Source organism: Falco cherrug, chromosome 4 (assembly GCF_023634085.1).
Source record: "Falco cherrug isolate bFalChe1 chromosome 4, bFalChe1.pri, whole genome shotgun sequence".
Taxonomy (NCBI): domain Eukaryota; kingdom Metazoa; phylum Chordata; class Aves; order Falconiformes; family Falconidae; genus Falco; species Falco cherrug.
Window position 1 is genome coordinate 68542927 of NC_073700.1, and position 121896 is coordinate 68664822.

Sequence of the window (121896 nt, forward strand, 5' to 3'; positions counted from 1 at the left end):
GCATTTCTTGTTTCTTCTAGAACTACTACTAAACTTGACAGAGTTGTGTGAGGGTCAAGCAGTTTCAGAAGAGGTATGTCCACCCTTCTTTCTTGGAAGACACGGTTCTGAATTGTCATAGCTAACATAGAGTCTATGCCCAATGATGAAAGTGATGTATTCATGGTTAGTTCATCTACGTTCACTTGGATAAGGTCACTCACCAGTGAGATGATATAGTCTTCAGATTTGATTAAGGCAGTATCCTGGACTTGGGTTTCCTCAGCAGTTTCAAGCTTGTTCCCAAATTCTTCTGATAGAAGTGTTATGAAGCGACTTTTGAATGAAAAAATCCGAGAAAAAACATGATGCAATAAAGTTTGGAAGTTTAATTTGACAACAGCTTGCTGCGGGTTATTCATAAGTAAGCTCTTCCTGAGATACTCATGAATCTCAGGCACTTGCAGAACATTTATGCCCTTGGATCCCAGAATGTTCTGAATATGGTTTTGATTGAGCAGTATGCCAACATTCAAAGCACCCCAGTTAATGGACTGTCCTGAAAGCCCACAGTTTCGCCTGTAGAGGCAGAAGACATCCAAGAAAGAGTTTGCAGCTGCATAGTTGGCCTGGGTGGAATTTCCCAGAAAGGAAGAAACAGAGGAGTAGCACACAAAGTAGTCGAGCTCCTGGCCTCTGGTAGCCCAATGAAGATTTAAGGTCCCTGCTACTTTTGGGCTCAGCACTTCCCTAAAGTCGGCCAACTTCAGAACTTCAAGATGGCCATCGTGTAAAGCAACAGCACTTTGAAATACACCTTTGATCGGAGCCCCTGCAAAGATGTTTGCAATGGACTGGAAAGCTTTCTCAACATCACTGGTCGAAGTAACATCACACTGCACAAACACTACTTTGCTCCCTTTATACTGCTGCTGCAAAGCCTTCAGCTCTTCTTGCTTCTCATTGCTTGGAACTCTCCTGGAGAGTATCGCAATACAACCTCCTCCACCCTCAGCTATGAATTTCACCGTTTCAAAGCCAAGTCCAGTGAGCCCCCCAACAACTACATAAACAGCACGCTGCTTAAACAGCTTCTTCTGGGGTTCATGCAATGGTATGTCTGAAAGCATGGTGATGTCCCTCTGCCTTCTCAGTACAGCAAGTGGAACAGATTTGCAGGTAAAATAGGACGTCACAGAGTTTATCCTTTCAAAGGTCTCAGTCTGCTGAAAAACAGAACCTGACAGATGTTTAAACTGTTTTATATCCATGGACTGGATCCACGCATGCACAGTCTTTTGCAATTCTTTTAGAGGTGCTTTCTGGAAAATGGTGGCAGGCGTAATTATATGAAAGCTGATATCTTCATGATCAATTTCACTGACATTCCAGACACGTTCAGGCTGTTGGTTGCCGCACACTATCACCACATCTTTAAGAAAGTACATGTGGGCCAGATCCTCCTGAGACAGTCTGTTTACTGGAGGAAGAACAACAAGGGCATTGCATAAGTTTATATACTGGAACTTATCAGGAGTGGGCCTCACAAGTACTGTTCTCCAACCCATCTCTTCTGCTGCTGCAGAAAGAACATGGCAGAAGACTGATGATGGCTCTGTAGAAATAATACCCACTGTTCTGCCATGTTTCCCTTTGGGTAACCTCTGGCTGAAGATTTCCCATGCGATGATGAAGTATGACAGACAAGGGACATTCTGAAAGAATGGGAACTTCTTTACACTGAAACAAACTGTTCCTGGAATCTGAACTCTGGATGATGCCGCAACTGGATAACATGAAACCACGTGATCTCCCACTTTAACTTTCTTCACATCGGTGCCTATTGCAGTTACTGTGCCGCTGAAATCAAGAGCTAAAAGTCTGTGTTTTTCTACCGCTTGTGAATTCCAGTACAGTGTATTACCAAAGTTACGACTAGAAATACTAATGGGAAAATAATCTTCTGAGTGGAGACATATTTTATCCACTTGAATTTCAACTCTCTGTTTGTCAAGTTGAGTAGTGGTGGTGCTGGCTGGTAATTCAGCAGTGCTGGTGGATAATTCAGCAGACAAGTCTTTTGCTGTGTACGGATCAGAAGTGTACAAAGTGAATGTTTCTGATTTCTGGAGGGATCTTACGGGTTGGCTGTAATCTGCATCTATGAAAGGTGTGCGTCTGATTTCAGCCACATAAATTCTTCCTTGGCTGATGTAAACTTCTGGATAGTTCTCACCTTTGTATTTGACAAGAACATCTGCTAGCACCGAGATGTCCAGGGAATTGGAAGAGCTGAGGTCAATCAACTGAAATGTGATTTCTGGAACTTCAACGACACAAGTTCTGGTCATACCATACAATGCAAACCCACAGTTAACGTGGTCTACGAATCTTTCTGTTGATCTGTAGGTGATGACTCTGATTGAAGAGCGGGACTTTTTCTCTCTTAATGCCACAACAACTTGGCGATAGGCTTCACAACACTTTGCCAATTGGTCTACCACTTTGCTTGGGAAATTTTCATTTAACTTTTGAACTCCCCACAGGAACAGAATTTCATCATAATCCTCAACCTCTGCTCTCATTTTATTCTGTGAGTGGCCTTCCAAGAGGGCTTCCCAGTCTTCACACATAACATATCTTGAATCAGGATGCAAATATTTTTTTAGCTGCTCAGCTATCCCAAATTTGTCAGCAAACACTAGGACTCTGAGCATAGCCCCCAGATGTCCAATTGTCTGTGGAAGAGAGGCTTCCTTCCACTTGTTTTCAAACATGAACTCATTGTCTCTGTAAGATGTTTGCTTCATGAAAGTGATGGCAACGCGCTTGAGTTCAGCCAAAACAGAGCCACGTTTATCCATAAAGCATCCACAGACCTCTAGGCTGTTCCCAATGGATTTGCTTGTTCTCATGTATATCATCATTTCTTCCTCCAGCGGTCGGAGCACCACCAGGCTGCCTATCCCTGAAGGAAAGCCTGCTCTGGACTGGAATGTCCTTGAGGTCATGACAGCGGTCATCTGCAGAAAACAGTCAAGCAGCACTGGGTGGATACAGTAGTTGTACATCTCTCTGACGGTCTCCTTGTTCACCTTGATGCTTGTAATAGCTTCCTTTAGTTCCTGACAGCAATGCACATCACTGAGCTGCCTGAATACTGAACCATACTGAAAGCCAACCTGAGACAGTGCTTCATAAACCTCCCCTCTGCTAATCACTGACCTGCATCTTTGATAGATGTCTTGAAAGGAGATGGTGCTTTCCTCCACCACAGCTTCAGGCCCCTTTGTAACCTGGCCAGCAGCATAAACTGCGTTGGAGGAAGAGAGTATCTCGAACACTGTCACTGCTTTTTGCGGACTCAGCTTGATACTCAAGACTTGGGGAGTCTGTGTGAGAACACATGGTGCAGTAAAACTGATACTCATCTGGCAAGTACTCAGAGGTGCTTTAGGTCTTGAGCTGTTCATCACAGAGGCCAAACCAAGCTCCACATAAAAAGCACCAGGGACTAAAGCCACACCATTGTTCTTGTGCTCATATAAGTATGATGTCGTGTCCTCAGACAGCAGGCAGCCAAACTCCGTGTTGTCCCTGTTCATGCCATAAATCAGAGGATGACTGGTGCTGACAGCTGTTTGGTTTACTTGTTGATGGATATCCAGGTGAGCCATGAGTTTTTTGCGATCAAATTGATATCGCGGAATGGCCACTGGAACACTTTGATACCCATTATAAAAGTGCTGCCAGTTGGGATTATATCCCAGTTCAAACAGGTTTCCTACCAGGGTGAAGAGTGTCTGATACTCTGCATCAGTTTGCAAAGAAGAGAAGACTTTTGTGCCTTTTCCTAGAGTTTCCTTTATGCTTCGCTGTAATGCTCGGTGAGGACTTATTTCCACAAACACCATATTTTCTCTGTCTTTAGCTGCAGTCTTGATGGCTTGAGTGAAAGCAACAGGTTCACGAGTATGCTGGGCCCAGAATCTGCCCTGAGCAAAGTCCTTTTCAGAAGCAGCCACTCCTGTCAGCGTTGAAATCACTTCAATTTCACCCTTCTGTTTTTCTAAAGGCTGTATGGTCGCTTCCAACTCCCCAAGTATTGTATCCATGCTTGGGCTGTGGTACGCAGCTGGGACATTTAAAACATGAAGAAAGATGTTCCTCTGGCTGAAAGCTTGAGCTAAATCTCTCTGGACAGCATCCATGGAGTCTGAATTCCCAGACAAGGTGCAGGAAACTGGGCTGTTGAAAGCTGCAATGCACACCTTTCCCGAGTAGGGATGCAGACGTTCAGCAATCTCTTGAACAGGGATGTTTCCAACCACCAACATTCTGCCAGCAGCAGTCTTTGCCTGCAGCCTGCTCCGGTGATGAATCAGTTTGACTGCATCTGCCAGGGAAAGGTACCCAGCAAAATGCGCAGCAGCAACTTCCCCTACCGAGTGGCCAACAGCAGCGACTGGCTTAATACCCCAGTATTTCAGAAGGGAAGCTAAGGCAACCTGCAGGGTAAAAAGCAAGGGCTGGGAAAGCTCTGGATTCAACAAATCCTTTGGTCTATGACCTCTTGCTGGCAGGAGGCTGATGGGAGCGTGTTTCTGAAAAAGCGCTTCTATTTCCTTACACTTGTCTCTGAACACTGGCTCTGAGCTCAGCAGTGCCTCACTGAACTCCTTCAGCGTTACGCCGTTTCCACAGAACACAAACACCAGCTGTGGTTCCACCTTCGACATGGTGGGTTCAGTGCTCGCTGCCGACATAACCTCTTGCTGCAAGTGTTGGAGAGAATTTGTGACAAATGCTTTTCGGTACCTGTAGCTGGCGTGGCTTCTTCTGCAGGCAGACGTATAGGCCAGACTTGGCAGAGTTACAGAGTTCCTTGTGCTCAGCTGGTCAGCTGTATCGGCCATTGTCATCTGAAGGGATTTACTTGATGCTGCTGACAGCAGAACTAATTCAAGGGGTCTCTTAAAGGCAGGAAGAGGCTCTCGCTGCTTAACCTGCCTGACTACAACGTGAGCGTTCGTTCCTCCAAACCCAAAGCAGTTGATGCCAGCTACTCTCCCATACTCACTGGATTCTTCCCAGGGCTCTACAGTTGTGGGAATTGCAAGGTTTAATTTCTCTGTATCGATGCTGCTCATGTCCTTTGAGTAATGCAAGGATGGAACAATCTTTCCATGATGCATCATCAGAAGCACTTTGATTAACGCTGCTGCTCCAGCAGCCGATTCGGTGTGGCCAATATTTCCTTTCACTGAACCAATTTTCAGAATGGAAACTTGTGAAGACCTGTTTTTACAGATGACCCTACCTAGGCTTTCAGCTTCAGTAGGATCTCCAGCAGCAGTTCCTGTACCGTGTGCTTCAACGTACTGCACAACTGAGGGATCAACATGAGTTTCATAAATGCTGCGCAGTAACTTCTCTTGCTCTATTTGAGATGGCCTTGTGATAGGAGTCATGGACCTACCATTCTGATTTACTGCACTGATGTTTATAACACCCCAGATTTTGTTGTAGTCTTCCTTTGCCTGTTTCACAAAAAAAGTAAAATTATCTTTAATAATCTCATACTTTCTCCATATAGGAGAAAAAAACCCAAAACAACAAAACCAAGAACAGACGGTATGATACTAACTTTTAAATGCATGATCCCTTTCCCATGGTAGGGGAAGTGCATACGTGCTTAATGCTTAATAAATGCTTCATGAATCTGAAGCTTGAATTGGAAAATCTTTTCTGGAAAAGTAATTACTAGAGCTAAAGATACAAAATTCAAGTAAGCAACTGGTCTTGGTTTAGGCTGCTTCACAATCAGTCTTACCTTTTGCAGTGGTTTAAGGAAAACAACACCACAGCCTTCTCCCCTTCCATAGCCATCTGCCTTTTTGGAGAAGGGTTTGCTTATTCCCTCTGGAGAGATCATTTTTGCTTTACTGAGAGATACAAAGGTGCGGGGATCTATTATGCAGTTCACTCCACCGCAGATTGCTGCCTCACAATCTCCTGGAGTAAAACAGAAACATACTCATGTTGAGATGCCCAGGATGATAGACAGAAATAATAGCAATCCTAATTTCATTGCCCAGCATCTCTTCAGCCCCATTACCTGATTTAATTGCTCGCAAGGCATAGTGCAGAGCAAAAAGGAAAGATGAGCACGCAGTGTCAATAGCCAGCGATGGTCCAGTCAGATTAAATGTGAATGAGACCCTGTTAGCAGTAATGCTCATTGCTGTTCCGGTACCATCATAATGATTTATTTCACTCACTGCTCTGCTTGTTACGATTTCATAGTCTCGATTCATAAGACCTGTAAAAATACCAAATATGTGTCATGCTAATCCAAGTGAACAAAAGTGGTGTACAGCTCTAAACCTGATGGCGTGTTTTGGTTTTCCAATAGTAAACTACATGACATCAGTGTTCCTCTGGTGAAACTTCACTTCAGCGCAAGTCAAAGGCAAAACTCTCAGCCATTTCCCTTGGACCCAAGATACACAAAAATACCTAACGTTTGAAATTTCTACCTACATAGTAAATGACAAGCCTTTCCTGATGGCTTAGCTCATTGTATGATGCAGTTGAGCTCTGTGTAGCCTGCTGAGACCCCTGTATCTCTGAGAGAGGTTGTTTTGATTTAGCTATGGGAGTATATATTAAGAAGTTACAATGAAGATAGCTGGGATATAAATGTACAAGACATTAGCTTCAATTCCTCAGATGTACCAAGTTGAAGGTCACAGCATAAGCTACACATGATGCTTTTTATTAATCTTTGGTTTGCTCACTCTTATCCAGTAAGACAGACAGAAATAGAGAAGAAGAACAACAGGGCCTGTGAGAGGAGTTGTGTCCTCTGTTCTGAGAACACATGCTTAAAATACAGTGGATGCCCAAGTCCCTGGGCATGTGGAACATGCAGGGTCTCTATTCAGAAAGCAAGGAATACTCGGCTCTGTGGAAGAAGAGCATGTCTCAGACTAAAAGGTAACCTAAAGAGTTTGACCTTATAGTTATGTGACCCTAACTATGCCAGAAAACTCCTCTTAAAAGATACACAGATTACACCAGTAAAAATGTGCTGTTGGTCTAGCTCCTTACCTAAATAGTATAGAACGGAATACAATGGTTCAGTTGGAAGGGACCTACAACGATCACGCAGTCCAACTGCCTGACCAGTGCGGGGCTCACCCAAAGTTAAAGCATGTTAAAATGCCTCTTACACACTGACAGGTGTGGGGCATTGACCTCCTGCAGCCTGTTCCAGTGTTTGACCACTCTCTGTAAAGAAATGTTTCCTAATGTCAAGTCTGAACCTCCTCTGGCACAGCTTTGAACCATTCCCACACATCCTGTCATAGGATACCCAGGAGAAGAGACAGGCACCTCCCTCTCCATCTCCCCTCCTCAGGGAGCTGTGAAGAGCAGAGTTCACCCCTCAGTCTCCTGTTCTCCAAACTAGGCAGACCCAAAGTCCCTAACCACTCTTCACAGAACATGCCTTCCAGCCCTTTTGCCAGCTTTGTTGCCCTCCTCTGGATGCCTCCTTTTTAAACTGTGGGGCCCAGAACTGCACGCAACACTCCAGATGAGGCTGCACCAGTGCTAAATACAGTGGGATAATCGCCTTGTTTGACCAGCTGGTTACACTATATTTGATGCACCAGATCCCTTTCTGCTGGGCTGCTGTCCAGCTGCTCCTTTCCCAATTTACACATGTGCTCGGTGTTACTCCGTCCCAGGTGCAGAAGAATCCAGCATTTGGTTTTGTTAAATTTCATGCCACTGAGGACTGCATAATGCTCCAATCTATCTAGATCCCTCTGCAAGGCCTCTTGTACCTTGAGTCAACAGCACATCACAATTTATTATCATCAGCGAAGTTACTAATGGTGCATTCAACTCCTGCATCCAGATCATTGATAAAAATGTTGATTTGCACTGGCCCTAGAATTGAGCCCTGAGGAACACGGCTGGTGACTGGTCACCAGCCAGATGTAGCCCCATTCACTACAACCATTTGACCCCTTGCTGTTCAGCCAGCACCCAGTGCACCGTGTACCTGGTCATCACACAATTGGACTTGTCCAGAAGGATGCTGTGAGGGAAAGTATCAAAAGCCAGAAAGATGACATCCACTGCATTCCCTTCACCCACTAGGTGGGTGACCTTGTTGCAGAAGGCTAGCAGATTAAACAGAACTTTCCCATCGTGAACCCGCATTGTCTGTGCCTGATGATTGCACTTTACATGTCTTTCAACAGCACCCAGTACAATCTTCTCCATAACTTTTCCAGGTACTGAGGTAAGCAGTTGGACAAGTGCACCTTGCCAGCATACTAATATCTACATGAGGATTTCTGCTGGTTTAAAAGGATCTTAGCTTAAGAGTATCATTCCTAGGAAGGGCTGGCTTGGGGAGGCAGTTTAATTGTTTCCTGCTTCAACTTCGGTGCCTAAAGACACTAAGAGGAGCACCTAAAGCAGATATGTGGATTATATCATGAACTTCTAGAGTAGCCTATTAATTCTTAGCAAAGGTAACCAGTAATATCATAGCACAGCAGCCTTAGATCTACAGTGTTAGATATGTATATAAAGTTTATGAAGGAGTGCGCCAACCTTTGTGAGGTTTGAACATACTCTCTTCACCATGAAATTTGCATCTTACCAACAAAAACACCTGTTTTGGTGCCACTGACAGCTTCTACAGGGACTCCTGCATCCTCCAGGGCTTTGTATGTGCATTCAATCAGTAACTTCTGCTGTGGATCCATGCGTTCAGCTTCCATATTATTAATCCCAAACAGGTGGTTGTCAAATGAATTAAATCTGGAATACACAGACCAGAAAATGGTACAACATATATACAATATGCATTTACTTCTAGACTCAGAGCACACATTTTCTGCAATGTCATGAAAAGTGAAGCAGAACTGGGGTTTAGCCCACAGTGCCCATTTATGACATTCAGAAGAAAGTGTTCATGGGTCAAGGATATTTTATGTCCCACCACAAAACATGTTTTTTTATCAGTGATTCTGCATTTCACAGTTATGAGCCCAGTCCTAGAATTTTTTATTCATGTGGTCATTCCACCAGACTCCTTAATTCTCCACTTACCAACAGGACCCCTCAGACTGTGAAAATTTGCAGAATGAGACTCCCTCTGCTGTAGTGTGGGTTTACCCAGCAGGTTTTAAACAAATATTGTCTTCTAAGTTATTTTAAGGAAATATAGACCAATGCTTTACAATTTAAAGTTAGTAAGTAGAGGATCAGCTCAGATGTTTCCGAGAGATACCCATACTTCTCTAATAATAAATAAGAAATACCTTATGTGCATATGTGTGTCTATCTTTGAAAAAATCTTCAAAATAGGTCCATGCTTACAAAAGACCAAGCCCAGGCTTAATCTTGTATCCCAAGATCAGATTGGTATGGCCGCTTATCATTTCTTCATTTCAGTGGAGAATTCAATATCTAACATGGGACTAATCACTGAAGTAATTCTGGGTCCTACGGTTCAAACCTGCTAAGTATTATTCTCAAGAGGCAGTAAGATTTCTTCTGTGAATGTGAACTTCTCACTTGAATAAAGGTCTATAGCCTAAGGATTTAAGATGAATGTGGATTTAAAACAAAAGCTAGCTTATGTTGACCTTACTGTAATTTGCTATTCTTCACATTAATCATAACCCCCATACAGCTGTACCCATGTGTCTGGGATAATTTGACATGAGACATGAGGAGACAAGTGAAGGGACGCACGCTGCAGTTTGCTTCTCCAGATTTTCTCTTTACACTGGTATCTTTACCTGATACTTGTACATATATAATCCCTCAGTATTATGGAGGAGGGACTCAAAATAAAGGAAAAGTTTCTCTTTTTTTTAAGACATGACAGTATGAGCCTAGAGAAAAGCAAGGTTATTATGAAATTATTAATAGTCCAGGTTTACAAGCAAGCGTAACACTCAAATTAAGCATAAGATCCCCTTCTTGACTATCTAGCAAAACCAGACTTCCTTATTTTGACTCTAAACTGTCACACCTGCACATGAATTAGAGCTACTTGTCCCTATAAGCACAGGATTAGGACCTGAGGTCCAGCAAGACTGGCTAACTTTCAGGCTGAAACTTGGAGGAGAATTACCAGGCAGTTCTTACAGCTCAGAGTCCATACTCCACCACCTTCCTCTGCAGTCCATAGTATTGTAGGCAGAATTAATTATTTGACAGGCTAGAGCCCACCCCAGATCCGGTATATACCCCCTCATGCATAATGCATGTGTACTTCTGTATATCCAAAATGCAGGCACCCCCATCACATGGTAGGGGACACCACCACATGGTGAGTATGCAAATACACGCTGGATCATGTAACCAAAGACTGTATGTGTTCCCAGCCATGTACGTGTGCCTAACACAGCCTGCAACTGCATTTGCTCATCGATGTCACTCACCAGGAATAGCTGCCATTTGACAACGGCACGTTCATCACGTGAGATAAAAGAAAGTCACTTCCTAGCTCTCCCTGTGCCCTGCAGCCTCTGAAGGGCTGGACACATTAGTCTAAGTGCAAAAAAAACCACCAAAAAAAGCCCCAAAAAAGCCACTAAACGGTGGCACAGCAGAGTAACAGACTCACTCATTGAGAAGAGCAGCTCGCGTTGTACATATTTTTCCTGGCTTGTTATCATCTGGATCATACCACTCTTTGGCATTAAATCTCTCAGGGGGGATTTCTACTGTGCAGTTTTTGCCTTCCTCCAGGACTTTCCAGAAACTGTCAATTCCATCACCTGTTGTGGAAAGGTTTTAGAGTAGATTAAATTATGTGCTCCCGCTCCCTGTGCAGATTCAGAATTGCACACTCAGTTACAAGGAACTCCAACATATAGATCTAGGTTGCTCGAGTAGAATGACCGCAGAAAGAAATGACCATTCTTTGGTGAGAGGAAATTCAAAAGCATGATTGATCCCCTCGCTGCTTGCCTAAAAGCAAAGGAACCCATCAAAATCCTTAACCTTCTGCTGTCCCCATTTCCCTACCATGCCACTGCATCTACGATATACATACATTATGTCCTTAATGGCCACACGGTTATCTCTACAGCACCACTCCTCAGGCATCTCCACTGGCAGCAAAAGGTCATCTCTGGACATCAGCTCTTGCAAGACAGACTGAGCTTACAAATACCAGGAAAATGCCAGAGGCATTATCCTGTGTCTCTAACACTAATGCTGGAAGGGCATCTAAATCAAACACAAAAATATGTGCATGTTCAACGCTGACAGAGCCCAACACCCCACTGCTGGATTGCGAGGGACCCTGCCTTCCTTACTGATTGAGATCTGGAGCTCCAGCTCCAGGCACTGTGGATATGTCTAGGCCCTCTTCTTAGCCCTGACACCAACTGACAGGGTGTCCACACAGTGGCCCACACTCCTCCTCTGCCCAGCTTCCCCTTCGCCCAGCGTACATGGCGGCCTGACCCGCCCTCACTCCGCCGACAGCCCCTTGCAGGTGCTGGCCTGTGGCATGGCCAGGCATCGACCAGGACAGCTCTTAAACTGGCGTGGGGCAGTGCTGGGCTGGGGGCTGTGCCAGCAGTGGGTCACAGTGATTGCAGGGTGGCATTCCCACCTAACCCATGGTTGGCCAGTCCATCGTCACAGGCACGGCCTCAGCCACCAGCCGGACACAGGGTAGTTTGACAGCTCCCATCCCAAAATGGTTCTTCTGAGGCAAGTTCAGAAGTGCAGTTCTGAGCATGCACAGTGCAGGATCAGGACACGTGTTGCCTTACTGCACAGCAACGTAATTAAGAGCAATGTTTCTGAAAAGAGCCCCTTTACTGGCACGTCTGGACCAACAAATGGCTTGCACCAAATTAGTATTTAGTGCTCGGGCAAGAGACTGCTGCCACATATTTACTAGCACTTTACTAGATTCAGAACCATTCGTGTCTGCTCACAATTAGCTATGGGCCACATAGTTATCAGCGCACCGCATACACCTAGCGAACCTTGGACAAAGTGAAGCTGGGTACTGAAATGTGGTGAGGGCAAGAAAGGAGCATGGAAAGGGAGAGACCAGCATGGTCACCTTCAAGGCTCAATGACTCACAAAGACAGAACTGTATTCCACTCCCTGGATTACTTTGGGATTTTTGTAATCCATATCTATCTAATGTAAACAGTACTGGCAGTTTGACACTGGCATCCTGGACCTAGAAATTTCTCTCATCGCAGTCTAAACATTTCCACCCATCTAATCTCAGTTAACCATCTAATCTCAGAATACAATCAACCATCACTTTCATAGGGCTTAATTGTAATTTTAAGACTGTAAAGGCCCAAGAAGGTAAATATGAGACTACTGTAATATACTCTGTTGTCTTTTATTACGGTAGGCAGCATCTGTTCTTTACTGAAGTCAGTTTCCCATCTTGTACAAGAGGCAGCGTTTAGGTGTGTATTTGTAAGAGGCAGAATCTGACTAGACACAGATGCATTTATCTAGTGCTGCTCTCTTCTGGGACCCTTCAAAATGAATACTCTAATGAAGCAGGAACCTTCTTTCAGGAAGGCCCAACCTACTTATATTACAGGCTCTCGGTCTGTCCTGTCCCTATGGATGCATAGTCCTGCAAGAATGCAGAATCATCCAGCTGGTGTACGTGCAGAACGTTCAAATCATCCCAGACCCATCTAGGTCATTTGTGTGAGTTCCTTGAGTGCAGCTCAATGGCCTGCCCACAGCCAGCACTGCAGGTCTGTCTGTCAGCAGACAAATTTGAACCAGTTTCCACCGCAGCATGACCTTTTAAAGACATCCTACAAGCAGCAAAGCAACAAAATATACAGAAGTAAGGGAGGAACGTACTGTTTTTCTCCATTTCAACATTAATAAATGACTTGTGCTTTTCAGTGTTCACTCAGCAGTCTACTTTGCTTTTACCCAAAACTTACCTCCTGGAAAGTTGCATCCTATTCCCACAATAGCAATTTCATCTGCAGTGTCGATCTCCATCTCCTGGGCTGCACAACACAGGTATAAGCATCAGCCAGCTCAAACAATTATTTGTTTATCATTAAATATATATTAGGTTAAAAAGTGATCTTCCCACAAACGCACATACTTGTTCAAAGCTTGATTAGTCTTTAACAAGCTATTATTGGTTGTGATGACACTCCCTACAGGTAACCAGGGCTTCATGGTATTTTCCTTATTGTTTCTACTTCTGGAGGAAACCCCCTAACTCCCTCTTCACAGACACTTCCTTCTTACTGTTTAACCTCTGCTCCTCCTGCCACCAGCCGACCTGCTCTTGTGCCTCTCCCTGGATCAGTCCCGCTTCACTTCTTGCGAACAGAAGTGAACTGTGCATTGACCAAGGCACACTTCCAGCTCTATCCTCTCTATCCTATTCATGAAGCAAACCTCCCAAACAGTGTCTGAAAATCGCCAGTTAAAATCAGACCACCTAAAAGGCAGCAGACGACCAAGTAGCTGAAGGAACAAAAGGTGTGTCTTCCACACCCTGGAAAAGTGCCTGGGAAGAAAAACCTTCAGAGCTCTGCCTTGCTGGATCCCAAGGCTGCCTAGCTTTTGTCCAAATCAGCCTCCTCTGTAGTCAGAGGTTAACCCCCACAGACCGCGCTCAAAGCCATGAACAGCTACAGGGTCTCTCTCTTCCTGACAACGTGGCAGCCCCACCACAGCCATACAAATAACTGGCCTTTCAGCTCATCTGCAGCCCCCGCAGGGAAAGCTTTTTGTTGTGAAGCAACTCAAACTAAAATATAAATTGTTTTCAGCAAAATTAGATGGCAAAGAAAAAAATTGTTTGGGACCAAATTGAATACCTCAGTGTAGAATTTAAAGCTATTTTTTTCCTTAATTATGGGAAGGGAACATGTGAGATCAAAATCAGTTCAGTTCATTGAATTAGAACTCACTAGGATGCCCACCTCAGAACCTTTTCGGTCCTCCTGGACTTGCTTCAACCCACAAAGAGGAGAAGGTTCCTGGGGAAAGAGATTTTGGGGGATTCTTGGCAGTAGTGATAGGTTTTCATCTTGGTGATATCACAGTAAGTCCCAAAGAGCCTTTCTCTGTTATTGAGTGACAGCAGTAAAGCAGAGGTGAGGCTGTTTTACAGCCCCACACATCACTCATAGTTACCATTTCTTGGAGATTTACTTTGAAATGTGAAATTAAAAATGACTGCTCAGATTCACACTTTGAAAGTTTACTTCTTGGTTCCATTAACTAGAACAGAGAAACTTGAAAGGCCACCTAGCTAAAACAAAGAGATCAGGATCTGGCTTTCTAGGATTAAATTCTATTTTATCAATAATATGCTACAAAAATTGTTTTCTTCTAGTTCTTTCAAAATTGTCTATAATTTCTACGTTTTTTATATTTTGAAATTAAATGTCATTGCTAAAGATGCAAAGCCCAACATAGATACTCGTATCACAAAGGTACTTTTAAGAATTGTTCCTAAGTTAGCACATAAATAGCATAGCATATAAAAATAAGGACCTCCCGATTATAACATAAAATATGTCTTTGGCACCTACAGAGCTATCCAGTGAGCTATGCAACTCTTACCTTATATCCTCCCAGCAGGGTGTACTAATAGGCTGAGTCTCAACAAGTTGTTTATATAGGATTCTGTGAGGTTTCTTATCCAAATACGCAACACCAAAATGTGGTTAAAATGTTAACGCCTTTCAAAGGAAAAAAAGCAAATGAGTCATGTCATTAGTCAGTGGCCCCGACTAAAGTTCAAAGCTGCCTCCCTGAAGTAGTAAATTCTTGATAAAATCAGGTTTTACACCAGGACCAGAGTAAAATCTCTATCTTATCTATTTTCTTCCGGTTAGCAAACAAATAATTGGCGATATTCTTGTGAGGAAATAGACCACACAAATTTTAGATCTTAAGAATATGATTTTAAAAACTGTCTTTAAAGTAACAACTCAATTTCGTTTGCTTTTAATATCAACAAAGCTGAACTAGGATATAAAGCCCCATGTATTTGTTGTAGGCACCATCTGTGAAAACTAAGCACAAACTACCTATAAACTTAAACCCAGAGTTTCATGTGATTCCACAGCTTCATTCTTCTATTGAGCAGGAGCATTTAAACATGAGAGCACAAAAAGCCTTGTCAGAAGACAAATAGTCCCAAAATATTTCTGAGTCCACCAGGCCATTAAAAGCAATATTGAGCTTTCTTTCTAAAAAATCCACAAGTAACCTCTGAAGGGATCAAGTCCAGTAGTCTCTGCTAGATGCCTTTTTAACTCTACCTCATCTGATTTCACCCCAACCGCCCAAACTTATCTTTCTCCTCTTCTGACTTTATAATGGAAACACCATGTTGGATGAGCCAGGAGAGTTCATATATGGTTAACGTTCTCCCTCATTGTGGGACCCACCGCTTTCCAAAGAGACAGCACAAATCCACTGTGCTGAGAAGAAACAGTTTATTCTGCTACAGAATAGCTTCGTAACCTGCTCTGAAAAGCTCAGATTCTGCTCTCCATTTCACAGCTCTAAATCTCAGCTCCTCACTTTTCTGAATTCTGAGGTTATTGGGAGTTACTTAATGAATTCTTTTAACTAAATTAACACACTTCTCTGACGTCCTTACTAGGCTGATGCACAAGATGGTTGGTCTGCAGCTGACTTGAGAATCCCCGTATTCCACGCGTGTCTAAAAAGCTCCCTTGTCAGTGCTGGTACCTTTAACATTCCCCTGGCAGAGCAGAGTGTGGGTTCATCAGATGAAGTAGGAATGCCCTGTGGAACCTCCAGTACACAAATTTCACAATTACCATCTGAAAGCAATAAATGCTAAGCTATATTTTGAGGTATTGGTTAGGTATTGGGAAGAATATTGACATGAATCCTGCACAACTGTGGCTATTAGTTTCAATGCAAGTTAAACCAATCTGAACAGCAGTGACCCAAACACAGTGTGAACAATACAAACACTAGTGCAGTACTAAGAAAGGGATGTTAATGTCATTGGTTCAAAACGTGAAACCTGTTTACAGTTATCAGTGCGTTGCCTGGGTGTTGATGACTTGCACTTGTCATCACGGAGTATATTTGTAAATCCAAAGCACTAATTGCTCAATCCTTCTGAGTAATGCCAGTAACAGAAATATGAACTAAGTATGGAAGCACATGTAGCAATATTGGATTGAGTCAACAATTATGGACATAGGCAGCCTATTTATAACCAAATTATAAGAAGTTGGTTTGTCATCCAGTTTATTACACATTTCACCTAAATTTAAAAGCTAAATGTTCAAAATGGAAACAATGAAGACCTGTCATATGGGAACCACTACATTTGCCTTGTTTCCCATGTCATTACTGTGCGCATTTCTGAACCAAACCTTTGGTTTGTTCTATCCAAACCTATGTCTGATAATTCCAAAAGGACAAATGAAATATGTGTGTATTTCCTTAGGTTTTCAAACCAACAATTACATCCTGCCAAGACTCAGATACAGGAAAACAGGTATTCATTCGCCTAGTCTTCATTATTTCAATCAAGTTTTTCCTGTCTTCTGGTGGGAAAACATGCATGAGTAAAGTTCCTGTGGGACTGGATTTATTTAATAGACAACACAGAGAAAAAGCAAAAAAGAAAGTCTCTTGGAAGGTTTTTAGTTCCAAGTAGGTATTAGGACAAAAACATTTGTGGGTTCTCTGCTTTCATCACGACACAAGACAGATTACTATGCAAATCACGAGATGTCGTTTCTTCACTGAAGCAGTGCTCTGACCAGCGAGAAGGTGGCAACACAAATATCTCATTCTGCATTACCATGAAAACCTAATAAGAAAAGGCACTGGCTCCTGGGCAAACCATTTTTTAATAAGTCAAATCTCAAGAATTAGCTTCATACATAATGATCATTAATGGATAATTACGTGTCATTGAATGAGAGTGCAGTATTTACCTTTTTCATTCTACATCTAGGAAATGTTACAGTACACTGTTATTATCACTGTCGTTACTGTTGACACCAAGCACAGCAGGGCTCTGCTACGCCAGGAGCTATACTAATCTATAGGGAAAAGAAGGGCCTCACCACAAAGAGTAATGTGTGTGGCAACCCCTAGTTCTTTTTGTTAGTTTCCAGTGCTCTGCACTATGGAACTAGAAGGAGCAAAAGGAAGAGAGTTTTCTGATAAAAAACATCTTACAAAGCATATGTTCACCTACCACTGTCAACAGGAAGATAACACAGACTGGATCCAAATAAAGATTTCAAGAGCTACCTCCAGATTTCAGTGAATGTTAGGCATTTCCAAGACTAATTTAATTTTAAAAAAACCAACAACCAAATTTGCTCGCCCAGCAGTCATCTAATCTGGAGGTGAACTGACAAGATTCCTCTATCTTCAAATTAAAAGATGCCTGAACTCTTCTTGTTGCCATCCTGTTCACACCCAAAAGTGCTGAGGGCTGGAAGAGCAAGCAACACATTCTAGGCAAGCCTAAGACACACTAGATGCTGTGTCCTCCTATGAGCTTAATCTGATTAGGAGACCCAGAGCACACCTATCTCAACCAACATGAGTGGGCCATTTCAAAACACAGCACTGACGACATTCATTTAGCTTTGTTTTGGTTGGCACTGGAGACGGTGACACACATTGTCAGCCATTAGCCAGAGCTAATTCATTGTTCACCATAATGAGGTTCCAAGTCATCTGTCCTACGGTACTCCTCTAGGCACCAGGGAATCACTAGGAAGGTTCTGTACTTTCTACCCTGAATTATTTTGTTACCTTAGTCAGTAACTGTTTCAGGTAAAACCCTTAGTCTTGATTGGGAACCAGAATCAATCATTTCCACCCCCAAAATGAACACCCTAGCTTCTAGGCTGCAGAGCCAAGCTCCTTTGTGCTTGCCCTCTTGACAACCTCTCCATTCTCCTTATGCAGCCACTCAGCTAAAGGGACTTGTATCCATGCTCTGTCCTTCCTGGGTAGGGGGTCTAACCAGTAAGATGCTGCTGATGCTACTGAAGAAGCTGGCACCTCTTTACCTGGTTGCTGTTCACTTCTTTTGAGCTCCAGATACACAGAAGTACCCATGTGCAGCCTGAAGTTAGGTATACAAAACATGAGATGATCATTGTCACCCTGAGATGTCATTTCCTCTACTTTTCTGGTAGGTAGGACTTCTTCCCACTCCTTAATCTCTGCATTTGTTGTTGTGCAGCCTTCAGAGGCTCCTGTTTCCTCATCCTTTAGCTTCTGGATTCACCGCTAAAGGCTGTAAGACTATGTGAGGAACCAGTATATTGATAATTGCCTTAAACATTGCTTAGTGCACAAATTCAAGCAGAGCTGGTGCAAAGCTGTTCTGCTCAAATCGGAGAGGAACTAACACGAGCTGCGCAAAGTCGGCCGCTCTTGCCTAACTGGGCAACCACAAGGTGGTACAGGATAGAGTGGCTTTAGGTCTCGCTAAGGCGAGATCTAGCTAGCGCTCCCTGGAAGAAACTTCTGCGGTAACATAAGGCAACTGCTCACGGGCAAGCAGGGGTTGCCTAGAGCCCTCACCACCACCGACGAGGACCCCCCGCGCCCACCGCTCAGGCTGGGCCGGCGCCGGCGGGGACTGCACCCACCATCGCTCCGCACGGGAAGGCGGAGGCGCCCCCTAGAGAGCATGAACCCCAGCTGGGAGCTCGGTGGGACCCGCCCGGGGCACCAGCGTGAAGGGGAGCAATGGGACGCCACTGGATCCACGGGTGGTGATACCTCTTTTCTCTCTCTCCCTCTCTTCTCTTTCCCTCTCCTCTCTTTCTTTTTATTGAATCATGACCAGATCTAAGCAACAACGTGTGGCACAGGACTTGCTTATCTGGTTAAAGTAATGACCATTGAGTGGTCGTATCTAACCACCTGTCTTGTACTTTGTGTTAATAAATCATAAAACTGGTTGGCTGGTATCATTTCACTTTATCTCAGTCCAAGGGAATCACAAACTCAGTCACTGGTCCCAAAGGGAGGGAGGTCATCCTAAACGACTCCTTTCAGATTGTGACAACCTATCAGCTAGGTGAGTGTCCACCACCAAAGTCTTACAGTGGTCCTACCCACCAAACAACAGTTTATCCCTCTTTCTGCCTATAGTCTTTCTTACAAACCCACAGTTCTCTTCAGCAAGCAAGGTCAAACTGACACAGGTCCCAGAGGTTTTGATTTACCCTTCCCTTCTCCCAGTAGAATCAGTGGGGGTCTACCAACAGAATTCAGACGGTGCTGGGAGTATTTGGAAATTTCTGCTCTGCTAGGGGAACCAAACAAAAAACATTACAAAAGGAGACCTGCAATATATCATGGTTCTAGCAAAAGAAATCACCCCCTTACTGACTCCAGCCCAGCCTACGATGACTGATAGTCGCCTGTTGGTTCCTGCAGGGCCTCCCTAGCCAGAAGTGCAAAGGCATGCTTATGTTTTTCTGCCCCATACACAAAGAAGCTGTATGCAGATGGAGAGATGATGCTGATCAGGTACAGTTTGGGAGCAATTCCTCCAAAAATTCCCAGCTCACTCAGGATAAAACCCAAAAGAGAAGTGCCTATCTCCCTCACTGGAGTTTATCAGCAAGTGCTAGCAGTACTAACTTCTGAGTCCTTCAAAAACGGTATAGACACCATTCATTCTACCCTGTGGAGAGCAACAGACTGATGACCTTTCCAATTCCCTTCTGATGCTTTGACAGTGTGACAGACATCTCTGCACCTCACAGAAGAAATTCAACACTTTTCAGCAGTGAACCACAATGAAGAAAAATCTCTGCTACATTTCCAGAGGAGGCAGCAGAGCAGAAGTGGCCCAGCTCTCCCCCTCATAATCTGAAATTGCAGATATCAATTCCTGCTGCCATGGCAAAGCTAGACAGTAATTTTTCTTTATAACTGGGTAAATGTGACAGTCTGTCAGGGACTGACCCCGCCCAGTCACTCACTCTCTAGCCAGTGGGATGGGGGAGAGAACTGGAAAAAGTAAGTCAAAGACAGTTTAATAAGTGAAGGAAAAGGAAACAAAAAAAACCAAGTGATGCAAAGGCAATCTACTCATTACCTCCCACCAGCAGATTGATGCCCAGCCAGTTTGAGCAACTGTTACTTTGGAGAAACTCCTCCCGGTTTTATTGCTGAATGTGGTATGACATATGCCTTTGGTCAGTTCAGGTCCGCTGTCCCAGTTGTGTCCCCTCCCAGCCTATTGCCCACCCCTAGACCACTGCGACGGGTAGAATGAGAATCAGAAAGACCTGAACCTGTGCAAGCACTGCTCAGCAATAACCAACCCCTCTTGGTCACAAATCTAAATCACAGCACCATACCGTCTGCTATGAAGAAAATGAACTCTTTCCTAGCCAGACCACAGCCACAGCCACATACCTGCCCAACGCACCAGCACAGCACAGAGGTCTGCCACGGACTGTAAGGACTTTTGGATGGCAGAAAGATGAATAAGCAAAAGGCTGCATGCAGCCTATAGATAAACAGTAAAGGGAAGGTGTAGGTGCCTCCCTGTTTGTACATGCAGCTCAGCAGTCACCCTGAAGTGGGTGGTCAGGGGGCTTCAGGCAAAAGATGCAGCAGTTCTGCAAGTTCAGCTCTTGGCATTGCTTTCAAACATGACCCCTCTTACGGCTCAGACCTCAGCCGATACCAATGTTTTTCTATATAGTATACTACAGAAAAGAAAAGATCTTATGTCTTCCCACAGTGTGAAAAACCCACCAGCAATTTTCTCTCCCAGTCTGTGGTGGGGCTTTCTCTGAAGGCATGGTTATGGATGTGGCAGAGGCTGGACTGAGGGCAAGGACTCTCTGCTGCATTCAAAAAACACTAAGAAATCACATTATGCTGCCTTGAAGACCTGAGTCTGCCCTATGTAAAAAAGTTTCTCTTTGGAGGTAAAATAAAGTTATACCATACTTTGGTTTGCAAATTCTATGGGGCATACCCTTCCAAAACATTCATAATGTTCAGTACTGATGCAGCTAGTTTTAAAGTGCAAAATGTCATAAATTTACAATTGTCCATGACCATAATTATAGGTTTTATGCCAAAGTCACATAAAATAGCTTCCTGAAAAGATTAGTGATTGGTTTTCCCTTATTATACTGAAATATGGAGCAAAGTTCAATTAACTTATGATTTCTCCTTATAGCTGTAGAAAAGTTCAAAAAGTCACCTGAAATAGCATTTCTTTAGACCATGCATTACAGAAGATTACCCTAGAAGGAATCATAATCTAATCTTTGTCATCTGCATATTTACCTGCGTGGCCTAAAAAAACCACCAATAAAAAACTCATGGGTCGAGATAAAGGCAGTTTAATAAAGCATAAGCAACGGCCAGGTGTGCAAGCAAAGGAAAACAAAATGTTTATTCTCTATTTCTTATCAGTGGGTAATGTTCATCCACTTCCCAGGAAGCGGAGTTTCAGTATGCGTATCGGTTGCTCTGGGAGACAAATGTCGTAGTTAACAAATGCCACCCCCTTCCTCCTCCTTTCTCTTAGCTTTTATTGCTGAGCAGACATCATATGATATGGGATATCCCTTGAGGTCACAGTGGGTCATCTGTCCCGGCTATGTCACCTTCCAAGACCTTTCCCACCCCTCAGCCTGAGCAGCAGGCTGAGGGGGGAATGTTGGTGAGACAGCCTTGACTCAGCCCGAGCTCAGCAGTAGCATCTTCCCACGCCATGAGTCAGGCCCTCAGCCCTCAGGAAGAGTTACCCTGACGGCACCTTCACGCACACCATGTACCGAGTACCCTGACTGGGTAGCTCCTGCCAGCAGGCTATCTCCTACCCCCTGGTCATTACTAGAACTCGTCTCCAGATCTGAGGAGCCAGAAAGAAACTGGCAATGATAAGTGGTCAGTTTTTTATTTTCTGATTTGTTGAGTTTAAAAAAGCCAGTAGCCCTTTATGGCCATTTTTTGCAATGAAAGCGTTTAGCTGGGAGAGGCACTGACTCTTCCTGTCTGCTGCAATGTCAGTGGATCTTCCACAACCTGGTCCACTGCCAGGTTATCCTAGAAGTCTTCTTGGTGCCTGGCTACAGGGAGAGGTCTGTCTCTGCAGTTTATTCCCAGGCACAGGTCTTTTTTTCTCTCGAGTTATCTCCATGTAGAAGAGACTACCTTTTCCAGCTGGGTAACTCTTGAACAAGAATTCATCAAGTATCCACATGACATCAAATAGCTTACTCTTCTTTTTTTTTTTTTTTTTTTTTTTTTTCCTGAGGGCAGATTCCTCCTACATGAAGAGCTCTTACTCTAACATGATGTAAATCCATTCAGGGAAATTGAGAGCAGAACATCAGAGATACTGCCAGTCTGGAGTCAGGTGCATTTAAAAACTTACATTTCGACAAGTTTGGAGTTACAGGAAATAGCTCCTGTGTGCCCATGTCCCACAGAGAAATTCAGAACTGACGGACTTGCCTCGGAACACCTGTGCATGGAAAAGGGAATCACCAGGACCCAACCTGCACCACACGCTGGGCTCAGTGGGAGATGTGTAATGCTGCTCGGAGCCTGGCCGCCTCATGCTCGCAGGTGGCCAGCCTGTCTCCTTAGGGTGAGCAAGAGGAAATACACACAACTTTTTAATTTTGCAAGTGCTGGCAGGAGATGGGAGGGTTGCTTCTTCCAAAGAAGGGCAAGAAGAAGTGGTGCCTGTCTGTGAAGTATTAGCAAAGTGGCTGGACACCTCTCCAGAAGCCTCCCCTCTGAGCTCGGTGTTCCCCTCAGCCAGAGGGCACTCAAAATCCCCGTCACCCGTGTCAAGAGAGCCAGGCTGCAGGCCACGCTTTGGACTTGGGAGAGATGCTTTCTGTCACTGCTGCCACACAAGGCTGTGGCCTGCCGCACCCCTGCGAGTTCTGAGCCGTGCGCGGTGCAGCCACTACACCTTGTTGCAAAGCCTCTTCATTTCAGCAGCGCTCACGTCTGGCGAGAGAGCGCAGGCAGCGGGACGCACGCCAGCTCCCGCTGCGTCCCGCTCCCAGGCAGGCGAGTAACCCCTCGCGGTAACAGCTGCCGCACAGCCGGGGGAAACGGCGGAGCAGCCGGCGAGGGCCGGAGGCCGCCGGGAGCCGCCGGGCCGCCCGTGCACGGCAGGGCCCGGCCCGCAGCCCGCGCCGGGTAGCGCTCAGCACCCGCGGGCGCCGTGCCGGCACCGAGGCCGCGGCGGGACGGGGCGCCCTGGGGCCGAAGCCGCCGCGGAAGCGGTGGCGGGGGGGGGGGCGGCGGGAGCACGCGCGCACCCGCCCGCCGGGGCCCCGAGCCAGGGGCGCGGCGGGGGCAGCCGCGCGTCCCCGCTTGCGGAAGCGCCGGTGACTCACGGAGCCGGAGGGCGCGGCCGCCTGCCCCGCCGGCGCCCCAGAGAGCCGCTCATTACCGCCGCGGCCGCCGTAGCTGGCGGGCGGCTCTCCTCCGGCGCTACCAGAGGCCGCGCCGCGGCGGCCCGACGTGAGGCGCGGCCGGGGAGCTGCTGCCGGGGAGCTGCTGCCGGCGGCCCGTGCCCCGCCTCGCCCATGGCGGAGCCGCGCGCCGCGGAGGGCTGCTCCTGCAGCAACACCGACTGCCTGGAGCGGCCCCTGCGGCGGCTCTTCCGAGGGCTGGGGCGCGGCGTGGCCACCTGCCCCTGGCCCTTCGTGCTGGTGCCGCTTCTGCTCTCGGGCGGGCTGGGCGCCGGCTTCGTGTTCCTGCCGCAGCGGCAGGCGAACGACATCGAGGGACAGTTCACGCCGACGTCGGGGCCAGCCAAGGCCGAGCGCGACTTCGTGCGGCAGCACTTCGCCACCAACGACTCGGAGGGCTTCTCCGCCCCGCGGCTGCCCACCGAGGGCGCCTACGCCGCCCTCATCGCCGTAGCGGCGGAAGGGGGCTCGATCCTGGAGCCGGCGGCGCGGCGCGACGTGCTGCGGCTGGACCAGCTGGTCACCGCCCGCGGCTACGAGCAGCTCTGCGCCCGCAGCGACGGCACCTGCACCAGCCCCAACCCGCTGCTGCCGCTGCTGAGCGGCGCGTCGGAGGCCGCCCTGGGGAACCTCACCTTCCCCGTCAGCCACGGCGTTTTCCTGGGGGCCGCGCTGGGCGGCGTGCAGACGGGCGCCGGCGGGCGGCTGCTGTCGGCGCGGGCCCTGAAGCTGATGTACTACCTGCAGGAGGACGGCCCCGCGGCGGCGGAGAGCCAGCGGTGGCTGGAGAGCTTCCTGCGGGACGTCCCGTCGGAGCTGGCGGCGTTGGGCCTCACCGCCATCCAGGTAACGGCGGGGCGGGCAGAGCCGTGCGGCGGCCGGCGGGACCCGAGGGGCGCAGGTGGGCCTGGGGCCGGCAGCGGGGCCCGGCGGGTTGCGGGGGCCACGGGGACGCCTTTGTGCCACCGTGGCGTTCGGTGTTGCCCTTGCGTGTGTATAAAGACCGAAAAGAGTTGAAGTGCTTCATCTTTTATTTCCCTGTTGTTTTATCGGCAGGTGACTTACTTTACCTCGCTGTCCAGACAAGAGGAGTTTGAAGGAAATACCAAGAGCGTGATCCCACTCTTCTCCATAACTTATTTCTTGACAATAACCTTTTCAATCGTCTCTTGCCTAAGGTAAAGTGGCTTCTAAGCTACAGATCAATGCTGAGTGACCTCCGCTCCTCTTCACCTTGCCTGCACTGGTTTCTGCTCTTGCCGAGTGAAGCCGTTCTTGAAGCTGCAGGCTTCAGGTGCCGTTTAGTAATGAGCAAAGTATTTCTCTGCTGTTTCTCTTCTGCTCACACATACTTCCCAGCTGCTTCAGTGGGGTCCGTGATAAGTACCAGGTGGATAGACAAACAAGCGTTCAGTTCAGACATGCACAGCTTAAATGCTAGTATTCATTTGTCTGTTCTCTGAAGCCGTCAGTCATTTCTGCAGTCCCTGCCTCCTAAGAATGCTTTCTGTAGCTAATGGGTTTGGAACTACTTAAACAACCCCCTACTCTTTATCTTTTTAAGAGGTCTGAGGTGCTGTAGCTTTGGCAGTGAAAAACAGTGCCAAACTAAACGCTTTTAATTATGAAAGGGATCTGCTTTACCCTGTGTGGGAAGGGGGCCAGAAGTGTGATCCAGCTGGCCTGGCAGTGGCAGAATTCTGCACAAGCACTTCTGTTGAATAAAACCTACCAGTTCGATTTGGCAAACCCCATGGAGACATTCGCCAAAAAGATGCATAGAAGTCAAACAGAGAAGTCATAATCTGGGGGAGGGAAGAAGTAAGTGGTGCTATTGCTAAGGTTATTCTACTACTTTCCTGCTTCACTTGCAGCTTCACCCTCATCCTGCCCACAAGATACTAATTCTTTGTAAAGATAGTTAAGAGGAAGGAAGCAGGGGAGGGAGGAGGAAGTGTACCATGTTAAGATCCATTTGCACCTTTTTTTTGCCATCTGCTCAGTTAAGGTGCAGGTGGATGAGCGTTAGCTTCATAGATGGCTGCGGGTCTGGGTACAGCTTTAGTTACTCTGCTTGCTGGTGGAAGCAGCCTTAAGACCATAGCCTGCCCTTTCTTTGTGCTGGTGGAACATAAACTGTTGTATATTTGACAACTGTACGGCAGTGTTTGTGTGCTGCACTTGAGAAAGAGACTTCTCCTCAGAGGGTGGGCTTTAGCACTTGCATCAAGCACCATGCCCATCAGGCTATACAGTTTTGGGATACTGGCCATCTCACGTACAGTCTGGGTGAGCGCAGACAGAGCAAGGGGAGGGTACACCAACACACGCTTCTTGCCTTGGAAGCGGGAGATTCTCTTAAAGTTTAGAAACGGTCTACAGGCTGGAAAATACTACTAATCAGGCAAGAGGCAGCTCTTCAGCCCCTTAGTGTGGTGCAAAGTCTCCCACTGAGAGCATTTCATGGGGAGACCTTGAGCCAGCCCTCAGGACCGTCTTGGTAAATGGCTGGTAGCCAGTCTGTCTGCTGAGAAGGCTTCTCTACACAGCACTTAGTGCCTTTGAGATGCTTCCGTACCACACTGATATGCTACACTAAGAACCTGCATAAAAGGGAAGAGCTTCTAAAAATTCATCACTCTTTGGGTCACCCTAAATCTGGCCTCTCACTGGTAAAAGCTTGCGTACCTTCTCTTTGCCAGGTCTCTTGTTACAAGATCAGTACACATCTGTACTCTTACGTATAGAACTGGCCTGTAGTACTAATATATTTAGCACCTCCTGTATAAATCAATCTTACCCAATGCATGCGTCTGGGAGCTTTCCTAGCAGCTTTCATCAGGATTTCTTGTCATAGACAAGGTATTGTTGGTATCTGTGCACTTGTCATGCCAAACCCATTGGTGAAATATTTGACATGTAACTAAGATATTCCTTAAAATATTTTCAGACTGAGCTGTATAAGAAATAATATCTGGCTTGCATGCTGTGGAGTGATTTCAGCCGGTTTAGCTGTATTAAGCGTCTTTGGATTGATGCTCTTCTGTGGAGTGCCGTTTGTGGTCACTGTAGCAAACGCACCATTTCTTATTCTAGGTAAGTATAAAAAGTGGGTCTGATTCGGATACGAAGACTAAAATGGAGTTAAAACAACCCGATGGTGTTACTTTTTTACATGAGCATCAGATCATACGCACTTCCACCCTGCAGGAGGTGCAGCCCCTGCCGAGCTGGGGCCAGCAGGTGAGCCGCTCGGCTCCACGTACCCACGATGGGGCTGGAGCCTAGCTCTGGCAGAAGAGCAGCTTTTCCCAAAAACCGATGCCTGCTCTAGTTCCACTGCTACAGCATGGAAATCATAAATGAGAGGGTGTTAAGGTTAGCACTTCTGGCATAGTTTTAGCATCCCTGGTAATTTAGCCATGATGATTAATCATTTATTTGACTAATGCTAATACTTGAGGTGTGCTCAACCAAGTTATGTCACTGCATTCCCCTGTATCATCCGCTGCTGTCTTCTCTAGGTGTCCTGTAAGCATTTACATATCTCATTAGCTCTGGATAAGTTTGTCTACCTGAAATCAGTCTTGTTATTACTGTTTTATGGGACTGCTGGATTCACCAGCAATTTAAGCAGGTGTAGAGGTCTTGGCCAAACCATCCACCTCTCGACTACCGCTTTTTGCAGTGCAGTGAGAGCTCCCTGCTTCTCTGCTGTCAGGTAGCCTTGGGCCACCTCAATGGCGGCACCATGGAACATGTGTCCAGTGCACAACTCGTGTCACACCAGAACTGACTTAATCCAGTACCTGTGTTATGAAGTGAATATGGGAAGTCATCGTAAGTTTTCATATCCCATTTTCAGAGCATAGTCTTTAGCCAAATAAAATGGGGCCTGAATACGGCTTAAGCAATGAGCAGGACTGTCTGTAATTTGAAACAAGGAATCCATCTTTTTGTTAAGATGTGAAATTTCCTAAGCCATATCATGACTATGTACTAAACAGTCTCATTTAGCTATACAGGTGATGTGCCGTTCATGCAGCCAGTCCCCTGCATCATTTCTTTGTTTCCTGCATAATTCAAATGCATTGTGTATTTGCTTGTGTTTGCTTTTCAACTGCAGAGGCTCTAAATTTCAGAAAAACCCTTTTGTATACCTGGGGAAGGGCTTTAAGCAGTCTCTTCAGAGCTTTATAAATTAATATGCAGACTTTTGTCTTCCTTGCATTAAAGCAAACAAATAATCAGTACATTAGGTAAACTGCTTTGAAGCCTGCCTGCTTTCTGGAAGTAGCCTGGCTCACTGCTCGCCGTCCAGTGGTACCTTTTGACTGCTGCTTATTTCATCTTTGCATGTCTACTGGCAATTGCCCGTTCAGGCAGCAGATGGTGATTTCATGTATTCTTTTATGCTTGGCTAGATCATTTGTGCTTGCTCCCCTATTCACGCGGTCTTGCTTTCCCATTTTGTGTGATTAATTCTCAGGGAATAGAAGAGCATTTGATAGAGTAACATTGGCAAACCCCTGAAAGGTCTGTGATGAAAATCTCGAAGAGTTAGCAGAGCTGAGAGAAGCACATCAGCAATTCCTTTTTGGGCTTCAGCTCATTTACTCTTATGTCTTAGCAAAAACTCTAGGCTAGGGCCCAATCTTCCTGGCAGGGTTTCCGAGGACTCTAGTGGGTAATATTTGTAGTGATGTGCTCACACATATGTGAAGATAAAAGAATAATAAATCACGAATAAATGCTCGAAGATAAACCGGAGAGAAGGCAAGTGGAGAGCAAAGAGTATAAAAAAGTGGACCAGTGGAAAACTGGGATCACTGTTCTCCTGGTCTGCTGAAGTAAAAGCAAGAAATTAGTGTCTAATTTACTGCAGTGATGAAGAAGAGATTCGAGAGATAATGGGGGGATGCTTCCAGAGATAAGGATAGTTGACCATCAGAATAAGCAATGTATTTAAACCTATGTAACCTACATCACTTGGGCAGCAGATACAACACACTTGTCAGAGATGGACCAGGTGTGCTCAGTCCTCCAGCAGAGTAGGGTGAGGGATCAACAACCCATCAGATCACCAGGAGTTTCTGCAATGTCATAAATTCAGCTACACTCAAAGGATCTGTTTTCCTGCATTTATTTGATTTGCATCAGCACTAAAGCAGTTGTTCATAGCCTAACTTTGTTTTTCAAAAGTTTATGTAGGTTTCAATGTGATGAATGTTGTACTTTTGTTGGGTGTTAGTGGAAGCTGCCATTTGCAAAGCATCATTAACGTTTGTCCCCCTCTTGCAGGAGTTGGTGTTGATGACATGTTCATCATGATTGCTTCCTGGGAGCAAAGTTTAAGAAAGGGGAAATCCGACGTTAAATCTCTGCTGGCTGAGACTTATGCAGAAGCAGCACTTTCGGTGACCATCACCACTCTCACAGATGTTTTGGCCTTCTACATTGGCACCTGGACTGCTTTTCCATCTGTGAGATCATTTTGCCTCTATACAGGCACTGCTTTTGTCTTCTGCTATATATATACCATGACCTTCTTTGGGGCAATTATTGTGTTAAATCATAAAAGGGAGCAAGGAAACCGACACTGGCTGACTTGTATGCCTGTGGGAGTGGATAAAGATCAGGCTGGGGAGTCCTGCTTGTACAATGCTTGCTGTATAGGCAACTGTTCTAGGCAGTCATCTCAGCTGGAAACTAAACAGCCAGAAAGTGAACATCCAATGATCATATTCTTTAAAGAATATTATGGTCCTTTTTTTACAAACAAATGGGTCAAGCTACTTGTGGTGTTGCTGTATGGAGCATATTTGGGGGGCAGTATTTATGGGTGTACTCAGATCAGGGAAGGCATTGATCTTCGAAATCTGGCAAGTGATGACTCTTACATTATTCCATACTATGATGACAATGACAGATACTTCTCAGCATACGGACCTAGGGTCATGGTTGTCATTACTGAAAGTGTAGATTACTGGAATGAGACTGTTCGTCGTGGCATTGAGAACTGCACACAGAATTTAGAGGGAATTTCCTATGTAGATAAGAACCTCTCAGAGTCATGGCTGAGAGTGTACACAACACTGGCTGGAAGTGGCTTAATAAATATAAGCAATAAGACTCTTTTTCTTAATAACTTACGTATACTGTTCAGCATTGTTCCCAGTTTTAAGTGGGATGTTAACGTGACTCAGGATAAAATAGAAGCTTCACGTTTCTTCATCCAGACAGTGAATGTGACCTCAGCCATTGATGAGAAAAATCTTCTCAGTCAGTTACGAGAGACAGCCGAGCAGTGCAGTATTCCAATGATGGTGTACCACCCAGCGTTCATCTACTATGATCAGTACCTGGTAATAGTGCAGAACACCATTCAGAACATTGTCGTTGCTGCTGGGGCAATGCTTATTGTCTCCCTCTTGCTTATTCCCAACCCACTGTGTTGCTTGTGGGTGACTTTTGCTATGGCTTCTGTTATAGTTGGTGTTGCCGGTTTCATGACGTTTTGGAACGTCAATCTAGATTCCATATCCATGATCAACCTGGTCATTTGTATAGGGTTTTCCGTAGATTTTTCTGCTCATATTTCCTATGCCTTCGTTACAAGTGGGGAGTCATCAGCCAACAAAAGGGCAATCGAAGCTCTGTCCCTGCTAGGTTACCCAATACTACAAGGTGCAGTTTCTACTATATTAGGAGTAGCTGTCCTGGCTGCGGCAAAAACCTACATCTTTAGGACATTTTTCAAGATCATGTTCCTTGTTATTTTGTTTGGGGCTCTTCACAGTCTTGTGTTTATTCCAGTGTTTTTAACCTTTTTTGGAAACTTTGGGAGATCGCCCCACAATACTAAAGCTCAAAAGCTAGAGCTTAGGTTTAGAAATGATAAAGATTGTCCGTGACTAAGTTAAATGTAATATATTCTGCATTTATTGTATGTAAAGTGCAGTGACTTTCAGGGAGTATAAGAAATGAAGAAAATGAAGGACAGAAAAATAAATACAACAGGGAAGTAGTGGCTTCAGGAAGCCCAGGCAAGAAAAGTAACAGAAGAGAAAAGGTAAATGGACAGAATGATTTGCATTACCATACTTCTGTGTGTGCTTGACTACAACAGCTTAATGTTAAATATTTATTTTTTGTGTGACTTTTTTACTTGAATGGATTAAAATTATTACAAAATGTGCCATCAGCTTAATGGACTATGTTACAGGTTTGTCAGACAATGTGCACAGGAGGGAACAATAACTCCCACTGGTTTGCATTTCCTGCCTTTTACCTTGATGCTGTAACTCAGCTCAGCACTGAGCCTGAAGACAGTTTCTCCCCAGGAGGCTTAAACCTGGAGGTTTTACAAGCAGGATTAGAAGAGGTCAGAACTGCCTTGGACTGCAGTGGTTTATAAGCCTTCAGGAGCCAAAGTCTGCTTAGGCTCCTCATGCAGCACAAGAAACCCTTAGGGAAGACAAACTAACTCACGTTTTCTGTTTGAAATTCTTCTTTTCCTGGCATCCCGTTTCCTGTCTAAGGTTAAACATCTTGTAGCTTCTGTTCATTGCAGTTTGTGAAGGAATGTGCTGTAGGTGATTCAACTTGTGTCAACCTCCTGGGTAACCACCATGGAAGACACTGTGCCATGGCATGACAGGGCAAGGACTCACTAGAGAGAATCGCACCCTCACTGAGGACCAAACTGAAAAAGCAGCTCAGGGCATCAGTCATTAAAATATAAACCCATAAATTCTATTATGTTCAGCAGCCACAACCCATCCTGTGATGCGTTGATATTGCAGAGGAGCTTTCAGTAAGAGTGAAGAATATATGAGGTGGTCTTTTAACCTGTAGGGACAAGACACTGGATGAAAATTCTTAATTTGTCACCAATTTAATGAGCTATGTGTTGGAAATCAAATGAATGTTGGTAACTGATGTTTGTAATTTTGGAAAAACTGGTCTATGAATTATTAAATTGTTAAGTTCAAGTCTGCAGCTCTGGAATGTTGCTTCTGAGAGATGCAGCAAGTGTGACAAAGCCAGGGTCCGCCTCCGTTCCATGTGAATTTATGACCAGTTGCATGGGACCCAATAGACAGGGCAGAATCCTTCTGTTTGTTTCATGATGTCTCCGTTTATGGGGACCAGGGACTGGAAATGAAGTCACTCAGGCATGAGTAATCAACTTCCAGGAAAAACTGAAAGTACTGACACTGATTTCTAGAGCAGTGACTCACAGTCTACAGGTGTTAAATTAATTTCCATTTGGAGTCACTATGAAAGCTACATAACAAAGCTCAAGATAAATCACTGACAGCCAAGAAGAAATTGTGTGACCAGTTACTTAGTATTGGCTGAATGTGGAATGCAACAAAAGCATTTACCAAAGAACACTGGCAACTTTCAGTTCATTATTAACCAAGTTACGACAAAAAATCAAACCCCAAAACTTGTCAAAAAAAATTTGATTCTGTGCACATCCTCTCAAATTGGGGGGGACAAAAAAACCAGTGTGCCAGAGACCTCAACGTGGGGTTTACCTGAAACTTTGCTATGAATATATGCATACTACTTTACGTTAGTTGCTCAGGTGCTACAGTGATGGATGAAAATAAAACCTTTAGAATGCTCTGAAGAGTAACAACTACAATCCTTTTATTGAGACGTGTCACAGATCCCTTTGTAAAAGCAAAATCAAATCAAGCACAAAGCTCTGTTGGAGGAGTGCTTAATGTGCATAAAAGCACAAGTGCACTTCAGCTGATACGTCTTTCCATACCTACTTTTATCCCGAGGTCCTAGAACAATAGGCTTTTTTGCTTTGTGGAGATTAAAACACAAACAGGACCACCAATCACCCTACCACCCACCCTCGATCTATGACAGCCTGAGAATTTTTATATGAAATTCTGTGGAAAAGGTATCCTGAACTTTCCCAAAGATTTCTATGTCCAAAGAATGTTAAGTTTCCTTCTCATTCCAGTTTTTCTGTGGAACCTTCCTACCTGGAAAGCTGCTTAAGCTGAATGTGGGCCTGTTTCGTCAGCAAGGCAGCTGAATATTCTACTGTGGAAATAGCTCTGTAATAATGTTTATAAAGAAAGTAAATGTTTATTAAAAAAGTTCCATGTCTTGAAATAGTAGTCAAAGGCTGAAAACTAGTATGAATCTTAGAAGAAATCTGCTTCTGAGGTGGAAGTCAAAACCTGGTGCTACCACAGCCCATATGGTACATCACTGAATCTCCATATTCTAGCCAGCAGCATTAAATTTCCAGGACAGGGCAGTAACCACAAAGCTAGATTTAAGAAAAACAAAACCAAAAACACTCAACCCTATGCATCAGTCTCCTCCCTCCTCCCATTAAATGTTTCAAAGCCTGTATTAGTGCTTTTATTATGGCAAATGATACAGCCATTTCTGCACTGGTGAAGCTACCAGGGGAACAGGTGATGCACTCACATTGGCCAACACCAGAGGAAGGCATCTTAATAAACACTAGACTGAAGGAACAGGAGTCATGTTCTTGGGGAAAAAAAGAGAATGGAAATTTACTTCTGAGGGGAGTACTTTTATCTCTCGCTCGGTTCTTTAACCATGTTTATAGAAGCAAAACCAGCTCTACTTCTGGGACAGGCTTCTGAGCTTGATGGCTCTATTTTCACAGCCAGTTTAAGGAATCAAGATCTAGAAAACTGCTGAGACACTCCAGCTGACGCAGGTCTCCACACAGCAGGATGCAGCCAGAAGAAGCAGGCCCCATCTTCCACTGCAAGTTGGCATTTTCTTTGTATTAAGCTTGAGGGCAGAATTCTGGCATGTCAGCCTCAGGAATGCAGAAAATGCAGAATCATGCACCAAGTCTGAAGTTCTTATGTGTCACTGTGCTTGTGACCACTTCAGAGGGTGTTTAATGAAGTCTGTCAGAGCACCTGGCTCTGCCCTGCTTTCATCTGCACGAGGCTGTGTACTCAAAGGGAACTGAGGTTATTCTCACCATCTGATGGATGTCTGGAAGCTGCCTGTGTGGTTGTGCTGGGCTGACCCTGGCTGGATGCCAGGTGCCCACCCAAGCCGCTCTGTCCCTCCCTCCTCAGCTGGGCAGGGGAGAGAAAACACGATGAAAGGCTCACGGGTCGAGACAAGGACAGGGAGGGCACTCAGCAATTACCTTCATGGGCAAAACAGACTCAACTCAAGGAAATGAATGATAATGAAAAAACCACCTTCCTCCCACTTCTTCCTTCTTCCCATGTTTACCTTCACTCCCAAATTTTCTACCTCCTCCCCGCCAGCGGCACAGGGGGACAGGAATGGGGTTTGCAGTCAGTTCATCATATATTGTCTTTGCAGCTCCTTCCTCCTCAGGGAGAGGGCTCCTCACACTCTTCCCCTGCTCCAGGGTGGGGTCCCTCCCATAGGAGACAGCTGTCCACAAACTTCTCCAATATGTGGAGAAGCCTGTGGGAAGGCTGCAGTTCTTCACTAACTGCTCCAACATGAGTCCTTCCCATGGGGGACAGTCCCTCAGGAACAGACTGCTCCAGTGTGGGTCCCTCATGGGACACAAGTCCTGCCAGCAAACCTGCCCCAGCACGGGCTTCCCACGGGGTCACAGCCTCCTTCAGGCATCCCCCTGCTCTGGCGTGGGGTCCTCCGTGGGCTGCAGGTGGGGACCTGCCCCACCATGAACCTCCCTGGCTGAGGGCACAGCTGTCTCACCATGGGCTTCACCAGGGGCTGCCGGGGAATCTGCTCCGGCACCTGGAGCTGCTCCTGCCTCCTCTTGCGCTGACCTGGGGGGCTGCAGGGCTGCTGCTCTCACAGCCTCACTCCTCTCTTCTGATGCAGTTTCTACTGCACAGGGTTGGCCTTTTTTCCTGTCGTCTTAATGTTAACCCAGAGGTGCTACCACCATTGCTGATGAGCTCAGCCTCGGCTACTGGCAGGTCCCAGAGCCGGCTGGCATTGGTCTTGTTGCACACAGAAGCAGCTTCTAGCACCTTCTCACAGAAGGCACCCCTGTAAGCCCTCCTGCTAGCAAAACCTTGCCATGTAAACCTATTCAGTGGTCTCCTACCTCTGTCTGACAACTATGTGAAGAGGAATTTCAGCTCCTAGATGTACCCCTAAACCACCAGCGGTCAAACCCAATGCCTACATCGGTAAGTTTCTTTGAAACCCCATAGGTACTGCATGCACACAACCATCTAGGTATAACAGTAAACTCTTCAGTAACACCTCTGCTGTTAAGATGGCCAGAAAGCAGATAGATTTTAGCTATCAAATGTAAAAGGTAACAACTTTCTTTCATGACCCAATCAGAGACCACTTCCCACCCCCCCACCCTCCCCGAGACTGTGCTCACTTCTTCCTTTTGAATGAGAAAAAAAAAAGTTAGGCCTCAAGGACTTACCACCCAAATCAGATCATTCAATATAGATTTTACTGACTTCAAAAATGAAAAGTTTTATTTCTTTTCTTTCTAAGTGCAGATTCACGTTATTTAGCTGGAAAAGTTCCCATTCAAGTCCCACTACTGAAGCAGCAATTGAAAAAAGGTCTGCATTTCTAGGGAGAACATCCCCTAGAAACCGAATTAGAAAAAGTGCTATTTTGCCATAATTCTTAAATTTATTTACAAGTTTAAATGTTTTATACACCTCAATTTACATACTAGGGAACTTGATTATTACATTCTATAGCAATTTACAGTGAATAAAAAGAAAACCAATATGCATAATTAAAATTAACCTTTATTACTCCAAAACCAGATGCCAAATATGCAGCATTTCTGCTGGCTTATTCCTAAAATACGTGTACAACTAACTAGTCAGCCTAGACATTTGGTATACTGTTTTATAACATTTGGAAGTTCTCCCACACTGCACTGGGATGTCGCTATAAGTAAGCTGACAAAAATAGGCAAATAAAGAGTTATCCTGGTTTTGAAAGAAAAATAATATGCATGTGCTCTTACTAAAAAACTAGGTTAAAATCAAGCATTACACTCAGAAAATTCTAAAATATGGTATTACTTCTAAGTTTTAGGTATAGCTACCAATTTCCATTCATATTTATTGGCACAAGCCCAACTATTTTAATATCCACGTATGGTGACCTTCAACATTCATATGCTAATAAAGGCCCTCTCTGCAACAGAATTTTATAGTCCCAAGAGTCAACAATTAATTGCGCTGAAACATTATGATCAGTGTGTGTTATTCCTAAGCACCAGTTCCATGAGATCAAAAGAATACTGGCATATAATTGCTAGCAATCACTTCCACTTGGCTGGAAATTGCTTTTGTTTTCAAAAACTTTTTCTTATTATCTTAGAATTTCCAGAGGTTTCTGTAAGGGTTCAAAGAAAAGGTTTTATTTCCCTACTTCTATTGTAGAACAGAACTGGGAACGTTATTTGAAACAACACATGCTTCAAACATTTTCTGAACTACTCTTTAGTGAGCAGTATTGCCCTCTTTGAAGAAATTATCTGTTGGATTATCGAACGCCTATAACATAGTATTAGTAGAAAACAGTTCTGTAGAATCTCCAGCAGTGTAAAAGCACTGTCATCCATCTACTGCAGCAATAAGAATTCTAAGAATCTTGTCAGCAGCACATCAGGTCACAGGTATTTCTCTTATCCCTGCCATGGTTCTGCCCAAAACGTGGTCCGAAGAGGCTTAGGCACGTTTAGCCTGTTGGTTTTGCATTTTTAATGCATTTTCTCTCCCAGCCATACATGTGTGTATGTTAACCCCAAGAGCACTGAAAACACAATGTTTTTGTCTAACATGAAGCTCCCACAATTCCCTTTAACAGAGATGTACTGTGCAGCTGCTTTCTTAGAGATGTTTTGTTACATTTCTAAATAAGAAGTCTTCTTTCAAAGTGATCTCTAGCCTCAAACAGAGCACAAGCATGAGTTAAGACTACATTCTACTCTTTTACAAATTGCTCTGTCATTATCTGTAAAACATTCTACAGCACATATTGTGGGGTATCACTTCAGACACACATGTAGCAGTGTGACCCAGGAAGCTATGCCAAAACACACCGGTGTATCTGCATGTCTTTCTTCTCAGCTTCAACACACTCAACTGAACCAAAATGCTCAACTCAGCCCTGAGTTTCATCCTTCTAAATAACCTCTTGTGGGAAGAGTACAGGGAGCAAGGGATGAGGAACTTGCTTTATTTTGTGTGCCTTATCCCAATGAGACACAACAAATAGATGAGTAACAGAAGCTCACAAGAGACAGAATATTAAAAGTGTCACTAATGCCATACACACATCAGGAAGGGAAAAAAAGGCTATGCTGCATAAGACTACTGCATTGCTAGATGTACATTCTTCAAATTATCAGTTACTGTATCCCCGAAGTTATCATCTTACTTCTAGTTTTTTTCCCTCTAGAACAATTTGGATTTCTTTGGCATCCAAAGTCTCATATTTCAATAAAGCTTCTGCTAAATTCTTGTGTTCTTTTGCATGAGTCTTCAGGATGTTCTTTGCTCGCTCGTATGAGTCCTAATATTAAAAAAGGGTGGAAAGACATTTTAAGATTTTAGAAAAAAAACAACAGCAAGATTCCACTTTAAAAATTGTTTCCAGGTAAATACAGCTCGAAACAAACATTTAAAGTTGTGCCTTGTATTTCATAGCTAGCACAGCTCCTGTCTCATGAAGATTTAAAATCTAGCTGGCATAATTAATTAAAAAAAAAAAGTCCTGAGACAAAGCTTAGTATTTTTACATATAACTTAGAAAAGACTCACTAGATTTGAAAATTTGCCAGTTAAGTTAAATAAATTTGATTTTACATTATGAGCAATGCAACAGCATTCAAGGAATACTCCTCAGTTTTTAAAAGCTTATAAAACTAAGTATTATGTACTTTTAGAAAGCTGAAAGCTACCCAACAAGTTACTGCAAATGGGTACACATTGCTGGCATTTCCAGCTTCAACTTTAATTTTTAGTTCTACATAGGTAATTCTTACATAACCAAGTCAGCTCAAAAACAGCTACAGCAGAAGTGTTAATTGTTTAAATGTTGTGATATAATTCTCCTGTCTGTACCAAACTAATTCTGATTACTACAACTGTGAGCTGGAAGTTCTATGATTATCAAATGTTACAAATTTCCCTAAGCACCTGACAGTGATCACCATGAGGAACAGGATACTGGAAAAGGCAACTCTCTGATCCGATATGGCCATTCCTGATTCTATACAAAATGCTTTAGCTGCAAGTTATGAACTGTGGGAATAACACAAAACATTCACATCTGATCTAAAACAATTTGTAGCCATACTTTGTTTCCTGTCAATTGAATAGGCAAAATACAAACACTGACCAAACGTAAGAGGAAATGTTGAAGAGTGTATCAAAGAACCCAACACCACCAACTTGTTTCTTGTGTGTGATAATCACCAAAACATCTTGATATGCAGAGATTCAAAGTTACAGCTACATGAAATACTTGGGAATACTTTCATTCACCTGTGTACTTTCACCAGTATACATTACCACACCGAATAATCAAGTAAACTGATGCTCAACTCATCTCAAAATGGATGTATCAGAGTGGAGAGGGAGAGAACCTTACCCGTAGAAGTGTTCTTACTTCCTGTTCAATTGCAGACTGAGTTTCAGGGCTAACTTTCCCCGTATCAGTATAGGTCATAACACCAAGCTAAACAACAGCAGCAACAAAATACAATCGTTATCTGTTCACTGTTGCAATAATGCACATAAAATACTGCAAGAGCTTCCTCATCTATTACTTCCATGTGCAAACAAATAAAATCGTTATTAGATTATGATGCACGTTGAAGTACTTGCACTTCACAAAACAAGCCTATCCATCAACTACATAGTGACTGCAGAGTTCTATTTCAATAGGTCAGAGTACAGATGCTGATTAAACATCTTCTCTAGAAAACAAAACAAAATCCCTAGATTGCTAACACTTAATGGGTAATGAAGATGTCTAAGTAAGTTTCTTTAGAAGTCTAGAAAACTTGATGTTGTCACCCGTACCCCCACCCCAAAACCCAAGATTATCCTCAATTCCAAAATGTTTGGTTTTATTATAAACATTTTCTGCAGACATAGTAACTTTCAAGGTAGTTTTGCGGCGAAGATCTTGCAAGGTAATTTTAAAACAGTCAAATATACAGGTTTTCTAGTTGAGTTCTCTCTAGCAGAGCCAGTCATAGAGCTTATTTTCCTTTTTGCCAGAACTACTTAAGTCTCTGTGATCACTGACAGCCAAATAGGCTTTTAGTTACGGAACCTGTCTTTTTAAGATATAAATATTTAAGGATTGGTGATACTACCTTCTCGCTCATTCCAAATCTAGTCACCATTAGTTTTGCAATTTTAGTAGCATTGTCAAAATCACTGGAAGCACCTAGATAGCAAACAGATGTAAATTACATTATTGAAACCAAGTTAAAACATACCAGTCCAAAGCTTTGATCAAAACATTATTTTAACTACAATCTGCTGACCTGTTGTGATGTGATCACTTCCAAATATGAGCTCTTCTGCTACTCTTCCTCCCATACAGACATCCATCTGTGCAAGCAACTGGGATCTAGTTTCACTCCATCTGTCGTTTTCTGGGAGCAAAGATACCTGTAAGATATAGAACTATGGTCAGGTAACAATAAACAGAAGTAGTACTGAAATAATCTGAAAAGTATTCTTGTTTATATCCAAAGCAGATATAAAGGCTTTTAAGCAACAATTTTAGTGCTCTGGGCCTCCTCCTAGTCTACACACTCATCATGTTGGCTCAGAGGTGCTCAGTCTACCAGCTGAAATGGCCTCCTACAGAGCACCACAAAAAATTAAGCAACTTAAACCTACCACCAAAAGAAATAGAACAATCTGTTCTATCCATTTCTCCTTACACTTGTACTGAGCACAAACCAAACGGCCTGGAGGATTCAGGCCAATGATTTTCTTTAACTGAACACATTAACTTGGATAAAGTTCAACAGATATTTTTCTGTTCAAATGCTTGGCAGCTCAAGGCAGAACAGAAAACTTAGGGATACCTATGCTAGAAACAAGGTAGGTAATCATTTAAGTTTAGAAAAACTCACGCTGGACAAAAAACAGCTTGGTAAAGGATGCGTGTGTTAGAAGTACCGTTGAGCAATGCTTCTACTTTCCAGTCCTTTCCATTCTTCAAAGTTTTGTTGTTGGGTGCTATTTTAACTGCAGCAGAATCAACATACATTTCTTCGCTTGCCTATGAACTATTATACTAGCATACGCTGGTCTTATTTCAAAATGAAGGAAGAGAGCTTTCTATCACACAGAAAAGATGACCCATGAGTTTTCCAAGAGGTTACTCATAACTAAGTATTTTGACATACTACAACATGCATTAACATAATTACAACCAATAGTGTTGTCAGCAAATTCCTCAACAACACTAAACCAACAAAAAACTGTAGCAATACTCACATGTCCAAGTGTTGTTCCTCGTGTCATGATTGTAGCCTTGTTGATCGGCATTGCATCCTTTGTATAATATGCAATGATAGCATGTCCAGATTCATGGTAAGCGGTGATGGTTTTGTTTTTCTCATCAATTTCTACACTTCTGCGCTCAGGTCCTTAAACAGAGCAACATTATTAAACTTCTGTACAGCTGACCACCACAATTCACACATTACATATACTCAAACAAGGCACAAAGTAGCTGAGGAACAGCACGCAAGCAAAATTAACTAACGCTCAGTAAGTGCAAAATGTTTACGAGTAGGGTATTAATGTCTAAAATGGACCTCAATATACTCTACAAACAAGTTGCTTTTAAAGGAGTAGATTTAAAATGAAGTTCACATATCTGAGAAAATCCCATTTTTTTTCTCTCAAGTTTGAACAGCCCAGATTTTTACTGTGTCTCAGATGTCTAAGTTTTGTGTTATCACTTGACAAGTTACTTAGAATTCCAGGTTTCTGCTCATTTATTCTCTTCTTTCCTTTAAAAGTAAGTAAGGGAAGGGTAAAAAAAAAATAAAAAAATCAGGCCACGGCCTCCCTCTAGGCTGAAGTACAACATTCAGCTGTTTCGATTAAATAGAAGCATCAAGTTTTAAAGAATGTGTTCCATACTAGATTTTACCTACTACTCTCCGGTCACAAAAGGTTCTAGTCAATATTAACTAACGGGAAACTTACTTGAAAAAGCCCCACAAAAACCAACAAACCAAGAAACAACAGCATAAACACTTCTTTTTTTCTCTGTAAAGGACTGAATCACACAAGAAAACCCTCATATACTGTAACACATGTATGACTTTTGCATAAAATCCTACCCATTAGAATTTTGTCCTTGGAGAATTCAAGTTCTTTCATGGTTACCATATCTTTTCCATCGACAGCTGCCTTTAAGGCAGCTTGATTTACAAGATTCTCAAGCTCTGCTCCAGAAAATCCTACTGTGCCTCGTGCAATTATTTCTGGATCAACAGCTGTGGGGAAAAACAAACAAACTTGCCATTAAGGGTCCATATTGCTCCTGAAAAGGTTTCTAACATAAAGAAATATCAAGAAACTAGCAAATTATAAGTAAGAATCATGTTCTATTGAAAATAATGTGTTAAGCAAAAATGTTTCAGCTTTAGAAGAAATGAAGACTAATTCTTAAGATACTGAACCGTCGGGGACTGGAAAGAAGCGCTGCCTCAGGAAACTGTCATAATACTGCATACTAGACAATTTTCCTGTTCTTTACCGAGACACAGGGCAAAGCCACAACTGCTGATAGAATAAAGGACTAATACGTGCAGTGGGCTGGTCCAGTATAAAAACTGTTACATAAAAAGATACATTACAGTGAAGTATTTACTTACATGGATCATACTTTATCTTATTAAGGTACCACTTCAGAATTTCCGTACGACCTCTTACATCAGGCTTGGGAACAGTAACTTGCATATCAAAGCGACCAGGACGTATTAATGCACTAAGGGAAGAGGCAATTTAATACATTGACTTAAAAATGCTGCAATGAACTGTTACTAATATATATAAGGAGCAAAACTCCTGATATTTCTAAAGACAGCTACACAGACTATGTCTGGCACACAGGTGCAAACAAGACATTTTTCTTACCTGTCTGTAAAAAGACAGATGAAAGATGTTTATTACCAACCCACTGTAAAGGGGTTTTTACGTTGGAATGCAACTGGTCGACTTAAGCAGAAAAACTTCCAGAAATACTAGATGCTTAAAAGGTTGATACTTATTTCTCCACATTTTAAATGGGATATACACACACACAGAGCTATAACACTGTAATACCTGAAGATTATCACAAAGCAACTTTGTTCATGTGGTGGAGTTGGGTTTTTTTTTAATACATGCTTTGTAAAAATTATTAATAACACATTATACTCACTTATCTAATGCTTCAGGGAAGTTTGTTGCACCAATAATAACAACACCTTCATTAGGTTTAAAGCTGTACGGAAAAAAGGGTGAGAATTTTTTTTTTTTTTGAGACAGAATTTAACCTATTGTCAATAACTACTTCTATTTCTTATTTCAGATGCACTCAAGTGGCCAGTCAAAAATACACCATCAAATCACAGTATGTGACCCAAGAATGACCACATTTAACCCAGTAAGTGGTTAAAAACATGCCCTGATCTCAGAGTGGAACTTCTTCCTTTAGGTACATAGACAGCCTAAGAAAACAAATTGAGAAATTATTTAAAATAATTGCAGCTGTTGAGCTACTCAACTCAGAAGCTTGTATATTATTTACAGCAAGGCCATTAATGCTACTGTTGATAGTACTAGAAAGTGGTCATAAGAGCATCTTAAATTTATATCCTTAAAAGCATTATGAAAAATTACAAAAAACATCAAGGCTGTCAAGGAAGAAAAATACACCCAAATATCCAAAATATATCAGTCAAGAACCTTCTGTGCCCTCAGAATCCATATATTTACCCATCCATTTCAGCCAGAAGTTGATTAATGGTCTGTCTTGAATAGGGATGCATTGGAGATTCAATTCTCTTCCCACCAACAGAGTCTAATTCATCAATAAATATAACGCATGGTGCATTTGCTTTTGCTTCCCCTAACAAAAGAAAAACAGCAGAAGGACACTTCAACCACACAAAGGAAAAGACAGCGTATCATGTAATTTAGGATTCTACTATTTCCTAATACTCTTGGATTATGAAGTGTTCCATTAAACATCACCAGAACTGTCTTGATTTTAGCCTAGAAGAAATGAAATTATTTTGGAAATGAAGTGACACAAAGAGAAGCAAGGCTCTTCATCTCTACATCATCTTACTCTTACGCTACAAGAAATTACTAGTGAAATAGATTAAGAAATTGATTGTATTTTATATCAACTTCCTGTAAGTTTATTTCATAGGCTTGAGTAGAGAACACTGACCTATTAAATAAAAATAATATGAAATGTGATTGCCTAAATGCTAACTTATTTTAATAGAACCTGCTTGCTATTTAACAGTGAAGACCTCACCCTCAACTTTGAAAGTATTAATAACACAAAGTAAAAATACAATAACAAAGTTTAAGACCATCAACTGGTACATGCATACCAGGACACAACTCATCTCACCCAGCTAGATATATCTGTAAATTGCTATTAATGTACAAGTCAGTCACCGAAGCTTCCATAGTCAACAGGAAGAAATGCACATTTGAAGGTACAACACACACTGCTTCACATAGAAAGGATGCAAAATGTAAGTCACATTTCTTCTACAAAGGCAAATTACTTTCTACATTGTATATGCCTGCCTGACACAATCAATCTTCCATTTAAGAGAGAAAGTGGATTTCCCCCTCCCCAGTAATATTTATTTGCATACTTAAAACGGAAAGCCTCTTCTGTGGAAGTTATCAATCTAAACATTAATTTTAAAAGTTTCATTACAATGCTATTTATTCTGGGCCTGTTGATGGGTGCAAGAAAGGAAATCGCAGCTTAGTGCTACACTGTGATGCTGTAAAGCTCCAATTCAGGATGTAAAAAAATGAGGGAAGTAATTGAGACTGTTAACACTATCTTTTATCTTAAATTTACTATTTTACTCAAACTTAAAATAATTTACATATGACAGTAAGTAAATTACAATAATAAATATTCCATTTAGTTTATAGGACATTGTATTTCTAATTAAATTAATTCTGTTCTCTCTGGGAGCGTTGTAACATCAGTTATAAATTTTGCTACAATTTCATGTGACAGCCAGCAAGATTCTACAGTTAACTGATGCTCACAGAATTCTGAGACTTAGCTAAGCAATTAAAGTTTTATTATCCTCATACACTACTACTACCCAGTAACTAGAACTGTACCTAATCAAACCTTGTAAACAACACTGAATACTTAATCTCGCATGTGAAAAAGATTTCAAAACACAAATATTTAACTTACTGAATAGGCTTCGGATGCGACTAGCTCCTACACCAACAAACATCTCATCAAACTCTGATCCAGATGCATAATAAAATGGAACATCAGCTTCACCAGCTACAGCCCGTGCAAGAAGAGTTTTACCAGTACCCGGTGGTCCAACTAACAGAATACCTAAAAAGTCAAACGAAAAACCAAACAACAAAAAAACAAACCCACAGTTGTCTTACACAGGTACCATTTCTTCCATCCATTAGAAGAAATACTTTAGACTTGGCTTCAAAAAGCTGTTAACATCCCATTTCAGATACTGTCATTACACGCAGCCTGAAGAAGCTTCCTACAACAGATCTAGATACACTGATCCATGTCTAAACAACAAAGATTTTTAAGACTGTCAATGAGAAAAAGAAGCCTGAAATATTCCACACAATTACTGTTGAGTTTAGCAGCTGTATCCCTGTCAGTGTCTTCTCCAAACTGACATTTTCCTAGCTGTTTCTGGAAGTGGAACTTCTTTTTTTTTTTAATTAAAATATTCCAAGTAATTTACTTTAACCAGTGTAGAGCACTAACAGGAAACAGACTTACCAGGCTTATATATTTCAGATTCACTTGGCCTTCTACTATGATCAAGCTTAATCATCCTTTTAAATGAAAACATTTGTTTCTGAACTGTCTAAAGCACTCAGCAAGCACTAAAGGTGCCAAAAGCCGTATGGAAGAAATAAAGGCCTTTTAAGAGTTCAGTTACATAAAAATCCCTGCCTTTCAAAATAAAGAACTACTGTATATTAGGAAGGCACAGTAAGTTTTGCCTAACCCCAACATACTCATTTGCACAATACAAGGTCTTTTTTGGACATTTTTACATTCCCTTGGGTAAGTTTTCCAAACTAAACTTAAGTTACAGATCTTTCTCAGATGAGAAAACGTATAACAGAATTAAAAAATTTGAGGACAAGAAGCTAATGACTTTAACAAAAGATATCCTTATAAAGACAGTTAAAGGAAGGAGGGAAAAAAACCCAAAATACAGACCCCTAAAAACCTCTGAGCTACATAAAGTTCTACTCAAAAAGGCATTAACTTCGGTTACACATTAACTTTATCAATAATTCTATTTTTAATACCATGTTAAATTCAGTGACAAAAGAATTTTTGTAGTTCAGTACATCATCTCTAAAAGGTTTACTTGGAACTTCAAAGAAATACCAATTCTTAACCCTGTAAATAAGGCTGCTAACAATTCTAAACACAAGTTTTGATTCTTGACAGACTTTTTGCCTGAAATCTACAGTCCACTGCTTTGCGCTGCCATAGCTTATTACCCTTAATGTTATTATTGAATTTCTACCAAATGCAAGATGTACTCAGGCATCTTTGCTTCTTCTACCTGAATATCTCAGAAACCTCAAATTTTCTGTGGAGGCAGGCAGTGACACCCAATTTTTATATATGGTGAACTGAAGGTAAGATGGGAAGCATGCATGCAACAACTACCTTAGCCTCCACTGCCCCACCCTCAAACACCTCACTTAAGCTTCTTTATTAAAAGATACCCTTTCACAACTCTCTTTGAAGATTCGCTTGCTCCTCAAATATTTTAAGCAATTAATGAAATCCCCTACCTATGTCTAACATTATTTTACTACTTTTCTGAGATACAAACTAAATGCACAGTAGTATTTAGGCCCATTCTGGTCATACACTTTTTTGATTCCCTAACTAAAGAAAAAATATTCAGAAGCTAGTCTGCAAGTTAGTCATTTAGTATAGAACAAAGCTACAGCTACATATGATTTTCCACTCACTTCTGCTGAGCAATGATTCTTACCTTTTGGAAGTTTACCTCCTAGTACAGTAAATTTGTGTGGGTTTTTCAGGAATTCCACAACTTCTTGCAATTCCTGTTTAGCTTCTTCAACCTACACATTAAAAACATGTCACAAAATATAACTAAGCATTTATAAAATACTGCATCTTTTTTATATAGGACAGTTTTGTATTAGACAAGTCTCTAATTGTGTATTGATCAATAATACACAACAGAAAAACAAGATAAAAGTGTATCACAGAATCTGTGGGGATACCAAGTGTCCATGAGTTGAATTGAACTTTATCTCCTACAACTGTTCATAGGAATCTGTAAACACTAAAGTCAGTAATACTGAAGGAATAAACAAACAGTTCAAGACCAGGTCTGTCCAACAAGATAAGCACAGCATCAAAAATTCTACATGAAGATACTAGTCTAATTAGTTAAAGAGAGATTATTCTATCTATTTGTCCAATGGGAAGGAGAGGGGGAGGTCCTCATTTTGCCACTGACAGCTAAAGAGCAGCTGAATAGAAAAAAATAAATCTATCCAATCAACAGTAACATGCCCACTTCTTTCTGGGAATCTCTGTATCTCCTGTCCTAGTATCAGACATCCAAAAGAGATGGTACCAAAAGAAAAAATGATCAAATGGCATTACCATCTTCTTGTATTAGTCAACTACTGCAAAACACAAATTAACATAGATACTTATGGCCTATCTTTTGCTATCCTAGCCTTTAAAGATGTGATTCAACAAGTTGAGAGTACACCTTTTATAAAGTATTAAATGCCACAAAGACACAAAACAGAACAAGAGTGGTTAAACCCCTCCTTGATCTTGCAGTGGTCAATATATATAAGGCTCCAGTTCATACAAAGAAATTCCTTGAACAGAGTAAGACATTCTTCAGGCTCACAACAATTAGCTAAGCAAGAACTCACACACTTTAATTTTGAACTTACCCCTTTTACATGTTCGAAGGTGACATTTTTCAGCTGGATTGGATCAACTGCTGCATCAAAGATACTTGATGTTCGAAAGCGTACTAATAGCAAACAGCAGATGATGAACAATAAATTTACACATGAAGTCATTTCATTCCAAGACTGAACTTTGCACCTGAATGCAAACCATTAAGCCACTTTTAAAAGGGCATGTTTCCATTTACAAGTGCCCAGCAAGAAAAGAATTACTAAAAAAATATTTAAAATATTTACAATTAATTCAGTGATGTAAGTGCTTTTCAGTTACTTGTAGTACAGAAAACCATGCACATACACAAAGCCAGAAGTTCTCCCTCAGTGTTTCTGCACATACCCTAACTTTCTTGAGATCTAGATGGTAACTTTCCATGAAGTTGAAATTCTCCATTTACACTAGCTCAGCTTTTGATCATTCCAGTATTTCCAACAGATTTCTATGACAATTTGGCCATACAAGTACCTAGTTGCTATAAACTAAGCTGTGATTATAAATAAAAATCAAACCATTCTGCCTACTGCTAACCTTGAATATAGATTATGCGTTATCTAAGACAAATACATAATTGCTGAACCATCTCATGACTTCTCTGTTTGGTACTGTGCAATTGTTCCACCAAAAGAATAAAAACAATTATACTAACAGACAACTTTTTTGTCTCTATAAACATTTTGTCACACTACTGTCTGAAAGGCTGTAGCCAAAAAGCAGTAACGAGCTCTTCTCTCTCACTCATACATTGAAATGGTATCCTAAAACAATCATAATGTCAAAACTTATTTGTTTTGTGCTGAACCTGCTGGAAGAAACAATACAAAGTGAAACGAGGGGGGTGGGGTGGGGTGGGGGGGAAATATGTAACTAACCAGCATCAGAGAAGGAACCTTTCCCAGGTAAAAATGATGAATATATAGCAAGATAAAAACAAAGAACAAAGAGAAAGAAAGAAAGCAAACGTGATCTTCTCAAGGAATCTGTAAAAGAAAACAAAAAAAGTTTTAACATGGGCCAAAATGAACTACTTTCAGAATGCAAAGACAAGACACATGAACCAAAACAACTTACCAAGTGTTTTTTGCAGGAATACCTGTGCTTTCAAAAAGCCTTCTGCAAAACCAGTTTTAAAAGCATCCTGGTGTGCCTCTGGGATGTTTTTTGTTTTCATTAGCGCGTCCAAGTTTTCAACATCGATTCTTCGCTTTCTCAGGATAAAGCCCTAAAATATTATGTTAGTATGCACTTAGTTTTGATACATAGTTAACTTAATACCTGGCTAGCCTGGGTGAGGGGAAAAAATAAAATTAAAAAAAGCATATAATTCAGGTGCTATGGGGTTAGTTTGACAACACAGAGCAGTACCTTCAGCATGGAATCACAATGGCTGCCTCAGGGGCACCCTGATTTTTGCTGAACAGTTGAGGTTCAGAGCCCTCCTGGACCCCAGTTCCAAACAGAAAATGCAGCCTAAGGCAGATTTGTACAGAACTAGCTTTGTACACTGGATTCAGTGGGAGAAATTATGCTTAAGTTTTTCTTAAATAATAAAAATTCGTGAAGTCAACTAAAAATCATTTCCAAATATGAAATATCTTTGTAAGTATAGTTTTCATAGAGCTTAATCAAATAAATCTCATATGCCCTATCAAATTTAAGAACAGCACTGCATGGAGCTAGCTCTGGTTCATCTCCATCCACAGTATACCTAGTCCACAGATAAAATAAACCTCATATGCCCAGAAGGGGAGAATTCAAAGCTAATCTGCATACGCAAAAAGATCAAATGCTTTAATTAGCCTGACTTCTGTACAACCAGTCAGAAGCAAAGAGTACCTAGGTTAACTTGGTTTTGTTAAGTGCTTTGCTACCCCAAGCCTGAACAGTTATCTGCTGAATTAAAAGTATATAAGCGAGTTTGTAACCCCTAAAAACCACCAGATTTAAAAAATTTTATCTTACAAATATACTAGCCACAAGTAAATCTATTAAGATGTTAATCACATGCTAAACTGCTGGAAAAATATTCTTCTTGTATGTTAAATTAGTTGTATTTCTGTTTAAACGCTTAGATTCTAAGCTATTTTAACAAAACCACAAAAATATGAAAAATTTTATTTCTAGAGCTTAAAACCATTTTTATACTCTGAAGCTACTCTCCTAAAAGATTCAAATAATCTTTGTATTGATAATATATGAAGCAAATCTGTGTATTAATAAGAAAAACTGTGCGTTGTCATTAGCTCAAGCTTTAGAATCAAGAAACTTCTTCACACTAGTGGAACAAAATACCTTTCGTAAATTGTGAAGGTTCATTCAAGAGAAAAAGATTCCAAATAACCCCAAAACAATTTCATAATGTTACTCATATTTACCTTCAAAAGTGAAGAAAGTGAATTTTTTGTTTCTGTGAATTGTTCAGATGATGACTGCAGACGTCTTGCTCTTGATCTCAAAGTCTTAAAGTTCCGTGACTGTACGTAAACTTAAAAGTAGCAATAATAAAATGTTAAAAACTATCCATTACTACCACTACAAAAAAAAAAAAAAAGTATTACAAAATTTGACAAAGTATTATATGAAAAAGACTACCAAGACTGAACTGGACATATCCACAGTAGAAAGCAATTTAAGATGCCTGACCAAAGTAGTAAAAACAAACTCTATGACAGACGCTTCTGGATCTAACAGTAATAAACTGAATAAGTAAACCAATAAAGTTTAGTACTGTAAATGGGTAGTTAGGTGATCACAAATATGTTTGTAATCTAAACTCGCAAGCAGACTGCTTACTGTTTTGCAATATATTTTTCCCTTTTTTTGGTTTTTTTTTTTGTTAAAATAATCAGTTCATGCTGTGCATCACAGGTAATTGGCCAACCCCATCACCATCTCAGGGAATAGAAGAGACATACAACTGAACTCAATCCGGGCAGGCTGACAAACATGAAACATCCAGAAGGATGGGAATGCAGGTGCCTGTTCTAAGATAAGCTTTGTCTAAAAGCTCAGCTGCTAAGATGCCCTCAAGAGATGTGCAATGGCTTAGGTGTGCTGTTAATTTAAGAAACTGACAAAAGAAACAACCATTTAAACACTGTGAGCTTACAGCACTGTGTGTATGTCATCTTCTATCGCATCAAAAACCTTGCAATGGAGATTTTATCACATCAATCACAAAAGCTAAGGATATACCATCTTTCATCACTATGTTTTAAAATAATTACCAGTCAATTACATAGCTTTCACTAAGCCTTCTGTTACCATAGAACAGCACCAGATAAAAAGAAACTTCTGGAAGTGATTTAGTCAAACCCCTGCCCAAAAAAGGTTGAACTTCAACATTCAATCAGGTAGTTCTGGACCTCCATCCAGCTCAGTTTCGAAAATCGCCAAGGGTTAAGATAACACCACCTCTTCACACAATTTGTTTCAGAACTTAGCCATAGAAAATCTTCCAATGGGAATTTGCTTTGCTTTTACTTGTAATTGTTGCCTCTCCTCTGAGGTGTACAAGAGAAGGGTAATTAACATGGCTCAGCCAGCCATTAGATCACTCCTTACCTTACCTTCTGCTAACTTTAAAACCTCAGATCCTTCAGCTTCCCCTATACATCAAACACTAGTAAATCTGCACCCTTCCTTGTGGCCCATCACTGGGCTATCCCCATTTTGTTAACGTCTCTCTCTTAACCATGGGACACAAACCAGACACAGTACCAGAAGCAGCACCAGAAGAACTGAACGGAGGATAATACCTGAACTCCCTGAGCTCCTGATTATTTTCTTAGTAATGCAGCCCTGTTGTTACCCATCATACATCCAGAAGCAGTTTAAACCAGTCAAACACCTTAGAAAGTTAATCTGGGTGAATACTAGATTCAACATACTTATTGATTCAAAAGTAGTCAGCTCAGCTATCATCTTTTAAGAATACAATCCACAAATAGCAACATCCTTGAACAAGATTCTATAGTTACATCGTGTTTACTACATTTTGGAAACATACTACTCAAATGCAAGAATAACTTCACGATTTAAAGTGTTTATATCAATATAGAGTTCCTCCTGGAAGTTTAGTGGTATTTCTTGAGTGACGTCTCTAAGACAAAAGCAAAAATACTTTCCCAGAATAAAAAGATACTATAGAGATTAAAAACAGTGTAGTTTATTGTTTTATACCTGGCCAACACCGAACATCTGAACATAAATTTTGGAGGGGATTAGGATGCTGTCTGTACAAACAAGATGAGCGTAAAGAACTGAAAACATCCACAAAACCTGTAAAAAGATACAGCAAAATTTAAATATACCCTATATTAAACAGCAACTAAACATTATTTCTCACACAGATTGTTTTTTCTTTCTTAAATATTATATTTTACTAAAGTCCTTCAGGCATCTGTAATTAGTTAGTTAATTTCTTTGCAGTAACCTATGTCAGGCACTTTTCACTATACCAGAATTTTTCCCAATTGGAACTTCCAAAAAATACTGCTACCCAGAATCTTGAATTTGAAGCTGTATCTAGGAGAGAAAACTCTGCACATCTGTACAGAGCTAAACAAAATTATCTAGACTGGACAGGAATCCAAAGACTTTAATGAAGCTGAAGGACCAGCATTCAACCCATCGTTCGATTTCGAAGACTTTAAAGAAAGGGTTGCTGACAGACGTTTTAAAACACACTATGTTTAAAATATGAAAACATTTTACTATATTAAGCCTACTTAATTGTACAGTCCTCATGCAAAACAGGAAGAAATAAAAGAGCATCACAGTGAAAAAGTGATGCTGATAATATTTCAAGTACGCTATAGACTGCAAGACAAGAAAAGGGTTGTCATTTATCTGTTGTTACCAAAAGCTCAAATAACTCATCCTCATTTAGCAGGTAAGAATTATTCAAATAACATTAGAGACCTGCAGAGAGAGAGGGGAAAAAAATCGAGGCCAGGCCTACATAACCTCACTTCCATAGTAATTCATAAGCTAACGGGCAGGTTTTTTGTTTATTTTACACATTCTGAGAAAGTTAAATCAGTTAGATACATCTAGGACAGCAAAAGAGAACTCTGAAAGTTCCTACTAAATCTTTTGAAGTTCTATAACTGTAAGAACAGTTTACAAGCTAACTGAAATATTGAAGACCTATGGGAAGGAGAAAAAAACCAACTATTAATTTTACAATGCATGTTCCACAATCTTCTACAACACTGCATATTGGCTAATATAACACAATTATAATTATGAACACATTAATTAAAAAAAACGGAAATACTCTCCTCACTTTACGTACAACATACATGTACCAATAGTAAGTGTCATCCATAGCATACAGGGTCACCTACACAAAAGTTCTTGAAGATTTGTCCCTTGTCTGTGACAGTTTTCCAACTACAACTCTGCCTTTTCAACTGTGAATGAAACAACCAGTCTGATGGTTCCATGATAACCTACCAAAGCTCTGAAGCATTTGCAACTTTTTTCTTCACATTTAGGAAACTCCCTATGGGCTAATTTTTTTGTAGCCTCAAGGTATTCTTCTTACACTCCTCCCAGCTGCAATACTATATAGGCATCTCAAGTGTCAGGTATATGCTTCTTTTTCTAACACATTCTTGAGCATCTGCAATGGCCTTGCTTCCTGTATTTTAGACTAATCCCATAAAACCATCTTTAACTGTAAAGAACCACTCTTGGTTTATGTCAGCAATGAAAAATTACTCTACATGAACTGTTAATAGTTTGCACCCTGAATTCCTTTCTAATTAACGTCCCTGTGTAATGTTGCTTCAAGCAAAAAAGGAAGCACTTAATGTCAACTGGAGATGTTAATGACTGTCACATTAGTAGATTAGCAAAATTAATTTCCTCTATTTGGTGAAACAAACTGGTGAAAAAATTCATAGCTCAGGTTCATCATTATGAGATAATGCACTTGCACTACAGCTGAGTCCTGACAAGTCTTATAGCAGCCAACTTCAAATCTGAAATTTAAAGAAATAACTCCAAAATCTGGGTTTGATTTTCTAAAACTCCCAAGATTCAAGAGCACCACTCTAGAGACAACCTGTATACAATAAAAAAATAAATTAATACTTTTTCATACAGATTTTTTTAAACTATGAGTTATCTACAGCACAAGAGACTGAACTAAAGAGTATCTGTGTTCACCTTTATAATCTAACTTTTATAAATTCTCATAGCCATTTTGCTCTGAAACATACCGTGCTTATTTTCAAAGAAGGACTCAGCAGAGATGTACGATGTATGCCACTGCGAAGAGATTTTGTTTTCTGCACAGTAGCCAGGAAGCAACCTGTTCACCAATTCTTTGAACTGGTTAGCTTTCAAATCAGATAATCCCAGATCTCTTAAATTAAGTACGGACTGCAAAACAGAAATAAATGTTCAAAATTTACTTAACATCACCTTTAGGGATAAAAAAGAAAATCAAGAATAACTGAGATGCAGCAGCTATATTACACAGCTCAGACTGAAATAAAAAAATTTCTAAAAGATGAATGAAAGGACACAATTAAAAATTTGCTACTGTCACTGCACAATAACTTTTCCATTTGCATATATTGTTATTTTCATTGCCACAGCACATTTACGACAGGCGTATTTTCTTCCCAATTCATTCTTTTTAACATCTTCCTGCTCCCTGATGGAAGTAGGCACAGAAAAAAATTACAGTTTTCCAACTCTTTATGATGGAGCAAAAGGAGAACATGAGGGGGAAAGATGTACAGCAATAGCCACCCATTATATTTCATGCAAGTGAGCAAACAGGAAAATCCCCCCAACTTTTGGCTAGCCTTTTTGCATAGGGCAGATGCAGCAGCAGAACAAAAACTGGATATTTAGAAACTATACCCAGACTTAAAATCTTAAAAAGCCACAAGCTGCGCAGATGTACAACAAAAGACAAAAGTTTCTATGGGGAAAAGGGTAAGTATTAAGATCTGGGATTTCCTACAAAGCAAATAAACTACGAAAAAACCAAGGAGGTAACGCACATAAACTTGAGTTACTAAAGAAGTAACTTTGATCAATGTAATTTTAATCTTGTACTTTACAGCCAGGAAAAAATCTTTTTTTCAAAGAGTGTGTTTCAAAAATACGTGTTGCTTTGGTCTCTTAAAATACCTATCAGCCTCTCAATACTGCTTCTGCAGTAACATCATCTTAACCGAGAAGTAAATATTCTATTCTAAATGTATATGCACAGATATTTAAATTTTTCATTGTTTGAACATTATGGATTATATTTTTGTTTATCCTAAATTATTTTTACGTAAGCTTTATGTTGATCTACTTAAGGTGAAACTAGATTTCCAATAAGAAGACATACATGAAAAATATTTGAATAAAATACCAAAAGAAGCATTTTTAGGACAGTATACCACGATATTCAAAGTTTATAGTTTAAAATGGATTTCATAAGTATTCTGTTTTAATGACACAATTTTAACATTGTGTTGGGTCGACATACTCAAAATCAGTACAAATAAATTTTTAAACACCATTTGACATTTACACATGGTTTAAAGGAGTAGATTAAGCCTTCCTACTTCAGCTAAATAACTGCTTGGAAAATTACTGAAATGCTGGGGTGGTGGGGGTTAAAAAAAAAAAACCACAACATTTTCTATGGCCTTTCAGAAGAGGTTACTACTTTCTATTACATATTTAACTTCACAGCAGAGAAGCTTCACGTTCTCAGATAATGGGGTTTTGCCATTCTAATAGTTCAACTTTATGCAATATTGTATTATGTCATTATTTGCCAGTTTTAAATTTGAGTTTAACATTTATTTAAGTTTAGGTTTACTACAGTCTAATCAACTTGCTTTAAGAACTTTAAATATACTTTGAGACACTTTTTAAATAATTATTTTTATACTTCTGTCATGCTAGGAGGAAGCAACCACAGGTGTATGATGAATTAGAGAGAAAATACTAAATGTGAAAAGCTCTCTGTATTTAAAGGAGACCATATTCTCTTGCTGAGCAGGAAGACGAACACAGAACTGAATAAATAAAACACACTTTAGTTTCATTCAGTAATCCAGATTTCCCACTGAAATGAATTTTTATCACCAGAAGCAAATACAGAATCATACACAAAAAAGAAAACAATGGAATCACAACACAAACAAGGGATGATTAGTACAATCCATGCTGATTTCCGAAGTTCTGCAGCAGTTAGTGAGAAATTCCACATTTTTCCTCCCACACATTTTCTTAGTTATAAAAATTGTTCTAAGAGATGAGCTACAATAGAAGTGGCAAGATCTGATACTACTTTGCACTTTCAATATTTTGATTTTCAGCATGAAGATCAGAAAATACATAATGATAATTAAAGATATTTTAATAGAAAAATAAGAAAACGTGCAAATATGCTACTTAATCTCTCAAAACCTCTTAACATATTTTAAGTTACAGTCTTTTCTCACAAGCAATAACAAAACAAACTTTGCTAGAACTGAATGGAAAGATAATAATGGGGTTATATAACAGAAAAGTTACTGTTACATTAGAGCAAGAAACATTAGGTTGAAGGTGAAAACAAATCCTCTCCCCATTTGCAAATTACGACTGAGGCAAGTACTAGCTTTTTTTCTGATTCATGAAATACTGTATTTTTGTAGAATCCTTACTGCCAAAGCACTGACTGAAGCTCTGTCAAAAGTTATATTCTATGTGTTGACTCTGTTTTGTTTAGCCACATTATTTTATAAAACGAGTCAAACACTAAATTCACTTAAACTGATATTATTCAGATTTAATTCAATTAAAAAACAAACCACCACTTTTCTCCAAAGGTTTTTAGTACCTCGCTCTTCTGAGGATCATGCTCCGGGGTGGTGTCCCTCTGGACAGGCTGCACGGATGCTGTGCTGGCAGTAGTAGTGGAGCTTTTTGGTGAATGAAAGGCATTGATAAGGTGACTCAGAGGAACAGTAGCCTGGAGGGGTGGGGGGGAAATCAGACAATGATTTAAGCTTGTTTGAACTATTTAACCATATCTCCATTCCAAACCCTGGCTTACAACTGCATGTCTTGTACACTGCCTTTAGCTGAGGACTTCATAATAAACCACATGAACTTGGTTTCAACCACAGCATGAGCCAATAGCTCTATTTAAAGAAAAAAGAAAGTTTAAGTATGCACGACAAATTAAAACCTCACAAAGCTTGGAAAAGAAAGGGGAAAAAAGGCTACATTTCCCGTTTTCAAACATATGCACAGTTTAAAGAAAATAATCACTAGTTTTGCAAATATGGAGTAGGTACAGATCACTGACACTTAGGAGATGCAAAGAGTACCCCCAATTTGCACTTAACAGAATGTTTAGACAATGTCTTGTAGATTGCTCTCAGCTGAAACAGCAGGGAAACAAAATTGCTACCACACTTAATACTGCCCTCAGAATGGGGTTTTTTTGTTTGTTTTTTATGTATCACTTGTTTGCTGTGTTAGATATTTGCTCTTGCAACCAGATGGCAGAACAATAAGGAATGTAATATTTGTCAGAAGAGAGCAACAAACTCAACAATCATTTAATGCAAATAAAATACAAAGCTTTGTGAAACTGTTTTTCCCTTGTAGCCACCATGCCCCCATCACAATCAAGTCTTACATGCTAAATAGGTGTTTTTTCCCCACATAGCAATAAAAGACACAAAAAAGGAACACCGTCAATATAGGGAGTAAAAGAGAGGAAAAACGGTAACAAACAACTTATACACTGAAAAGCCTGCCAGTTAACACGACTCTTGAAATGTTTAAAACCTGTTTACAGTTACTGTCATTCAGGAGCTTTCTCTTCTTTGTAAGAAATATTTGCTTAAAACAATCCTGAGCCTGTCTTGGTGTCTACCAAAACAAAACTATGATCACCATTCTAATATGACTTCACAACACAGCCACAGAAAAGAAGTAATGCTCTTTAAACAACATGAGCAGACAAAGAATGGTAAATGAGTTACTCCATCGATTTAGCGGTAGGCCTTAATCTCAGATTTTAATATGAAATGTTACAACGGTAAATTCTAGATTATGCCTAGACAGATATCCAAGCAACAGATCTCATCAAGCTGGTTCCCCTTGAACCAACTTGAACAGAAAGTTCAGTGGCTGCTTTTGAGTAGCACTGAATCATGAGGATTTATTAACATCTTACTAATTCAGAAATCACCGCTCCTAAATACTATTGACTACTATATTATTTTTAAGAAAACACCTATTTTCATCTATAAATTAATACTTTTATAACGGGAAATATCTTATTTTTTTTCCCTGCATCATACAAATTATTCCCAAAAATTCCCTTTATGTTTTCTTCCTTGGGATCCCACGTTAGCAACAGACCTAGGTATCAAAACTAACCTATACAATGCATATACACATATAACAGTCAATTCTGCAGTTCAGCAGCACTCGCCTCAACTCAGTGACACCACCTCATGAATCAGTACAGAAGCCCAGGCACACCACATGTCAGGGCTCCTCCTCTAGCACATGACTGTGTCTATTGTGACTATATGGTACAAATAATTTCAACACTTCCAAAACGCCTCAACCTCATTACACTTCACTAGGGATGCAACTAGTTGTGCTGCAACTCCAGCTGCTGGAACAATATCCAATTAAGCCTCTCCACCCAGGAACATCCTTCTGCGAGAACTTCCATCTCTGTGTTGACCAGACAGAAGAGAGACAATGCTGTGAGACATGAAAACTGCCTCGGAATTAATTGTCCAAAATTATAATTAAACTCTGGGAGTTTGTGGTAAAACCATAAAGCCTCCAGAGGTCAAAGCCAGCAACCCAACAACTAACAAAGCTTTCTTCCTGCATTTCCTGCTATGAAAAGATGAAATGACACATTCCGAAAAATATTATCACAAGTTCAGTCATTTCACTACACTAACAAAAGCAATCAACACATTCTCCACTTCTAGAAAGAACCAAATTCCAGTATGGAATAAAACTATCACATACCATCCCCCCAACACAAATGTAAACCCACTGCTTCGGATCAAAGTCCATAAAATCCACTAGTCCCATCAGAGTCACTGATAGAAGATGCATTCTCGATCGCATTCGGACTTCTATGCAACAAATGATTGAGGGACTTCTCCCTCTAACTCTTCCAATTAATTTTGTTTTGGTTTTCACAACAATCCGTGACAAATAACAGCGCAGTTTCACTTTGGCAGTAGCAACATCGCCGCCCCTTGCTTCCACTATAAAACCAGATACTAAAAAGCCCCATCCCCAAGTTACTCCTCCATTTCAGATTTCACAAGCTTTTACTGTACCTTCCCCCCTCCTCCATTTACACACTTCTCTCTCAGGTAAGAGCCCCAGGCCGCTGCAGCCCCCAGCCGCCCCTCTCCCCGCCCCCGCCCCCCCGGTCGCTACAGCCCGCCCGGCCGACGCTCTGCAAAGCCCCCAAAACCCGGCAGCCAGGGCTTCAGCTCCTCCCGCCACCACCCGCAACCCCCGGCCTCCCCAGAGCCTCCGGCCGGCCTCGCCGCCCCCACCCAGACACGAAACGAGCCCCGACCTCAGCCAGGCGGAGCGGGATCCCCAAGCTCGGCGAATGGGGCGCCGCCACGGGCCAGGGCGGCCGCGGGTGCGCCCCGCCAGCCCCCTCACCTGAGGCTGCACGGTTGAGAAAGAAAACATCCTCCCAGCGGGGGCGGCGACCACGGCCGCCTCTCCCGCTTCACAGCCCAGCCGCAGAAGCCGTGCCCGCCTGTCGGCCTCCGCCACTCAGTCGCTGCGGCCGCCGCCGCCAGCGGAAGAGCCCCACGGCTCCACTCCTCAGGAAAATGGCCGCCCCCAACGGCCGGCAGTGACCAGGCCCTACGCTGTCCCGGAAGCGGCGGGAAACGGTAACGCTTCCGGGTCGCCAACCCCCGCCCCGCGCGCCGCCGCCTCGCAGCCAGGTCAGTCACCAGCCTCCGAGTTCCCGCCTTCCCGGCGGCGCCGCGCGCAGGATCAAACCGTCAGTTACCGGGGCGGAGGGAAGCGAGGGGCGAGCCATCCCCCCGGGCGGGGAGGGCCGGGCCGGGCAGGGCGGTGGGGGCCGCCGGCGCGGGAAGCGGCGCGGCTGGCGGGGGAAGGAGGCGGAGGCGGCGTGCGGCCGCAGCCAGGCCCCGGGGATGCCCAGGGCGAGGAGCAGGGACGGCCCCGCCGGACGCCCGCTGCCACCCGGGGGCGGTGAGGCAGCCCGTGCCCGGGGGCCGTCACCTCAGGGAAACGGCCGGAGCTAGGCTCCCCTGGCGCGGGTGGCAGGAAGGGACGGCTGGTGACAAAGGGTGGCGGGTTAGGAAGGCTGGCAGCGGGGCAGGCCGCAGGCAGTGCTGGGGCTGTGCCTGCCCTCCGGCCCCTGTGCAGAAGCAGAGGGTGCTTTGAGCCCAAGGGCATCCTGAACCCCCGTACCAGGGCGCTGCGCAGCCGAAGCCTTCCAGTGCCCTGGCCAAGGGGTGCTGGGGAGCTGCCGCCAAAAGTGGGGTACGCTGTAGCTGCCAGCCCCGTGGGGTGTCAGCGGGAGGATCCCATCCACGGGGACACTGCGCGTGGAACAGATTCTCAAGAGTATGTGTCATTGGGGTCATGTCCCTCACAATCGCCACCCAAAGATGCCTTCCTGGAGTACTGAAAATATTTTGCAAGGAGTTAAAAGAGTATACCACAAGCAGAAAAAAACTTTTACAAATTAGAATATAATTATAATTAAATAACCTAAATACTGTTATACACATTCAGTTAAATTGTAATTTAAATGATGACGTTATGGGCACATGGCATCTACATGTGGCTAAATTTGGCCTTTGGTATTGATATGTAACAGTTAAAAGAGCAAGAGATTGGTCAACTTTGGTGAGTTGGCAGGGGTTTACTAACCTTCCTACAATGTACTAAGGTCACTAGAACGTAGGGAAGAGACTTAGTTGCTACATATTTGAGGTCTGGGAGTTTAGATAAGGGGATGTAGAACCATAAGGGTATGTCATAAATAACTTTGGGCAACGATAAACGACTGCTACAAAGGAAGGTATATGTTTCCTTTAACTAAAGAACAGGATGGTGTCTGTCAGAACAGTAAGTTGTAAGTCAGCAGAAATGAACCGCCCGTGTGCAAGAGACCCCGGGTCGAAAGTTTATGCTGACAAAGACTTCGAGCCTTCATCAGAAGACCCCCGAGAAGACCCTCAAGGTGGCAGCACGGGTGCGTGAAGAGGCAGAAAAATACGTAAAACGTTTTGGGAAACAGTTTAAATATGTATTAGTTTTCTGGGAAATGTTATGCATATGTATTAGGTAGTATCATAAAAATACTGGGAATGGAGCTGAGGTGTGCATACGGGGAGGAGCGATCCCCTATGCACCCAGTGTTGCAAATAAAGAATACTTGCTTAATAACGACTCTGTTGTTACTGAGTTTTTATCTCAGAATCCTGGCTCAGCTGCACCTACCCCCCCGCTTCAGCCAGGAGTGCTGGAAGGCAAGGGTCTGGGAAACTCCAAATTTTGGTATCTATCTGGCGACGCAGATGGGACCCTCTTTGCTTGGCTGAAGGACCCACTGAGAACAGGGCTCCCTGGGGTGCCCCTGGGATTTCCCAGAGGGACCCCTCACTGGGATCACTGCGGGAGCAGACAAGGACCATCTTTGGGAAAGGTATTAATTTGTTTTCTAGTATTATCCCAGGATTTTGGATTTGGTTTTGGAAAGGTTAACCATTTGTAAAGCTTCCCGTAAAACACAAATTTTGTTTCCCATAGGAAAACCCAGTTGCTAGCACCAGTTTGGTATACATTTGATTTTGCTGACTTATTAGCATTTGACTTTGGAATCCCTTTTATAGTATTGATAATGGTAAAACAGTTTTGGATATGGTGTTTTCAACGGTAGTAGTTGTGTTATTTGTGTGATCTGTGTAGGTCTGTTATGTTTTTAAGTGTGCTAAGCGTGGCTGTGGGATCCTGTGTGTGTGTGAGACGTATGAATAGTATGAAGCAAGAGCGGAGCTCCGAGCCATGGTTCTGTTTTCCTGCAAGGGAGGCAGCCAGAGACGAGCAAAGTGAGTGGTGAATTTTAAAATTTAATATTAAAAATGGTGCTCAGCAGAGCATCGAAATTTTGAAGAAAAGCCCTTTAGGTTGTATTTTAGCCCATTGGAAAGATGTAGGAGGGATCCCAGGGGGATCTGTTAACAAAAAGACTTTGATCAAATATTGTAATCGGTGGTGGCCATTGGATACTTTAGATGATGGAGAAAAGTGGCCAAAAAAGTGGGACCACACGCTATAATACACTTTTACAATTAATATTGGTTTTAAGGAGGGAAGGAAAATGGGATGAGGTAGTAGTATATGCTGATACGTTCTTCACCCTTAGAAATCATCCCAAGTGGCAGAGAGGTTGTGGAATCAGTCTCACACCACAAGATCCCCTGGGTTTAGCTTTGGAAAAGGAGAATAACCAACAAGGACCTAGAATGAAGAGGTGGTGTTCAGCCTGTAGTATTGGAGAGAGGTGTTTGAAATTAGAAAAATGGAAGGAGAGGGAACGTCAGGAGGTCAGCATAGAGGATTATGTATCACCAATGGCCCCAGCAGGACCAGCATCATCCCCAGACCCTTCTGAATTAGGGGATCTGGAGGAAGAAGAAGGGGCAGTGAGTGGACACTGGGAGGCAGCTAGTGGTGAAAATTTTGCTCCAATTACTGCCTGGACCAGGAGCAAAACTGATCCAAGCCCCTCTGAGACAGCCAATCGGACCAAATGGAAAGATGAGAATAAAGGCACCTTTTACCATAGCAGATTTAGATACTTGGAAATTAGCTGTGCAAAGCTATCAAGATGGTCCTTAGGGGTGGCAAAATGATTTGAGCTGATGGTTAAAAGCCAGGACCCCAACTGGGGAGATATTAGATGTGTTATTAGATGCACTGAGAGAAACTAAAAAAACAGCTGGTGTTAAAAAAAGCCCGTACCCATGTTAGGGCCCAAATTACTGTGCGTACTTTAGCCAGATGGGTGGAGAATCATACTCCAACCACAATGCCAGAGTGGGATTATGATGATCCAGCTGATTATGCTCTTTTAAAGAGTTACCAGAACTGGATAAAATTCGGATTGGAAAATGCAATACCATAAACGGTGAACTGGTCAGCTTAATATGCAATAAAACAGGGACCGTCAGAAACACCAATGGAATTTTTAGATAGAAAGAGGCAGGCCATGCAGAAATTCACTACTTTAGACCCCTCCTCTGAGGAGGGGAGGCAGCAGTTAACCGGTTTGGTTTTGGGAAAGTCTGCAGGGGATATTAGAAGGAAACTTAAGAAATAGGGGCACCAGATAACTGAAATACAGAAAAGTTATTGGAAGAAGCATCTTGAGTATATAGAAATAGGGATCAAGATGATAGAAAGAGACTAGGATGTACAATAGCCTTGGCCACAGTGGCTGCATTGGGACAAGTGGAAGCAGGTAAGGGAAATAGTTTAAGAGGATGAGGTAGTGGAAGAGGAGGTATAGCTGAAAGAGGTGGAAGACTGAACCCGTTCCCACTAGGACAGGACCAGTGTGCATACTGCAAAGAAACTGGGCACTGGAAGAATGCCTGTCCTAAGTTGAACACATCCCAAGAAGCAGTGGTTGCTGAATTGGAGTTAGACTGATGGGGACCTGGGGAACCTACCCTAGCAGATCCACTGGTCAAAGTAAATCTAGGGACCAAAGAAGATGAAATTGTTTAATACTGAATAAGATGCCCCTGTACCCACCAGGAATTCTAAGACTTAACTCCATTGGGTCATGAATATGTGACAGTTGTGGGGGCTACTGGCTGCCAAGAAAAAGCGTTTTTTTGTAAACCACTGAAATACAGATTAGGAAAGCAAATAGGCATACACAATTTTTTGTATGTGCCTAACTCTACTAAGTCTTTGTTAGGACGGGATTTATTGGAACAATTGGATGCAATGATAACTTTTAAAAACAGAGAAATTAAGTTAAAGGTTAGAGATAAAGATTTAATTGAAGTTTTAAGCCTATCATTGATACAGCTAGAAGTGGAGAAGGAAGAACGACGTGAACTAGAAGAAATTTCTAATCAGGTATGTCCAGGAGTATGGCTTCGGAAATTCCAGGTAAAGCCAAAAATTCTTTGCCTGTAGTGGTAGAAATAAAAAGGGTGGTGGGCCTGTCCTGTATAGATTAAACAATACCCCTTGAAAAGGGAAGACTAAAAAGGCATTAAAGAAATTATAGACAAACTTTTTAGAATATGGTTTATTAATAGAATGTGAATTGGAATATAATACCCCTATTTTGCCTATGAAGAAGCCAGGTGGGAAAAACTGTAGATTAATACAGGACTTGAGAGCTATCAATAAGATAACGGAAGACATTTACCCAGTAGTAGCTAAACCATATACATTGCTAACTAAATCAAATGATAAGCAAATACGGTTCACCATCATGGATTTGAAGGATGCCTTTTTCTGCTTGCCCCTGGCTAAAAAGAGTCAGAAGTTACTCGCATTTCAGTGGGAAAACGTGGAAGAAAAACTCAGTTAACTTGGACTGTGTTACCTCTGGGATTTAAGAGCAGTCCTACAATATTCGGAAACCAATTAGCAGGGGAACTTGAATTATGGAACCCACCCACTGAAACAGGGACCCTGTTACGGTATGTAGATGATTTATTAATAGCTACTGAAACCAAAGAGGAATGTATACAATGGACTGTTGATTTGTTGAACTTTTTGGGATGGAGCAGGTACCAAGTATCCAAACACAAGGCACAACTAATTCAAACTCGAGTGTCTTAGGATATGAAATAGCAGGAGGACAACACGAGCTGGGTGGTGTGGAAAGAAGCAATTTGCCAGACACCAGAACTGTCTACAGCCAAAGACCTGCGGATGTTCTTGGGTATGACTGGGTGGTGTTGGCTCTGGATATACAACTATGGACTTCTGCTTTTGCAGGTGATCCTCTACAAGAGAAGTGGAATGGACCCTATTGAGTTTTGTTGGCCACCTTTACTGCATGCAATCAAGATAAAGGAGGAACCTGCGTGGATATATTATTGACGGGTAAAGAAATCTCTGGAGACACAATGGACTGCCAAAAGGATCAGGGACACCTGTATAAAGTTATTCCGATCTTGATTGTAACAGCTGTAAGGATTTTAGAAACTGAAGCGTGGGTAAACAATACCCGTCTTCAAACATTGCAAATGATTGTTAATGCTACGAAGGCTAAGGAATGCTGGATATGTACCTCTCTTCCTACAGGAGGGCTGGTAACACCCCTGTATGGGGTGGCCTCTCAAAACTGGAATTATCTTGATGGCAAATGGCCTACCTGGCCAGACTTTTGGAAAAAGCCAGGCGATGGTGGAGGATATTGCCTATTTGATGATAAAACATATGAGTTGGGGCCCAGATTTGATTTACAAATATTAAACCTAACCACCACGGTATTTATGAAAAGTGATAATAACTGTCATTGGAAAGCTCGAAGCAAGACAGGAGGAGCATGTCCTGGAAACCCAGGGCAAAACACTTGTTCCCAGTCTGATGGGTGGAATGATTACTGGATAAATAGAACTACCGTCCACGTGGGAAATTGGAATGTTGATCAAATTGGAAATATAACTGTAATAGATTTTTGTAACAGCACCCAATTACAAGGTTATAATCCATCAGGACAAGATGCTAATTGGGCATACGGTTGGTGTAAAGCAGGGAGATTTTTGGGAGCAAATTTAACTGCGACACACGGGCCCTGTAAACTTCCTCAAGGATACTGGTGGTTATGTGGGGATGGGTTTAGCAGAAAGCAGCTTCCCCCAGGATGGTCAGGTATGTGCACCATAGGATATTTAACCACTCAAGATCAAATTTATAACCAGACGTCTCCTCCTCCAGGGATCTATCGTAATGTCTGGAGACGTATTAAGAGAGATGAAAACCCCATTGTTATAAGAAATATGGGATACCATAGTTTTGTTAGGTGGTTTATTCCATGGTTAGGAGTTAGTGAATTAGAAAAGGCAGCAGTGAACATGTCTGCAGAAATTGAACAAATGTTTAATTTAACAACAGATGCGATAAATAGATTGAACCAGGAAGTGAAATCTTTAAGTAAGGTGGTAATCCAGAATAGAATGGCCCTTGACTTAATTACGCTAAAGGAAGGAGGGGTATGCATGATAATAAATCAAAGTTGTTGTGTATACGTAGACCAAAGTAATCAAATTGAAACAGATATCAATAGGATATGGAACAAGGTTCAGATTTTACATAAAGTAAGCCAAGATGATACTTAGTGGGGTTTTGAAGAGGTTTGGAAGACGTTAATATCATGACTTCCAAACCTTCTATGGCTAAAAAAAATATTTGCTAGAACAGTAATATTAGTAATAATTACCTGTATCTTGATTCAGTGTACCTTTTGGTGTTGTAAACAATCATTGACTGGGTATGATGACATATTTAAAAAGAATAAGATAAGACATCAGGTATAAACAGGAAAATATTTTAAACAGACATTAAATGGAAATGGCTAAATATAAAATTTTGCAAAAGAATTTACAAAGGACAGAAAAAGGGGGCATTGATATATAATGGTTAAAAGAACAAGAGATTGGTCAACTTTGGTGAGTTGGCAGGGGTTTACTAACCTTCCTACAATGTACTAAGGTCAGTAGAATGTAGGGAAGAGACTTAGTTGCTACATATTTGAGGTCTGGGAGTTTAGATAAGGGGATGTAGAACCATAAGGGTATGTCATAAATAACTTTGGGCAACGATAAATGACTGCTACAAAGGAAGGTATATGTTTCCTTTAACTAAGGAACAGGATGGTGTCTGTCAGAACAGTAAAGTTGTAAGTCAGCAGAAATGAACCGCCCGTGTGCAAGAGACCCCGGGTCGAAAGTTTATGCTGACAAAGACTTCGAGCCTTCATCAGAAGACCCCCGAGAAGACCCTCAAGGTGGCAGCACGGGTGCGTGAAGAGGCAGAAAAATACGTAAAACGTTTTGGGAAACAGTTTAAATATGTATTAGTTTTCTGGGAAATGTTATGCATATGTATTAGGTAGTATCATAAAAATACTGGGAATGGAGCTGAGGTGTGCATACGGGGAGGAGCGATCCCCTATGCACCCAGTGTTGCAAATAAAGAATACTTGCTTAATAACGACTCTGTTGTTACTGAGTTTTTATCTCAGAATCCTGGCTCAGCTGCACCTAGCCTCCCGCTTCAGCCAGGAGTGCTGGAAGGCAAGGGGGCTGGGAAACTCCAAATTTTGGTATCAATATTCATCCTTTTGTATGCCTTCTGCTATTTTTTCCATGTGCTTTCCAATTATTTGGGGGGTTTAGTAGTTTCTTTCTCTCTTTCATCTGACTACTGTTCTTTGTTTCCTCACTCCAAGTGCCACACCAACTTACAGTGACTGGGGTAAGCACAGCCACAGTGCTGCCTCCCCCTGCCTTCGTGCATGTCTTCTGTTTCCCACTAGCACTCTCATGATGACAGTCATGCGGCTCAGTTAGCCCATGTGGCAGAAACCTCCCTCAACAACAACAACAAAAAGCTAAAAGGTGATGCATGTTTCCTTGGATCCACCCCACAAAGCTGTAGGCCCTCCCTTAGATGTGCTCAGGCTGCAGCAGAACACGCGCTGCCTGGCAGCAGTTTCATAACTGGCACAACGTGACATCAGCGTGTGATGTCACCAAAACAGATTCCTGCTCTCAGCTGGGCCCCTCTGCTGAAACTGCTGCTGACGAGACACAGCTAAACTAATGCTACCCTGTTAAATGACAAATACAGCTAATGGTAAATTGTATTTAATACCATTCTAGAAAGCTGATTTAAACATGTTTTCTACGTTTGCTCATTAAATTGCATCTGTTGCTGGGATCTGTGGGGCAGCAGCATGCCTTCACAAGTACAAGCAAGGCCTCCCCGTGCAGTGTCAGACAAGTGATGTATTTTAAAGCAAAACAAGGGCCTGATGATACTCATCTACTGTGTTGAGAGACCCATAGTTGTGCACTGACCACCACAGAGGTAGCTGTTTGCTGACATGGAGACTGCAACAGAAAAATTAAGATTGGCGTGAATGAATTATGCACAGCAGTGTATATGTGAAAGCAACATACAAGCAGTAAGGCAAGGGTTAAAAGAATGACCAGAGCAGTAAAACAGGTAAAATGCTGAGGATCCTCCTGTGTAAACTGACAGCTGAAGGCCTGTGCTCTGATAAGGCACTATCACAGATGATTTGTAAGAATGCCTGTGCTGTGGGAACAGGAGGATAACAAGGTCAGAGCACGCTAAAAATGCCACCCTTGTCCCTGCTGTCACAACAGGAAGGCAGAACATAGCCATGGAGATACCCAAAATAAGGAAACAAACAAAATGGGTAGCAAACCTGCCTAAGATTAAAGGAGGGTAGAAGTAATCAAGAATTGGAGGGAAGCAACAGATCGCATTATTCTCTTGATCATAAAAGACCTGCCCAGAAAGCAGTTTGTCATCACTAAGCCAGAGGACATCAAGAGACAGTAAGGACTCAACAGCGACAGTATGGACTGGACAGGTCACGTACTGTTGCACACAAGCCACCCTGGCTACACCATTTGGACGCTCGGCTCTTGGAACTTGCGAGTGTGAGAAAATGTGAGTGAAGCATATGAGAAAATGAGTATGTGGGGCCAAAATTAGGTGTTTGTTTCTAAGTAAGTATTACCTTCTTACTCTCTTCTTCACTCACTGTGCAAGAATCAACCACACAGAGTCGAGATACTTGTTTATTGCATGTCTCTGCAGAGGTGGGTGCTGGGTGGTAACTCCAGAAAGCCAGCACACCTCTCCACACAGCAGAACTTTTTATCCACTTTGAACAATTGTTCACTATGAAGTTTAGTCACAGTTAATTCTCACAAGCCCTATCGCCATTTACAGGTACAGCATTCTTGGTTTTCACCACACCTGTCCTGTGGGGAGGGGGCTTTCTTTAATCGAGGGTGGATCTTTTATTATGCTAATTAGGATAGTTCACACATAGTTCCCATAATTTTCTGTTTAGTCTCATTAACCATCTGGTTCTCTTTGAGCTTATCTTGTTTGTCTTGCCCCAGCTTGATGTATTTATGGGCACGTACCTTCTCCCAAGGCCTCGTTTAACTGTTTGTAATTCTGTTTTTCACGACATTTGCTTTCCCCCCTTTTTTTTCATTTTTAAAGTAATTCTTCCATCAGTAGCAAGTATCAACCTACTCCTGAATTAGAAACCTGGATGACAAATTGAGTGGTTACTAGTCAAAGCTTTGACAGTTTGTCACATTAAGTGCTTTTTTTTAAAAAAAGACAAACAAACAAGCCACCAGACCGTATGCTGTGCCGTTTTAACTTGCCACACACAATAACCACAGCGGGGATATCTGCTGATGGAGCCGGGTAGGCTGTAACGAGGCAAGGTGGCTCAGCCGGACAGTGACCTGAACCCACCGGTGATGCTGGCACTGCACTCGAAGGTCACGTTGCAACCAACCTTATTCAGCTTCTCGGTGTCAATAATCAACGTTCAGTTTCTGCTGGTCATCAGCAAAACCTGCCCGCGGCCTGCCCGGGGCTGCAGGGCCGAGACCGGAGGCGGGGGGGGGGGGGGGGGCGGTATCACGGCTCCCACCGCCGCACAAGCGGCACCAGCGGCAGGCGCGCTCCGCGGGCGGCACGCCAGCGTTACCGGGACGCGCCAGCGAGGCGGCTGCCGGCAGCAGCGCCCACGGCCGTACCGGAGGGCGGGGCTGTGCACCGCTCGCCGCCTCCCCGCTCTAGCCGCCATTGCCGCCTCCTCCCGGCGGGCGCCGCGCCGCGGGTCTTGCGAGAATACCGCCCGCCTGCCGCGCGCCCGCCCGTTGGCCGGTAACGGCGCGGGGCGGGGCGGGCGCCGCTTTGAATCGGCGCGGGAGCCGGGGCTGCGGCGCGACATGGGGCCGCTGGAGCTGGTTGCCGGGGCGCAGCCGGAGGAGGCTGCTGCTGCTGTCGGCCCGAGGCGCATCGAGGTCCCCCGGCCCCCCTCCATCGAGGAGTTCACCATCGTGAAGCCCATCAGCCGCGGCGCCTTCGGGAAGGTGTACCTGGGCCGCAAGGCGGGGAGGCTCTACGCTGTCAAGGTGAGGGGCCTGCAGGCCTCGGCGCCTCTCGCTGCCCGCGGCCGCGCCGCTGCCGGCCTCCGCCTTCCCGTACCCCCGTGTGGGAGAGCCACGTCCCGCGGGGAGAGAGGCTCCCACCCGGAGGGCCCCGGCCCTGCCCGCCGGCCTGCGGGACGCTTGTCCTTACGGCTGTGTTAGCTCTCGCTTCACGCTCCTGCTCGCCTGGAGCCTTTGGTTAGCAGGCATCTGGCAACAGCAAATGCTTTTAGGAGTACATTAAGTGTACTGCCCAAAGCCCTCCAAGGCGCCACGGTGCTCTTTGTTTCGTGCTTGTAAACACTTGTTATAATTGAATGCTATATAAATGAGTAAGAACTTGTTATAATTGACACATTCAGTTGTCGTGCCACTGGGAGGGCATTCCCACGTTCATGAGTGAAAAGTCTGCCTCTGAATGGGTAAAGAAAGCAAATTTTAAAAAGGATTTTGGCTGAGTAAGCACTTAAAAACTTGCATTTTTTTATGTTGATGCATAAAAAGCTAAAAGCTAGGCTTGTCAGTAAAAACTTTACAGGTGGCTTATGCGAGCTTGGCTTTACACTAAAGGAATTACAGCTGCGTAGTACACAAAAGGAAATGTAAGAAGTCATGCAAAAGAGATGTCACTGAAGTATATATGTCTACATGATTTTATTATAAGCATTTTGAGGTGAAAGCTTTTGTGTAAATCCTTTTGTGTAAATCCCTATTGCAGTGAAGTTTAGGGATTATTATTACCTGCAACATTTCACATGCTAAATATTTGTACAGTTAAGGACACCACTTATTGAAAGTGCAGTTTTATGCATTCTGTGTATGTCTTGGAATTTTTTTGGTATCAACGCTGATAATAGTGATGGTAGGTGTGGAAACTAATCCTACAGTTTAGGTGCTGCATATAGAGTGCTTCAGTTGTGTTGCTTTAGTATGTTGTACAAGTTTACTGAAAGTATTGCGACCTAAATTTTTTTGTGTGAATCCTTTATGTTGATTGGAGCGAGAATTATGGATTATTCCAGCTACTGAATTTAAGATATGCTAAACATTTTTACGGTTAAGGTCATCACTTACATAAACAGTATCAAATTACACTTCTTATGTCTTGCTATTCTTATGTTATCCAGTTCTGTCACTGAATGATGGTGGCAGCTGTGGACTCGATTTTTTACAGTTGTGTTGCACAGAGAATGGGTAAATTAAACTTGCTTTAATATCACCATGCATATATGGACCAAAGGTGTTGAAGGTGAGCAAACTTCCAATGCTTGCCGAAATACCAATGAGCTGTGGTATTTTGCATCATCTATTCAAAATTAGTAGAGTGGGCATCAGCATATAGTAGAGTAATTCAGTACAGTAATGAGAGCCTCAGTCACAGTTAAGCTTATTATTTCTTCTCTGTGAGTGGCATATCTTTGAGGCTTCTTCACAAGGAAGCAAATATTTGTTGGGTGCTTGATTACAGATCATAAATTTAAAATTAAGCAAAAACTCACTTGCTTTCTCTGCAAAGTTAAGAATTAGAGGCTGCAGTAGTTGCAGCCTTGTACTTGAGGATACCAAGATGGGATGGCTTACTGTTGCATTCTGTTTTCAGTCCTCAGGCCGTAATAGCTCAGTGTCTGAAGAGATGAAAACACTTGGTCAGCAAGCGTGTATCTAAGTGTTGAACACTCTCTCCTGGTTCAGAGTTTTGTACTATGGATAAGAGAATCAATCAGGGCAGCTTAATTTTATGTACAGCTTAAACATTCATTTTCCAGTGTGTACAATTGCACTAAAAATTGGTAGTGTAATTTCCATGCAGAACAACTAAAAGAAGAGCAACAAGAAAAGGTTCCCTTAACCTGTGGTTTGAAATTCTGTATATGAATTTATAGCTTTGTTGTATATGTATATGTGTATGCAAGTTTGAAGTAAAGAATTACCAGAGAACTGTGGGTTGAACAAAGAAAAGAGTGTTTATCTACTTGATTTTGTTTTGTTTTTCAGGTGATGAAAAAAGCAGACATGATCAACAAAAACATGGTTCATCAGGTCCAGGCAGAGAGAGATGCGTTGGCCCTCAGTAAAAGCCCTTTCATTGTGCACTTATACTACTCGCTTCAGTCAGCTAATAACATCTATTTAGTGAGTAAATAAATGGCTGTGCTGTTTTATGATAGCATTGAAAATAGAGTGCAGAACTGTATTCTGAAAACATATTTTTATGGTAGTGAGTGGTATTCCTTAGCCACTTACTTTCTTGTTTCTCAGAATGGTTGAACAAGTGGAATTTCTCTTCCCCTTGTACCTTTGAGATCTTTGCGCCCGTGTTCCCTTTTACTACAGAAGAGTTTTTTCTAATAGCTAATCTGTTTGAGGCATATGTAGAAATCTTGGGGGAAACAAAATAAACTATTCTGTTTAAGCAGAATAGAAGTGACTGAAAGATATCCCGTGGCTCACTTAGAGACAATCTTTTTTACTTGTTGCCTGTGCTCAAGATTCGTTATGGTAGTTGGTCTAGAAAATTCATTATGGTGGTTGGCCTAGATGACAAGAAGATAACTGAGTGGCAAAACTAAGTGCTAGTCTACGTGGAGCACTATGGAAAACAGTAGGACTGGAATATAGTTTTATATACTACCTCCACACATAGGTGGTATGAATTAAGACTGTATACAAAGGGTCTAGCTTAACTTGTTTGCTTTGCTGTATGCACACTCAGTGTACAGCTCGATTAAATTCTGAGGTGAGGTTGCTATGCACTCCTACAATGCATTTTTAGTGTAAAGGAAGGCTTATTTTCCTGGAATCTCTGACTGCTGTGTGGAGTAGAGGAGTTCAGGGTGAAGGATTTGTAAAGGAGATGCTAGAGTCAGTATGAGGAATAGTGTTGTACGTTGGAATCTAAGTACTGGTGAGATTTATTGACCAAAACCCCATAAACTTATTCTTGGAATTGAGGAAGGAGCATCTGAAACCCTGATGACTCTTATCTTGAATGTGTCATGCACCATAAGAACATGAGGATTGTTTTCGGATGTATGTATTTTTTTTAAACATTCTTTTTCGTGTCTTAAATGCACAGTAGCTCTCTGTATAAATTTCTGGAAATTTGCACTTAATTCACAAGACCCAGGTCTGAATTTAATATTGTGTATAAATACTTGCAAAAAAAAGTCATTGAGATACCTGTTCTGTACATATCAAAATACCAGTGGTTATTGGCTTCAGGTCGTGAGTTTCACAGAAGTGCTTTGTAGTATTTTTTCTGTAATATAGAAATCTATCAGAAGGTAATTAGAAAGCTGGCTACAGTAGTTATTAGAGAGCTGACTACAGAAAGCAGACTAGGCCAATAATATAAGTAGGTGGTCTATGAAAAGAAAATGTTTCATGTCCTCTGTCATCTGAAGCTTTAATTATTTTACTCAAGTGAAAAGTATTGCGTGGGAAATGAAGTTCACACAAGGAAGCTTCTGTCAGCTTCTGCTCTTTGAAATTGTGTTTTCCTAGGGGTGAAAGGTATTTTATATTTTCACATTGAAACATGTTAAAATGTTAAATATCAAACTCTTCATTGGCAGGTGATGGAATACCTTATTGGTGGAGATGTCAAATCTCTTCTCCATATTTATGGATATTTTGATGAAGAAATGGCTGTTAAGTATATTTCTGAAGCAGCATTGGCTCTTGACTATCTTCACAGGCATGGGATAATCCACAGGTAAAACCTACCTTTTTTTTTTTTTTTTTTTTTTCTCCTTACAGGTAACTGTTTGGTAGTTTGGGTTTTTAATTTTTTCACTCATACATAGCTGTTACTATGAAATGCTGATTGGCTACCTCACTTGCTAGAGCTTCTGGAAGGTGTTTTTGCACATGTACATTGCAGCAATGTCAAAAACCAAGACCTAAAATCAAATCTGTCCATATATGTTAGGCAGACAAGTATAGACTTTTACCCTGCTTGCATGCTCTTCCCCCAGTACAGTGGTGTATTAGCAGCTATGCTGCCTTCTAGGTCTCCTTCCTGTGGCTTTTATATCAGTTAGTTCAGGAACCCTCTGGATACTACAAGCATGCAGCTGTAGGACAAAGGGATATTGGCTACTCTAATGCTCCCCCTGTAGTGAGAGTTCTTTGCTGTATTCAGTAGTGCTACAGAGAACACAGGAAAACTTAGTAGAGGTTTGCTTGTCATGTGTAGGAGCTACACATTAGGTAAATGTGATGCTAGTAATCGTGAAGAACACTCGTTAAACCTGCTGAAACACGAAATATGCAGCTCTTGTGACATACTGAGTGGTTTTACAAGACATGAGATGTTTGTACAATATCTAGTGCTAGATATGTTTAATTGGTTTGGTGTATTCCTGTAATTGGTATCTTCTACTGGCCAAGAGATGTTACTGAGAAACAGCTATAATCAATGTTTTGTTTTGTTTCTGGTCAGTTAACTTTTTTTAGTACTGCTCAGTTGTCTTTTTGCTGACTGCACCTATATTCATGTCTTCAGGGACCTGAAGCCAGACAATATGCTCATTTCGAATCAGGGCCATATAAAGTTGACAGACTTTGGGCTTTCCAGAGTTACCCTGAACAGAGGTAAGAGTTGTCTGTATGCTTTTGGTTGTATTAAAATCTGTTTCTGTGTCAGTCCCATATTCTTGAATGCTTTACATCCCTGTAGAGGGCAGCTTCCAATTAAATAAGTCAAAATGTTGCACTAATATCTGATTTCTAGTAGGTAAGTACTGAATAAGGTACATGCTAGTAAAGGGTCTGCTGTATGCATTGCACTTGAGAAGCCAAAATGTTTGGGACAAGGGTGTATTAAATACAATTTTCTAGCCACTTCTCTTGAGGGGTATGGATTTAATTTTTTTCTATGAAATCCACTAAGAGAATTCAAAGGGTGAATGAATAATTCTGGCTTTTTTCGGTGTTTCTCTGGCTATTTCTGTCCTTCAGTTCATGTTTCTCTGTTCTTGTATATATTAATTTCCAATTAGAACTGGTACCTTACAGTCATTAATGTGAGGGAGAGGGAGGAGGTGGTGAATCCCCAACGGAAGATTATAAATCAGTGCTTTCAGCATATCCACATACCATTTTCAAGTAGCAGGAAATATAGCTGAATAGTCAAATGACTGTGTGGCACATGTAATAGGCTGCAGGTCTTAAGGTGAATAGGCAGTTCCTGAACTAGTTTGTACCTCCAACCCCTTAGCAGTATCGGCCAAACGAATGCTGCACTGCATCAGACAGCTGCTGGTAGGTACATCCTTTTTAGATAGTTAAAAAAATGTAGAAATTCAGAGTTGTCTCTGGAGTTTCTGATTCATGATTTTAAGAGTATAGAGGAAAATCCGAAGTATACTGTATTTTCTATAATGTACTACTTTAATTGGTAAGTTCTAATGAGACTGATTATTGTGTCTAGTTGAACACAATATGTAACCAATAAGCCTACTTACCTCTAGTGAGCAAAAAATGGCATCTAAGGTTAAATTTTCACCTATGAAAAATTGGTCTGTAGCTTTTTTGAGATGTCGCTGGGAGAGAAGCCAGGCTTTGAATCAAATTTACCACCTTAGCCCCCAGGCCGTAGGCTGGAATCGCTACCTGAAAACCAAAGCTGGTATTAAGTTAGAAAATGTAACACTTCCAACATGCTATGCTGGAAAGAAACTGGACTTCTACAGTTTCTGTATTTATAAGCTGTAACTCTATGATGGATGTACAGGAAGAAATAGCTTGTGTTTTAATAAGAATGTATGGATGTATCTTCACTTGGGCTTGGTGACTTCTTTTGTGTATTTGTTCAGTATGTGACTAAATTTTCCCCTTCTTGATAAGACTTAAGTAAATACCCGTAATTTTGCTTATTTAATAGCAGAAGGAAAACCTGACCTGATTAATATTTCTTTGTCTGTTCATAGAGATAAATATGATGGATATCCTTACCACACCATCAATGGCAAAGCCAAAACAAGACTACTCACGTACTCCAGGACAATTGTTGTCTCTCATCAGTTCTCTGGGTTTTGTAAGTAACCTTCACTGTCTTTGAAGTACTTAGTTCTTTGTTTACTTACTATCATAAATGTAATAATAGGAGTTATAAGGCTATTCTTGCACTCTTCTGCCAGCCTGTAGAATGATGATTTATATTTTTCCAGTACCTTGAAGTTCTGAAGTGATTACCTTGGACTGTATTTCAAACTGCTGAGTGTCAGTTGTGTTTCAGAAAATTTAGTAAATGGACATGGCTAAGCTCCAATGCAAAAGTAATAAAGAATCTCAATCCTGGATGTTTTAACTATGCTTCCTCCTGCTTGATAGTATACTCCTGTTGGAATGAAAATGCCAGGGCCTGATTCGAGTCAATCATCTGACAGTCAGTACGGAGTGGTTTCTCCCTTGCCTGTGGTCCAAAAGGAAAATACCCCTCTTTCAACTAAATTATTCAAAACATGTGAGTACACCAAGCCTTGCACTGCATAGTACTATGACTGTAAGGTTGTGGTCTTTTAATTTTATGTGAGTAGCTTGGACTCCCTTGATAAAAGGTGAGCTTCTGTCAGTGTCTTGTTGTCTACCATTTCTTCAGTAGTTAAGGTCTGACATGTCTTCACTTACACAACATATGTCATATTTTGATTTAATTTTTTTTTAATGCACAACCACTGATTTCAAAATGACCCTTTAAGATTTTATGGAATCAGTTCTTGGCATACTTTAATTGAAAATTATTTAATATAGCAATATGTGCCTTCATTTACATTGATTTATCTTGCTGTTTTCTCATTTCTAACCTGAAGTGAGAAAGAAGGCTACTATGGTGCCTTTCTTTTCACATTGCTTTTAAATGCTTGGCAGAATTTTTAAATTCTACTCCAAAAAATGAGTGAATTGACTATGCAGGAAAGATGATGAGAGATTATGATGTCATGTATAGGTTTCCATAACTTCCTTTGATGTGAAAGCTTGCTGTAGTGTGAAGCTGGTTAACGTATGTTGCCTATTTGTATCAACATTTGAATTATTTATTTCTTTTTCCTCTCAAGATCTTGATACTTCTCAATTAACTCCTGTGATGCCAATGAGAAGCTTAACTCCTACTCTGCTTCAGTCAAGAAGAAGGTTTGGTACCTCCAGTGCCAGTAGTCAGTCACACCCATACCTGTCCAGTATAGACTCAGAATACTGCAGCAGCCCAAAGTGGGAGAAAGATGTAGAGGTCAGGACTGTTTCATCTTCCCACTATAAATTAAAATTAGCTTGTACTTGTATATGCACTGTTGCAGATCTCTTCTACTTCCCCCAGTTATTTCAAGTGTAGAGAAGCCCTTCCTACAGGAGAAGGAGCAGGGGTTGTAATCCTTTCTGAGTAAGAGTTTTAGGTAAAACTATTATTTTTTTTTTTCTTCAAACAAATAGTAGTTCTGTGCAACGTAACAGGTAAAGCAAATGTCATTTAGCCTGCAGCAAAGGAGTGAAAGAGAAGGCTTCTACTGGTTGGCACTGGTTAGCCCCGTTCACAAGGTGGGCAATGCTGAGAGCACTGGCTCTTTGGAAGCTGGCCTTATCACCATAGTATTACTAGCTCAGCATGCAGGCAAAATAATTTATTTTAAAGACTGAGCTTGGGGAAAAAATAATAAATAAAATACATTTCAAACTTCTACTAGCTGTTAAAACCTAAAAAAGTTTAAGGTTTATATTACTGAAGGGTTTTGTATCAACTAACCTAAAATCAGTAATCATATCTGATACAAAATACTTTCTCCTATTTTAAACTGTTAATGAAATTCTGTACAAATACAGACCTAAAAGAAAATGCTGCTGTGCTATTTAGTCCCTTGCTAAGATTCCTATATAGATCACATACAAAAACAAATGTTTAAAGCAATTTATAGTTCTTCATTTTATCTGTCCATTTCCCAAGGCCTTGTTTTTAATATTGTGTTACCAAGGTAGTAGTAGTAGTGTCAGATTTTCCTTTTGTCATCTCTGAAGTATAATATGCCACAGGGTAGTATGATGGGATTCTTTGGTTTGGGTTTCTTGGAAAGCGAGAACTTCTGTAGCTTAAATTCTTAACATAAGATCACAAATACAACTTTAATTGCTATATTTCTTTATCCTTAGGCATTTAAAAATACCACATTTTCTATTGTATTCTAGCAACCTTATTTTATGTTATTGAAGTCAAATTAACCCAACTTAGTTTTGAATTTTGATTGTATTGTGTCACACAAACTACTAGTGGTTATAAAGAATACGTAACACTTGCCCATTTACAGTTCTTCATGGAAGTGGTAATAAGGTATTTTAAAGGACACGTTTTATAATACTGTAATCCTATTTTCTTGATACTCAAATTTAATCTGTCCATTTACAGCAAAGCGAAGGTGAACCATGTTCTACAACAAGCAAAACAAGTAACAGTGGATCAGCTTTCCTTTCTAATGTAGAATTACCAAATAGCAAAGGTATTAAAGTTTCAAAGAAGAAAGAGCTGGAGCCTGCCGTTTCTCCCATCAGCAGCAATGATTCTGGCAGTAGGCAGAAGCTGGGAAGTGAATGTTCTGATATAACGGATACTCCTGTGACCACACTGGATGTGAAAGGCATAGTCAGAAAATGTCTTTCTGAAAATAAGATTTGGGAAGAAAAAGCCTTCGTAAGTAAAAGAGAGCTGACTAATGAAACAGCGGAAATTTCTAATCGACAGCAGTCACTTTCAAGGCAGAATGAGCCTGTCAAGCTTATCAAAGAGGAAGAAATTTTTGAAAAGCCAGGTATAAAAAGAAGCTTTGAATTAGTTGACACTAGTCCTTGTCAGGAGCTTAACTATGTTAAAAAAAGCAATGCAGAGTACAAACGTGGCTGTCGGATCTCAGAATTTCCAGCAAACAGAAGGACAGGTTTGACAACAGAAATTCAATCCTTAATGCTTTGTGATGATGGATGCCTACGTGACACCTGCAAAAGCAATGAAAAAGTTAAGAGTTTTATTGGTAACCAGCAAGCAGTAGAAAGATCACTTACTCCAGTTATAGCCAAAAATCTTATGTGTGATCTGGATGCAGACTGTTATGAAAAGGGTGATAAAGAGGAGTATATGAACTCAAGTTCTATAGGCACTGATAATGAAAATCCTTTAGGAATCCTCCGTGCAGACTTGGACTCATCATTTCCCGAAACTGCTGTTACAGAACGCCATTTAGAAAAGCAGCTTTTGGATTTGGACAAAAGTGTTAAAGACCTCTCCTTTGAGGAACCAAAACCAGAAGGCATGGCAATAACATCACCGGAGCCCCGAGATGCCTCACAAAATGAAAAGGAAGCACACACTGTCCAGGACTGCAAGCTGTTACATCATGGAACAGATAATGACCAAAAGCACATGAAAGAAACTTCCTTCGACATGGTGTCTTCTTCAGAAAAGATGATAGAAGCACTGAATCTCTTAAAAAAAAATGCTGTTGTTTTTCGAAGTTATAATAGTCCAATTAATACATCCAATGTATCTGAGCCATGTAGCATGGCTTCCTTGGATATAATGGATCTTTCACCCGCTTGTAGCGGCTCTTACCCAACAGCTATTACTCCATTACAAAGAGGAAGACTGTATAGGGCCTATCAGGTATGTGAAGAGACATTGTGGAAAGTTTGTGCATGCATTAGACATTAGTGATCTGAAATTTTCAGTTGTAATTTAGGGAAAATTGAAGTAATTTTAGGTAGTCAGTCAAAGTGACCTTTGCTGGCAGGCTTTCACTTACAGCATGTGTGTGGCCAAAATTATAATTTCTGTAAGAGCTTAGAAATAACTGTTTGTCCACTGTGCTGCCTCTGGCTCAACATGCATTGTCTGTCCACACCTCTGACAAATCCTTTGCTATTACAATGAACTGGCAAAGAAAGCCTGTGCTATTTTGTCTCATCCTACTTTTAGTGTGATGTCGTATTTCCTCTAAGTAACTGCAGGTTTCCTGATGTAATGTGAAGTCTTCAGTTGTTTTTTCTTATCCTGCATCCTTCCCAAGACAGTCTGCAAATGCTGTTCAGCTGCTAGTAACTGCTTTTGTGCCTGCTATTTTCTTTTTTATCCTGGTAAAGGTGATGGTGTAGTGTGTACTGTCAAGTACCATTTACAAGCATGTTACCGTGATTGATGTAAAGAGTAATAATAGCTGCTTGCAAGTTAAGAAGTTTTTGCTTTGACCTTTTTAATCCCTCTAATAGTAACTAAAAATCTCACTGTTCCAAAATAGTCCCAATGTAAGAAAAGTGAAAGTATACGTTTCAATCAGTGTTTCATGTTTTGTTTTGGCATAGCTTTTCTAAGTCCTTCATCCAGTTGCTTAGGTACCAGTTGCAGGACTTAAAGCTTTCTGACAACTGGCAGTGTGTTGAATGATTTCGTGTACCAAAAGGGGACATTGAAAATGTTGTTTTGGGGAAAGCCTTTTTTCCTGATGTCTCTGTCAGAATTGCTAGGTTTTTTTCATCTAAGTTTAATTGCTGATGAAACTTAGCTTGTATTCAGCTGAAATGGAGTCAGAGTAGCATGCACCTCATCTCATGAGAAATAAATGACGGATCGCATTATATGTTTTTATAACTTAGATTTGAACAGGAGGATACATTTTTTATATACTGTTGCGATTCTTTTTAAAATCACATCACTGCGACCTCACTACCTGTTTTCTATTTTAATAGTGGGTTCTGTGGCCTTTATGGCATAATCATCATGAATTGACCTCTGCTCTACTGCAGATGAAGTTGGAAACAAAATTATATCAGATATATGAGAATTAAGGGTATATTGAAAAATAAAGAATGAGAGTCCCTGCAAGGTAATTTAGTAGTATCTCTAGGTCACAACAGGAAATCTTTCATTGCAGTCAGCCTGTTAGCTACGAGAATTTATTGATCTCTTTGCAAGCCTGCATATTTATCTTCAAATAATGCCCCAAATTACTTTCAGATTTGTGTAGCTGTAACAGTCACTAAGTCTAACCTGAGCAGAACTTCATCTGCAGGCATTATGTAATCCATAGGATACAGGTTAAACAATAAAGGGCTCATTTAAAATATTTTGAGTACATCTGGTATGCAATATGTGAGAAAATCCAGGATTCTCCTTTTTCTTTTACAGATATTTGACATATGCTTGCTTTTCATTGTCTAATATTAAGAATTTGGTGCTAAAATTGAAGGCTATTTTGACATTGTATTTAGTAGGCTATCTTTTTCAGATTTGAATGTGAAAGAGGAGTTTAAGATTGGCTGGATTTGGGCTTGGTTTGGATTTGGTTTTGTTTTTTGTGGGTTTAATACTGGAGGAAGAACTTGGGGAAAAGTTTCATGAGAGTATGTATCAACTTTTAATGCTTCAGGATGGTTGAGATAAAGAAATGGAAGTGCTGGTTTTGTTTGACACCCAAAATCTTTGCTGCTTCTTTTGAGACTCCTCGTCAGGGAGATGCTGACACACCATACAGGACTCCAAAGAGTGTCAGAAGAGGAGCTGCCCCAGTGGAAGGTGAACGCATCCTAGGGACCCCAGACTACTTGGCACCTGAGCTGCTTTTGACAAAGCCTCATGGTAAGACAGGCAAACCTTGAAGACTGTAAATACTTGAAAGGTGACATATTTACATTCCTGAAGGGTTTTGAGCTCTACAGACATTTAAGTAAAATGAAAATGAATTATTTAAAAACACTTAGCACTTAGCTTTTGCCAACACGGATGGCTGTGTTTGCTTCAGCTGCTCTTTCCATTTACTTTTTTCATATGACTGAAGGTTTTGACTGTCTAGCATAGTCTTGCCTGCTGCTAATCTAATGCATTGGAAGCTGTGCTTAGGTAGCCTGATACTTGTATGTGGGTTAGGAATCGCAACTCTGTCATCCTGAGTGTCCTTAAAGATTCTTTAGGGTCAGGGGAACTTAGTGATGTTTAGTACCAAAGGATTAAGCCTCCAATTACTCTTAGAATGCATTCCATGTTTATTGATATCAGTGTTATGTGCATCCAGGTAAGTTTATAAAGCTGCATTAAAATCAGTTACTGAGTTGTGACCTCATGAAACACTTAACATTTCTGGCAGGATCTTCCATATAAGTGGACAGTAGTAGCAATCAAGTACACTCTTTTTCTTCAAAGTAATATAATAAAATGGCACAACTTTGAAGTGCATGAATTTCTTGGGCTCAAAACTTGAGCACTGAGATAACATAAAGTCTGAAATTTTCCTGCTGACTTTAAGAACCATTAACAAAAAATAAATGCAGTGTATCCCTGATACCTTTGTTGTATTTATAATTATCTTGTATTTCCATCTTAAAAGTATACTTCTATTTTCTAGAGCTAATAGTCTTGGGAAAACTGAGATATGAGAGCTTCATTGAGAAACGGTGATTGCTTATCTGTGGAACAGTAACATGCTACTGTACGCAGCCAATATTCATTAACTAAAACTGCATGAAGGAGATTTCACCATTTGTCCTGGTTTCAGCTGGGATGGACTAAATTTTCTTCTTAGGAGCTAGTGCAGTGCTGTGTTTTGGCTTTGATGTGAGACTTCTCAGTTCCTCAGGCCTTGCCAGCAAAAAGGCCGGGGGGGGTGTGGGTACAAGGAATGGGGAGGGGTGACAGCCAGGTCTGCTGACCAGAGCTAGCTGAAGAGGTGTTCCGTACCATGGGATGCTGTGCCTGGTGTATACACCTGGGGGTTGGTTGGGGCGGGCAGGTCATTGGTTGGGGACTGGCTGGGCATCAGGTCAGCAGGTCGTGAGTAGTTGTGCACCACATGTTTTTTTTCCTTTCCCTCTGGATTTTAATTTTTCCCTTCCCCTTTTCATTATAACTGTTACTGCCATCGTTGTTGTTCTTTCATTTTTATTCTGTTTCAACTATTAAATTGTTCTTATCTCAACCCTTGAGTTTTACATTCTTTTCCAACTCTCTTCCCTGTCCCTTGGGGTGAGTGGGGAGTAAGCAAGCACTGCATGGTAATTAATTACCAGCTAGGGTTAAACCACAACGCTATTTCACTGTAATGACTAAACGTATGTAGGTTTGCGCTTCTATTTAGGAATCCCGTTTTTTTTGGGGAGGCATTAGAACTGGTTAATAGTTTGGAGACGTCAGCAATGCTATTTAAACGACGTGAAACTTGGTTGCAAGGTGGCTTCTGTGCAATTGAGTGTTTTCAGGACTCCATTGATAACTTGCAAAGAGTCTGGGTTTTACATCAATAAATTACAAATTTCCCATTACCTTCAGTGAAGCCAGGGTTTTCTGGCTTTGGAACTCAAAACTTTCCCTTGTTAAATATTTCTGAATTGCTTATAAATGTAGTTGTAATCCTAAACTATACTCACGTTACAGAAATATTTTATTTCTATTTCTATCTTAGATTTAACATTGTCATCTTTCTTTATTGTTAACTACCTTAAGAAAAAAAAATAGGCATTCCTGTGCCTCAGGGAATCATAGTTGGTATTTGATGTTTGTATTTGTTAGGGGGTTTTGCTGTAATTGTAATGTTCTTGCTTCGTTGCTTTTTTTAGATGCAGGGACTGTGATCTCAGAGTTTGCTATATACTATGTAGAAATTGAATATTCAGCATAACTGTGAACAATCCAAGTATAACTAGATCACAATTTCCAAGAAAACTCTGGATGAACAACGTTTCTATATGTAAAGATATGTCCCATATGCACTCTGTATAAGAATGTGTGATGCTTCCGCGAAAGATTCAGGATAAATAAGTATCACTATGAGTAGGCTGTCAGAAATCACACGTGTAAGCCTACTTCAGGAGTGAAGTCAGATTCTTAAAGACGTTGTGTAACAGGAAACAAACCAGGGAGACTTTTTCTCATTGCTTCCTTTTACTTTATGCAGCCAGTTTGATTTACTTTGTGTATGGGTGAAAAAGGCTCGGATGCTCAAGACCTGATACTTCTGTTTCTTGCTTCATATATTGATAGACATGATCTAGCAGGTGTATAGTAGGAGTTAATCTATAGTTAAATGAGATGGGGAAAAAATGCTGCTGAAACCTGTGTGTCTACATTGTTCAGAGCTGTGATCTTATTAGACTTTGACTGAAGCTGGGAATATTTTATCTGAATGTCCAAGTACCTTTAACAACTTTGATATGCTTAGCTTGGAGGGGTGCTCATGTTAAAAGCTGCTAGAAGTGCATTACATTACTAGTTATGCATTTCAGTTTTCAGCATCTCTAAACTAAGTCAATAGTCCTTTGGAAATGACTCACAACACTAGTTTTCTGACCTTGGCGGTGTCTTTTTTTTTTTTTTTTAATGCCAAAAAAGCCAAGGAAAATGACACAGTCTTCTGAAGATTTTTTTTCCCATCATGTGGCATCTATTCTTTATATAGTGGAGTAGGCATGGCCTGAAGATGCAGAAAGCTTAGAATGCATGCAGTGGTGTCTGCTTACTTGTTTTTTAGTGGGTGAATGAGATGGGTTTGGTGAAAAAAAACTTCTGGAATGTGGAAAACCAAAATTATTTAATAACAAAGGAGAGATAGGTAGTAACTACATGTTACCCTAATCAACTTTAGCATAAAGAAAAGTAACTCCAGCTTCTTGTGTGCTGGCTCATCTCTGCAAGCTGTTACCAGTATTTTGACATAAATTTAGACAAATGAAGTTCAATAGTTTAATTCCTAGAGTCTTCTCAAGGAACCAAGACAAGGATGCAGGTTACAACATGGAGCACTCATCAAGGCTCTAGAGCAGTTGCTTAACAACTGTTTCTTACCATAAAACAACCTCTTGGAGAAGTTAGCTCCTGGATTCTCTGTGATGGGAGTTGATAATTAAATTGTTCTTAAGGGACCTCTTGGTTTTATTAGTAAACCCTAGTATTACCTGTAATAAATTAAGGAGCAGACTGGCTTTTAAAAGCTCTTTAATATAGTTTTAATCCTCTGCATGATTATTAAGTACAACTTACTTTGTCTCTTCCTTCACTACCAAGAAATTTTGCAGGATTTAAACACTCTTCAGTTTCTGCCGTGGCTTATCTTCAACTGTTTGCAAATAACAGTGATGGCTGGATTTCTCTTAACAGGTTCTGCTGTAGACTGGTGGGCCCTTGGAGTTTGCCTGTTTGAGTTTCTAACTGGAATTCCACCTTTTAACGATGAAACACCAGCACAAGTCTTCCAAAATATTTTGAAAAGAGGTAATCTGTTTCAGTAATTGGGGAAACTGTATTTCCAACATTTGTTTTATGGTCTGAGTTACCAACTCATCTGCATCTTTGTAGATATTCCCTGGCCTGAGGGTGAAGAGAAGCTGTCTGATAATGCCCAAAATGCGATAGATATCCTTCTAACAATTGACAGTACTAAGAGAGCTGGACTGAAGGGTTAGTATTAAAATTGTGTTCTTTGCAGCTAATTAAAAATTTTGAAGTGGTGATGTCCTTCTCTGGAAACTTAGACTAATAAACTTTAATGCCTATTTAGGTTTCCATGTATAGTGCCAGAATGCTTCAGAAGTTGTAGTATTTTCTGTATTTCTTGTGGGGTTTTGCCTTCTTGAATGAGGAAACTTTGGGGTTTTCTGAATTGAACTAGCTGTTTTGCTTTAATGTTGTTTTGCTATGGATGTTTAGTGTTTGACATCTGACATACCAAAGTTTAGTCTTATTTAACTTAGTAACAGGTGTTTGGGGTTTTTCACCTAGCTGATCTCAGGAACCTTGATTAAAAGTCTATAGTTTGGGAGAGAAGCCTCCAAAAGTTAATGCAAAGGAGCTTTTTTTTTTTTTTAGGAATCAGCTTGTCTTTACTGAATATATAGGGGAACACATGTTGGACAATATATACTATACAAAGTCTGTTTCCTTGTAGAAGGACTTAAAACATCTGCTGCTGTAACAGTGACTATATTTTTATTTAAAAAAATGATAATATGTAGGAAGCTTAGAGTAAGCTGTTCTGGAAAAAGGAAGAAATCTTATGAGAACTACCCAAGAAATCACTAAAGAGGGAAGTTGTAATGGAAATACTTACTCATAAAGAGACTAAAGTCTAGAAGCTGAAACCAGGCCAAGTCAAATTAGAGAAGACACATAGTTAGAAATGAAAATCCTGATGTCAACAGCGAATTTTGTAGCTCTTTAACTAAAATACCTTTGAATTAAGACATTAGATGTTTTTTGGGAGACATTAAACACGTTATTTTCTTTATTTCTGGATATTAGGGTGAAATCTAATTGCCTGTCATGCACAGAATTTTAAACTAGATGATGTGATATAGATTCTTCCAATCTGAAGTTCTTGGAAATTCATTCTTTGTCAGGACCTTTAACCATATCTGCTATCTTTACCCAACTGGAGTTTGGACGAGTAGGTTTCAGGACAGCCATTAAGTTTTCCTCATTGTAATTGAGTATCCATCACTGTTTATCATCATCTCCCCACCCCCCACCCCCACCCCCCCCGCCCAAAACACACGCTCTACTCTTTCTCCAGCATGAAGCCTAACTTACTGAGAAATCCCAGTTATGTCGTGTCCTAGTACTGCACTTCTGAGTTCAGGCCTTCCAGATAAGAGCAGCATGTGGCAGAGAACACTGGTAGCCAGTACTTGGGTTTGGTTTTTATCCCCCTCTTCAGCGATGCGGGCATGAGCTGACTGCCAGCTACAGCACATGTTAATACTTATTGGGAAAGGACAATGAAGTCTGCTAACCTGTTCAGCTGAACGCACCTTTCCCTACATGAGAACTTCTAAGAGCAGAACTACATAACAGTGGATCTGTGTGGTGTCCTGCTGAAGCTGCTAGGAGTTAGGCTCTCTGATTTGTTTATTGCCTTTCGTCTAAAATAAAACACCACCGAACTGAAGTTTATTTGATCAGGAAATGTAGAAATAATAAATGTTACTATCTTACCGTGCACCAGTTAAAAGCCTGTGGTATGTGCTTAGAATTAAAATTTGTAGTGCATGTTTGGCTTGGTCAGACTCCTACCTCCTAAATGTGATTTTTGTTTTGTTTGTTTACCTGTCCTATTTTTGCTACTTGCTTTTGATTTTCTGTGTGTGTGGTGCAGCTGATAAACACATGAGTTTGTATCCCACTCAGCTGAAAAGGTGCTCTCTTGGAATGACTCCACTTTGATCAGGGCGTGGTGTTTCCATGTTATACAGAAGTGTCAGATCCTGTGCGCCAGAAAGATGCCTTCTGGTCAGAGTGGACAGGGCAGGGGATCTCTCCTTGAGTCAGGAAGTCTTGCAGCCTGGTTACTTACCCCACCTTCAGGCTGGGAAAGAAGAATCTGGTGGTCTGTGGTAACTACATCATAAGGGTGTTTAGACTTCCATCTCTGGTGGTAGGCCAAAGGGGACTGTGCAAAGCAGAGGGCAACTGCTCCATGAGCTAGTAAAAGGCAGGTGGCCTGGAGCGGAGAAGGGTGGGAGTGACTCTGATGTCTCTTCAGCACAGAACTTTGGCAAAATTAGAAGTGGACTGTGAAGTGATGCTTAAAATTCCTCTGGCGCTCTATCATGAGAAATGCCCCTAGGGGACCTGTGATCCAGTACGTGTGCTGTGTGGAATAGGTTCTCCAGCTAGGGGAGGACTGTTGGTGTGACAACAGTTTGATCCCCCTGAGGCTGGTGGTAATCAAAACCCAGCTGCAGTTTGCACTCTTGTGAATTTCCAGAAGAGCAACACCGAGCCAATCTACAGACAGTTATGTATCAAGGGAACTATAGGGCTTGGATGAGAGAAAGCTTGTAATGTTTATATGAACTTCTGTTTCAGAACTGAAACATCATCCCCTCTTTCATGGTGTGGACTGGGACAATCTACAGAATCAAACTATGCCATTCATACCTCAGCCAGATGATGAAACCGATACCTCTTACTTTGAAGCTAGGAATAATGCTCAGCACCTGACTGTGTCTGCATTTAGCTTATAGCATCAAGATGTCAACTTTCTTCATGTTTTTGCACACTTACAGCTTCTCCTGTAACACTTCCTTGGTAAATTTAGAGTGTGTTTTAAGCTATCAGTTTTTATTATTGTATCCTTTTATTCTGAAGTGAAACTACTGTATGAAACTTGGCTGGTATCAAGTGCTTTCATGTTACTTTTTACCTTATTGCACCTTACTAAGAGGCCAGAGCGTTGTATTTCTTAGAGCTAGTAACGCTTGGCAATGATGGGGGTTTTTTTTAATAGCAATGAGTAACTCCAGTTAGGTGGCATGAAGTAGTTTCCCGGTTAAACGTAACAGGGAAAGGACATAAATGCATGCTAATTGTATCTAATTATCAACTTACCTGTTGGTGGTTCAGTGTGATGGCAGTCTTGTTTGGGAGTAGTCCTTTCTGACCAGTTTGAATATGTATCTACTGTGCAAAACTGACATTTCTATTAGAGGTGGAAAACTGAAAATTTAATGCAGCATTGAAATGCCTTACTTCTCTTACTGTTTTTTTTCTTAGAGAAATGTCAAACCTTCTCTTAAAAACATTATTCTAAAAGAAAACTGTGGTGGTTCTACCATAGTTTTGTAATGCAATACAACATCATAAATTCTGTAGAATAAATAGGCCAACTGACAAAGCAGAATGTTTAATGTAAACACAGCAGTATAGTGATAAATTCTGCACAGTTAGCACTGAAGACTTGCAATACCCCATACTCTTGAATGTACTTGCATTTATCCTGCTCATATCAAATATGGAGTTAAATTTCACATGCATGTTGTTGGGGTCTGTGGTGTGGTTTTGTTTGTTGTGGGGTTTGGGGTTTTTTGTGTGTTTTGTGAATAAATCTAAGATTCACCTTTTTCAATGCGGAATTCCTTGTCAACTCTTAATCCCATTGGCTTTGCCCCACTTACTGCTTGACTTCAAATACAACAGGCAAAAGCACAAAAAGCTACAATGTAGTAGCTGAAAGATTTAAAGTTTCTTCTCATTACTGATCAACTACAAGTATCTGTGTAAGTTGGCAAAAGTTTCTGACCCTTAGAAGCTTTGGAATACCACTTGGCAAGTCCTTTCGCTGTTACGTGGTGTTTCTTGAAGGCCTAACCTTGCTTTGCTGTGCGTAACCTACGTATAAACCCTGTAGCTTCCAGGTTATCTTGGGAGACAGCTCATCTGCTGTTAGCTGGACAGGAGTGTGCTAAAAACTATAGAAGCGAGTAACTACCCACTTACACAGAAACAGCAGTCTTGGACAGTTACCGCTAACTTGCTGTTAGGTGCACCTACACGCTGTGCAATGTTTGGAGGCTGAAACTTTGAAATGCTGCTGTGTGTTCTTGAGCTTGTAGGTTCCAGTTTCAGCATGACCAGGTTTACTAATGGTTACTCTTATGGCAAAATGTATTCTTTTCCTCTCTACTACACTCTCAAAAAATTTACTTTGCACACTTTTGGGTAAATACATAAAATACTGTGGTCTTGCTGTTGCTTGCTTCTTTATTTTTGTCTGATACTTTTTGACCCTGCTGGGGGCAGGAGGTGGTTTTTTTACACAAAGAAACTGACTGTTTCCCCCTACCCCAGCAAAGGCAGTGATCAGAAATAGGGGAATGCCTCATCTAATACAGGTGTGTCTGCCCTTCAGTTAATAACTTGCCACCTGAAATCCCTCCTGAAATCTTTATTACAAGCTATGTTTCTGTACCTAATTGCAGCAGAGCAAAGAGTCCTTCGATGGTCTGTAACTCCCGCTGGGAGTCTGCTCTGCTGTGGTAACTAGAACAAGGCAAGTGGCTCCACCTCCGTCAGCACATACTGTGTTGCTACAGTGTGCAGAGCAGGAGAGAAACAGGACCCTGAGCACGTGGAAATCTTCCCTATGCCTTCATCCGGAGCAACCCTAAGCTTTTCAGCTGGAGCTGGATTCACAGCAGGAAACGAGCCAGATATTTGCTACACAAGTGAAATTCTGAGCTGGGTTTACATCTCCCCAGTGTTAGGCAACACAGGTTTGAGTGCCAGCTGGAACACCCCACCCCACGTCTAAGCTCCAGTGAGCTGCTTCGGCCACTTTCTCCAAGTTAAAACTGTCTCTCTGTACCTGGGCAAATCATAAAGAAAATCTTTTTCCTTAACTTAAGATGAAACACCAGCTACCTGGAAATCTGTTCAGGTTACAGGGAGTTTGAGATACTCCTAGTAGCTGAGGCCCAGTTGTGAGGTACAAGTAAATGGTTATAAAAGTGACTTGTATTACAATTTCTGAGACTGCTGCTTCACCATGTAACCAGCAGCCTCTTCTGTACAGCCAAAGCATCCAATGTACAGCATTTATTACACATTAAGAAAGTCCAAGATAAAATATGAAATAGTAAGGGACTGATTTATTGAAACATGAATAAATAACAAGGATAGCACGTGCCTACAGTTATTTCAGTAGGAAGTTAACAGGTAAGTACCTTGGAGAATGTCCATACCATCTCTAAAAGCTAGACACCTGCGTGTAACATGGCTATGGCCCGGGGCAGGAGGCACTCCAGGGTGCTTCATCCGATCGGAAGACATGCTGCTGCAGGAGCTTGCTTTTTTTTTTTTTTTTAGTGACCTTCAAGCTAGAGTATCCTTCCTGTATAATCATTTTTATCATTTTATGAGAAGTCGTCACTCACTCTAGAACTTCAAGCTACAGGTACCATGGCTTCAGGTCACAGTGCAACTTCCCTTCCAGCATAAACTTTGTTCAAACCTGAGTTGTCAGTACATCTCATGCCCAAACTGATCTCTGGCACATGAAACCATCTGACTGTTACAGCAGTCTTCAAAGAGGTTCTGACCATTTTAATTTTTAATTCAGCCTTACAACAAGAAAATCAGGAGTAGGAAAAGTAACTCTTAAAAAAACCCACACTTGACTAAAAACAAGATTAAAATTGCTCTGGCAAAACAAACATTAAATTCTGTGATTACGTACTGTGATACAGTATAGCTTGTATGAAAAATCTTTTCCAAACTGGAGAAGATTTTTTTAGGAAGGATGAAAAATAACTTTCCTGAAAAATTTGTAATATGTAGTCCAGCTGGAGGATGAAAGCACATCAGTAATATGGTGAAATTTCTGAAGATTCAGATCTTAAACACAGGGTTTTGTTATGATACAGTTCTTCATAGCAAATGCATGTCTTAGTGTTTTGTCAAATCGAATTTTAGTACATTCCCAGAGATTTAGACAATATATTGAATTTTTTAAAATAAAGCATAAAGCATGCTTTAATCAAGCAAACTTCACAAGGTTGTAATTCTGTTTGCATACTGGTTAATAAATAGTTCATGAAAAGGGGGGTGGGGGTGTGTGAAATCAGCACCAAAATTAGCTGAAAAGTTTTGTTTTGAAAGGAAGTAGAAGGGTAAGAGAAAGCAATACCAGAACTGGTATTTTCTGTGATATGACTTGGGAAAAGTCCACAACGGATTAGGGCTAGATTAAATCTGATTTTAATTTGACATAAACTGACAACAGAAAACTTACAGTGCACTAAGCTTTTTCAGCTCTTAAGAAATATAATTACAGAGATAGCTTTCATCTCATTTTCCAGCACCTTGTGCCTAAACTACATATTTCAGTTAAAAAAAGTTGTTGTCAACAAGTACACAGTTACCAAAGTTAAAAATATAAGGTGCAGCCTCTTTAGATGGATCCCTTGTACCACACAGTTTCCAAACTTGTATTTGAACAGTCCCTGTTATTAATGGCTCTAACTTTCAAGACACATAAATTCCCAAATCTCCTTTACAATCTGAAAAGGATAAGTGATGGATTCAATTTCATTTCTGACCAGTTCACGTGGAAATTTGCCTCACACTGGTTTAGCAGCAAAGGTAACTAGTTGAATTCCTCAGAGCTGTATCATATTTTCCCAACAGCTTACAATGTATTTGATTCATACTTTACTAGTGCTTTCATTTGATAATATGTAAACCTGTGGAAAAACAGGCAGGGATGCTGTGATTATAAAATTATTTCTACATTAAAGTGACAGTTTTACATCTTTCTCACTTATTCTTTTACAAAGATTTTACTTTCTTCATCATCTAACATCAGCAAGACCAGTAATTACTGAAGGCCCATCTGCAAGCATGTTCCAAAATAATTAATGTTCATATGGTTTTGAGGATGGAATTGTTGGATTTATTTGTAACCTAGGAGCCGTGAATCATTCAAGTTTCAATAATGTTAATCCTTAAATGTTTAGCTCAAAGGTAGTACAAAATGTTACTATAACAGAAAGAACATCATCCCAGATTCTGAGATTCTATAAGAATTCAGAATTCCTTCGCTTTCCAGTGCTATCTTCTGCTAGAAGTCTTCAAGCAAAGTCATGAATTCTCAGTTCAGTTTTCTAGAAAAAGAACCAAATAAATAAATGTACCTTCACATATGAGTTTTTTGTCTAAATAAAAAAAAAAATCAATTAAGGTTACATGTAAATGATTTCCAATCAATGAAAATACAACACTGCTTCAAGATACCTGACATTTGCCCTCAAGTTATAAAACAATCTGCAAGTTTACAAAACTGGCACAATTTACAATGAGAAGTACAGAGCATCACTAAGAGTTCTGAGCTGCAGATTAAATTCCTCAGAACAGTCCCCGACCACATCAGTCAGTGGTTTGCTAGCCTACAGCACAGCAATGCTTAGGAGCCGATTTTCCAGTGACTCCAGAAAACACGCAGTCGGAATGTTCTAAAAGTGTCAGCTGAATCTGAAGAACTCTCAATTATTACTAAAAATATATTTCTATCTGTGATCTGGTTTTAGAGCCCCTGGGATTCGGGTTTTCAAGCTTTCTGCAGTAAAGGCTCCAATATAAGTACCCAGATGTTCACCATTAAGTTCCCCATAAATGAGTGACAGGTTAAGAGGCTCAGAAGGCTTAAACCAGGCAGAAGGCCGTGCAGCAGGGTGCTAAGGTGAGCTGAGCTATCCCTTCCCAGGGACACGAGCTAAACAAAGCTGTTGGCTACAGGCGGCCTGCCTTCCTTCCACCAGTTCCGTGGAATTTGCTCCACTGCACAAGAGTGGAGGAGTCGTGGCTCCACAGCCTCACCATGAGAAAACCTCACTCACGCGGTAGCACAGACTCCTGGTTTCTGCCCCAGTTTATGTACTTTAAAATTAAAAGTACACACATGCGGTCAATATGTGTACTGTGTACAGCTGTTGCCTAAAAGCTTACACACCTTAACAGAGTACAAGCTGAAACTGGCAACAGCACAACAGAGAAAGGCTCTTGTTTTGCAATTCTGTTTTCTCTCTGAGTATACCTGATCAGCTTCCTACCCGTTGCTAAAGGAGATGGAACTCCAGGTGGAAAGGTGATGCAGAAGCATAATCCTTAAATTCTGGCTATGGGTAGATTTCTTCAGAAACAAAGAACAAAGCTGAAGAACACAGAAATTTCTTTAGTTGTTTCCGTTCTTGAAGTTCTTCTCATTTTAAGACAATCCATGAATGAGTAAACAAACCAAGGACTATCTAGGGCTGCACTGTCTGTATTTCAGAGACTGATATTACCGTTAGCAGATGGTGGCACAAACCCTGGTGTCCAGAACTCAAAAAGAGTATTGACAAACTGTGAAGCCACCAGCACCATCCCAAGGCTGGAAAAAACAACCCTAAAATAAGACTCCAATTGCTCCAGCTGTTTTGTTTAAGCAACAGATTAAGAGATGACCTGATGATAGTAATAAAGCACCCACCATGGAACACACATTACAGACTCTGTTGATTAGATAAAGATCTAGGAAAATCCAATGGATGAGAGCTGCAAGACGACAAATCCAAACTAAAAATAATTTACCATTTGTTTATTCATTTAAGCTCTGAATCGTTAGAACAATATATTACAAAAATTGCTAGAAAGGGTGCTTTTCTAAAAACTGATTTCTGACTGAACCTGTGAATTGATTGAGGGTGCCAGAGGTCAGAACAGATGCTCAAAAAAGGTTTACAAGAACAGCATACTGTTCAGAGAGAGAACACGGCCATTCAAGAGCTATTAGCTAAATAACACAAAAGTTCATGGGAGCCTCACGTAAGACACTAAAAAAATTGTACTGATCTTAAAAAACTTTGTCCTTGCTGATGAAATGGCAATCTCTGTTTACCAGTGCAGGAAATAAGGAAAACGTGTAACTGCCTAAAAACCTTAGTAGCACAATCTCTAGTTGCATTAGGCAGTGCAATTAACACCAATGCTGCTAATGACAGCTCTGAGGCAGGGTAACTCCCTGGCAGAGCTGTAGCCTTTGTGGGCATTGTATCGTTTACAACACCATGGGCTGGGCCCAGGGGGTGGTGATCAGTGACAGAAGTCTAGTTGGAGGCCAGTAATTAGCAGTGCATGCGTTCAACATCTTTATTAATCACCTGGATGATGGGGCAGAGTGCACCCTCAGCAAATTTGCAGATGACATAGAACTGGGAGGAGTGGCTGATATGCCAGAGGGTGGTGCTGCCATTCAGATGGACCTCAACAGGATGGAAAAACACATTGTCAGGAACCTCAGGAAGAACAAGGGGAAGTCCAGCACCTGGGGAGGAACAAGGCCACCAGTACATACGGGGGCCTGCCCAGCTGGGAAGCAGCTTGGCAGAGAAGGACATGTGGGTCCTGGTGGACACCAAGTGGAACATGAGCCAGCAACGTGCCCTTGAAGCAAAGAAGGCCAACGGCACTGGCGAGCTGTATTATCCCTCTCAGAAGGTCGAGGGGGGTGATCCTTCCCCTCTACTCAGCCCTGGTGAGGCCACACCTGGCTGTGTCCAGTTCTGGCTATGAGAGACATGGACATACTGGAGAGAGTCCAGTGAAGGGCCATGAAGATGATAAAGGGACTGGAGCATTTCTCCTATAAGGAGAGATGAACACTGGCACAGGCTGCCCAGAGAGGTTGTGCGAGTCTCCCTCCTCAGAGCTACTTGGAAGCCATCTGGACACGGTCCTGGACAAATGGCTCTAGGTGTCCCTGCTTGAGCAGGGGGTTTGGACCAGATGACCACCAGAAGTGCCTCCCAACCTCAACCATTCTGTGTTTCTGTGATTTACCAGGTGAGAGAAAACTATACCATAAAACTGTCAAATATCAGAAAAGCCAGAACAACTTAAGCTAATTGTAGTAAGATCCACACATATGCAGACTCTGCATACTGACAGAGAGGAAAAAACGGTATGCTAAGGTAACAAAGTCAGGTGTGAGGTTGAAGTACATGGCAACTAGAGAACACTCACTTGAGAGTTAAAAAAGGTAAGATGAGAGTACAACTGTCCTTCAGTTGAAGGAAGTCAAAGTAGAGGTTACAAAAATATCGTAGTAAGGTGCTAGCAAATGTTGAATGAGAAACAGCTGACAGATGGGACTTTGCAAAGGATTTGATAGGAAAAATTTTTCTCGTGGCATGAGGGGACTAGAGTCTAGAAGCAGTGAAAATGGCTCAAGACGATATTGGGAGTGAGAGTATCAGACAGTGTCATGAAGACACTTCCAAGCTATCCAGCCTCACCCACTTGTGTATGCTCACTGAAATTATTTATCCTGCATCACATTTCGTGGACTTAACCTAAACTGCCACATATAAAGCATACCACTTATAAAGTAAAATTAACCAATACATTCTTACGCTGAGAAACCCTTCAAAGCAAACACAACTATACAAGTCTCTTCCTAGAATTCCCAGCTAATGGAAAGCACTCCTGTTAGCTTCCAGAATTTCTTGTTGCGCATTTGGCTTGAGTTCTTGGGACTGAAACATGCACCTTCCTATCATAACCATACCCAAGGACTCTACAATCTGCCTTAGCCTGTATCTTCAGAGCTATGAGTCACTGATGCATACAATGCAACACTAAGCAAGACATGTCTTGAAACAAAGAACTCAAGGAAACAGGTTTTATCAAAGCAATTGTTATCAAGCTCCTTATTTTGATACTGACCTGATGTTCCAGATACACTGTCAAAGCCTTACTGAGAGCACACCCTTGCATTCTTCTTATGCACGAAGGCAGTACTCTATGTCCTGTCTACATAACATGATATACTACGTATGGGTTTAAACAGATGAAATACACTATATATATGCCCTACTGAATGCACATCTTTACCTTCGCTTTCTTTGAAGATACACATGTACCAACCACTGGGCAATAAATGGCCACACGACAGCAAAAGCTAAAATACCCGGAGAAATTTCAAAGGGCCACCATGATGGTTTCTAAGGAAAACAGAAAAAAATTCTAGTCAGCAATCTGTGCGCACACCCTGAACACCACATACTTCTCAATCACGTCAAATACTACCATATCAAAGCAGAAAACACTAGTAAGACCAGAAAAAAGATTATCAAATAACTTCTTCAGACACAGATTATTTTTTATCTCCTTGTCAAGAGAGAGACAATATGAAAAGCACATCCTAAGAGCTAGACATAAAATATTCATCTCATCTGCTTTCACCATTCACACTGCTTTTTACAAATAGAAAAAAAATATCTCACCTTGACAGAGGAGGCAGGCTGATAATTTGAGTGTAGTGCTGCAGATTTTGCCTTTAAATACAAACAAAAGCTGGTAAGTATAAAAAGGAAACTGCAATCAAAATTTTTCTGCTTCACAAAATGTGAATATGAAGTTTTTCACCGTGTGAAGGCTTTGCAGTCTGCATATATGACAGTTTAAGGAACAGAACCACACCCCTGCAACCCTCCTTTCACCACTCAAGTTTCCAACTTACCTCTCACGTTTCCATTACCCTTTCTAGCATTTTTATCACATCTCTGTGTGTTAAAAAATGAATCGGCATCACTTACTGGATCTCTTTACAGTTTTTCAAAGCCTCCCTGCCCAACTGGTCATTGCAACTTCCTCAACTCTGGTCCAGTCCCCGCAGGTGCAGCACAGAGCAGAAATCCCAGCAGCCTAATTTGTATGATTACATGTTTCAACCCCAGTCTATACAAAGGCAAAAAGCACTGTTTCAGTCCGCCCTTAGCTATAGCTACAGGCATGTCTAACAGCATAAAGGAATGAGAATACTCTGTTCCAAATCTTCCAGGCAATCCAGAAAATGGGAAGTACCAGAAACTTTTCAAGGCTATTCCCATACACTATTGTGGTGCTTCCACAAAAACAAAGCAGTCAGTTTTCTAGGTGTTTCTTAACTTATCTAAGTGTGACTTAGATAAAGTTCTTAGATAAAGAAGCTTCTGCTTCTTCTTAGGTAGGGGTAGCAAGCACAGCATGAACTGCTGGGGAAGAATCTTTTACTGTTTCTTCATATATTGCTCAGGCAAAAAAAAGAAGAATATCATTCTGTATTCAAACATCAGATTCTTGAATAGCTGTGATGGAGTGAGATCATGGTTTTAATAAATCCTTTTCCCTGGCTGCCTTAGATTTGGAGTATGCATCCCATAGGATACTGCTTGTACAGCTCTTTCATTCCCAGGTAGATCAAAATACATCAGTAAGTCAAACAAAAACAAACACTGGGTTGCTGGTTCAACTATACTCACAGCATATTCTATTCTCCTGAATATACAGCATTTCCATTGAAACAGAAGGAAAAAGAAACACTGTATCAATAAATATCTATACTTGCTTAAGACTTCTTTTGCCTGTCTTGTATACATGATGTGAAATTCCAAGAAAGCTGGATTACTTTGCGGAGCAAGAATGCTATGAAGAATCAGTCTTCTGCTAACTGAAAAATGAAATCAGAAGTTCTGCCTTGCAAACATTTACCAGTCTGGAAGGTTAAGATAATTTCTCACTTTGAAAATGCTTTGAGATCTACTGATCAAAAAATTATCTGGGATCACTTATTACTAACATTAACTAGGAAATCTCCACGTAGCAGCTATGTAAAGTGTATCAATAACTATGGCTAAGATTAGTCTGATCAGAAATCAGTATAATAATAAATGGTTAATATTTAGGTCAAAATGCATGTTTCTGCTCACATGTAAAAGGGTTCTGAATTGTGCTCCTGAGACTAGGTACCAGTAAGAAATTTTAAGTTGGAATAAACTACAGAATGTAACTGAAATGTCTCCGCAGTTTAAGAAAATATTGTCTGAAATCTTAATTTTAAAAAGCATAAACATATCCAAGGACATTTAATAAAAAGTAATCGAATAACTTCAGTGAATAATACCTGTGATGCTGTAACCGCCTCCAGCATATGCAGCCTCTGAAGGACATTCTGCATGTCTTCTTGCAATCGCATCAGCACTACTGCAATCTGTTCATTGAGACTACCCCTGGGTCCTCTGTCAGATCCCCAGCGCTCTCCGTCCCCTCCACTACCCATCTGACCACCTTGTGAACCATCTCCTAGAGGCTGAAGTCTATGCCCTATTTTGAGGGAGAAAAAAATAGATAGATAAACCACAGGATGGGCTACCAACTCTTACTGAAAATGTTTATTTTAACAGTTCAGCTTTCTCCCTCCCAAGCTCAGTGTGGTACTCCTAGTCGTACTATGTTCAGACAGTTCAAAAGCACTGGGAGGTTACTGCAACATCATTTGAGATGTTTCCCTACAGCCTCAGTGTGACAGCGTCATTCAAGGTCCTAGAAATGCATAAACATTTAGCAAAAAATTATTAATTTACATCCAGTCAAGTTCAGCAGTAAATTCTGTCCTAGCAAAAAGTAACATCTGTCTTATTATCAAGGGAAGGTGTGTTTTAAGTTTGGCACAGTTTCCAGCTGGAAAACAAAGAACACCGGAATAGACTAATGAGAAAAGATAATTCTTTGAAACCTACAATACTCCTTTAAACTATGTACAGCTAGCCTATCATGTTTCTGCCTGCAAGCAGCAAACCTAAGTAAAACAACAAAAGAGAGAAGGGGAGAGGGTTAAACTATAATATACCCTTCACAACAGTTTGCCACATAAATGGATTTTCTTTTTAATTTTGCATCTGATTACATACAGGTGCCATACAAAAAGGCATACATATATATAAAATACTTCCTGCCTTTTTTTTTAGTACAATAATCTTTACCCTTTGTAGATCATACCACTGGCATATGGTACTACGCCTAGGTGACAGTATTAGAAGTATTAGGGAATTAAAAAGAGTGGAGATCCAACAGAAATTGAACATCTTATTACGAATCACAATAGATAGTATCAGAGTCCCTCAGAAGTGTGGCTAACACTCCAATTATATAGAAAACAATGAATCACTGATACCTTTCCAAGATGTTCCATGGTTTCAAGTAAAGACACCATAGAGATATAAATGCATATGCATTTAAAAATAAGTATGTAACTTGTAAAGAAACTCTTCTTATGCACAGACAGCTTTTGAAGATTAAATTTCTAAACAGACAGGTGCCATGAACAGCAGCTGGAGTTTAAGGGAAGCCAAAACAGAAGAAGCCAACGTGCTTATACAAGATCTCTATAGCACAAGAAAATCCTTTTGTAATACTTACTATGAATGAAATAAATACTCTGAAGACACAACTGATTGCTACCCACTGTAATTAGGATTTTGTTATCTTTTTTATTGTGAATGACAGAAGCACTATACAGCATGACCACCTTACTGGAGAATGTTGACAAGTACTTCTCCAGCACCAGTGACTTTTGGCAGTCAGGAGAGTGGGGAACACAAAAGCAGCATGCACAGTACCTCTCCCTCTTCTGACACCGTAGAAATCTGCTTTTTCTCCACTTTTCTTCTCCTTGTGAGGGCCCCCATTACTGGCTTTGCCATCTTCTCCTCCACACTTGACTTCACCCTGTTCTTGAGCTGGCCCCTCTACAGTATTTCCAGGTTGGAGATTCCCATAAGTCATGCAAGCACGCCTTGGAAAATCCGTATTTTCTAACAGAAGACTGTGATCTACATCCAAGAAATGGGATGAATGCTTTAAAGATCCTTTAGCTGATGTGATGATCTCCAAGGGCTACAAATTAACATTAGCAAGTAATTAAATTCTGTAAAATATGACAGTTAACAAAAAAAAAAGGAAGACGCATCATCTCGAGTTTCACTTTAGTTTGCCCAGAATTAAGACTTTTCTTTTAACAGGAGCAGTTGTTGTCCAGTAGAACATGCCTACTATTGCCTAAATGTCCTTCTCAGACTGAAAATGTGTTTGAGGCAAATATTCTCAAAACAGCGACACCACTTGGAATCACTGTAGACACTTCCAACATACAGTAATACTCAGTAATTACTAAAATAGAACGTTAAGATCTGAAAATCTTCAGTTTTCCCTTGTAAAACTGGCTTTGCTTCCTAAACAGTTAGGATATCAAGTAGTATCCTAACTCGCATTTGTGAGCCATGCTTTCAAAAGTCACATGCTATCAGCAACCTTGAGTAGGCAGTGGTTACACTTACAGTAAAGGGATCACATTGCATCACATCAACTTGTTCCAAAAAGCTCGGCTGCACCCTGTACCTCTCACCAAACAAAAAAAAGGCACAGTATTCCATCATATTCTTACTCAAAATTGGTGGTACTGTAGGAAGATATTAAAAATGGATGAGATATGCATTGATCAGGTCACAATTACATGCTCTGCCAACAGGACTGCCTTAAGATGGTACAAGGAACCCTTTGTTCAGGGCAAGGACAAGCACTGCACAAGTATATGCTGAAGCAGACTGGAGACCTCAGCTAGCTGAAAAATAACTCCACGAAAAAGCCAAAATAACCAAAAGGGGGGCAATGAAATGTAATCTTCTGCCAAAATCCTGTTTGTGAAACAGCAGTTCATAAACCTGTATCAACAGAATTGAAGGACAGAGTGTTTGCTACATATTTTCCAATACAAAGCTGTATTTAATTCTTTAAATGAACCTCTTCAGTCTGAATTGATCCAACTGTTGTTCCACTTGTATATTTATTTACATATACCTGAAAATTTGTTATTTTGTTCAAAACTAGAACTTTTCTCATGCAGGTTGAGAAACTCTTTAACAAATTATCCACCCACCTAAATTAAAGAATCTCAAACAAGCTTGAACAATACTCAATAAGATGATTGGGAAACCACTTAGGTAAGAGTACTTGCAGCACTTCTACCAAATCACCTTTCCCAACACACTTCATTACGCAGTAGATTTTTGATTTGCTAAATGGAATTCTCTAGATCCTCAAGAAACAGCTAGACAAGAGAATGATGCAGTATTAGAGTGCTTACTGGTCTTTCTGATCCCATGCATCATTCATATATTCCTCCCCAGAATCAGGAAACTAGGTGACTACAATCTGCAAGTCCACACTTAAACTGGACCTCTGAAGGAGGTCCAAGCCAGTAAGCCAACTAAGATTGCAGTTCACACAATAAGCAGGAGTACAAATTCAGTCAAAACTAAGCCAGCATAGTTGGTGCCCACCTTTTACATGAAAGTCAGACACAAATATTATGGCTAAAGAGAGTACAAGAGAATCCAGAAATCATTGTCATCTCCCACTTCTTTAGACCTAAGCCACTTTCAGGCATTGGACTACAGGCCACCTGCTAAAGCTTACTCTCTATTTATTCTAAGAAACAAATGCAGGATTCATCAGGCCAGAAAAAGAACATGCAAAAACTTCAGTGTGGCAAAGACACCTATTGCTTCTTAAGAGGAGTTGGATCCAGATGGATTCTGGTCCCTATATATGTTATGAGACCCTAAATTAATCTGTGGTCACAGCCCTTAGTTTCTTTGTACTGCTGTTTTCAGTACCTTCCCCTCACAAATTCTCTGAGGGCAAAAATTTCAAGGCTTTTAGATCAGTAGCAATCAAGTTGTAAAAGGCTGACAATAAAAAAATCAAAAAAACTATAGTCCAAACAGGAGGAAGGCACACAAATTACTTCACCTCTGTGTGTCCAGGTTCACCTGATAGATAGGAACCTATTTAAAAGCAAGCATACCAGTTTCAAAATACACCTAGGAATACTAAGACCCTACCTCTTCTAGTCCAAGTTGCTCCATAGAGTCACAATAAACTTCACTGTCTGAATCACTGGTTAAGTGCTGAGCTGCTGAGACCTCTTCAGTATTCTCTTCATTTGCACCTGTACGGAAAGGAGATATGCACAGGTTTCGTAAATGTGAACCTATCCTGTCAAAGAGTAAAGCAAGGAGTTAAAAAGTCTACATGAGCTTCAACTTATGCCCCTTTTATTTACAACTGTCATCCTAAAGTTAGATCCTGAATGAAGAGGTAACACAGGAATTATATAAAACTTTTACTAATGGGAAAACTATACCTCATATTGGCATTTCTGCATTAGAAGTTGATAATTTTAATTCTACCTTGTTCATTCCACTCTCCTTCCCAAGCTCAGTACAAAGCAGTTTTGCCTAAAACTACCTGTTAGTTTTAAAATTGTATCTTTAGACATCAGTTTCAATAAACTGGCACTTACAGTATGTTCAGCCTTTGAGAATGACAAATAAGATACTAGTCATTTTCATTTCACTACAAATTAGCTGTCAAAGGCAAACAGTATTTGCATAGGTAGCATAATGATTTTAAAACAATTGCACTTCTGTGATTTTGCGCTTCTTTGTCTCCTAATTCAATCTCTCTCTTTCTCGTAGGACCTCCTACGAAGACTTATTTTAAACTTATTTAAAGACTCATTTGATGTTTTATTTTGGAGTATTCTTTCTTCAGGTTTCTACAGCTGGAAGACACCATTGCTAGTCTCTGAACCCCAGGATTAAGCTTTCAAGAAAATTTTTCCATTAAAAACATGTGCAACTGAAAACATGGTCTTGCAAGGACAATACCTTGGTGAGCACTGTTATTAGCTATTTCTAGGCTTGGCTCTGTTTTCTTTATTTCTTCCTCCTGGTTCAAGCCATTCAGGGCAGATTTGGTCTGGAGGACGTTCTGCATATCTGGGATGAAGCTGTCCTTGTAACAGCCATTAGAGACAATACTTTCCAAATCCTTAGCAGCTGCAGATTCTGGTTTCACATTCTTATAGTCTGTAAAAGAACAAGGAAACCTTGCAAATAGAAAGCTATGCACCTAATAGCTTGCAATACATTTCTCCAAGTAGTTAACTTTCTAATGGATTGTATGTATAATGTATCTGCAGAACAAAATATGTAAGTGCTCCTAGATTCACAGTCACAGGGATTGTTCTGTTCTTGTAAAAAGCGTAAATATAAAATTTAATTTGCATAAAGAGCAGATGATCTTTAAAATGTAAGTAAGCAGATCCAAAGTTGATGTCTTTGATAAACTGAATAATAATCCTAACGTCCTTGGAGGAAAAAAACCTATACAATTCTAAATATGTAATTTCATTTGGTTTTTACTTGATGCTGGTATTTCTCAAAACTCTTTATGTACCCCCTAAATGAATCTCAGTGAAAGTTCTGATTTATTTTGTTTGAAGGAAAAAATAAAAAGTGATTTTCAATTCTACTCTTACAGCCCATGTAGCCATTCACAGCTCTTACAAACAGTACAGGCAACAAAATCCAGAACAATTCAGACTTTTAGCTAAACTACTGACAGAACTTTCTAGCTGAGTCAGAAATTGTACGGCACAGCTCACAAATTTGTACTAGTTCTAAGTCTTAAAACCCAACTTGAGACACTGCCATTTTCACACATACATCCACATGTATTTCCACCTAATTCTCCTGAAGAAGGACAGCATTCATGATCCTTTCTGATTTCCTGCCACTTAGGTATTTAAGAATAATTTTGGAAGAGATAATGGTCCAAGTGCAGAAAACATACCCTTTCCATTTAGCTGCAGTTCTTTTTCTTCCTCTTCACGAAGCCCTTCCTCTTCTGATTCTGCTCCGCTATCACTACTTTCAGCTTTTCCATTCACAGCCTTTATATTTGAAGTGGAATTCATAACATTGCTAAGGTCTAAGAAAAAGTTCAAAGAGGAAAAAAAGATGTAATTTAAAAGAAACAAACATACAGCCCTCCCCCCAATCCCTCCAACTATTACTTGTAGGTCTACAAAAGTATTTCCGTATTAGAAGATGTACCAAATAATGCCAGCTTCATTTCTGTAAGCTCTTCCTTAATTGGTTTAATGTTTCTCTTGTAGATCACCAGAGTGCCTGACTACCGATGTAGAGATTCTCAATGATTCTGAGGAAGCCTCCTGCAAAGAGACAGCTGGCCAATTTCACTACCGAGTCTCAGACCAAGCCTATTACCCACACTTATGGTACAGCTGTAGTAACGTTTAGCTAGGACCAATGTGGCCATGCTCTTTTAAACCCAAAAGGTAATGTTTTTATAGAAGTTCCCTTTTAAGCTGAAATACTTCAAAATTGCTCTCAATTCAAAGCCAGATTTTGAAACATTCTATTCAATTATGTGGGCAACAGGATTCCAAAGAAGGTAAGCATAATACCCCATGCATCTTCTCCTGCAGCAATTTAAGCAGATGCAAAATGCGGTAAGACCCAAGTTTATACAGGTCTTTATCTTAGCAAAGGGCACATGGAAATAAATTCTCTGATTTCAGTGAAAAAGATGATGAAATAAATACACTGAGCATCTGTTTGCATGACTAATTACATAAATATTTTAAAAGCCAAATCTTTAATTAGACGAAGTAACTGCTAAATCCTTGTTTTCCGAATCTTTGATTACTCCAAGGATGACAAACAATTTACTCTGACTGTATAAAGAATCGCAAGGTAAAGATTCTTTAAAAATGTGGGGGATTTAAGGGACAATTCTACCACCTCCTGTAAAAAAGATCCTGATGATCGTTTCAGCCTCCTAAGTTATGACAGAGTGATTAAGGTACAAAGAGGGGACAGTTTGTGCGAGACACTTGCACAGCTTACATGTTGACTCCAGGGCTGAATTCTGTTTTCTCACCACAGCATTCCATCTGCATAATTTCTACATTCCCTTGTCATATCCTTGAAAGATTAATTCTTATGTTTAGGCTTAACATTAAACAACAAAATAATATCCAATTACACTGGAGCTGCCAAACCAGCTCCACTACTTTCTTTACTGCATGGTAGTTTAGAGCTAAGGGTTTTCTGCTTTAATTGTGCAATGAAGGGCCTTCCCGCATTCTTCTAGTTTCAAAGCTTATCCATAGTGCTTAAAAAAAAAAAAAAAAAAAAAGGCAAAATAACATAAGCTCTTGAATAGAAATAATATGCTAAATATCCTGTTCACCTTAAGTTTTAATGCAAGGTAAGGTTTCTATGGGCACCCTACATCACTGTTTTGGGCAGATTTAATCCAACTTTTATCTGAAGATTTTAAAAAACACTTCTTTATTGTAAAAATCAAAGTGGCAAAGCTATTGTCTGTCTTGCAGATGACAAGAATATAAGCAAGCCTATGCTCATTTTCTCCTCACTGAAAAACACTTCTTACTTGCAAGGAAATTTGTTTCACAAAAGAAAAATCCCAACATGTTTCCAGTTTATTTCTCATAAGCACGTTTCATTTATCGGAAACCTAATTCTCAAGACTTTTTTCTGAGAATCAGAAGCACGAGGAGGTCAAGGTAGCAGTTAAGTCCTCACAACACATGCATTAAGCACAGCCACAGCTCCCTGGGCACAGTAAGGCAGGCATCACCCCTCCCTTTGAAACAAAAAGGGAGCGGGGGCACAATCATCCATGTGTCCTACCCAGTCGTGGGAGTAAACAGGAAAGACCAGACTAGGAGGAACATTTAGCTGTGAAGTAAGGCGAATTAAAACTGTAAAACTCACACTACCAAAGATATTGTAAAGAGCCCCAGCTATATCATAAGCTTTTTTTTCTTAAGATGTACTTTTTTCCTTTTTGAAGGGAAGGTTTTTGAACATTCAAGCATGTTCTCTCTTCACTTAATTTCAGTAAGGAAATCATTCATTTGGGGAACTTCCAAGTGATACATCACATACATTTAAATAGGTGAAACTGGAAGAAAGTATCAGCAGTAACAGATTTACGGTATCATGTCATGGAACACCCAAATAACTGAAATCCATCAGGATCGTATTTCTTCCACAGTCACTCTTAGCAGCAATGCTCCTAAAGACCGTGAAGAGGCATCGCTGACAGAGCCTGCAGAACACAGCATGGTACACAGTTCTGGCCACTTGAAATACCACGCTTTGTTGCGTACTGTTCCTCAGAACCCTTACACTGCTATCCTCATCACATCCATCCCCAATTACTTTTACTACATCGTAAAAACCACGGTTTGCTGCCATCCTCCTTTTTACTCCAAGCATCTGCCAAGAAAGCAGCAGTAATGAATAATACCGGAGGTGACAGGGTTAAAGACTAAACAGAGCCAACTAGTAGTGACTTCTACAGTCCCTGCTGACAGGTTAATAGCTACTTCCCGAGGCATGTATCTTCTAATACAAATGATACAAGTCAAGCAAGCTTTTAAAACTTTATATGCCTTGTGCTAATCCCAGCCATCCATCCACCCCTTTATTCTTGTTTACCCACTTCAACTGCAGGCAAAAGGTTAGCAGCTTTTTCTGCTGCCCCGGTTTAGATACTTAGACAATCCCTCTTGGTTTATTATTTTCATCTCACTGCCTACAACACTGAACCGTGACATTTGTGAGAGTTTTCTAAATCAAAGCTGTACTGCTCTGTAGCCATACAAGGAGTTATGTTCTATAAAAGCCTGGACCGTTTGGGTTTTTGGTGGGGTTTGGGTTTGGGTTTTTTTGTTCGGGTTTGGTTTTTTTTAATGCTATATAGTAAGAGCTGTGTAATACTAACAACATGCAAACAGAAGGAAGAAGGATTTAACAAAAGAAAACACCAAGAAAGAAAGGGTGTGAAGAACAGACACACGGCCTCTCTACAAGCTTTCACTAGATGTTTATTTTCTCATTTCAGCTTTATTAAGAGATTTCCTAAGAGAAATTCTAAAAACATTACTTTAAAGGCAGCACTACAATTCTTCTCAATGACCTATATAGCAGGGACAAGTTTCTCAAAAATATGTATTTGATTTCTAACTCCCCACATATTTCAAGGCAATTTTTGTTACCCAGATAGCAGTTAGAAGCTATTTAATACCTCTGTGGGTCTGCCCCAGCTCGAGAGCAATTTTACAAATAAAACCTAGCTTAGCAGGTTTTTCTCAAATGCCTTGTATTTCTGGTTTTCTGAACAGGCACGTATTTCTTATACAAAATTAGCATGCACTGCTGGAGCTGTACTGATGGTTGAGTTAGCACAACACAGCATCCTCACACAAGTCCTACAGCCTTTTACATTCTTTGCAAATACCAGCAATCATGAGACAGTCTACAACAGCAGGTGAAACGCATCATAAAACATTTAACTAGCTGTGAACACCCTTATTTAATAAAAATTATGTGCTTTTGTAAAATTCCATGACTTAATTATTATCTACTCAATAGCAGTAAAATCTTGGCCACTAAAAGATCATTTCCATGACCTACATTTTATATAAAGTCTCAGAGAGCCATATACACTATACAAAACTGGTTTGATCAAGTAACTACAATTCTTCTCTTGCCATCATAACCTGATGCTTCCTGCTTGTTATGGATCCAAGCAGGCTCCCTGCTTCAATTCCAAGTTTATGCAACCATGTTCTGCCATTTCCAATACACTTGGTTATACAAATCTCTACCTCCTTTTTAAAAAGGGTGTATCCAAAATACTGCAAGGAGCGAATGCAGTAAGAAAGGAGAGGTACATTCAAGCATCTGGGAGCAATAAGCTCTTCAGCTAGAAGAACAAGAGTTCCTATACCCTGATTTCCTTCCATTCTTTTTAATAAAGCACACTACAATGAAAATTTCCAGGGCCCCTGCCTGCTCTGTAAGATCTGTTCTACAGTACTCAAGCTGCCATCACAAATAAAAAGAGATTTTAGAAGGGTCTGTCAACAATAGAGACATAAAAATACAAAATTCCTTAACTACCTCTGTTTCACCACTTTTAATTTTAAGTGCATTAAGTGTAAGCTCCCCGAAAAATGTATTCCCTAAGTACGCAGGTTGTGGCAGCCAGATCTCCCTCTATAGTTTTCCTTTTTTGTTGTTTAGTCTTCCTAAGCTTTACTGTAACAGAAAAAGAAGCCACTCAGTTTTAATTTTAATATATTCCAAAACACTACAGTCTTATTTTGCCAGCATTCCTATCACTGCTTATATGTTTTTCAGCTGTACACTTGAAGAGATGCCACTGTATTTCATGAAACAATTTAGTCAACAATATGAACATCTTTATTTAACGTTTATAAACACCAAAACAATAGTTTGTGGATAAGAACAAATACAGATAAATAGCAGCTTCTCAGAGATTTATATTAACTTGCAAATACGGTATTTAGGATTACTGACAAGCCATCCTGGACCTTTACACTTTTCAATATCTACGGAGTTTCTCATCTCCATCCATACCATCTCCAACCAACACCTGTTCCCTCACATTTTCAGAGTACGTTCCATGTAAGTAAGGTTACACCAAGGTTTCAGTTGACTTAAGATCTCCCTCCTCCCTGATGCTCCTGAGCCTTCTGCCAGCAGAGACAATCTGCCTGGGATTTCCTGAAAGCAAGCAGCCCAGGGAGAACAGCAGCTGCCCCACTGGCATTCCCAGCACTGGCAGGTAGTTCCACGAAGGCCACCAGACATCCAGAGTACAGGGCCACCAAGCACATGCTGCTCAGTTACACGGTGCACATGCAGTAAGACCAATGAATCTAGGCTGTGCCAACTTACTGTCAACACCTTAGCCAACAATCATGTGCAAGAACAAACACAAAGAATACCTGCTTCTTAGATATTTACAGTAACTTGCAAGAATAGTAAGATCATTCCAGGATCCATGATGTCCCCAGGTTTGGCACTACTTCCCTCTGGGAGAATGAGCAGGACTTGCTAGGCTCTCTTCTGTGCGGAAGAGATAGTGTCAACATCTGGAACTTTTACTTTGTGTGGCAAGTAGAGAGGAGCATTACACTCTCAGTTTTGTCCCAGAAAACAGAAAACACAAACGTAGTGAACTCAGAACCCCATAAAGAAAAATGAGTTACACTTGAAAGCAACAGAAAACCATATTGCTGAGTCGCTTTTAGTCCAGAAACTCTGATCTACAATATTGTAGCCTGGATAAAAAATTGTTTTGTCCTGTACAAGAAAAAAAAAAAAAAACACCAGGAAATGACATTAAGATTATATTCTCCTGCTACCTACTCCAAGCCTACCAGTTGAACAGTAGTTGAACATTTTACAATGCCCATATTAAACACAGCCTCACAGACAACACAAATGGCTTTTCCATACATCTTGCAGACTATGATTAAAATAATTTTTTGCTGTAACAGAGTTATACATGAAACATCACCCCATGTCCACCAAGCGCTTTTCTGAGAGCAATCAAGATACAACTCCTGCATCTGTTCTTCCCCAGCCTCCCATACCTCTGTCTACTTCTTGTTTGTAGCTTGTCTTTGTAGACCAGAGCTGTGAGAAATCTGGATTTCAGTTCTCTCATCACAAGTTCTTAACTACAAGTGAGACTTCTAAAATTGTAAGACACCAACACTCTATAGCAAGTGGTACACCTGCTAGATTCTCAAAACCCAAAGAGCTTTGACAACTCACTTTCTCCTTTGCAGGGAACTGTTGGACCTGGATTTTTTTCTTCCAGCCAGCCAATGACCAATCACACACAAAACATCTTCGTGTTGACTCAATCCAGCATTAAACAGAACAGACAGGCTTCTCTTTTCATGGAAGAAAGCTTCTCTTAGCTCCCTTCACTTCGAAAGAAACAATTTTTAATTTTACGTTCTCACATTTGCATACTCTGCTGCTCACCCTGTGGAGATACTCTCTGCTCTGTATGACAGAGGAGCTGCTGACATCCTCAGGCTTGAGCTATACCGATGCTCTGCCCCAATTTCCAACATTGTTAGACAGTGCTGGCATAAAACCATCAGTTCAAAGTCAAGTCACAAAGTAGGCTCAGATTTGAACTGGAAAGCCTGAAGCAGGTATGTATTGCAACACAACAAGCCATAGCTTGTTGAGACGTCTCACTGAGACTCTCTGTTGAGTTGACTTTGGCACTTGCTGGCCCAGCACTTAATCCTATAATAATCCCATCCTGCAGCAAACACTGCAGAGAACGTTCTAAACGCTTCTGAAGGTAAACTAAACCACTGAAATATTAGCAAAAATATTTGTAGATTAAGTTTCACACTAGCCTCCCTGAATATAGTCTGTAACCTTGATTATAGCTGTTAGCTTATCATTGGAAACTAGAAGAGGAGCAAGTGTAAAGGATGGAATTTTAGAAACCCCTCACCCACCCACCAACTCCTCCCTCCCCAATGCATCTCCTAGCTGTGGTGCTGCCACCCATTTAATGTATCCTACTAAGGCACAATAATTTCAGAGTGACACGGGATTTTAGCTCTTCTCACCCCCCCCCTTAAAAAGCATTAAGAAGATTCACAGCCACTGAGTTCCTTAAAAATCCTAGTGAGAAAAAAAAGAATGAAGCAAAACAGTTTAGCAAGTATCTCTGAACTCAAACAGAAATGAAAAATGAGTTTATGACGCAAACAGACTGTTTTCACAGATGAGGACCACATATAAGCCGGAAGAGCATGCCACCAAATGCTCTACTACAAAGCAAAGATGTTGAAAATAACGTAAGAAGCTCTTTGAGAAAATAGAACTACTTGAAAAGTGAAAGTAATCATATGCAATCTACAGAAGCACAGCTGGAAAATATATTGCATTTAAAGCATAAAAAAAGTTTCTACCTGGAAAATAATAATTAAGAATAGACTCACTTTTTTCAAGTACAGTCCTTCCCTCCAAGGGGAAACTACCACCTTTGAAATAGAAGGGCTTATGTATTTGCTCATTCTAAAAGCACACAGACCTCAGTATCATCTTTTAAACCCATTTCCCATATCCAATGCTAAATAGCCATATCTGCCTGTGAGCCAGGCCAACTTCTGCCATTCAGAGAAGCTGCCACTGAAGCAGTGCCCTGTATGGGCTCCTGGTGTAAACACACTAAACTGCAATCAGCACTGCCCAAAGCCAGCATATACAGCAATGAGTCACCTTGCTTCAATAAGGCTTCATCTGGTGTAATTGCAGTAGAGCTGGGAGCAAAGTTTTCAGGACAGAAACACTCATTAGGACAAGAAAGTTTAGGAGTATTATAATGCTGAAACTATACACAGCCTCTGCAATTCGTAACTTGTCATTACTGGAGGCAACATTTAGTCTTCAAAGACTTAAAATGAGTACTACTAAGCATAAAAGCAAAGAGTCATGTCTATTTAGTAGGATTTTAAAAACAGACTAATTGCCTTGTCACGAAGCAGAAAGTATACAGGAGAATAAGAACTTGTGAACAGTTTCCAGATACTTTGCTTAGTTGTTGAAATAGTGCAGGCCTGTTAGGTAGGGATTTTCTTGTCCTCCTTTGGATCTACTCACATTCAGAAAAAAACAGAAAGCATCCACAAACATTCTCAAGGAAACATTCAGAAAGATGAGATGGCTCCGAAACTCTCAATGTGTTTCACCCAGTATCACATCAGTAGTGTGCCAATTCTAGCCAGCTTCTTCAGGCATATCAAGAAAGCTTGAATGACCATTCTGAAAACTTCAAATTCACTGAACAATGGTGCTTTGAAGATTCTCTGTCTGTCTAGCATCTTGGACATCAGATTTCTTGCGCATTTACTAGTAAGTGCAAAAGTTAAAAGGCTGCTTTTCAAAAGCACCCCTCCACCTTAACCTCCAACAGTCCTCCCCCTACCCTTCCAGCAGCTGCAAGCACAAGCGTCCTTCCGGAACACCGCAGCAGTTACCTGTTCTCTTCTGCAGTGCTGTGACAGCTAAAAGCCCACTTTCTTTGATATCTAGTATTTTATATACCTGAAAATATTTTGTCAATAATTTTCTCCGTAAAGAAGTACTTCATACCTGTCAGAGTCTGCTGACTGAACCTGCCAGAGAACCTACACTTTTCACAGATATAGGATGAGCTTTTGTCCTGGTTTCAGCTGAGACAATTTTCTTCCCAGTAGCTAGTACAACGCTGTGTTTTGGATTTAACATGACAGTAATGTTGATAACACACTGATGTTTTAGTATAAATACCTGGCAACAACAAAGTCAAGGACTTTTGAGATTCTCATGCCCTACCAGCAAGAAGGCTGGAGGGGCACAAGAAGTTGGGAGGGGACACAGCAGGACAGCTGATCCAAACTGTCCAAAGGGATATTCCATACCACATGGTATCATGCTCGGCATATAAACTGGGTGAAGTTAACCAAGGCAAGGAATACCTGCTTGGGGACTGGCTGGGCATCAGGTCATAAGTGATTGTATCGTGCATCACTTGTTTTTTTGGTTTTTGGGGGGGTTTTCCTCTCTTGAATTTTATTTCGCTTTTTGTTACCTCCCTTTTCCTTACAGTTACTATTATTATTATTATACTTCATGTCAATTATTAAACTGTTCTTATCTCATCCCATGGGCTTTACTTTTTTTTCCCCAATTCTCCTCCCCATCCCACCGAGGGGTAGGGTGTGTGGAGATGTGTGAGCAAGTGGCTGAGTGGTACTTAGTTGCTGGCTGGGATTAAACCACAACAGCTTTCTGAACACTACCCAGGTTACATGCTTTTGAAATACCCCTCAGATTTGCTCAGCCTATTGGAGGAAATTCTCCATTTTCTTTTCTTTACCAACACATCCAAGTCCGGATATTTGTAACCCATGGATCCAGCAGGTTTGTCCTAGTTGTCTAGTAAACGTTACAAGTCATTTTAATACTACATGTCAGGCTTCAGTGCTCTTTATTATGGACAGCCACAAGCTCTATTGATTCAGGAAGTCAGTATTTCAGTGGTTTGTATTTAACATTTTCAATGATACCGCAAGGAATAGAAATTCAATCTTAAAAGGCTACACCTTTCTGTTGAGGCCAATCTGCTAGAGATGATACATCAGCCATAGTTGATGTACACTAAACTTCCAGACAATCTCTTTAACAAAATCAAGAATAGTCTTGATTCTGAGGAAGTGTACGCAATTCTTAAACAATTAGATAATGATCTTCATACAGATTGAAATATGATGGAAGCAAAGCAGAATGGGCCAGAAGATGGGGGTGTACAGTATGAAGTAAGAGACTCAAGAGAAGGGTCCCAATTTCCAGAACACATCAATTGCCTGTCCATGAAAAAACACCTTCCACAACAGAAGCTATAGAGTAGGGGAAGAAAAAGGATTGGAAGAACTAACACAACCAGAACAACCATGTGTCAATTTTTAATAGTATTTTCACCAGTGCCTACATCATTTCAAACACAGACTCAGGCAGATTGATTCTATTCTTTAGTGCGTGTCTGGAAGACTGAGGTATTCATGCTTCCATACTTCTGTGAAGTACTTTGAGACCTGTACTGTAAGCAAGGATAATTATTCCCAGCTTCACCTTTGATCAGGAGAGTGGTAAGCGCACTGAAGAAAGGGTTTTAAAGTCTTAAATGCAATAGTAAAGTCGTAACATACTACTGAAAATTCTGTCTAAATCCATTGTGGCAATATTAGATTTTGCAACTTTAAACTGTACACATGATGACATCACCAGGTTTATTGCAATATTGACAGAACAAGATAAAGCTGAAATTTGCTACTCTGTTATACTGCCTTATGTTTAAGCTATATCTTTAAAAGGCAAGTACGCTAGATTTGTTATTGAAACAGGTTTGGTTCAACTTCCATGTTTCTCCATTTGCCTAGGTAAGTCACTTTTTAAAGAAATGGTTTTCGGCACTGTGCCACAGACACAAAGTCCAAGTAAATCCTTATTACACAGATCACTGACCTGAATCTACTGATACTCTTACATTCTTGCCCATCACTCCAGCTTGTCAAGCAAGCTCACTAAATTCCAGACTTGAAGCATACACAATTTCAGTTGAGAAAAGTCACACACCTTACAGAATAGCCATTGAAAAACTTCTACCGTTACCTTTCCTCAAAAACAATGAAAAACTATTTCTGTTTCTCTAAGAATTTATACCAAAACAAAATCAAAACTATGCTCCTTTAAGGCAGGGAAAAAAGCCACATACAAAAGAATTTAGCCAGCTGACTCCTGCTTCTTAAACCACATTAAACCAATTAATTTGTGCAATGGTTTGTCTTTAAAAACTTTCTCAACTTTTGCTCTGTTGCACTTCAATTTTTAACTGTAATTTTAAGAGAGATCTAAACAACTGTAAGCCTTATATTACAACCTTATGAACACATTACATGTAACATAGTAACTTGTTATTATCAAAACATTCCCACAATGGTATTGCTAAATAAAAATTACCACGCTCATTTTAATGCAGCTATGACACCACTAGGTTTGCCACTTGTCAAAAGATGTTAAAATAGATAGTCTCCTTCATGAACTTGAGCCTCAGAAAACAAACTGAAAGTTTCACAAACCCACCTTATATTCTGTTTGTGTTGGAGAAACCACGATTAAGAAAAGCATGGGTTTTGACTGTGGATTTTTTTTTAATTTTAGATCAGATGACAGAGCTGGATTACCAGCTCTGCGTGCAGTTTGATAATGCACAGCTACACCCCGATGTAGCAGTACACATTAGTTGTTACTTTTATTAATAGAGGCAGAAACTAGATCGGGTTGGGGGAACTGATTATTTTAAATACCCTCCTTTTTTCAGGAAGAGGCTTCCTTCAGCAGCTCAAAAAGCCTCCAGACAAGGGCTAAACGTGCAGCTTCCTGGGTCTAACTTTGTTTTGTACCTCAACAGCAAAATAAAACAAAATCCAGCCTAATGAGGTGGCAAACCCAGCAGTCACAGGTGTTAGCAGGAAGTTACTACAGCACCAAAACAATGGAAAAGATGGATTTACGGATAATTTATTATTCCTACCTTCCAAATACTTAGAGACTTTCTCCATTCGAACTGCCATATGGTAAAGAGAATGAATAGAAAGATGTAATGTTTAGCTTTAAAATCATCTACAGAAAACAAGCCCAAAGCCATCTGGAGTTGTGATTATTAGTAGTATAAAGGAAGTTAGTCGTCCGAACCTGAAGTTAGGTCAGATCCTCTGTTCTTTTTATCTTCTACTATTTCATAGAACGGGCCTATTACTTGTAGTAATTCTTCAACTTTGTCCGTCATAGGCATACTCTCAAGAATCTGCACAAGTCCAAAATATGAAGCATCTTATGAAACAGCACTTCAAAAATTCATTCATTTCAACTGATTCTAGAAACTGCTGCTCATTGTAAAACTCAGTAACATTTCATTAAATCACTTAACATATCATTCTGATTTTTTTTTTATTAAAAAGGAAAACAACATAAATTTACCAAACAATAATCTTAGCTAGCTGTATTAACTTCTTTTGGGTGAAGAGCAGATGGAAGAGCTAATGCGTTTGCCAACACTAAAGGACAGCCTCAGCATAGTATTGGACCTTGGAATCCATGATTTCAGCAATTTCAAACTAAACCAACTCAAAGTTCAACAGACCGCAGTTATTATCTGATGCAATTTATTTTACAGACATGTCTTCCCACAGAGAAAATGAAACTGAAAGACTTTTTCTTAGGGGATTCTTCGTATTTCTCAAACCCCACCATCTTCAATGGAATGTAAGGAGCAGACCAGAAGTGCTCTACTGGGTCCATCTAAACCCAAACAACAAAACGGACAGAATACAGCAGAACTGGGACAGTGCAAGTAACTTAGAAGAAGTGCAAGCTAGAACAAAGGTCTGCTCTTGAAGTCATTTGGAACTCTTCTTTTGATAAAAGATTATACATTTTAAGTTACTGAACCAACACCTTTGATCGTCTGATGCAAGATTTTAGATTTAAAAGATTCAACAGATTTGATTATCAAATATTAAAGTGTATATTATTGTCCCTTTTCAGTTTAAGTCCCCTCAACCAAGATTTTTGCCAATAGCTTTGCCCCTCTTTCATCCTCTACTTTTTATTATTATTTTTTGAAAAGAGGCAATAGCTGTAGGAAGACTCAGGTAGAAGCAAACTAAGGTATAGAACACCTTCTCCTCCAGGAGAGGACCAAGAAAGCAAGAGATGGAGGTACAAGCTGGCACAGAACATGCTACTCAAAAAGCACCAAGCACAGCATTAAGCAATTGAAGCAAAAGCTATAGCATCACTTCACAAAGCAGGAGCTCCAGGCACACTAGCAGGTAACAAGTCAACACTTGCAAACCAATCAAGGATATAAAAAGACAACAATCCTATCAAACTTCAGCTTCATTGCCACTTCTCTGATCTATTCAGTTTATGTAATTCATTCCATATTTGTTAGAGAGAAGTGCTCAGATACAGAGCTGTATATGAACCAGAGACAGGACAGTTTCACGATGTGATGGTTTGGGTTTGTGCTTTGTGGTTGGCTTTTTTTTTTTTTTTTAACTTCAGTAGCATTGAGAGAAACAAGAAACCTATTCTAGAATAACACTTGTATTTGCTATTTATTTACTTCCATAGTCTGCACTGTAAACTATTCCATACAATGTCTGCACATAACTGCTCTGCATCTATTCGAAACAGACCTCAGTATAATCTCTGCAACTTGGAGGCATTCTTAGAATCTCACCATCCAGTTTCCGTTACAGTTTTGTAACTGCTAGCTTTTAGCACTAGGTGAGCAAGAAAAGAGCAAATACTTCTACAAACGAAATCAACTGCTTACTTACATAACCACTAGGCATAATATGCAATCTTAAAATTTGAAACTGCAAAATAAATTATGTATCCTGAATTACTGGGTTTTTTTGGGTATCAGACAATTCATACATGAAGATTCTTGCTTTAAATTAGAAACACCATATAGTGTTAACACCTTGCTTAGATATCACTCTAATATATAACAAAATAATCTATCTGAAGTGTAAATAATTAGTTTAAACAGTATTGCAATATGAAATTTCAGAACTGCTAAATTAACCTTAAACAAAATGTACCTGAGCTCAGATTCATCTTGGCTAAGACTAAGACACGTTTAGTCATCTCCCACCAGGACCTCAAAATCTCACCCACACATTCTTCAACAGCGGTGATTTTCAAGGCTACCACATCAATAAAAGTATCTTGTGACAGGGTCATCCAATGCACATACAGCCCAAACACAATGTGTAAATGCTAGGGACATGCCCCAGGGGCAAGGGGGGTGAAGTATGGCAGTCTTATACACCCTTATAACAGTCCTGTGGTATCAGTATAGAAGTGGGGGGTTTGCCCCTTTAGACATGGATTCCTGCACAGCAACAGCTGAATGCCCACAGTGACACCACAAGGATTAGTGCAGTATGTGCTGACAGAACAACCTAGTGGATCTATCTGAAATGCACTACCATTGGTATTTCAAGTAGAATCAATCGGGTTGAAATACTAGCTTCAGCTTTTCCAAATGCGAGAGCTGAAACAGCACCAAAACAGGGTAAACAGATCTCCCAGTTTCAAAGCTGAGCAAGGCAAGTAATCGTTTACTCTCCAGTCCTTACATGTAATCTGTAGAGAGGCATAATATTTGTGCTTCATTAGGGTCATGTAAGTAGACTTCCTCACAGGAGGCTTACTAGGGCCTTTTGGGGTTTTTTTGATAACAAACATTTCAGTTTCACTTAGTTTTAGTGTCCTGACCAAACCCATTACTGCACTGGAAAAAAAAAATTTAAAAAAATCAAGGTACTGTACTGAGGTACTAACACATTTTGAATCCAAAATTTGAAATGAAGCACTAAGGCTTGTGGCATGCATTCAAAAGAAATTATTAAAATGCTGCGGGACTTTTGACCAAATGAATACTATTTGGCCTTCTGTGTATTCTGGAGTTGTTTATTTCTCATTTTAAAGCAGCTACAGCAACACCAACAGGAGCTACATTACCAAAATTACAGATAGGAAAGACAACAGTAGTCAGACTCCAGCTCTTTGCCTAGTAAAAGTTTCTGTTCTATCAATCATGAAACATATTAAGAGTTTAGTGTCAAGATAGTGGCCTACAAGAAAAGCCAGTGTATTCAGAGTAGAACTTACATCTTCTCTCCTTAACACTAACCTCATTATAATAATAGATTACAGTCATACTTTTATCCAGATTGACAGTAAATAATGTTTAAACTGGAAAGGCCACCTAGTGAAAAGCTTAAGTGAAAAAGACTTCAGTGAAAATTAGTTATTAAAAACAACAAACTTTAATTCTGAATGTTTACTTCAGTTAATGCTGCAACTCCTGCTTAATACAGTAACTATGACTATTTACAAGTTACACATCTATTCCAAAAAAAATAAACCAAGTTACTCAATTCTAGCTGGCTGTAACTTAACATACAAGGAATATTTTCAAGGCAAGTACAAGTAATTCAGGTTGCCGAGTCCTTGAAAAATCAATGATGGTTAAGTTTACATATTTGATTATACTTTCATGACTGGAGACGTGAGTGAAACTTACTCCTGAAGTCCTTCTGGAGTGTTGGCTTTTATTCCTTTCCAAGATAAGCATCACTTACCCCTCTCAACTCTGAGAACTGAGGCAGTTTCCAGCAAAACAGCTTTTTTTGTTGTTGTACTTTAAGTTCCACTGTTTTCCTCACTGCCCCCTTTACAATGATTTCAATACTTCACTTTTCTTTAGCTCTGTCACTTGAGCTTCATATCAGCCAGAGCTTTTATGTTTCTCTGAAAACAATGCAAATGCTATAGCTTTGGAAGAAATGACATTATTATCTTCTCCCCACAGGCCAAACAGCATAGTACTGAAACGTAACACTTCACATAGGGAAAAACTCATTCGGAGCTTTGACAATAGTAGTCAGCAAGAACATCCTCATGTTCCCCAATTTACTTCTGGAACATCTATTCTAGAAGATCCCTTCCACTCATTATTAAGCTTACCTTTTTCATTTCTTCAACATAGGCTATCATGGCTTCTTCTTTGGACATGTCTCCCAAGGCACTCCAAGCATCCCTAGGAAAGGAAGTTGCATACATCTTCAGTATCTTCAGGGCCCACTGGATTTTTCCAGCCTGGCCTTAAGTAGGTCAGTTACATAACGTCCAGAGTTTCTCCAATACAAATAAAATGCAACAGCAACTCACAACTTCCCCCCACCCACCCCCCCACCCCCCAAGTCCAGATATATAATTTGCCAGGATAATCACAGTGGTACATCAAGAAAGAAACAACAAACTGAATAGCCCATGGACTGAAGAGTTCCTCATTGAGCAGCTATGATTTTGTACCTGGTAAGATGTCAACAAGCCCAGACATGAGACACACACATTTTCCTTTTCATTAGGTTGATTTTTTTTTTCAAAGACCCTCTGCTGCAGGAAAAAGAGCAGGCACAGACACTTCAGCCACCACTTAAACAGTTCTCAGGAAGTTAGAACATGCTACAAGAAAAATCTATCCTTTTTGAGTTGAGAAAGGTTTGAGTCTAGTAGGTGAATAGTTAAAACTATCACCCTTAGTTACCATAGCAGCTACTTATAATCTAAAAAAATTAAAAATCTCCCCCTCTCCAACTCTGTTAGACAGAAAACTCCAATCAAATTTATCAGTACTGTACAAGGAATCTGTCAGAACACAGACTGGAATAAAACATTTCCTTACTCAGTCTTGCACTTGATTTGACAGCGTCCCTTCCTCCTGCCAGAGCATTTGTCCCGCTTAAGCAAAACCCCAAGCCTAGTGGCTCACATTTCAGGTACAACCAGCCAGGTGGGTGGGTGCTTACTGTCCTAGTCCCCTGCAAAGACACCTCTTTCACTCCAGCTTGGGGAGACTGGGGAGGAAGGAAGAAGGGGACCAGGAGGGGAGATCAAAGGAAACATTTCATAGATCCCAAGACCACCACGGCCATGAAGACAGCAATAATACTTGTTCTTCAGGACAAATTATTAAGATGTGATAAGCAAAGCCTTCACATAGCTTTTCAAACATATCTTCGCAATATGGTGAATCAGAAGTTTTCCAGCACAAGGTAAATACAGTAAGAAGCCCTGCCACTGAGCAGACAAACCAGAAAGACCCATAAACCAGACCTCTCCCCAAGTGCTTGGAAGCTGCATCAATGGCTGCCAGTGAGCACTTACTTCAGGCTCACACTGCACATGAAAACTTGGTAAGGAAGAATTCCAGACACTCATCCACATCACTCATTCTGCAGAGCACCTACAATTTCATTCTACTACTTGGGATAAACACTGCAGAGGTACCATGATGGTGCTCACCCAAGAAAAACCTGCCCGCCCACAGAACCCAAGGGAATGTTTCCACCTGTAACTCTGACAAGTTATAAATTATCTGAGCTAGAAAGGTGAACACAACTGAAAACAAATCCAAGCATCAAAAGCCATGAATGTTCTTGTTTTCAGAGAGAAATAAGCTCACTACACTCTTTCTTCAAGTGCCACTCCTAAACAGCTCCACTCCAAGCATAAGAAAAAAAAAAACCCCAACAACTCATGGAAGGTTACCATTTGTATCTACCAATCGGATCCCAAAATCCAGGTCGTGCAATGTTACAGGGTCCTTGTGTTGCTTGCTTATAAAAACTATAGAACTTGAGCATCATTTCATTCGTTGGCTGGAATGAACCTAGTGAAAGAATTTTAAAATACAATTAAATTGTAATCAAGAATATTAACAAGTATTTCACAAGCTCCATATTTCTGTGAGAAAGTAGCCTGCAGTTTGTTACAGCCTGAATCACAGCAGTACAATTTAAGTCAAAGAATACATTCACTTCACCTACTATGAATCAACACCACTGACAATATTTGCTTTACAAACAGCAAGTTTCAGACTGAGTTTCAGGGACTACAATCTTTACTACAAATGTCAGAATTCACAATTGCAATTAAAAGTAGTAACATAAAACAAGTGTCCTTTCACTCAGTTTAAAGGGACAGATTTAGCTCCCAGTACACGAAGTATCTTGCAAGTAACTTTGCTATTACAAACAGTAACTTATTGAAAGACTCCAGAACTTAAAAAAAACCGCAAACAAAAAAAAGAAACACAACAAACCCAGAACACAGCCTTCCACAGTGTTTTTGTTTACTTTGGGTATTTGACAGCCCTTTCAATAAGGATTTCACAGTATCTCTCGGTTTTGTTTTCTCTTTTTCCTTCGTGGAACACGCTTTTGTAGAGGTAGGAAATGTAAATACAGGCAGGGAAGATTCATAACCAATCCATTAAATCAAATATCTCAAGGTTCAGCTCTAGCCATTAGGATAAGTTTACCATGACCTTTACTTTGGTACTGCAACAAAACCAGCTCTACTTACACCAGAACTGGCGATGTACGTAATAACCAACTTCTTAAATTTTTTTAGTACTCTTATCAAAAAGATACATTCTGATGTTTTTGCCTTGCCGTTCTGTTAACCGTTTCAGCAGGGGGAACCCACGACAACAGCTCTGAAGGTCTCACACAAACTTGAGGATTTCGGGGAGGCAGAGGCCCTTCCCCACACGCCCGCACCGCGGGGAGCTGACAGCCCCCCCAGCCGCCCCCCCGGGGCACTCCTGCGGCGCCGGGAAGCCCCCGAACCGGCGCTGCTTCAGGAGAGGGGGCCGGCAGCACCCAGACCGAGATTGCCGAGCGGTTCCCAGCCGCCGCCTGCCGAGGGCCGTCCGGCCCGGCCCGGCCGGGGAAGGGCGGCCTCCCTGTCCTGCCCCGAGGCACCAGGCGGGCCGCGCCGCCGGCCCTGCCCGGGCACCGCTGGCCCGCAGCGAGCCGCCGCCGGCGGGAGAGGGGCCCCGGCCCCCCGCGCCCCGCCCGCCTCGCAGGTGCCAGTCGGGCAGCCAGGCCCCGCGCCGATGCCGCCACCGCCGCCGCCCCCCGGCCGCACTTACCGTTTTTGGGCAGGCTCTGGATCACCTTCACGGCCGCCTCGAACCGGGTGGCGTGTACGGAGCCGGTCTCCGCCATGTCCCCGTCCCCTCACCGCCCGCCGCCTCCTGCTCGGCCGCCGGGCCGCGTCCGGCGGGGCGGGCTCAGCTCAGCTTCCCTCGCCGCGGCGCCTGCAGCCGACCGCACGGGAGAGGGGCTGAGAGGCGCCGGGCCATACGCATCCAGCCACCGGCAGCGGGGTGCCCCGCCAGCGGGGTGCCCGGCCCCCGCCACGCCCGGCCACCCAGCCCGACCCCCAGCCCGCCCCTCCGGCAGGACTGAGCACAGCCCGCCCAGCCCCTCGGACCAGCCTCGCCCCGCAGGCCGAGCGCGGCCCGCAACACCCCCGACTCAGCGGAGACCCCACCCTTACCTTCGCCCCAGCTTCAGGCGCCCATGTTATGTCTCCCACAGCGGCGCCCTTCCCTTCCCCTCCCCTGGCACCGCCCCGGGCCCGCCAGGCGTACGCTGGGAAACGTAGTCCCCCGCCGCGGCCCGGCCGGCCCCACACAGGTGTCCCCACCGCCCGGCCCCCAGCGCCTGCCCTTCCTCCCGCCGCCAGCGCAGGCCGCTGCCGCTCCGGCAGCCCCGCGCAGCCAGGGGCGAGAGCTGCGGGCTGCGGCCGGCGCGCCCCGGCGGCCAGGCTGAGGCCGAGGGGAGGCCTCTGCGCCAGCCTGTCCCCGGGGCCCTCCCGAAGCTGCTGTGGGCGCTGGCGGGCCCAGGCACGGCGCCCGAGAAGCGGCTGAAGTGAAGACCCCGGGGGGGCGTCCCTCGTGTGGACTGAGGAAAGAACTCTCTCCTTGATGTCTTTTGATTTTTTTCCCCCTTATTTCTTATTCTCTGCGTCCTTCCTACCCTTTCTCATCCCTGTTTGTATAGCAACAGTTACA

The 121896-nt window shown here is 41.3% G+C and overlaps 6 protein-coding genes across 8 annotated transcripts in view; 3 read left to right on the forward strand and 3 right to left on the reverse strand.

Moving 5' to 3' along the window:
- Positions 1 to 13033, reverse strand: part of LOC102058099 (uncharacterized) — a 13742-nt gene extending 709 nt beyond the window's left edge. Inside the window, exons 1-6 of the mRNA XM_005442352.3 lie at positions 12970 to 13033; positions 10643 to 10796; positions 8663 to 8823; positions 6098 to 6301; positions 5813 to 5994; positions 1 to 5519 (exon numbers count right to left, since the gene is read on the reverse strand). The exon at positions 1 to 5519 is cut by the window's left edge and continues 709 nt beyond it. Of these exons, the coding sequence (XP_005442409.1) occupies positions 1 to 5519; positions 5813 to 5994; positions 6098 to 6301; positions 8663 to 8823; positions 10643 to 10796; positions 12970 to 13030 (6281 nt within the window). The 5' untranslated portion in view covers positions 13031 to 13033. The remainder of the gene's footprint in view (positions 5520 to 5812; positions 5995 to 6097; positions 6302 to 8662; positions 8824 to 10642; positions 10797 to 12969) is intronic.
- Positions 13034 to 23564: 10531 nt separating this feature from the next.
- Positions 23565 to 32219, forward strand: LOC102057926 (patched domain-containing protein 3). The gene is made up of 4 exons (XM_005442351.3): positions 23565 to 24348; positions 24559 to 24680; positions 26453 to 26598; positions 28804 to 32219. The coding sequence occupies exons 1-4, from the start codon at positions 23617 to 23619 to the stop codon at positions 30414 to 30416; spliced, it is 2613 nt and encodes an 870-aa protein (XP_005442408.3). The 5' UTR covers positions 23565 to 23616; the 3' UTR covers positions 30417 to 32219.
- Positions 32220 to 35244: 3025 nt separating this feature from the next.
- Positions 35245 to 58638, reverse strand: YME1L1 (YME1 like 1 ATPase). The gene is made up of 19 exons (XM_055707855.1): positions 58426 to 58638; positions 55595 to 55726; positions 52977 to 53139; positions 50929 to 51027; positions 49122 to 49231; positions 47818 to 47968; positions 47619 to 47726; positions 46734 to 46816; positions 45785 to 45875; positions 43969 to 44121; positions 42498 to 42630; positions 41941 to 42003; positions 41393 to 41505; positions 40856 to 41011; positions 39999 to 40150; positions 39032 to 39158; positions 38858 to 38931; positions 38125 to 38211; positions 35245 to 37044 (listed from the first exon to the last, which is right to left on the reverse strand). Exons 1-19 carry the CDS (start codon positions 58453 to 58455, stop codon positions 36901 to 36903), a joined length of 2169 nt encoding a protein of 722 aa, XP_055563830.1. The 5' UTR covers positions 58456 to 58638; the 3' UTR covers positions 35245 to 36900.
- An 86-nt stretch (positions 58639 to 58724) lies between these two features.
- LOC114016708 (syncytin-1-like) lies at positions 58725 to 66003 on the forward strand. The gene is made up of 2 exons (XM_027809915.2): positions 58725 to 60457; positions 63781 to 66003. Exon 2 carries the CDS (start codon positions 63912 to 63914, stop codon positions 65124 to 65126), a length of 1215 nt encoding a protein of 404 aa, XP_027665716.1. The 5' UTR covers positions 58725 to 60457; positions 63781 to 63911; the 3' UTR covers positions 65127 to 66003.
- A 2641-nt stretch (positions 66004 to 68644) lies between these two features.
- On the forward strand, positions 68645 to 88492 carry MASTL (microtubule associated serine/threonine kinase like). Its single transcript, XM_027809949.2, has 12 exons — positions 68645 to 68990; positions 71001 to 71138; positions 72581 to 72720; positions 73513 to 73601; positions 74939 to 75045; positions 75342 to 75474; positions 76067 to 76239; positions 77404 to 78651; positions 80481 to 80619; positions 84127 to 84240; positions 84325 to 84426; positions 86833 to 88492. The coding sequence occupies exons 1-12, from the start codon at positions 68805 to 68807 to the stop codon at positions 86988 to 86990; spliced, it is 2727 nt and encodes a 908-aa protein (XP_027665750.2). The 5' UTR covers positions 68645 to 68804; the 3' UTR covers positions 86991 to 88492.
- An 886-nt stretch (positions 88493 to 89378) lies between these two features.
- On the reverse strand, positions 89379 to 121466 carry ACBD5 (acyl-CoA binding domain containing 5). 3 transcript variants are annotated; one of them, XM_055707186.1, is made up of 14 exons: positions 121380 to 121466; positions 120970 to 121137; positions 119583 to 119703; positions 117996 to 118068; positions 114144 to 114255; positions 113983 to 114015; positions 102796 to 102933; positions 101829 to 102029; positions 101001 to 101107; positions 98718 to 98994; positions 97223 to 97422; positions 95565 to 95615; positions 95173 to 95282; positions 89379 to 91406 (listed from the first exon to the last, which is right to left on the reverse strand). In XM_055707186.1, the coding sequence occupies exons 2-14, from the start codon at positions 121043 to 121045 to the stop codon at positions 91394 to 91396; spliced, it is 1512 nt and encodes a 503-aa protein (XP_055563161.1). In that variant the 5' UTR covers positions 121046 to 121137; positions 121380 to 121466; the 3' UTR covers positions 89379 to 91393. The 3 variants fall into 3 exon arrangements, with proteins under 3 accessions (XP_055563161.1, XP_055563162.1, XP_055563163.1); XM_055707187.1 differs by lacking the exon at positions 121380 to 121466 and having other exon boundaries at positions 120970 to 121267; XM_055707188.1 differs by lacking the exon at positions 113983 to 114015 and having other exon boundaries at positions 89985 to 91406.
- Between the last annotated feature and the right edge of the window lie 430 nt (positions 121467 to 121896).

Coding starts and splice junctions, on each gene's coding strand:
- LOC102057926 (XM_005442351.3), top strand. CDS start 23,617: ATGGCGGAGCCGCGCGCCGCGGAGGGCTGCTCCTGCAGCAACACCGAC. Junction 24,349..24,558: donor TGGGCCTCACCGCCATCCAG/GTAACGGCGGGG, acceptor TTTTATCGGCAG/GTGACTTACTTTACCTCGCT. Junction 24,681..26,452: donor TCAATCGTCTCTTGCCTAAG/GTAAAGTGGCTT, acceptor AAATATTTTCAG/ACTGAGCTGTATAAGAAATA.
- LOC114016708 (XM_027809915.2), top strand. CDS start 63,912: ATGGACTGCCAAAAGGATCAGGGACACCTGTATAAAGTTATTCCGATC.
- ACBD5 (XM_055707186.1), bottom strand. CDS start 121,045: ATGGCGGAGACCGGCTCCGTACACGCCACCCGGTTCGAGGCGGCCGTG. Junction 98,995..101,000: donor AGCAACTTGGACTAGAAGAG/GTAGGGTCTTAG, acceptor GTTAATTTGTAG/CCCTTGGAGATCATCACATC. Junction 97,423..98,717: donor CGGTGTCAGAAGAGGGAGAG/GTACTGTGCATG, acceptor CCCTCAAAATAG/GGCATAGACTTCAGCCTCTA.
- MASTL (XM_027809949.2), top strand. CDS start 68,805: ATGGGGCCGCTGGAGCTGGTTGCCGGGGCGCAGCCGGAGGAGGCTGCT. Junction 72,721..73,512: donor AGGCATGGGATAATCCACAG/GTAAAACCTACC, acceptor TCATGTCTTCAG/GGACCTGAAGCCAGACAATA. Junction 84,427..86,832: donor TAAGAGAGCTGGACTGAAGG/GTTAGTATTAAA, acceptor CTTCTGTTTCAG/AACTGAAACATCATCCCCTC.
- YME1L1 (XM_055707855.1), bottom strand. CDS start 58,455: ATGTTTTCTTTCTCAACCGTGCAGCCTCAG. Junction 55,727..58,425: donor TCTCAACCGTGCAGCCTCAG/GTGAGGGGGCTG, acceptor CCACCCCTCCAG/GCTACTGTTCCTCTGAGTCA. Junction 41,012..41,392: donor TAAGATAAAGTATGATCCAT/GTAAGTAAATAC, acceptor TTTTCCCCACAG/CTGTTGATCCAGAAATAATT.